Raw genomic sequence first — 144,179 nt, 5'->3', positions numbered from 1 at the left:
CCCATCAAAATGATTGAATGGTGATATGTCTATCAAACTCAACTGCCATTTGCCCCGCCCCCCTCTGCGCATACCCCTCTTTGGGCATGAATTGTGCGTTCTCAGAGGTTTGGAGCACTGGTACAGGAAACGAAGTCAGAGCCAGAGCTTGGCTATATTAGTTCTATTAGTTCTATGAGGATGGAAAGTTCACCGGCAAACTGTTTAGTCACTAACATAGATCACTAGGAAATATAACGTTTGTCAGATATGTATGAACTGGGGCTGTTCTGCCAACAAACAGGGGGGCGTTGGAGGAGACTGAATGAGGTACACATGGATCCATGAGCCAGGGCCGGAGCCGGAGCCGGAGCCGGAGCCGGAGCCGGAGCCGGGGCCGTGGCCGGGGCCGGGGCCGGGGCCGGAGCCGGAGCCGGAGCCGGAGCCGGAGCCGGAGCCGTGGCCGGGGCCGGGGCCGGAGCCGGAGCCGGGGCCGCGGCCGGGGCCGGGGCCGGGGCCGGGGCACTCAGGTAGCTCACTCAGCCAGGTAGCTCAACCTGGCCGGTAGAGTGGCTCGACAGGACACCAGAGCTGGAGTGAACTGTTGCTGTGCAGCACTCGTGAACCCTCAGGTAAAAGCATTGTGCATGCCAGTACTCTGGAGGCGTGGCTTCGGGAGATGTCTGTAGAAAGGGGTTTGGACTTTTGAATTGTGCATTTTCAAAATGTAGCTGCTCGAACTGTTTTTCCAAGATCTCCTACCCCACCTTTAAGTGTTTATGTCCATGTACATATGTACATGTATATTACTGTGACTTTAGTGAGAAAATTGTATGAGTGAACACTGTACATACATTTACACATACAAAAGAACTGGGCCCTTTGGAAAAAAATAAATAAAGTGTCCTTTAAGTTGAAGTTGTTGAGTTGTGCTTCCTTGGATTTGTATGGAGCAAAGTTCATTCCAATCCTGGGTTTAAGCGTAAGGTCAAGTGTCAATTAAACTAAGTCAAGGACATCCAAAGCTGGACCAGTGGAGTGACTGGTACCGTCCTACCACAGGACAGATAGGACATCTGACTCCTCAGTAGACAGGATTCAGTGTTCAGAAAATCAGTTTGGGTTGGCTCACCATCTATAGAGATCGATGAATCTTCAAGGAGTTTCAAATCCAACAAAAAACCTGACTTGATCTTCTCTTGATTAACAGCATTCACACTGTCACAGTTCTCCTACTACAGGTTCTTTTCCACAAACTTCAGTGTTCCTCTCAACTTTTTCTTCACTTTTAACAAAGTTCAGTCTCACAGAAAACAGCTAACCATGGCGTTCATAAAATGTCTGTTTTTCTCCTCTCTCATCTGTTTCCATCAACAGGAAATCAATTAGGCTGAGTCCCAATTCACCAACTGGCCCCTCCCCCTTACCCCTCCCCCTCCATTTTGCGCAAACACATGAAGGGGTAGTGTCTCAATTAGACGGAGGGGAAGGCCTAAGCCCTCAAAACAGAGATTTTTCAGGACCACACTATGAACGGAGGGGTAGGAGAAATTTCCCATAATTCTGTTCGAATCATCAGCAAGATGGAGGTAAACACAGTGAAAAAGTACAGCAGTGTGATGAAAGAAACACACAAATGTATTTTCTTTGTAAAACACTTAATCATTTGATCAACCACTTAATGCCGTTTCAATATGTTATAGATCGCACTTCTGCAGTTTATAGTTGATCGATGCAAAGCCCATGCAGCAGACAGTTACAGCTACTGACGGCAGAAACACAGCTGTCACATCTGTTCGTAGCGCCATCGATGACAGCTGATGACGGAGCAGGTCTGGAAGGGTTGGACCGTTTCATAGGGAAATGTTTCAGCCCCTACCCCTTGCAGCACCTTTTCAAGGGGTAGTGTCAAGTGCAAGGGCCAAGGGGGAGGGCTAAGGGGGAGGGCTAAGGGGTGAATTGGGATTGGACCTTAGAGTGCATTGTGAACTATCAGTGTTTCAAAATAAAAGCACCTATATGTAATTTACACAGTAAAGGTTTTACTTTATCAAAATGATGTTTTTAAAGACAACTTAATTCCAAATGAACTTTCATATCGGAATTAAGACCTAATCTAGTTATTATTGTTTCTGTTCTTAACCCTATTTATCAGTTGGGTTACGAGAAAAATCAAGACCTTCCTCAGAAATGCAATCAGCGAATAGGAACGTTGGTACCACTACTGAGATGTGTACCAGCGGCAGGATGGCTCAACGATGTGGAGGCTGGGGTTAGAATAACGGCTCGAGTGGTACAATTGATATCTTTTAGCCCTACGTTGATATTCAATTTTTTTTAATGCAGTGTGATCTACCTGCACTGCCTTCACCCCTGGTCTAAATGCATTGTCCATATTATCGGTGGAAAAGACACTTGTCAGGGACATGTCTGACTTTAACAATAGAGACATAGAAAAATGTACATGTTTGAAGGATAGATGAGTGAAATGTACATACAAAAAATACATGTCTGAAAACACATACTATATATTTTTATTTTAATTTAAATTAATAGTTTGAAATAGTGGTGCATGGGCTTTGGCGTACCCTAGTGGTGATATGTGGTTATAGTGTATGCGATAACTGACTTGGATACTGCACCACCAAAAAATAATTTCACCAGCCGCCACTGAAACAAAACTGATTTAACTGGCAATTGTATGATTGTATTTTGTTTTAGTTCATGTTTAATTGTTTCCTGTGTTTTGTTTTTTTTTTCATATTTCAGTTGTCCTAATCTGTAATATCTCGTTTTTATTTACATTTGGTCGACCACTTACCCGATTTATGGGTAAAACTACTGGATATTGTTGTCTAAGTTTAATCCATAAGTGAAGTCATCCGTGTTTAGCCACAGTATAAAGAGAAAACATACTTCAAACAACCACAAATGTAAAGCGTCCCAGCAGCCTAAATGTTTAAAAAGTCATAAATCTTAGAAAAATATTCAAATTTATGATGCGGTCACTACTCTACCATCTTTGTTGTTTATATTTCACGTTTGCAAACTCAAAAACATGAGTTATTTGGACTCTGACTCGTGAGACAGTTTCAAGAACAGCTTGAGAAAATTATCCTCATGTTAAACCTCAACCTGCGAGTGGTAACGGGGCCTGTGGGAGGGGTCTGGGAGGGGGAACAAGGCCTTTGGGGGGGATGGGGGGCTGAGCAAAGGCAGGGCAGAGGGCTTGTAAACTTGTCCAGGGCTGATGCAGTCTCGCTGCGTTTCACGGAGGCTGACGTTAACGGCTGCAGCGAGGTGGAGGGTCCGGGCCCGCTCTGTTTATCCTGGATAGAAGGATCGGTGGGCGCACTCTGGATGATCCAGGCTCCCGCTGCAGATGGGTGGGCTTTACAGCGCTTCGGAGAGTTGGACTTTCTGCTGAAGCCACCCAGTTGACAGAAAGAGTGATTTTTACTTTCACAGTGTGTTTAATCAAATCCAACTGCTTTTGCGTTGTATACGAACACATTCTCTTCAAACCAACTGAGCTGAAAACGAACCTGACGTGGAATCTCGCCAAATGTTCAACAAAATACAGCTGTTAAAGAACCACCGATCCAGAACTCAGACAAACCTGTACAGTCTACTCTCGTTATACCGCCAACTTCCGTTCACGGCCAAATTGGCGGTATAGCGAAAATGGCGTTACAACGGGCTGCGTCCATAATGTGCATGTCTTTACTATATGATGTCTATGCTGCCTCCGTTAACCCGTTCTAATTGCGTTTCTAAATAAATCTTGATTCTGTTATGTTGTAAGGGATCATTTAAAGTGGGGAAACATTTGAAGCATTATTATACCGTGTCGGGAAATGACACCCCATCATCTTGAGGCTTTGGCTTAATCCCACGTCCTCTTCCCGACATCCTGACCTACTGAGTGTTCTGCGATAAATGAACGGTGGCCGTTCCGTAGACCTACTCGTAGCTTGTCGCGATCAGCGTCTGGCGCGTTTGTTTCAGTGCATTGTTAAAATTTATGTGTACTCAATGGCAATCACGCTGGCGGTATAACGGTCGGGAAATCAATGGTATAAGTGTTGTTTGTGCATGGAACTGGGCTGGCGGATGGCGATAGGCGGAAATGGCGGTAGCTAATGGAATAATGCATTGGGGATTTTTGTGCAATGGTTTTGGTCGGCGGTGAGCGAAAATGGCGGTATAACGGCGGGCGGTTTAACGAGAGTAGACTGTACATGTACTCCCAACATAGGAATGTCAAAACCTGCAGTTCCTCACATGGCCACTTGCAGCTGGTTCCACAAGCAGAGTCTCCAACTCCTCAGTGGTGAAAGTATCTATCGTCTGTCCTATAAGTCACTAAAAGTTGCTAAATGGCATCATCACCTAATTTGCATAATTGTAAATGTGCTTTTAATTGTAATGAATGATGTAGAACAGAGGAATAACATTGTGTTGGAGACAAAAAGTGAGAATAAAAACAGCCTAAATATGTTTAGAACTACAAATGAACTATACTCTGTCAGTTCTAGTTTTTTTAATGTTCCATTTCCATCCGTCCTCCTTTATCTGGGCTTGGGGACCGGCTAAAGCGACCCAAAAGAGACACTCTGGACCAGTTACTGAGGTTAGTTATTTATTGGTTTGTTTAGTTTTTCTCTTCATTTTCTTCAGTTTGGTTTGGTTTTTAACTTTACCGTCCACTGAGGAGACGACAAGTCACACTAAAACATGAACATTTTTAATTTTCAGTCTACGTTAACAATCTAAATGGACCAAAAAGAGACAACAGAGAAAATTGTTAATATCAGTGGAGCTGATTTATATTCAGTGATTTGTATTAGACAAACAATGATACGTTTTAACGTCAGAGTCTCCAAAAGTCTGCAATAACACCAGAAAAAGAGGATGGATTTGTCACTGGTGGATTTTTTAACCTCCTGAGACCCAGGAGAGTGAAAGGTTTAGCTGTTTTACATTAAACATTTGTCTTAATTGGAACTGGAAATACGTTTAAAAAATTATTTTTATCTATGTATTTGTTTATTTAATGGAAAGTCCTTTGCAATGGACAGCATTTGTTTTTTTAAGTAAAACTGTTAAACTTTTGTCCCCTACAGAGGACAAAAATGCATTGCTGGGTCTCAGGAGGTTCATAAAGAGTCTGTAGAGGGGTCTGAAAAATCACTAAATATACCAACAAAGGGAAGAATCTATCAAAGGTGTGTGTGTATTAAAACGTCTGCAAACTCATTCCACACGCAAAAAAATGTACAAACTGATTGACTAACTGTGCAATAAGGGCTGCATCTTTCAAAAGTGCAAAATAGCGCGTCTGCATCAGTTAGTACATTTGTCACAATGAATATGCAATTTGGGGCGTTTTTCATGCAGTTGTGCGTGTGCTGGGAGGAGAAAATGTAAATATATTAATTTAACACACGCAAAGTGATTTATCAAACCTGAAAGCAATTTTGCTGATAGAAACTGTGTCTATATTTAACATGTCTGAAAAGAAGTTGCAAACGGTTTGGATGTGTAATTGCGCACACATGGAAGTGGCTAGGAGATATCGAAAAGATGAAACGAGATGCAGAGAATGCATTTTTCACCCTCGTGTGAACATTTTTGGAATGACAGAAGAAAAAACAAATGAGACATATGCATATAAAGTACCTGAAAGTCCCAGGTACTCCACCAAAAATGACTCTGATAGAAGTTCAAGTCACCAACTGAAAAGCTACTCAAGTTAAAGTCTTTAAGTATCTAGAATTTACTTTACTTCAGTATATCAAGTAATCTATATTTAAATGTACTCAAGTAATGAAAGCAAAAGTAGAATTAAATGTTAATGCCAACAAAAGGCGTCTGAATTTGGAATATTACGCTGCTACTCGCACCAACAGATTGGCTCCAGGTTGAGTGTGGAACATCGTTTGCACTTATTACACAGTTAGGCCCAATGATAACTCATCTTCCTGACTTTGTTGCAGTCACTAGTAATCTCAGCGGTGAAAACACCAAATTTCCTGTAATTTATTTTTGTAACGAGTAGCAATACTGTGCATTAAAAGTGTATGTGAGTAGAAGTATGTAATTGAGTTAGGAAATGTAATGAAGTAAAAGTGAAAGTAAACAGAATAAAAAATACTCAGTAAAGTGCAAATGCTCCCAAAACATACACTGTAAAAAAAAACAACAAAAAAAAAAATAATAATTGTAATTTAACAGAATTTTCACTGTTTATTTTACAGATTTCCCCTGTATTTTTAAGATACAGGAAAATATCAATGAAATTCCAAAAATAGACTGATTTTAAATGTCAAATGTAAAATAACATGAAAAAACTGGAACTGTGAATAACCATAAAATTTCAATTTTTTAAAAGAATTTTTTTCTTTTTTCACAGAAAAATACAGTTAAAATACATTTGCAAATGTATCATAATTTCACAAATATTTCTTTTCTATTTATGAGATTAAACTGTTAATTTAAAGTTTAATACTGTAAAAAAAAAAAAAAAAAGAGAAAAAATTGCTGACAATTAACCGTTAAAGAAGTATTTGTTCTGTCAGTTTAACCAGACTTGTTTGTTAATTGACAAATATCTTGTGTAATTACAGGAGGTTTCAAAAATGTTGAATAAATGTATTTTTGTGAATGTATAACATGTATAAGCACTGATAAACTGTCCAAATACAGTTTTTATCAGTGGATTGGACAACCGGGTCTCACTGAAAATTATTTATATATATACATATATATATATATATATATATATATATATATATATATAGGCAATTGGATTGTTTTAATACATGTAAATATTCTCTACTAAACATTAAAAAGTAAAAAAAAAAAAGTAAAAAAAAAAAAGCAAAATCTCATGTAAAGTTATGGCAAAAAACTGTATTTTAATTATGGAAAATTACCATATTTTTATGAGATGGTTATTTTCTGTTATTTTACAATATTTTTTCAGCACCCCTGCTGCCAGAAAAATACCGTTTTTTTTTTGTTTTTTTTTTACAATGAACTTGAGTCCAGTAGTGGAATATTATTACTTTGTTACTATACACCACTGGTTGGCATCGATGTTTCAAATAGTGATTTTCCCTTTAAGCTCCTCATAAGGTCTAACTTCAGTAAATCCTCCTCCTTCTGTAAAACAACAGCCACTGTTGATTTATTTCCTTTATTTTCTGTCTATCTGTGCACTGCATCATGGTTCACATCATATACTTTTAATGGAGCGTGTTTCATTCAACAGTACATTACATCTGGAGCATTAACACACTTGGCTCGGTGTCCCATCACAGGACAAAGCTCAGAGGTTCCAGACTTTGGAGAATCAACTCTAAACTCACACTTGACCGAATTATTTAACCCATTATTTCCAGACTGCGGTAGCTATTCAGAGAGAATGAGATGAGTTATTATGTGTTTTATTACGTGTTTTCTGATTATTTACTCCATAATTAAAAAAAAAAAGTTAATACAGTTTCTGTTTAATGTTATAATATTGGGATGTAAGAGTCATTTGTGAAAAACACACAACAGAACTTATTAATAACAAATACAACTTAATTTGCAGACTAATGCTCACACAGAACTCAATACTTTTGGACAAGCTGGGTTATTATGGAGAAAATAAGCAAAAATTGGTCAAATTTTGTTAAAACTGGGGTGAATATTCAATTGTTAATATTTCTTTTCATAATGCATTAGACTGTGTTGCATTTTTAACCCTTAAAAACTTAAAACTATTCTATTGTTACTTCCAAATTATTATTTTTATCTACATTTAAGCTTTCCTACATGATTTAAGAGAGATGAGGTAAAATAGTCCTTTATTACTTTATTAATTCCAGATTTACAGCAGCAATAGCAGAGTACAAACAAAACACACAAGAGCAAAAAAGGACAAAATCAAAAATAAAGACAAATCAAAAAAGCTATAAATACTATTTTTCAGCTGTGCACCTGCTGATCACCAGATATTATTCAATCCTTTACATTTTCACTGAAAATTAGGTGTTTTCCTAGATTTAATTGACTTTTTACCAAGCATGTGTTCATAATACCGCAGAATAAATACATAGGTTATTAAATCAGAAATATGAGAAAATTACTTTTTCAACTAAATACATAATTAAATGAACATAAAAAACAAGACCTACAACCACTGTCATTATATCATGTGGTGTACAATACACAATGCGTCTCAGATGTAAAGTTTGGACAAGTTTTGGACTTTTAGAAAGGACACTAGGACACAGTTCTTCTTCTGTAAGTTGTGAAGAGCAGCATCAACCCTCAAAGACCCAAACATTCACCGTCGACCAAAAGCATCTACTGATCTAAACGATTTAATACCTGATGATTCACTAATCCTACCAATATTTTACACATAATTGTTAATTTATTTGCATAAAGTAAAACAGCAATAGAAAAAACAACAACATTCAAACAAGTAACAAAATTGTGCAAGAGAGGTTAGAAGCCAAAAAAGAAGGCTTATATGAATACCACCCCTGAAATGAACATTACACAAAAAAAAGAACTAAAAAATACAATATAACTGAAATAATAAACTAAAGTAAAAACAATAAAAATGTAATCCACATTACAAATCATCAAATACAAATCAAGTAATATACAGCCTTACATTTTTTCATGAATTAAAGTCTTTTTCAGATGCTTTTTAAACAATGATAAAGTAGATGTTGATTGAAGTTCAGGTCGTAGATTATTCACTAATGATCTCCTCCTTGCAGCTGACTCCGGTTCACTATCCATCCTGATTCTTCTCGATCTGAGTGCAGCCTTCGACACCATCTCACACCCCATCCTCCTCAGTAGACTCTCATCTATTGGCATCACCCATACCCCCCTCCGCTGGTTTCATTCTTATCTGTCAGGCCGCACTCAGTTCGTTCAGCTCAAATCCTTCAGGTCAGATCCCACCCCAGTTACCTCAGGTGTGCCCCAGGGCTCAGTCCTGGGGCCCCTTCTTTTCATCATTTACCTTCTCCCCCTTGGCAATATTTTCAGAAAATTTAATATCCATTTTCACTGTTTCGTGGATGACACCCAGCTCTACCTCACCACCAAACCTTGCTCCACACTCCCACCCTCCTCCCTCACCTCCTGCCTCCCTGAAATTAAACTCTGGTTCACCTCCAACTTCTTGAAACTCAATAGTGATAAAACAGAAATGCTCCTCATTGGCACAAAATCCACTCTCTCCAAAACCAACACCTTTTCCCTCATTATCGACAGCTCCTCAGTCTCCCCCTCCCCTCAGGTTAAGAGTCTGGGTGTCATCCTCGATGGCCTACTGTCTTTCAAATCCCACATCAATAACGTCACCCGGTCTGCATATTTCCACCTGCGCAACATCAACCGTCTTCGCCCCTCCCTCACCCCCCATACCACCTCTATTCTTGTACACAGTCTCGTAACCTCCCGCCTTGACTACTGTAACTCCCTCCTATTCGGTCTCCCCCAAAAGTCCCTCCATAAGCTCCAACTGGTCCACAACTCTGCCGCCCGCATTATCACCAAAACCCCCTCCTACCACCTCATCACCCCTATCCTCCAGGAACTACACTGGCTCCCAATCAAACAGAGAATTGAATTCAAACTCCTCCTGTACACATTTGAATCCATTCACAATCTCGCCCCTCGGTACCTGTCTGACCTCCTCCATGTCACCACTCCAGTCCGTTCCCTCAGGTCCTCCTCCTCTAGCCACCTCACCGTGCCCCCTGTCCGTCTCAGCACCATGGGAGGCCGAGCCTTCAGCCGCTCTGCTCCTCAGCTCTGGAACTCCCTCCCACCATCCATCCGTAACTGTGACTCTCTCCCCACATTCAAATCCAGACTCAAAACTCACCTGTTCAGAACAGCCTACCCCCCATAAGCTCTACTCTCCATTCTACTACTTCATTTCTATATATAGTAATTATTTGTTTTAATCTGTTTATTTCTTTGTATTTTATGGATTGTTTGTTTTATCTTGTTGTACAGTGTCCTTGGGTGTCTTGAAAGGCGCTTATAAATAAAATGTATTATTATTATTATTATTATTCCACAGATTTGGTCCACCATATTTCAGAGAATACTGACAGACTGAAGTTCGGCAGCACGGAAGATCAAATTTGTTTGAAAATCGTGTCAGAAAGTTGTGAATAACAGAAGACAACATAAAGAACTTGTGAAAAACTTTAGGAAGAATATGAGTTAAGTGAACATATTTGGACATGAAGACACAGGTCTGGTAAACGTTCACATCAAAAACTGAGAGAAGATTGAATTTTTTTGGAAAAGAGGAGCAGATGAGTGGAGTCTGTCAGAAAAACTGATCATTCTGAAAAATTTCTTTTGAATTAAGAGAATCTTATTGACATACGTGGGACAGGTTGCCGCCCAAACAGTACTGCAATAAATAATGTAAGGATAAATTAAGCAATAATAAAAAGTCAAGAAACAAGAATGATTTATCAGTGAACGAACTCTGTTCAAAATGCCAACGGACTTCATGATTTTTTTTACAGACAAGATTAATATGAGATTTCCAATTCAATTTTTCATCTACAATAACACCCAAACATTTAACGTAAGATACCTGGGTTATTTCAAAGTTATCTATGAATATTTTGTTGTTTTCCTTGTTATACTTCTTATTATTGTTACAAAATATGATAAAATTAGATTTTTGGGTATTGAGAGAGAGTTTATTCATCTGAAACCATCTAGAAATAGACGATAGTTCTAATTTTCACAACTTCTCCCCTGTATCCACTGGACCCCCTCTACTGCTTTATGGCCCCCCCACAAATGCTGGGCCCCATGAATTTGTCATGTTTACCCCCCCCCCCCCCCCCCCTTATTGGAGCCCAAGTTTTTATGTTCAGTTAATGATATATTTTGCTGAAAAAGTCACTTTTTCTTTTTCATCATTTTTTCTGATTTGATCTAATAACATTTGACTTTTCACTCATTGACATTTCACTCAGAGTTTATGAACATGATCAGTGAATTAGATATAGGAAAATATCTGATTTTCATTGAAAATTACAAAATGCAGAGAATAATATTATAATAAATGGTGATAAATCACAAAACATAAAAGAAAAAAAAATCATGTGGAAGTTATTACAGACGTAGTTGTGGGTCTTTAAGGGTTACTTCACATCAGTGGTAGTGTACCCATGCAGTGTTCGTCTGTGGAGTGTTGTATGTAAGACGTTTGGAACAATTGCATAAAACCCTCATTCTTCTGCTCTTATCATCACTGCAAAGGGATTCAGGGAAATTCAAATCCCATCACTCCTCTGTCCACGTCTGTTACAGGTACCATTCCTCCTCCATCACAGAACCATAACCAGAATTCTTGGCTTTGAACGCACCAAACATCAGGCCTGACCTCGACTTCAACGAGACTTTCCCTTTCAGCCGTTTGATCCTTTGCACAGATGGTTTGACTTCAGCAGAAGGTGCTGAGTGAGATCTGAAAAACTAGGTTTACAGTATCAAAAGAACTCCAGAACACTGACCGTTCATGCTGTCCTGCCAAGAGCTGCTGGAGCGAACAGGAAAATGAACAAACCACACGGCTCCGACTGAAGACCAGCACAACAGAAGCTTTCACACAGATCTGAGCTGTAATCGGCTGAAAATGATCCAGAAGGACAATAAATGCAAACGGAGTTATTTGTGGCGCGCTTACAGTTTACACAAACGAGTCAGGTTTTCTGCGTAAAACCTTTAGTAGTGAAATAAAATGAAGTACTTAACTATCATACATAACTAACATAACTGTAACATATCATATATTTCTGAGTTACTGGAGTATTTCCATTGTATGTAACTTTATACTTACTCTGTTACTCTACTTCTTTGTCAGACATTGTACTTCTCAGACTACAGTTTTTCATCCTGTTTCTAACGGATCTCCAAATGAACTGAACCTTAATGATTAATTATATTCCAACCTGTGAGAGTTTAGACCACAGTACCAAGTTAAAAACCTGTTTAACTCTGACCATATTTTCAGGGGAAAACCGCCTAAACAGACAAACCCAAAGTAAATGAAGAATTCCTTCACAATAATAAGGTTCATATGGATGTTCTTGGTGTCTATGGACATTTACAGACCTCACAGAATCTATTCCCATTGTCTAAAATATTGTATCTATTACTCTGCCTGAGTAAACTGGAACAAACTAAAAGAGAAATTGGAATTTTTTATCCTCGTCTGGATTGACGATGATATGCATAAATTAATTGTTCGTGTCGGAGATTTTTAAACGTGTATATTTCACCCCACAAAGATTAAAAATCATGTTTGAACATTAAAGTTTGCACTAAAATACACATTTGATGTACTTTTATTAACAGTAGGGTCTAAACTTTGAGCAAAAGTTGAAAAAACATTCATTGTCCTGATTTATTATATTTTTATAGTAGATGAATATTAATATAATTTTGGAAGAGCGTTTATAACTATTACAGTAGCGTTAGCTACTTCCTTGCTCAACAGTTTGTACATAAACACTAAATATTAGGCCTGTAACGGTCCACATACTGAACTGAACTGTTTCGTTATGCACCTGTTCGGTTCGGTACACAGCTGTACCGATACGGCACAGTATGTTAAAAAAAAGAAAAAGGAACAAAAGACGTTGTTCGATGTGGAACTTTAAATCCACACAAGTTCCACACGGACATATTGAAGGAGCGCACATTGTAGTGATGGGACTGTTGGCTCTTTGAAGGGAGTCGTTCAATCAGGAGTCGTTCACTGAAAAGAGTCGTTCAACAGACTGGCTCTTTTATGTTTTTTGCATTCTTTTGAAACACCAATGTTTGAATGACTAAATAGGCTACATGTGATGATTGACATTACATTTTAAAGGTGTTTAATCGGCGCAGCAGTAAATATTATCTTATTATACAATATTATGCAGCAGAAGCAATACTTTCACAGTCTGACTGAACAACACCTGACGGAGAAGGCGCTGATGCAACAGCTGAAGAAACTGACGACACACTTGCACAATCATTGTCACTTTCAACTGTAGAATTCGTATCATCTGTGACTGTGACATCTGGCCTCAGCTGTTCCACCAGTACAGTCGGTGCTGAGTTTTCAAATGGTGGTGCAAATTATTTGTTGAGCCAGACTTGAAAGATATATATATATATATATATATATATATATATATATATATATATATATATATATATATATATATATATATATATATATATATTTTTTTTTTTTTTTTTTTTTTTTTGCAAATATTGCAAGTTGCATGCCCATCTTTTCTTTCTGAAAAGTGCATTATCCAAATACTACTCCTTTTTCTTTGGCTCATTACTCACAGGTGCTCACTCACTCACTGACTCTCAAACTTGTCTCTGGTTTCGACCAGTCTTCCAGCTCCGCCTCCTCCAGTCTTCCAGCTCCGCCTCCTCCAGTCTTCCAGCTCCGCCTCCTCCAGTATGCTCACCTCATGCTTCAAACTGTTGTTTTTTTGCTAACTTCTTGCCATGAGACATGTGCAGTGTGCAAGCACTCTTTTTTTTCTGCTCAAACATTCTCCTCCTGCCCAGTGCCTCCCCAGTGAAGCTAAATTGACAGGTAATCGGACACTCCCTCCTTAAAAAAACAAAAAAAGAAAATGAACGGCTCTTTACAAAGACTCGGTTCCCATCGTTCATTTCAAAGAGCCGTTCAAAAGATTCGATTCGTTCATAAACGTCACATCACTAGCACATTGACCCAAAATATGAAATAGCAGTGGCCATAAGGTTAAAAAAAAACAACAAATATGATGTGAACCTGGAAGGAAGAGACTGAAGACCCTCCACCATCAGTACAGTCCAGTTTGGGATCACATCAGGTCTCGGTGAAAGACAACAAGGAGGAAAGAGATGTTAATAAGACGGACATTGTTTGGTCCCTAGGAACTACGGTAGTTCTAAAATACTGACACTAGCTCTGTCTCTCTCTCGCACACACACACACACACACACACACACACACCTACACACACACACACACACACAAACACTGTATAACAGAGGAATAGAACTCGGGAGTTGGACGTTGAAAGTATGTAAAGTTTCACTTTCGTTTCACACCAGCGTTAGTTACGTTAGTTATGGACCGCACCCCCATGTATATGACCCCCCCACACACACACAAAAAAAGAAAAAAAAAACATCCCCCCTCTGTGTTTTTGACAAATCACACCCTGCACACACATACACACACATACACACATAAATACACACTATATCTCACAGTACTGAATTTTATTACACTACTGTATTTTATTTTATCATTATTATTATTTTTGGTTAAGAAAAGGGCTTGTTGTTACCAAAGAAAATATGCACTTTGCTGCCACCGGCTGGCATGTTCAAATGTGTTTGGCTTTTATTATAAAAATGTTTGTTTAAAGATTTTATGCTGAACAAATGTTGAATAAAAAACATTGCAGAAAAATAACTTTGTTTTTGGTATACATTTAAGTTATACTTAATAATAAAATTAAGTTGCATTAATCCCCAAAAAAATTTAGTTTGAACACAAAAATATGAATGAAATTGATTATCATGAAGTAACTGTTGTGCTTTATCAGAATATAAAAATGGGTGGTAAATTATTCATATGAAAGAAGTTGTTTTGCTTTGTGAGAAAACAAAAATATTCAGTAAATTGATCATCTCAAAGTAATAGTTTTGCCTTCTGTCAAACTTAATTTAATATTTTTTATTACTTAATAAAGAGCTGAAGTTCACAGTACACAAAAAGTCTGATGCAACCTCTTATGGCATTTTTTTTTTAAATTTCTGATAAAAGTAACACTTTTTACAGTGTAGTTTTACAGACATTATCATTCATCATTACATTTTACAGATGTTTAATAGGACTGTTTTGAGTCATGCATCACTGAACATGGTCCAAAATTATTTTCTACACATAATCATGCATTTGACTGAGCCAGACACACCTATTTAAAAAATAAATCCAAAAAGGGTAAAACAGGAGACCAAGAACATGTCCTTCAACTTTTTTGTACTAAAACAAAGACATAAATTTGGAGTTGTCATTATTTATAGTTTTCATGTTATTATTTTCCTGGTCCGGCCCAAGTCTTGAGTTCATACTGGTCTGTGTGTGGAACCTGAGCTCCAATGACTTTGACAGCTTTGGCCTAGAGGGTCAATTAATAAGCTTTAGAAACAGCACACAGAACAGCTGAAAGGCTTCTCATTATTAAATGCATTTCCAACTGTTGGTCACTCAAAGCCGTTGAAGCTTTAATGTTAACAGTCACTGCATTAGCAGAGTGTCGTTCCCAGATGTGAATGGGTGGAACAGGCTGTGAAAATAGGGAGTTTCTGAAAAAGATCATGTATATATGACACGTATTATGGTCAACTTTCCCCAGAGTGGAGAATTCTGGATAACTTTTCAACTTAGAGGAAGTATTTTATTCCAAACAGAAACATTTAAATCTCATCTAATGGAGTGAATGTCAAGTCATTTATTTATCAGTAACCATTTATCAGCCGAAAGCAGTCGGAAAAACAACATGAGGAATTAAACACGTTGAACAATAAGTATTTAACCATTTAATGTCCGCTCTTTATACGTATTAACCTTTAACCCTTTCATGCATGAATTATGAGAACCTTAGTCAATATTTTTTTCTTGAGTGTTTTTAGTCCTCTTTAGGCATGAAAAAAACAATGCAATTGATTTTTTTTTTTTTTACCTATTTTTCGTGGAGTTACAAAAATGTCCGCTCAACTGGACACCATGCATTTGAGTTTTGAAGTGAAGAAATGTATTTAAAAATCATCATCAGAAAGTGATATGCTATGTGAAAACTATGAAATAAAAACATTTTTAATGCAGCTAATTGCTAAATTGCTACTGTTTTCTCACATTTTCTCATACTCTAATATTAGTTATTACTCATTTCATGGAGATAATATCCTCCTGAGGTCCAGGAAATTGACAGTTTTAGCTTTTTTACATTAAAAAATTGTCTTGATTGGAAACTGCATAATGCAACAGTTTTTTCAGATCCATTTTTTTTTTTATTATTTTTATTTATTGATTGATTTTTTAATGGAATGTGCTTTGCAATGCACAGCATTTTTAAAGTAAAACTGTCAAACTTTTGTCCCCTATAGAGGACAAAATGCATTACTGGGTCTCAGGAGGATATCCGAAAAAAACAAAAACAAAAAACAAACCCTTTTTGTTTCAGAAAACTGTTAATTACAGTCTAATATCAATTAGCAATTGACTTATACTAAAACATGCAGATCAGGTTTATCAAGAAAAGCAACGTTACAGTAATGGTATGAATTACAGTGTATAGGATGGTGCATAAGCGTCCACTGTGTTGGCTGATATGGAATTAAAACAACAAAACCCATGAATAAACAAGAGAACAGATGGAGAAGAACTGTCCACTGGAGTGACCAGTATGCATGAAAGGGTTAAAAACACACAACTATTTTTGTCATAATTTCCAAATGATGTTTTGTCTTCCTTGGTGCTTTATCACCATTTATTATAAAATTATCCTCTGCTTTTTTTGTATTTTCTCAGTGAAAATCAGGTATTTTCCTATATTTCATTCACTAATCATGTAGAGGGTCATGAAAGCTCAGAATAAACTCAAAGGTTATTAGAGCGAGTTAGAAAAAAATGAGGAAATTTTGACAAATTATATCATTACCTGAACACAAAACCTGCGAGTCCATCCACTGTCACTTGTCAAACTACATGGGTTTGTTATTTTTTCTTTAATTTCTTTCAGTTTGTGACTTATTTTGTTCATGTTGCTTAATTTTCTTACTCATTTTGTTCTTTTTATTGATTACTTTGGCTGTTTTTGTTAATTTTCTTGCTAATTCTATTTTATTTTTTATCATTTTACTTAATTTCAGACAATTTTTGCTTATTTTTGTTGTTATTTATTGCTTTGTAATTTTTATCATTTTTGTTCATTTTATTTACTATTCAATATTCATCCATTTTCTACCGCTTACAGAACCGGTGACAAAGGGCAGCCTTGGTGAAGTCCAACCCTCACCAGGAACAGGTCTGACTTATTAGCGTCTACGTGGACCAGGCTGGCACTCCCTCAGTACAGGGACTGCATGATCGCTAACAAGGGGCCATCCACCCTGCATTCCCATAGCACCCCCCACAGGATGCCCCTGGGGACACGGTTGTAAGCCTTCTCCAAATCCAAAAAACACATGTGGACTGGATCGATATATAATTTTAGTTCATTTTATTTTTTATTCAATATTCATAATAAAATAAATTTAAAAAAAGTGTGTCCATCCACTGTCATTGATTCAACTCTATGGATTTTACTGGTGAATCAATGTTGTAGAAGATGACAGTGTTTCCATGGTAACAATGGAGTCTCTGAACGTCTAAATTTGTCATATCTGATGACCATGAAAAGATGACAAACTGTATTTTACACCAATTATTGACATGTATCAATAGGATTAGTGGATCAACAGGTATTAAACACATCAGATCAGTGGATGCTTTTGGTCTGTGGTGGATGTTTGGGCCTTTAAGGGTTAAGGTTCATTTAAAAAGGAATTTTTAAAAAAAATTTTTTTTCAGTGATAGTTAACAAGACATTGTGGACAGAAAAACAACAATGGCAACGTCATGTTACAATGAAAAAGATCATAAATGTAAAGAGCAACTAAACAATATAGCTTGATTAGGGGTGATGGGGAAAAGGGGAAGAGGGGAGTGTGAATGAAAATGAGAAAGAGAGAAGGGGAGTGAGGGGGAGAATAAGAATTGTTGTAATAATGATAATGATAATAACGACATAAAAATATATAACCCCCCCCCCCCCCCCCCCCGATCACCACCAAAATTTAATCATTTCTTCCTTATCCCATTTCCAACAAACCCTGAAAATTTCATCCAAATCCATCCATAACTTTTTGAGTTATGTTGCATACTAACGGACAGACAAACAAACAAACAAACAAACAAACAAACAAACCCTGGCAAAAACATAACCTCCTTGGCGGAGGTAATAATACCAGTAGCCTAATTTGCTAGTATTATTATGGTGGCGGTAGCAGCAGAGGCAGTCACAATACAACAATGGGTTAAATAATTTAATATTCGTAATAATGTATTTGTATCAGTTACTATCAGTTTGAATTTATATGAATTAATTTAAATTAAAATGGCTATGGGGGGTGGAGCCCAGCACACACAGCCTGAGGAGGGGAGGACACCATCCACCCCCCCTTACAACCTCCAGCAGCCCCAGCAACACAACAGGAATGTTTTCTGGTTCCTTTGGCTTTAATGTAACCGGACCTTTATCCCTTAGATGCAGTGGTGTAGTCCAGAGTATACGGGGGTATACGGTGTATACCCTCTTATTTTTCTGTCAGCATTGTGTATACCCACGTCTAAATCCCCCATAATACGCACCATTCAATAGTACCTGTGAGCCAGATTGCCCATTTTTTCCCTAGGATGGTGAAGCCATGACCCGCCCTACTCTGCCTCTAATTGGCTAGTACTCTGTTCCTTCACTGATTAGATTGGTTAACTTTAGGCATGAGGACTGATGAGCCAATCAGAAACAGACTAGGACAGGCTATACCCAGGAAAATATTGCTAACTAGTGCTGACCACGTCTGGAACCTGATTGGAGACTTCACACTTCAGGTGTCAGTGCCACCCCAGTTGATTGACAGGTCACTGCACATCTCATTGAAAGATGCGTGATTATTGGAAATGGGAACAATAAAGGCAGAATAAAGGTATTTCAAGTGAGTGACATATCGAGAGAACCTACTTTAATGGAACACATAATTCTGAGGTAAGTTTTAAGGTGGTTTCAGAATAAGTCACTGTTTTAAACTACGGGTCACATGACTGCACATTTAGAGGAGAAGAGATGTTACCAATTCAGGACTTGCAGCTGACGTCACTGGTCATGTGACTGTTGTTTACACCACCATATTGGTAGGCACGCTATCTGGATCCAGAAAGTCAGAACTGTTGCTTCATATCGTGCTTTTCTTTGGACTTGTGTTTGCGTGTTTTGTTATTTGTGAGTATGTCTGCTTGTGATAAAGGCACCATACATGAGTTTACATGTTTACTAACAACAGTGATGCGCGCGCAACTCGGAGGCAAAAACATGAGTACCAGCTCCAGCCGGCTCACATCAGCTGCGTACACCTCCAGGCTCTGCCCCGGACCTTGTGAACGAGCCGATATGTTAGCTCTAAAACGGTCCATTAACTGTCTCTGTCCAAAAGCTGATCCCATCTTCATAATTTGACTTGACCGCATCGGGAAGGCTGTCCCATAGTAGAAAAGCAGACCTGCACAGACGGGTGGGGAATATTCTCACCAGCTCCTCGCTGAACTCAGCGGTGTCGCCCACCGTAGCTCCGCCCACTTCCAGCTGCTTCACCCAGCTGAGGAAACTCAAAGGGAGCAGGCAGATCCACAATCACTCTGTCTCTACAGGGTGATAGTCCAGGCGAAGCCCTCCTGTAGGTTTAAAGGGGTCTTCATCACCGTACCACATGATGACTATTCTTTTTTCCATGCCGCTAAGTGCAACAGGCACGCAGGCTAACTATACTGAGAAGCTACGCTAACGGCGGTAATAACTATAAACAGCAGTGGGCAGAACAGAACCACCACTGACACCAGTGGAACCCAGCGGTCTGTGTGCAGAACTTATAACTGGTGAAAGCTAAGGAATAAACGGCACACAGGAGTTTAGCAGGTCCATCATTTAACACGTTGTATGATCCAAGGAAAGCTTGCCTACCAATATGGCGTCGTAAACAGAAAACCACGTGATCATGTGACGTATGTGCAAAACCTCAATAGTTAAACTATGCGAGTAGGCTAACGTTATGAAAGGCTAACAGTATGAAAGGCTAACAGTATGAAAGGCTAACGTATTCCTATGTTTTCCTCATGTTGAATCCATTTCCATTCATGCAGCTGCTTGTGTGTCCAGTGAAACCTACAAACGGCTCCTGATCAAGTCCTGATAGTTTTATAATAGTGAGCAAATACTACTGATGGATTTGGGGTAAACTAAATAGTCTGACGTGTCAGGGTGTTTTTCTGGACTACTTTTTTTTTTTTTCTTTTTACAAAGGCAGATATTGAGAGTATACCCACTTCTCCAGGGACCACTACACCACTGCTTAGATGTTCTGCTGATGGCCTGTTGGTGGATGTGTGAAGTGCTGGGTCTGCTCTGTCTTAGTTTGGGTCCATTTTGTATCAGATTACTTTGGTCAGATGGAGTAAATCCTCCCCGTCCTTTCTGCCTCCAGGACTCAGACGACCCCAGCCTGGGCTTCAGCTCCGGCTCCGGGGTCTCCTCCTCTGGTTGTTTTGTTTTCCCGAAATGGTGGAGATGTATGATGAGGATTTCCGTTGAAAGACCAGTTGAATTTCTCCCTGGTGTCGGGCGATGTGTCCCCGGGGGCGACCGCCCACGCCGACCAATGTTGACACATCATGAACAAGCTGTTTAACTCAGTTTCCTTTGATTCTTTCTGTTTCTCTTAAACCACAAGTGTGTGAGTTCACCCATCTATTCCTCTGACAGACATATTCAACTTTTACTTCCTTTTCATTGACGTTCCCCCCAATTTCTCTTCCAACTCTCTCAAAAAAAGTTGGAATTCTTTTTTTTAAAATGTGTAATTATCATGTTTAAATATCAGCCCATTTTATTCAGGATATAATTATAATTAGGATATCCTTTTCTACTTGCCAGTAATAAGTCAGATTTCATGATTTCCCTTCACATTCAGAGCTGTAGGGTTTTTTTTCCAAGCCCGGGTTTGTGTTGTTTGATGCTTGACGTTGCCACGGCGACAGATTTGAGGCCCTTCGCAAAAACAACACAATGTACCTTTAATGGAGGCCGTCCACTTTACACATTAACACAATCAGTTTAATTGGGGAAATAGTTGAGTGAGAGGTGACATCAAAGACGCAGGCAAACGGCCCCATGCATGCCATTACCCACAATCCTCTGCTGCCGCTTCTGGTCAGGCCTGAGCGTCACGAAGGCTGCTGTGGAAAAAATGAAGTGTTCATGATGTCTTGTAATGTGGTGAGAGGACTTCGAGGCCTGCCAGCCTGCATGTGTGTGCCCATGAGTGGAGGTGGTGTTCTTCTGGGTTTGGGGGGGTCATGGAACAGCAGCATGGGCTGAAGTTTGACCAAGTGTTGGTGACGTGAAGTCGAAAAAATATCAACAGATCTTATGGTTTTAAGACAGATTCTGCATTCTTACATCAGGCCATGTTATCACCACCACCTTAGCAACTTAACACTCTTGTTGCTAGATTTAGCAACTTTTCAGACTACCATAGCAACTTTTTTTTTTTCAGAAAGCACCAAGCAAAAAAATTTGCTACTTTTTGCAACTTTTGAAAAGTGACTAAAATGCAAAAAAAAAAAAAAAAAAAAAAAACACACACATTTCCCTCTAATTGACACATACAGGGTGGGGAAGCAAAATTTACAATGAACATTTAGTTGTTTTTTCTCAGCAGGCACTACGTCAATTGTTTTGAAACCAAACATATATTGATGTCATAATCATACCTAACACTATTATCCATACCTTTTCAGAAACTTTTGCCCATATGAGTAATCAGGAAAGCAAACGTCAAAGAGTGTGTGATTTGCTGAATGCACTCGTCACACCAAAGGAGATTTCAAAAATAGTTGGAGTGTCCATAAAGACTGTTTATAATGGAAAGAAGAGAATGACTATGAGCAAAACTATTACCAGAAAGTCTGGAAGACACTATTAAAGAAGAATGGGAGAAGTTGTCACCCCAATATTTGAGGAACACTTGCGCAAGTTTCAGGAAGCGTGTGAAGGCAGTTATTGAGAAAGAAGGAGGACACATAGAATAAAAACATTTTCTATTATGTCCATTTTCTTGTGGCAAATAAATTCTCATGACTTTCAATAAACTAATTGGTCATACACTGTCTTTCAATCCCTGCCTCAAAATATTGTATATTTTGCTTCCCCACCCTGTATAGATATACATATATATATATATATATATATATATATATATATATATATATATATAAATAAAATCCACATGTAACATGGTAAAGAGGACACAAAAATACCTTGCTACTATTTTTAGAATATCTTTTTATTCTCTCACAGGTACATTTTGGGAATCAAATTAAATATGTAAGGCAGGGTGTTTGACAAAAATGACCACTGTTGCAAAATCACTCGCAATTTATGAGTTTAACTGGGCAGGTTCTGCATGTAACGCAAGTGGACATGATGGGTTCCACACCAGACGGGGAATGAGACTGAGATTCATGAAAAACCCACGTGGATTAGAAAAACCGCTAGGATCGACACATTTAACACAGTGTTTTTATTTATAGTCGATAGAAGACCATTTACACACGTTTTCCAGATCTAATGCACTGACACCTTGGTAGTTTTCATGTCCCAATTTCAGTTCTATTTTTGGCCCCAATATTTGATTAAAAATTCCTTAATTATGGGACGGCTCAGAGCAAGAGTATAATTGTGTTGCATTTATCTGAGGTCATTATTAGGTCCATCCTGGAGGGAAATATGTCTAAATGTCTCTTTTATTATTGGGTCTACAAAAAACTGGCAAAGTGCCAGGTACCAAAATGAACCCAGTTTCATGGACAGATCCAACTTCTAGTGACTTTTAGGACAAAGAACAGACACTTTCACTACTGAGGAGTTGGAGACACTGACATAGATCAGGATGTAGAACTAATAAATAACTTATCGAGAAAACCTCAGTAGTAACGGTCTCACACATGGTTGTGTCATTTTTCATTACAGCGCTAACTGTGACTCCTCCCACAAGTTCAGCCACCATTAAAGCGTCGTCTCCTGCCGCCGAGGTTGGAAATCAGCCGAACTGCAGGGACACGTCAACGTTAACAGCAGAACCCGGTGGAGGAAATCCATCTGCAGCCTCATCGTTCACTCATCAGTCATCAGCTCATGCACTGACCTGAGCAGAGGCTGTGAGAGGTCAAAGGTCACCACCGCGCTGTCCGTGTGTGTTACCGCGTTCATGAATAAACACAGACTGGCGTATGGGCGTGCGTGTCCGTCACTGACAGAAACACACACATGCGCTCACACAGCCTCGTGCCGACTCCACTGGCATAATTAGAAACATTTGGGATCATTTGCAAAGGGAACACAAGCTCTGATGGGATCCAGATGCACTACTGGGTTTCACCAAAATACAGGAACCCTTATTTACGAGGGGCCATTACTGGCTCCTCACCCAGGGAGGTGCACCACTGTGTGTGTACGTACTTCCCACTTGGTTCTGATACTAAATGAATGCTTGGGGGTGGATCATCCATATTCAGGTCAGACTCAGTTTAATGGCTTTTTTTGGGGGGCGGGGGGTAAAATGAGGGACTGTATTCAGTGTATAGTGATTTGAAAGCAGATGTTATGTTGTGTTTTCATTTTAATGATCAGAAATGCAATCCACAACATACTTCATCATTTATAGACAGTAATGTTTTCAAAGTTACTTTTACTTTGGTGACTTCTGCACAGCTGTAGCTTTTTGATGACCAGCGAGGTTTTTGCTTGGTCTTCTTTTGGTCTTTCTTTTGTCACCTGCAGAGAAACAAAAACAAAAAACACCATTTTAGTTTCCAATCTGATGCTGCTGTACTTTTCCTGAATTACTTACATATATTGATAGAATTAGTGGTTCAACAGTTACTAGATCAGTAGATGCTTTTGGGTTTTTAAGTCTCTAATAATAGTTGTAGTGAAGATCGGTGCTGATTTTCTGTGCAGCTCAAAGGTTTAGTCTGAGAAAGAACAGGTCATTAGTTACGCTATGCTGCCCCCTTGTGGCTGAGAGATGAACTGTTAACAGACCATGAAGGTCACTGTTACTGTCAAACAGTTACTTTTCAGGACACATTGTATAGACTCAAATATGTGGTTTATAAAGATAGAGATGACTTGAAAATTTGCTTGGTTTGGTGTTGTGTTGAGTGTCACAGCATGATGAAACATACAAAAAATCATGGGAAGGAATGCTTCCAGGACCCAAAAAAAGTTTGTTCGAGGTGCTCTTTGGAAAAAGGGATTCTTAAAGTAGATGACAAACAGGCCTTTATTCTCATGCCACAAGAATAAAGGCATTTTAATGCTTAAAGAGAGTGCCTTGGAGTTTTCTTCCTGTTTGTCATCTACATGATGACACATGTATCGATGTAGTGATGATTCTGGATTGAGCTGCATGATTTTATGTCACAATTAGCATCACTTTGGCTCATTTTAAATAGTATCTAATAGTATCTGTGGCCCCAAAAACCCAAACAACGCTGTGCAGCAAGTCAAGGTGACACCGTCAGTTTAATGTGACGTAAATACAAACATTTCTTTTTATTTTTTGGGAGATGTTGTATTGATTCCATTGGTCTGCAAGTAAAATGCTTCCAGAATATAAGTAATTAAACTAGGGCTGGGCAAGTTAATTACTGCGTTAACACATTCACTAAATAATGCTGACAATTTTTTTTATCTCACGTTAATGCCGTTTTATTCTAACTCCTATTATTCTGCCCCTGCTTGTGTGCGTGTAGCGATTAGCTCGGCAAATAGACAACAGGTTTCCCAATAAAAGCCGGACACCCAAAACTTCTCTCCAAATCTTTTACTTGAGCCTCACTGTAAAACTGCAACATACAAACAAAATATGTCTGAGTTCTGTTCACTGCCTTAGTGCATTTACATGGCATTATATATTTAAATAAATGGGAAAAAGATTGCTAGCTCGATACTGACTTAAATGGGAAAATCCATAGACACGCTAACGATTAGCATTTACAGATTAATTTAAGATTTACGTCTTTTTATCCAGCAACAAAGGTTCGCATCAGAGATATTTTATACTACTCATTCTTACGACTGAACATAAAATACTCACAGGCAAACGTTTTTGGGGCCATGCAAACAGAGTGAAAGAAACATGTCTGTTAGTTCCTTCTTATGTCCAAACTGACTACGGTAACACCGAAAGGACAAAACATATGTTAGTGCTACTTATTCCGACCACTAGAGGGCCCCCTTTGCTTGCTTTGAACAACTGAATATCACATATTATTGGGCTTATTAGTATTAGTACTTATTAGTGGGCTTAAGACTCCTGTCAATCACTCACAACCGAAAATAAACTGGTGTGGACATAAACATGGAGAAAAGTATCGGTCTTTTCCATGGACATTTTCATTTTAAATGTCTTCAGATGGTGGGGGTGAGAAGGACACAGGTGTTTGTAAGCACTGACGTGGAATTATTTTTATCACCGGAGTACTTCAAGTCTGAAATATCACTTAAAAGCAATACACGCTGTTGATGCCGGCACCCCGCCCCCCCCATATAACTATGCGATTAATCGTGATTAATCGCAGAGATCCAAGCGATTTATTGCGATTAAAAATTTTAATCGCTGCCCAGCACTAAATTAAACTTTACCAAATTTGAGTCACTAATAAAGAAAAATTCAGTCCAAAGTGCTGGTTGGTTGTAGTTTCTAAGATACAGTCTTGGGCCAAAATGTGAAATTCTAAGAATTAATGAAAGGATGGGTTTAATTCAAAAGGAATGCTTGTCTCAGATCTACCTCAACACACTGTCTGCACATGACAATATATTCACTTCACAGGTCCTATCAGTGGAACATTTATAAATCTATTGTATAAATATACATAAACCAATATATATGTGGATAACACACCATTATATATACTGGAAACATGAGCTAACTAGCACTTTGGTCATTTGTTTTCTGATTCCCCTCATTGAAGTATGTAAGATTTAGCACATTTAATGTCTGAAGCAGATGTTTTCTAAGAAATTGTAGAACACAGGTGTCAAACATGCGGCCCGGGGGCCAAAACCGGCCCACCAAAGGGTCCAATCCGGCCCGTAGGATGAATTTGTGAAATGCAAAAATTACACTCAAGATATTAACAGTCAATCGTTTTACTTTAGGGGCCATAAAAAGCCCTACTTTATTCTGAAGTGGGTCAGATCAGTAAAATACACTCATAAAAACCTACAAATAATGACAATTCCAAATTTTTCCTCTGTTTTAGTGTAAAAAAGTGAAATTACATGAAAATATGTAAATTTACAAACTAGCCTTTCACAAAAAATATGAAAAACTAGTAATGTGTTAAGAGAAGTAAGTGTAATTTTTCTAACATTCTGCCAGTTACTAAAATATTTTGTAAATTTGCAGATCCATCATGATCTGTAAGTTGTAATGCACTTTTACAAATAATAAGCAGAGGCAAAATATAGTTAAAATTGCATTTATTTTTCTTAATAAATTTCAGTTTTTTCATGGTTGTTCATGTTATTCACATTTTTAAAAGGACAGTTTATAGATGTAAACGTTTCCATTATGTAATTTTACTTTTTTCACTATAAAATACATTGAAATGTTTGGAGTTGGCATTATTTATATATTATTATGTTATTAATTCACTGGTCTGGCCCACTTCAGATCATATTGGAGGATGTGGCCCCTGAACTAAAATGAGTTTGACAGCCCTGTTATAGAGCAATGTTCTCAAACACAGGTGACTGGATGTTGTTTGTCCTCAGAGACTTTTCTAATACCAGTTATGCTCTTGTTTTGTATTAAACTCACTCACCTTTAGAAATAGTCATCCTCTGCACAGTTCCTCAGCTCCACACCCACAGATGCTTCAAAATCCAGTGTTATCTACTCTCCACTTCTATCCCTGTCTGTGTTCCTAGAAAATAGAGGAGACAAAATGTTACGATAGCGCAGATGATGCACAATAGAATTTACAGAAAACACAAGATAAAACTAAAGCAACCACAGTTTCAGACACAGATGCCAATTTAGCACTTCACAGATTTACGAACTTTTCAGATGACCCTAGCAACTTTTTGCTCAAAAAGCACCTTGCAACAAATTTTGCTACTCTTTAAAATTTGTTTGGAAACTTTCAGTAACTTTTGAAAAGTGACGAAAACACTAAAACCTCTAAATGACGCCAAATGATTTCCTGTGTCCCAGTCATATAAACCCACGGTCTGTCTGTAGATGGAAAAGTCAGTGTTTCACACTTAGACACTTTGTTGGTATATTCAGTGATTTTTCAGACCCCTCTAGAGACTCTTTATTAAAAAAAGACACTAGTGACAAATCCATCCCCTTTTTCTGGTGTTATTGGAGACTTTTGGAGACTCTGATGTCAAAACATGTATCGTTGTTTGTCTAAAACAAATCTCACTGAATATAAATCAGTCCCACTGACACTGACAGTTTTCTCTATTGTCTCTTTTTGGTCCATTTAGATCAGGGCTGTCAAACTCATTTTAGTCCAGGTTCCACATTCAGCCCAATATGACCTGAAGTGGGCCGGACCAGTAAAATAATAACAGCAGAAAAAAAGGAAAATTATATTATAATAATGTTTATGTCTACAAAGTGTCATTAAAAATGTGAATAATATGAACAGTCTGAAATTTCATTAGAAAAATAAGTGTAATTATAACAAAATTCTGCCTGTTTATCATTTACACATGTAAATTACAACGTACACATCACAGCGGATCTACAAATACACAAAACATTTAATAACAGACAGAGTATTGGTACAATTACACTTCTCTTAACTCTTTCAGTGCCACGGGCCGATTAAATCGGCTTTACGAATACAACCTTTAAAGTGCCACAGGCCGATCAGATCGGCTTTGGAGAACACGCCATATTTGTGTACAAACAAACCATCCACCCCCATTTCTTTCTCACATTTCGATGACGTACTTTCAAATCTTCTTGTAAATTACGATCAATAATGAATCGGCTGCGTCCGGTGCGTTTTGAATCTAAGTAGCAATCGGTCGGATGTTACCGAGCGGTTTTTGACCAAGGAAGAGCTCGCGTTTCGTTTTCTGCTTGGGAAATTTTATGAATGAATTTATGAATGAAATCATATGCAAATTAGATGGCCATTTTGTAGTAATATCGTAAACACAGCGATCTGTCAAAACAGTCCCATCTGCTAGAAAATGAGTTCTGATGACGATTCAGACTTCGATTATAAAAACGATGCGAAATACTGAAAAACGGCCAAATTCTGTGGCACTTTTAAGGCTTATTAGCCCTTTAACTGTCTGGCACCGAAAGAGTTAAGACATTTCAGATTATTCACATTTTTTGTGAAAGGATAGTTTGTAAATGTAAACATTTTCATGTAATTTTACTTTTTTACACTAAAACAAAGACAAAAATTTGGAATTGTCGTTATTTATTCGTTATTCTGATAGTACTTTACTGGTCTGATCCACTTTAGATCATATTGGTCTGTAGGTGGAACCTGAACTAAAATGATTTTGGCATTCTTGATTGTTAATATCTTCAGTGTAATTTTTGCATTTCACAAATTCATCCCACGGGCCGGATTGGATCCTTTGGTGGGCCGGTTTTGGCCCATGGGCCGTGTGTTTGACACCTGTGATTTAGACTGTTCATGTAGACTGAAAATGAAAAATGTTCCTTTTTTACTGTGACTTGTTGTCGTCTCCTAAGTGGACCATGAGGTTCAAAATCAAACCAAACTGAAGAAAATGAAGAGAAAAACTAAATAAACCAATAAATAAGTATAGTTCATTTGCAGTTCTAAACATATTTAGATGTTTTCATGCTTACTTTTTGTCTCTAACACAATGTTATTCCTCTGTCCTACATCGTTCGTTACAATTACGTGAACATTTACAATTATGCAAATTTAGATGATGATGTCATTTATCAACTTCTAGTGACTTTTAGGACAAACAATAGATACTTTCACTACTGAGGAGTTGGAAACACTGGTTTCAGATTCCAGTGTCTTTGTTGTGTTTGACATGATTGAAAAAGACAAAAGACAAAAATATAATTTCAACTCAATGAAATATGACTGACCCATGTTTAGTGTTAGGAGTTCAGATAGAAGTTCCACATTTTGACTCTCGTGTCCATAGAACAGAACGTTTTCCTCAGGGTGCATCCTGGCTTCCTGTTTCATTACCATGATGCCTCTGAAAGTTCACTGACGGTGCTTTGGAACATTGTGACTTCACTCATGTGCCTGTCAGCTGATCTATGGAAGGAAGGATCCCTGCAGAGAACACAGAACAGATTCAGTACAGGGCAGATAAGTACATGTATGTACGATGTAGAGGTGTGTGCAGGTGCATGTACCTGGGGAGGGTCGACAGAGGGTCAGCCGGACCTCCGCTGGTGACGTCTTGAACAGCTTTAGCACCTTCTGTTGGTAAAAGAAAACTGTGGGTAATAGCGGTTTTAAAGGCAGAGACAGCTGATTGGTTCATCTATATGCCTTATTTTCACCCTTAATAGTCATAATAACCCATAAATGTCTCTCTTTACTTTAACTATATATCCATATTTTACATCATCAGATGGTGACGTTGTAGAAAGATCTGAAGGCATTTCACCCCTGGACCACAATAGATTAAGCTTAATTAACATTATTTATTTGTCAGTGTATTGATCACAGGTCTAGACATCCATCACACACTGAAATTAAACTTCTGCATTTAACCCATCACTACAACAGGAATACACCACAGACTAAGGCTATGTTCAGACTAAGGTAAATGTGGTCCAACTCTGATTTTTTTGTCCATATATGACCTGTATCTGATCAGTTAAAGACAGTTTGAACAGCACTAATGCAAATTTTTAAAATCTGACCCAGGCCACTTTCATATGTGGTCCTAAATCCAATAAGTATCTGATATTTTCCACTGCCACTTCAGTCTGAACAGCCAGGTCGCATTTATCCGACCTTTATGTCATTGAAATGCGACAAACATCGTAATTCTGCATTCCTCTATATTTACTTCCGCAAACACAGTTTACAGTGCAATTTATTAATTTTGCACATGTGCAGATGTTTGCACAGTTTCTATTCTGTGTATATTTTGTTTTATTTTTATTGTGCTTGTTTTTTTTTTTTTTTTTTTTTATTGTTGCGTGCCTTCTCTTTGCACCGTGTGGGGCAGTAGTTTATGATTGTGTAATGAAAATAAAGATTTATCTTATCTTTTAAAAATAATGTGAACTCCAAATTGTTCCCTATGTTTCAGCGTGAAATAGGTAAAGTTACATTAAGGAAAAATGATTAAATATTCTACCTCAGTTTATCATTTACACATGTGCATTAGTGGAATTACAAATACACAAAACATTAAACAACAGGAAGACTATTGTTATAATTACATTTCCTTTTCTTAAGACATTTCAGGTTGTTCATATTTGTTCAGGTTATTCAAATTTTTATGTGGAAGGATAGTTTGTAAATGTGAACATTTTCATAATTTAATGTGACTTTTCTGCACAAAAAAAGACAAAAATGTGAAGTGGTCATTATTTATGGGTCATTTTGTTATTATACTGCTGGACCAGCCCATTAAAGATCATACTGAGCTGAATGTGGAACCTAAACTAAAATGAGTTTTACAGCCCTGGTTTATATTGTGTAATGCTTTCTTATGACTTCAAACTGTAAAAGATCTTCAAACATGAATGTGCACCAGTCACATCAAATCATCACACAATCTGGTTGGACTTAAACACCAATAAGCCACTGGACTTTCTAGATTCCAGGCTGGGGTCTGAAATCCAGTTGTGCTAATACATCCGTGGTTAACGCTCATTGACTTACTGACTTAAGCCAGATCAGCAGTGATCACATGATGGTAATGAAACTAATAATCGTAGCTGGGTTTGAAGGGAGTCCAGATATCCATGTGCACAAACCGGATAGGACAGCTCCTTGAGTGACTGTCCGTTGATTGCCAGAAGGACGTCCCCTTCCTGGATCTTGCCGCTCTGTTCTGCCGGCTGACCAGGGAAAAGCTGCTTTATCCGGATGAGGCTGCCAAAGTCCCGCGTGGGTGGATCAAGCTCACACATGAGGAAACTGAAGCCCAGGCCGCCAGCGTTCTTGGTTAGAGTGACTTCTTGGGTGTTGTCTGATGTTGTCCACATAGAAGTGCAGTAGACACAGAAGTAAAGATGTGGAAAGAATGGAGAACAGTACAAGAAAGAAGGTTCAGAAAGAGTTTATACTAATGACGGTTTATTCTTGAGCTGCAAAACTTGAACACAATCTAAAAAAGAGAAAATGGAACAGTTAGCAAATTTAACCCATAAAGACCCAAACATCCACTGCCGACCAAAACCATCTACTGATCAAAAATTATTAATAAGTATTGATCTCCTAACCCTATCAATCATCTTTTCAGGGTCATCAGATATGACCCATTTGGTTGTTCAGAGGCTCTGTAGTTACCATGGAAACACTGCCATCTTCTACAACAGTGATTCACCAGTAAAACCCATGGAGTTGGATCACTGACAGTGGATGGAGACATCTGTTTTCATAACCAGTTAATGATATATTTTGTTGAAAACATAACTTTTTCCTGATTTTTTATTTAGTTATTTATTTATTTTTCGGATCTAATAACCTTTGAATTCATACTGTTGTTTTATGAACAACTACATGATCAGTAAATTAAATAACAGACAATAATATTGTAATAAATGGTGATAAATCACTTGTGAAAGAAATAAAGTCATTTGGAAGTTGCTACAAATGAAATGACAGTGGCTGGACGCACTTGTTTTTACATTTAGTTATTGATATCTTAGCTGAAAAAGTGGCTTTTTCCGAATTTGTTTCTGATTTGATCTAATAACCTTAGAATTTATTCTGAGTTTTAATGAACATTTACATGATCAGTGAATTAAATATCGGAAAACACCTGATTTCCACTGAAAAATGCAGAGAATAATGTTATAATAAATGGTAATTAATCAGTTGGAAAAGACTAAAAAACATAATTTGGAAGTTGTGACAAAAATAGTTGTGGGATAAGCACATCAAAAATACATAAATATGTGCTTAAACAAACTATAACTTTCTAATATACAACTGTACATTAACCCATGGAGTTGGATCAATGACAGTGGATGGACACACTTGTTTTTATAATCAGTTAATGATATATTTTGTTGAAAACATTACTTTTTCCTGATTTTTTTTTTTTTTTTTTTAAATTTGATCTAATAACCTTTGAATTCATACTGTTATTTTATGAACAACTACATGATCAGTAAATTAAATATAGGAAAATATCTGATTTTCACGCAAAATGCAGACAATAATATTGTAATAAATGGTGATAAATCACTAGTGAAAGAAATAAAATCATTTGGAAGTTGCTACAAATGAAATGACAGTGGCTGGACACACTTGTTTTTACGTTCAGTTATTGATATCTTAGCTGAAAAAGTAGCTTTTTCCTCATTTGTTTCTGATTTGATCTAATAACCTTAGAATTTACTCTGAGTTTTAATGAACATTTACATGATCAGTGAATTAAATATAGGAAAACACCTGATTTCCACTGAAAAATGCAGAGAATAATATTATAATAAATGGTAATTAATCAGTTGGAAAAAACGAAAAAAAAATATTTGGAAGTTGTGACAAAAATAGTTGTGGGTCTTTAAGGGTTAAGTAAAATGAGCATATCAAAAATACATAAATATGTGCCTTAAACAAATTGTAACATTTTAATATACAACTGTAAATTTACCCATGGAGCTGGATCAATGACAGTGGATGGACACACTGGGTTTATGTTCAGTTATTGTTATCTTTGCTGAAAAAGTGGCTTTTCCTCATATTTTCTGATTTGATCTAATAACCTTAGAATTTACTCAGAGTTTTAATGAACATCTACATGATCAGTGAATAAAATATACAGTATGAAAATACCTGATTTACACTGAAAACTTCAAAATGTAAGTATAATACTACAATAGATGGTGATAAATCACTTGGGAAAGAGAAAGACGTTTTGACAAAAATGGTTGTGGGTCTTTAAGGGTTAAAGTTAGCCAGATCACATGGATTAGATGAATACAGTTGTAAATGTAGTGTTCAGTTCCGTTTTTATGGCTCTGAACTAAACTTTTTGCATCAGTTGCCGCTTACTTTGAATGTTCTTTGAATCACATCATTTATCATTCGTCAGATTGTCATTTCTATTTACAAGTAGAAAAATATCACTTTTATTACAAGTTATTATTTTCTAAAAAACAATATATACCAATCATCTTCTGAGAACTATTTCACACTAAATATATAGAAAAATGTTTACTTGCATTTCCTCTCCAATCTTCTGTAGACATGATGAAAGACAACAGTGAAACACAGTATAAGCTTAATTAATTAAAAAATCTAATCAAATAAAATAGACCATGCACATACATCAAGGCATAAAGGTACATTAGGAGTAGCAGGGATTTTAAAATGTAGACTGTGAATTTGATTTCAGCTCACATATCTGTTGAATGTTGTTAATAAAATGAGTGATCTACCCTGTGATGGTCAAAGCAAAGAGAAGCGTAAAGATGACAGATGCAGAAGGGCAGGGTGACGGATAACGGGAGGCCAGAGGGATAAGAAGAGGAAGGTCAGGGTCGGTAAGGAAGATCAGGACGAGGCGGAAGTGTGTGAAAGTTCACCTTGATGCTGTGGGACCAGCCTGACTAACTCTGGATGGCTCTAAAAGCACAAGACAGCTTAGGTTCTGTCACGAATGCTTCGTCCTCTGTGTTTAAGATCGTGGGAGCGTGTGTTTTGTCGACTTGTGTCAAATCCCATTGGTCCCTGTGTTTACTACAGCAGAGCGGAAACAATGAATCGACTCAAAAAACATTGTTAGAATTTTCCTCAATTGGATCTTTGTTTCCTTAATTTCTTTGCCGTTAAACGTTGGTTCCACTGTTGTTTTTCACCCAGACGCTTATTGTGACGCACATGATCAACACAAACAATATAAGAAAATGTCTATATGTTGACTTTTCTACATTGGAACCATCACATACTCCTTTAAACTCTGAACTTTTAACACAAACATTACAAATATGAGTCTGTATTTGTTTGAGTTGTTTGTTAGTTCCATGTTCAGTTGGTATCAGTTGGATCCAAATGGGTTGTAGACTGAACTGACATACTGTTTGTAGATGTTATTAGACTTCTTTGTTTTTGTTTGTATCTATAGATATTTTTATATATACTATTATTCTGTTGTTCTTGTTATTTCTAAGTAGATATCTATAGAGAAATTTGAAGGAACACCAGAGTAGATTATTTTAAAGCTGAAATGATTAATCAATTAATGAAAAACATATTAGATTATCAAAGCTTTGTTTCCTTAATTTATTATTCCTAATTATTGGTTTCTCTGCTGGGTTTCATACGAATGCTTATTACGACGCCAGTATTTCTATTTTATAGTGTTATTGTTGTCATTTCTATATGTGTGTTTGTCCACAAACTTTGGTGTTCCATCATACTTAGAGCTGAAACAATTAATCAATTAATCAACCTGAATTGATTACAAAAATTATTTTATTACAATTTTCCTGAATCAAAGCTTTGTTTCCTTAATTTTGTTGCCACTAAACATTGGTTCCACTGTTGTGTTTCACACGGACGCTTATTGTGATGCACATGATCAACACACAGTCGTATGTTAGTTCCATGTTCAGTTGGTATAAGATGGACTACAGTGACATATTGTTTGTAGATGTTATTGGACTTTTTTGTCATTGTTTATATCTATAGATATTTTTACATATGCTTTTATACTGTTGTTATTTCTATGTAGATACTTTTCATATATCCTTTTACTTTTATACTTTTTGTGGTTGTTGTTTCAGCTGGTTGTCAGTTGTTTGTCATTTTCAGACATGTCTGTTCCACATTTTTGCTATTTTTTTTGCCTTTTCAAATAAATATGTAATCGAATCAGACAAAATAAGATGAATTGATTACAAAAATAATTGCTAAAATACTAGCTCCAATCAGTCTTACATACCGTCAGTGACAAAGCTGTATTCTTTGGCTTTGGTGTTTGTGTTGCTCGTGTTGTTGACCCTGGGCTGAGTGGTGGGTGGACTGATGTTGTGCGTGGACATGCTGCTGCAGCTGGTGCTGGTGGTGGTGGTGGGGTCCACACTTAGAGACACCCTGGGCAGGTTCCTCCACTCCCTCTCCAGGACCAAGGCCACAACCTGAGGGGTGGAGAAAAGACGTGAACGCAATGAATGAATGAACTAGCGGACAGTGAAATGAGACATATGGAGAAGATATCAACTTAAGTGTCAGTGGGAGTGGATCTTTAACAGACCTCTCACACAGATCAGTGATTTACCTCCCCAGTTTTACTCAGACACTCCACAGCTTGTTGGTAGGTGAAGCCCTCAAAGCTAATCCCATCGACCTCCAACAGCCGATCACCTGTTAGAGACAACACCAGTCCACAAAGACTTAACAACTCTAGCATTTCACTTCTACGTTGGTTTTTACATGAATATAACTGTAGTAAATGTACAGAATGGTAGATCCTGACTGGTTTCACTGCTTGACTTAAAGGAGTAATATTTTCCCTTTTTAAATGGAGTTCTTCATTTTCCAACATTTCCCTGTGGTCTACAACTGCAAACTGCAAATGCTCAGCTTGGGTCTGAATTCTTCATTAATTTAACTCCACAGGTCCATCTTCAAGCCTATTTCTGAGTAATGACACCAGAAAGGTGGTTTGGAGCGCTGGCCCCTTAAATGCAGATGAGCCACTTCAGGCCCCGCCCCCTCCAGGTTGTTGGCTGTGCTGCTCTGTCCCATTCAACCAACAACTGAACATTTTAAGAAATCAGATCAAAATCTGGACATATTTTCAGTATGGACTACAACTGCTGCTGCTGACAATTATGTTGTACTCAGAGAAATGCACCTGGAGGGTTCAGATTCAAACTGTATGAACTGTTATGGTCCAAATACACAAATAAATGAACCAAAGACTAATAAAACTGGGTTTAGCTAAATATGACCCCTTTAAAAGGTTGGTACCATTTAACAATAAGAGAACCTGTTTATATACAACAGCACATTAGACAGTAGTGACCCATTGTTTGCTGACTTTGCTCTTTAGTTCTTATTGATTAATGAGCTTCATTTTTCTCTTTTCTTATAGCTGTCAGCATCATCTGGTAGTCATTAGTTTTATCATTTACCCACAATTATCTGGTTTGAAATGGTATCACATTAACTGTTTTATTATCTGTAAGTTTTACATATCTCTATTGGACACTATTTTTGTACATATATCTTTGCATATCTTTTTTTCTTTTAATGTATGCCTGTATTTTACTGTGTTGCACATAGTCCACAGGTGTCAAACATGCGGCCCGGGGGCCAAATCCAGCCCACCAAAGGGTCCAATCTGGCCTGTGGAATGAATGTGTGAAATGCAAAAATTACACTGAAGATATTAACAATCAATGATGTAAAAATCATTTTAATTCACATTCCACATACAGACCAATTAGATCTCAATTGGGTCAGACCATCAAAATAATATCATAATAAGCTATAAATAATGACAACTGCAGATTTTAACTTTGTTTTATTGTAAAAAAGGAAAATTACATGAAAATGTTTATATTAACAAACAAAATGTGAATAACCTGAACAAATATAAACAACCTTAAATGTCTTCAGAGAAGTAAATACAACTGTACCAGTATTCTGCCTGTTACTAAATGTTTTTAGGGACCGAGCCCACGGGGAGAGGCCCTCTCTCTCACACAGTGCCCCGAAGGGCAAAGGCCCTATTGTTATTCGTTCGTTTTTTATTATTATTATTATTATTCTCCCGCCACTTTAACCTGGAATTTGACCCCCTAAAAATGCTCGAAAACTCACCAAATTTGGCACGTATATCAGGTCTGGCGAAAAATTTGATAAAATGCAAAAATTAACCCCCTAGGTGCCAAAATGAGCTCTCTAGCGCCCCCTAGAAAAACAAAAACGGCCCTAGCGCCCAGTAGGAATGTCGTAGAAACATGAAACAAACGCCAAAATTTTCGTCTCATCGAGCCCGACAAATCTCGCGCTGACACTCATGACCTAACTCCAACAGGAAATTCGCAATATGCCTTTTAAAATAAATTGCTAAAATACAAACTTCTAGTAGGAGTGTCGTAGATACACGAAACCAATGCCAAAACTTGCATTTAATATAGCCCAACAAATCACGCGCTGACACCTATGAGCTAGTTCCAACAGGAAGTTCGCAATATGCCTTTCAAAATAAAATTTCTAAAATGAACTCCGATCACACCGTTTGTCGTATCGTCTTCTAAATAGCACCAGAAGATAGAGTGAACCCTTCTCAAAAAAGTGATCTTGCACTTTTTTTATAACTATCTTAGTTTTTTTTTTACAAGCCCTGAAATTTGCGACGTCTGAAACTGAAAATTCAAATTGAACATTTCTCACACATATTATATATTGAAGCGATCACAAAACACAGCAGAACATTCCTGTGAAAAATTTTTTGAGATACGATGTACGGTTTTCAAATTACAGCAATTTATCCGAGAAATGGTAGCTGAGGGAACTGCAGCCTGAACTCTATTAACTCACATGTCTGATCTATAGGAGCCATGTGAGGTGAACGTGCGCATGCACACACATGCTGACAGCTGATTGGCTGAAATCTTGCTGCTCAAACAGACTGGAGAGCCTGTTTTGGTTTGAAAGTCTAGAAACAACTCATCATAACTCTCATATTTCTGGGGTTACAGGAACAAATTCTACATCCAAATGTAGGAAAATGTCTTTTCTTTCCAAGACTGTTGACATTTGAATGTTAAAGTGTTTAGTTTTTGATCTGTGGGCCTCCAAACACAACAACTGCTGCTTTTTCCCTCCTTCCCTCCTGTGTTCCATTTGTCTCACTCACATGTTTGACTAACTCCACCTTCGTACACTCACTGCTGATTCACTTCTGACTTTGTTTCATCACATTATACATTCAAATGTTGGTCCAACCTTCCAGAAGTCTGACATGACAGAATTTTTCAGATAGGAGCTATTGTTCTGGACTGACGTCAGTTTGTCTGACAGGTGGATTTTAGTTCATTTCTCTGAAACTCCAGTGTCTCCTCGAAGTCATTAGTGTTGATCAGGTGCACCTGCCATGTTTATGCTCCCATAGCAACCATGGAGAGTCCATAGCAACTGACTGAGTGTGTATGTGAGTGAGTGAGTGAGTGAGTGAGTGAGAGAGAGAGAGGCTACTGCTACTACTATTACTGATCCAACCTAGATAAAATAAAAAAAACTGATTATAACTGATTCGCTCTCTGTCATTCTCACACACACACGCACACACGCACACACACACACACACACACACACACACACACACACACACACACACACACTGTAGAGTCCATAACAACCATGTGTCTAACATTACTACTACTACTGCTATTTATACTAATACTACTACTGCTATTACTAAAACGACTACTGCTATTACTACTACTACTACTACTACTACTACTGCTATTACTATTAATACTACTCCAACTACTACAACTACTGCTATTATACTTCTATTACTACTGCTATTACAACTATTTGTATTACTGATCCAACTTGCATAATTAAAAAAAAAAATTTATAACTGCTTCTCTCTCTCTCTCTCTCTGTCTCTCTCTCTCTCTCGTTTACAACACACACACACACACACACACACACACACACACACACACACACACACACAGTAAGGACTTTCAAAATAAAAGCTTTATTATAAATGGGGAAAAAAAAACATAAATCTGCCACAAAAACAAGAATGAGGTGTGACTGGTAACGGCTGGTGGCATGGGAGGGGGAACCCGGCCAGAGCGCGAGGTCCCGACCAATGCTGCTTGCAGCTTTAATGTGTATTTGTAATTGTAATGTAAGTTGTAATTTAATTTCCCTCTGGATTAATAAAGTATCTATCTATCTATCTATCTATCTATCTATCTATTGCACATGTGTAAATGATAAACTGAGGCAGATTATTGTTAAAATTGCTCTTGTTTTTCTGAAGACATTTCAGGTTGTTCATGTTATTCACATTTTTAAGGAAACACTGTGGATGTAAACATTATCCTAATGTAATTTTAACTTTTCACTGTTATTATTTTACTGGTCCGGCCCACTGGAGATCATATTGGGGTGAATGTGGCCCCTGAACTAAAATGACTTTGACACCCCCTCATATAGTGGACTGTTGTTGGCACAACTTGTGTAATGACAATAAAGCTTATTCTATTCTATTCTATTCTATTCTATTCTATTCTATTCTATTCTATTCTATTCTAAACTGTTTTGATGTACAGCCACATCCTTTTTATTCAGTTCATAGTCTCTAAACTAGCTCTAAGTTCAGTTTGTAAGGACTAGCTGGGTTTTCTGTCATCTGAGTTGTTTCTTGAGTGTGTACATTGTTGATAATAAATGAGCATTGGTAAGAAATGATTATTTAGGGGCTTTAAAAAATGATGAGAAAACTGGTAATGATTAACATGCTAATTTTCAAACCATATGTAAACCATTAAATTGCTACCACAGTTTATATAATGACTATGAATGCACCTTTATATTAAATGATAAGAGAAGGTTTAATATTTAACATATGTATAATTAGAGTTGTATGAGAACTTTGGCAGCAGTGCTGTATCCTGCTCTTTATAAGCATTATCAATTATTTAACTGTGTGAAGTGTTTACAATTGAAATATAAATAGGGTAGTGCCACGATGTTAATTGCTTACTGTAGTTGTACATTATTGGCTGTAATTTTGTTGCATTAGAACTGAAGCAACTTTATGACATAAATTTAGCTTAATTAGATTAGATTAGATAGAATTTTATTAATTATTTGGGCAGAGCCCTCAGGAAATAAAGGTTCCAAAAGCAGCACAAACACTGAATACAAGAAAATAGCAAAACAATCACCATAAAAACAGTAGTGATAATAATAACGCAAATAAATGTGTGTTTAATGATGATCATTCATAGAAACTTTCATGTCTAAACACAACAAACTGACATGACTGAAATGATGGATGATCTTTAACGCCCCTGTCTGTAGGTCTCTGCAGAGGGTAATGACCTCATTGGATTGAATGCTTAGTAGTAATACCTGTGTGTAAACGCCCATCTCTCTCAGCGGCCCCTCCTGGAACAAGGCTCTTGATGTAAATCCCTCCATTGGGGAAATTGGTGTTGACACCGCTCTAAACACACAAACACAATGTTCTTTATTCAAACTATATTCAACATGTAAGAAACTTCAGTGAAACTTATCACAGTGAATGCAGATTTGCAGCTCTTACTGTTGTACTGCGGTAGACTAGCTAACATTTCTGTCTCTAATCTTGTCAGACTACGGATGTTAATCAGATTGAGTTGAGTACACTTTGTAACACGCTGTAAGCAAGGAGGTACTACACCATTAATCCTTTCTCAGTGTGCAGTCAAACATCTTTTGGCAAATTCTCAGCCAAAACCTGTCGCACACTTTTGGAAACGTAAGTATGATTTACAAGAGAACATATAAAAGTTATTCATGCTTAAGCGTTTGAGTGGCAATAATATTATAATATGGAGCGTGGTAGATGATGTAGTGCAGGCTCCTTAACCCATTAAGACCCAAACAGCCACTGGTGACCAAAAGCATCTACTCATCTATAATATTTAATACCTGTTGATCCACTAATCCAATTAAAACATGTCAATAATTGGTGTAAAATACAGTTCTTCATCTTTTCATGGTCATCAGATATGACCCATTTGGACGTTCAGAGGCTCCGTAGTTACCGTGGAAACACCGTCATCTTCTACAACATTGATTCACCAGTAAAACCCATGGAGTTGGTTCAATGACAGTGGATGGACACACTGGGTTTCCAGTCACTTATTGATATATTTGGTGAAAAAGTAACTTTTTCTCGAGTTTTCCCTGTTTTTGATATAATAACCCTCAACTTTAATCTGACCTTTAATGAACATCTGCGTGATCAGTGAATTACATCTTGGAAAATTCTTGATTTACACTGAAAAAATGCAAAATACAGAGGATAATATTATAATAAATGGTGATAACCCAGCCAGCATGTCCATGTGGGCCCCAGAAGGGTTACAATCGGGCTACATGTAAGGGTCCCATTTGGGTTTGTCTGCAGTTTCTATGGTGACCCCACATGTGATTGCCCATATCTGAATCAGAATCAGAGATCTGAATATCTCATTTTATTTATTCTTCACACTATTTATCCCACGATATTTATCTTTCATGTCATTTGCACTTCTTCTCACGTTATTTGCACTACTTAAATTCTCTGTTTTACAAATATCTTAGTTTGTAATACGTTTTATTTTTTAATGTAAATAACAGTGCCTTTTACTGATATGCGTTGTTGTTTTACTGATATTTGTTGTCTGTCTGTAAATTCTTGCACTGAACCTGAGAGCTCTACTTCAATTTCATTGTACTTGGTACAATGACAATAAAGAGATTCTGATTCTGATTTTGATTCTGATTCTGACATGGGCAAGCGCGTGGGGCCACCATGGAAACTGCAGACAAACCCAAATGAGACCCTTATATGCAGCCCAACTGTAACCCTTCTAGGGCCCACATGGACATGCTGGCTGGGAAACTACTTAAGGAAGATTGAATAGAGAGATAAATCCATTTTGGGACTGACATAAAAGTTGCATTAGGTCTTTATGGGTTAAGTTAACTTTTTAATATTGGATAAATTCTAGTCAGCCAAGGGGTTTCATAGTATGTGGACCAGAGCCGTCTTCCTGAAACCCAGTGTTTTAATTGTTCTGACAGGTTTGTCTGGCCCGGCTCAAACAGATTTACACTTAGACCAAGTCGGGTCAGTCCCTACTGTTTATCTGTTACGGGGCGGGTTTGATTCCGTGACTGACAGAGGATTGGCATTCAAGGACTTAAACAAACAAGATGACTGGTGGCTGACGGTTGAATCAGTCAGTGTTAAATAACTTGGACAGTAATTTTTTTTTTTTCTTTCTAGCCCATAAAGACCCAAATGACAAAAAGTATCTACTGATCTCAACTGTTTAGTACCTGATGATCCACTAATTCTATCAATACATGTAAATAATTGAGGTAAAAGGCAGTTTGTCATTTTTTCATGGTCAATTAATCAATCAACAATCTATCTATCTAGCTAACTAGCTAGCTGTCATCATGTGCCATTATATTGTAAATATGTAAATAATATGTGTATGTGTACAGAGAAAGTAATTTAAACTGCAGACACTCTTCTAAATTTCCTGTTTTTACTCTTAAATGTTCTGCCTGTCTTCTGCTGTAAACAATGCAGTTTCCCCACAGTGGGATTAATAGTCATATCACCTTATCTTCTTGTTTTTATCAGATATGACCTATCTGGATGATCAAAGATTCTGGAGTTACCATGGAAACACTGTCATCTTCTACACCTTTGATTCACCAGTAAAACCCATGGACTTGGATCAATGACAGTGGATGGACACACTTGGTTGATGTTCAGTTATTGATAGAGTTTAATGAAAAAGTCAATTTTCCTTCAGTTTTCTCTGTTCCTGATATAATAACCCTCAACTTTAATCAGAGCTGTTCTGAACGTCTACATGACCAGTAAACTAAATCTAAGAAACTACCTGATTTTCACAGAAATAAGTTAATACAGAGGATAATATTATAATAAATGGTTATAAACCACTTAAGAAAGGTTAAAAAGAGAGAAAAATAAATTTGGGAACTGCCACAAAAGTAGCACTGAGTCTTTATGGGTTAAAAAACGTCGCAAACAACTGCACTTAAAGCTTTTGTGAATAAGAAAACGTGCTTGCTTCATTTTCACTACAATTTTGTGAGTGTAATTTACATGTCAAGGTTGATTCAGACTAAGACGACCTCTTCTGGTCCACATTGTGGTTGGGAAGAGGTTCAAAACCTGCATATTTGGTTTGGATCAAACTGAAAAGTCTGGACCAAACAAGGTAGATTTAGACATGAAAGCGTCCTTAGGTTTTGCAGCCAAAAGCAAACATTTTCTCTGTAAAACTCACAGAGATGCTGATGCCCAGACTTCCTGAGATCTTCCTGAGCTCCACAGTGATCTCCTCTGGCCTTGTACTGTTTGAAGGGGGAGATACAGAGCAGCCGTCCTGAAATCAGCAGAATCAGAATCCGTTTTATTCTTTGTCCCAAACGGGCAATTTGTTTGTAGGACCACATGCATACTACACAACAAAGGCACAACAGTACAGACCCACAGGCAGATCTGCACAGAAAATATAATAAACAGGTCAGTTGTAATAAATATACATACTGGCAGTGCACTAAAAACTAAGTCATTTAACACACACACACTTTAACACTGATCCTGTTATTTCTGCAGCGTGTTCATACAGACTCCTACTGCAGGTGATTGTACCTGGGCAGTGTGGATGCGTACTTCACGGGGCACATTCAGCCTGTTGCTGGCCTTCGGTGTCATCATCACCGAGACGATCTCGTCCAAACTTTCATCTGCAGATCGACTCTCTCCCATCAGCATCGACTGGGATTCATAATTTCTTATGATGGGAGAGCGTACACTATTCGGGCTGTGGGAGACTGGAGATTAAAATCAATTAGGAAGTAATGTTAAACCTCAGTAGGAAAAGTTGGAAAAGTATATGATTTTAGCATTGAAAGGTTCAGTGTGTGTTGTTTAATGACATCTGGTGATGAAGCTACAACCATGACATATTCCAGCTCTGCAATTCAATCCACCTAAATTCCCCTAAATAAGGAGCCCCAAACTCATTTTAGTTCAGGGGCCACACAGCCCAGTTTAATCTAAAGTGGACCAGACCAGTAAAATACTAGCAAATGATTCCACCCAAATGCTCCACTGAAGCACACAGGAAATCAGTCCTGTTTGTGTCCATCAGACGGTTTAACTCCACCTTATAACCACATAATTATAATTAAACACAACTATATTTTTACACAATTATTATGTATATTTCTTTAATTATCATATTGATAATATATTGTCAAGTGTGGGGGTGGCAAACTCATTTAAGTGCAGGGGTCACATTCAACACAACATGATATCAAAGGGGCCGGACCAGAGCCATCAATATAACAGAGTCGTGACACTCCAGTTGTAAAAAAATGGCGGACAATATATGGATCTACTTCCGGGATATGGAGGGGCCGATAGTTCCAACAATGAGTGTAGCACCGTTGGAACACATTTATTTCTATTGCAGCTGATCTAGCAACTCCAGTGCAAAGTTAATAAGATATCATCATCTTTCAAATTATCAAGTGTATTTCCTGTATTAGTGACATTTATGTTGCAAATTCTGTTTTCTTTTGTATTTGTTAGCGTTTGTATAAATTTATACCTTATACAACTGTTATGTTGGATTTTCAGCTGTAGCCCTTTAGTTAGGTATCTTAACTTGTCCAGCTGTTTAGATTTAACTACTATAACCACAAATTATGTAGTTTTTAAGATAAGGTAACGTTAGTAAAAATGTTGTTATTAGTGGGTTTTATTTGAGTTGTTTTGCTGAACCTGGTGGTATTTGGTTAAATTTGTCAGCTGAGGTCATGTGATAATTAGGAGGAGAGCTGCTGTAGAGCTGAGCTCTGCCAATAAAAGTTCATTTAATAACAGGCAGAATATGGTTAAAATTCCACTTATTTGTAATAATTAATAATTAAAAATTTAATAATTCAGGTTGTTCGTGGTTATTTAGATTATTCCCATTTTTTGTGAAAGGATAGTTTGTAAATGTGAACACTTTCACTGTGTAATTTTATTTTTTTCACACTACACCAAAAAAGAGAAAAACTGCGAGTTCTCATTATTTATAGGTTATTATGCTGTTATTTTAGTGGTCCGCCCACTTGAGATCAAATTGGACTGAATGTGGAACCTGAACTAAACTGAATTTCACATCCTTGATTGTTAATATCATCAGTACAATTTTAGAATTTTTCCAAATTCATCCCACGGGTGGGATTGGACCCTTGGGTGTGTCGGTTTTGGCCCACAGGTCACATGTTTGACACCCTTGCCCTAAATGTTGCATAAAGGACCTTCAAAATGGAAAGAAATTACAAAGAGGGAACCATTTTGAATTTATTTTCCCATCAGGGTTTGGAGAATTGTCATTGTTTTGACCTCAGAACAGGTGCTGTCAGAGAAGAGGCAGCGACTAAATGACTCTGATTTCAAAGGAGGGTAAAGGGTTAGGGTCACAGTATCATCACGCACAAACAAAGCACCTTTTGGCTGGGAGATAATGAGCTGCACCTCCTCAGGGCTGCTCTGCATGACCTCTGCTGCCTCGCTGAACGTGACGCCCTCCAGGCTGATGTGGTTCAGAGAGATCAGGCGACCACCTGCAAGAAAAGGTCACAGTGAAACGCTGCTGGTGTCCAGTAACAGTGCAGATAAACCCTCACATGACCCCTGCATACGAGTCCAATTTCACACACCCCTCCAAAACTGTGATTCCTCTTGTCTTTTACTTGTGAGTTTATTGTGATGCATTGGTTCCATCTTGGACCACAGGTACCCATCAGTGGTTTTCTGTGTGTGGTATGTAGACCCAGCTGGGATTAGAACCCAGGATCTCCTGTTTACTAGTCAACTGTTGACTTACTCTGACCACAAAAACCCCAGGGCCTTTGGAAGAGAAAGTGAAATCACAATAATGATGTGAAAGGTCTTTCATGCCTTATAAGGGCAGACGACTACATGAGGAAAAACAGAGGTTCTACAAATGACATCAGAAAAGCGTCCACACATATACTAAGGGTGGATGATGTGTGTGTTTTACATGGATGTTGTATTGGTAACTGTTACACACCTCATCCTCTGCATTCAACACTCACTCTGCAAACTTGATTCTGTTAACTGTCCCTAAAAGTAATTCTTCATTAGGTTTGTCATCCTTTCAGTCTGACCAGAGACCAGGATGATGTCCAAAAACACTAGGACTAGACTTTTTTTCTTGGTCATTTTTCTTTCGGTTCAACTGACTTGTTTCGCTCTTTTGAACGAATGAACATTTTCAAAAGAGCCAAAAAAAAAGTCCAGTCAAACCTAGAAGAACTACCAAGAAGAACGATGACCTGGGCAAATGAGAACTTACACAGACTTGGACTAGACATCCTCATCTCCAAGGCAGCTTTGATCGCTTTTGTCACCGATCATTTGAAAGACAAATGCTGCTGTCACAGACTGCTAACTTGTCCATGTACTCTTACTGCGTTTATGTGTATTTTAGCTGTGGCTTTGTAAATATCACTCAGTCTGGTGTTTAGACTGTCTTCTTTGCTTAAATTTAATCTTGTTTTCTTTTATAGCCCCCTTTTGCCTCTCCCTGGAATGGCCCTGCCTTTTGCCAGGCCACAGTTGTAAAAAAGAATGTGTCCATAGTCTGACTTGCCTAGTTAAATCAAATAATAAAATAATCATTGGCACACTGTGTAGTAGTAGTAGTAATGCCTTGCCTAAGGCCAGATAAATTATAACATTTAAAGCATTAAAGCATCAAGTCCAAACCCTATCCTTCACAGGCTGGTCTGTCTGTCTGTCTGTCCACATCAGCTGAAAACAACCACAATATTTACTTCATAGAGGCAAATTATACACTATTTTTTCAGTAACATAAAATGGTTGCAAACAATAAACTCTGTTGTTGTGGATAATGGTAAATGACTTGTGCAAGCCACAATAAAATGCTGAGCACTTGACAGGCTGCCCAAAGGACACTTACAAAGCATTATTTAAGGAACTGTGCCCAGTGTACAGTTCATTGCAGGTAATATTGTCCAACTATCATTGATGAGCACTCGGTTTGATGTTAAAAGGACAAAGGCCCTGCTGGCATTTGAACCTACGATCTCCTGTTTACTAAGCAGGTGCTTCAACCAGCTAAACCATGGGACCTTCAGTTTGGACTGGAATTCTTTAAGTAAAGTCAAAGCAAAGATGGAGGAGGTCTTTAAGTGCCTATAATGGTAGACATCTACATGAGGATTCTTCATGTCACATCATAAAAACATCCACATATGGTCTGTGGGACCGCTCAAACCAGTCGTGTCTTGGTAAACAGGGCAGTGATACCTCAAGAACGACTTTGTTCCATGAGGAAAATTCACAGAGAATCCAAGTATCAACCCCCAACATACTGAGTGACCCCACAGTTCTGTGGATCTGTACCTTGGCGGATGCGTCCGTCCTTATCAGCAGGTCCACCAGGAACAACAGAAGCCACAAAGATACCCAGGTCATATCGGCCCACTGTGTCCTCTCCCACTATCACTATGCCTGGATGGACACAAAGCACAGGTGCATTAGGAACAGACTTTCTTAAAACCATGGCTGGAAATCAAAGTTTGATACTTTCAAAGCCTACTATTTGATCTTAAATTTTAACAGCAAAAGGAGTAAATCTCATGTAACATATGCACACACCAGCATTAATGATGAATAATTATAATAAGTTAAGACAAGACAAGACAAGACAAGACAAGATAAGATAAGATAAGATAAGATAAGAGACTTTATAGTCATGGTATTACATAACAGTGAAATTTGGGTGCACCTCCATAAAAGATATTCTGAAAAAATATTCATACATACATACAACATATAACATCCAACATCCATAACACTAAAGGCACAATATATTTTTGCAGTCGGTGAGTTAAAAAGTTAAATATTCCAGTTTATATATTAAAAGTAAATATATTAATATTATTGCACATCATAACATGTTCACAGACATCTGAAGTTGTGGTAAAATGTTTAATTTAAAGTCATGAAGTATGAAACCAAGGTATAAATATCTACACTGGTATAAACATTTTTGAGTGATACAAATAATTATGATTCATTCATGACGTTATAACTACTTTTAGAGCATTCAAATGAATGCTGACTACCTGTGATAACATTAAAGTAAAAGTCATTTTTAAAAGGCACATGGGGCTGCTCCTGTAAAAATGAGGAAACTGAGGAATATGAGGAAACTACAATAGTTAAAGATAAAATGTTTCACAAGGATGCTGTTGGTGCTGTGTGAGTGGTTTACCCAGGCCAAGCTTTGGGTCTTTCTTTAAGGAAACACATATGACTTCTCTCTCAGAGGACGGTCCCATTTTGGTCGGAGTTTCTGGGGGGTGCAGACATGCAAAAGAGCCAAAGCAAAAATGTAAAGTTCTTTTCTTCCCTCAGTTATAAAACATCTTTCAGAAAATCCATAGATCTACATCTTCAACAACCGATTGAAAATATGCAACTATGACCAATATGAAGCAACATCAGTGTCAGAATCATATTTAGTGGCTGTAGCATAGCACATCCATGCATTTGTAACACAGATGTGAATTTGGCTGTATCTGTACCTCTGGCTGCTGGGGATCCAGACGGGGCCTCGGATCCACTCCTCTGAGAACAGGCTGGGGAACGCATACCGGTGCTGCTGCGCTGACTACTGGAGCAGGTACTGCAGAACAAACATGGACGGTGATACAGTCAGTGCACAGTAAACATACACAGCAGGCCATTAATACGAATTAGAGCTGAAACAATTAATTGATTAATCAACTTGAATCAATTAAAACATTATTCGATTACAATTTTCCTGAATCGAAGCTTTGCTTCCCACTAAACATTGGTTCCACTGTTGTGTTTCACATGGACGCTTATTGTGACACACGACGCCAAGATCAACACAAACAACGGAGGAGACGAGGACAAAAAGGAAGAACATGTCTATATGTTGACTTTTCTCCTTTGGAACCATCACATACTCCTTTAAACTTTGAAGCTTCCACACAAACATTATAAATATGAGTCTGTATTTGTTTCAGTTGGATGTTAGTTTCATGTTCAGTTACTAACTAACCATCTACTTTCTTCACATCTAACTGAGGAAGAAAAATCTCCCATTAAACTTTAATGAAATATTGATGTTTATCTACTATATGGACATAAATATTGGGACACATCGTGTCTACAGCTGTAAGTGTCCTGTATGTCCTGTTCATGATGATTTGACATAGAAACATCAATATTAATAATAAATATATGTATTATGCTATGAGGCTAATGATATGTAGATATTTTTTATAAATGGATGCTTCTATGAAACTGGGTTCATTTTTGTATCTGGCACTTTGCCAGGTTTTTAGACTCAATAAGAAAAGAAAATGTAGAGAGAGACACATGCAAAAAAATATATATAGTCTTGCTCTGAGTCATCCCAGAATTAATGAATTTTTAATAAAATATTGGGGCCAAAAATAGGACCCAAATTGGGACATGAAAAACTACCTAAGAGTCAGTGTATTTGATCTGAAAACATGTCTGTAAATGGTCTTATATAGACTATAAATAAAGACACTGTGTTAAATGTGTCAATCCTAGTGGTTTTTCTAACCCAGACATGTGGGTTTTCATGAATCTCAGTCTCATTCCAGATTTTGTATGTAACCCATCATGTCCACTCACGTTACATGTGGAACCTGCCCATTTAAACACAAATAAATCATAAGTGATTTTGCAACAGTGGTCATTTTTGTGAAACACCTTGCCTTGAATAATTTGTTCAATTCCCAAAATGAACCTGTGAGAGAATAAAAAGATATTTGAAAAAATAGTAGCATGTAATTTTCTTGTCCTTTTTACTGTGTTAAATGTGGATTTTGTATAAAAAATAATATAAAAAAATATAAAAATGTGTTTTATCTGAAAAATAGTTCCTCTTTTATCTCAGTAAGTATTTATTTTTAAAATAAACCCAAAGTGCTTCCAAACTTGCTTTATAACATTAGTCTATATCTGGTTGGAATTTTTAACCCCCATGTCCTGTTTTTAGGACCAGTTTCATAGAAGCACCCAGATCTATATAATCTTTTGATCCATTTGAGTTGATTCATCGATTAATCATATCAGCTGTAGTCCAGTCTAATCATACTAGAAACAGAACGAAGCAGAGCTGAGTTTCTCCACACTGAACCATCAGTACCTGTGCTCATTGAAACTCTGGCGCTGGTTTTTGATGCGGGCCTCGATCCGGGCTGTGACATCATCACACAGCTTGGTCAAGGACTCGTCCTGCGGCGTGGTCAGCCCACTGTCATCCTGTGGCGTCTCAGAACATGAGAAGGACTTCATCCGGCTGCTCTGAGCTCGACACACCGCTGCGTACTGCACAAGGTTCTCCTCTGGAGGCAAACACAACCAAACACACACTTCTTTTCAGTAAAATAGTCCAGGAATGTGACAGAGCTGCAGTAGTTTTGGCAGTGACTGACCTGAGACAAGGCTGTGGCTGAGTTTACGAGAGTTCATCTCATTGTTGAACTTGTGCTGGGCTGAACACAGGTTACATAGGTATTTGGCAATTCTGGACCTCTCTGTAATGAAAGTGTACTTCTTTTTGCTGCCTCGGCTCTCCACTACAAATTTACGCCTCTGTAGGAACATAATGAGTCATTGTGTCAGATGAAAAACCCCAATGACATGATAACCTTTGAAAATAAGGAAAGCTCAGATTTATTACTTACACTAATATATTACTAATTCCATGTTTTACTCAGATTTATCATATCCTCTTTTGAGCACATTCAGCTCAGTTTTCAGCGCTATTTGACCCATAAAGACCCAAACATCTACCACCAAACAAAACGATCTACTGATCTGAACTGCTTAATACCTGTTGATCCATTAATCCTATCAATCCATGTCAATAATTGGTGTAAAATACAGTTATTCATCTTTTCATGGTCATCAGATATGAGCCATTTGTATGTTCAGAGGCTCCATAGTTACCATGGAAACACCATCATCTTCTATACCATTGATTCATCAGTCAAACCCATGGAGTTGGATCAATGACAATGGATGGACACACTGGGTTTAAGTCAGGGATTAAAGCAAAAAATTTTTCATCTGACTGAAAATTTTCTTCTGGTCAAAATCATTGGCCACTATTAAAAATGATGCCATACAATACTACTATAGCGTACAAGTTTATATAATCAAATTTGGCAATACTGTAAAACACACTGAATGTGAGAGTGTACAGGTGTAGAAGATTAGTAACATGAATAGAAAAATTGTCATGAGTGGTATTGGTGGGGGTCTGGGGGTCCTCCCCCAGAAAATTTTTAAAGCTTCAGGTCAATTTTGGTGCTCTGGTTAATTTTAAAGGGTATGAAAACCTTTGAAGCAAGTGAAAATAATAAGTAGAAGAAAACCTTACTGCAAAAAATGAGTGAAAAACTTTTAATTAACAATTTAGGAACTCCTAAAACATAACTGCAACTCCAACAGCACATGAATTTTGGGGAAAATGTCTGTGTAAATGTAACCCTAACCAACTCATACAGAATTTTCTTGTGGCAAACTACGCACGTGCACGCACCAGGCTGCTTCATTTTTTTGCACCATGATCTAATTGGAGTTCCATTGTCTCCCTTCTCATCAAGCCACGCCCACCTCCATCTATTTTTCACGCATCTCTCAATAGTTCCTACTTCAGCACCTTCCTCTACAAACGTGTCCATGATGTCGTATATGCTGGCCAAAATAATCTGTACGTCGTCAAACCTGCGTCCACAACCCCCTCCCACCAATATCATGTTCTCTTTTGACTGGAAGAAATTACGTCAACTGAAACAGAAATTATGTTCCGTTCCAGATCCTCTCTGAGGGTATTTAAAATACAGTGGCTTTGCAAATACCAAGGGTGTTACTCATTCATTCAGTTTTATCTTTGTACTGTACCACACAGATAGAAATAAGATGCTAAACGGGTCAAAATAAAGCACTTATGCAGTCGGGCGCGTAACCGCGTAAGGCCGCGGCGCGCACAGCCGCACGCACGGGAAGGGCACATACACACAAACACACACACTAGTCATATACCGGCAAGAGGAGATCAGCTATGAACCCAAACATGAAGGTCCATGCAGATCAGTTCTGTCTTCTCCCCTTTTCGCTGTGGTTCTTTCATAATGAAAGCTACTTGTTAGCACTAAACTAAAGTTGGTCTGGAGGCTGAACTTCGGTAAAGCTGAACTTGTCCATGTGTTTCTGAGGCAAAGAATGAGCAGCATTTCCTTCCAAAGACAAATAGTCATCAATCTGTCCTCCTGACATAAAAATAAAGAAGTCATCTTATTATCATCACTGTTAAACCTATCAGCCCCCTGTGCGTGGCGTGCCTGTGTTAAACACCTGCAGACCCAGGACAGGATCGTGGAGTCACGTGGGGAAGTTACTTCAATATGACTTTTTTTCCCCCCTCAATTTTTCCATTTGACGGAAATCCGTCGTGGTGACGGAGAACTTTAATCCCTGGTTTAAGTTCAGTTAATGATAGATTGATAGATTTTTTTTCTGTTTCTGTTGTAACCCTCAACTTTAGCCTGAGTTTTTATCTTGCAAGATCAGTAAATTAAATATTTGTATTTATTTATTTACTTACAGGATGGTGGGCTGGATCTACAAAAGGTTTGCATGTATTAAAACGTCTGCAAACTCATTGCACATGCAACAAAATCTACAAACTGATTTACTAACAGTGTGCACTAAGGGTTGTGTCTGTCAAAGGTGCAAAATAGCGTGTCTGCATCCAGTTAGTACATTTGCCACAATGAATATGCAATTTGGGGCGTTTACACGCAATAGTGCATGTGCTGGGAGGAGAAAATGTAAACATATTAATTTAACACATGCAAAGTGATTTATCAAACCCAAAAGCAATTTTGCTGATAGAAACTGCGTCTATATCTAACACGTCTCAAAAGGAGGGGCAAACGGGTTGGATGTGTAATTGCGCACACATGGAAGTGGTTAGAAGACATGGAAATGATGAAACGAGATGCAAAGAATGCACTTTTCACCCTTGTGTGAACATTTTTGGAATGACAGAAGAAAGACCTATGCCCCCCCCCCCCCCCCCCCCCCCCCACACACACACACACACACACACTTTACGGGACTCTTTTCCACTCCTGATGATTATGTATAAAATATACACTGACATTAGGCTACAGTGTGACAAAATTATGTGCGCCTGAGAGTCATTCACCACCACCACCCCCCCCCCACACACACACACACACACACACACACACTTTATGGGACTCTTTTCCACTCCTGATGATTATGTATAAAATATACACTGACATTAGGCTACAGTGTGACAAAATTATGTGCGCCTGAGAGTCATTCACCCCCCCCCCCCCCACACACACACACACACACGCATACCTTTAAAATGAAAAATGAATGAATGAATGAGTCATGCAATACCTTCTATGACAAAACTCCCCCAGCTTTACATTTCCGTGTGTCTGGATCATTCAGCGCACGGTTACCATTAATAACAGCAGATATCAGAGGAGTTTTTACAGCGTATTGTCTCCAGTAGCGCACGCAAAACCCTCATTTAAATAGGGTGGTCTCCAAGACTTTGCACCTGTTGTAATTTGCACAAGCAATCTTTGTAAATCACACGCAAGCCGCAGTTCCACCCCACACGCAAAATTCTAGATTGCGCAAGCAAATTAGAACACGCAAATTGGGATCTTAGTAGATCCGGCCCAGTGATTATTGGCATTAGTTGCAAAGAACAAGATGCATGCACCAGATTTAGCAGAGAAGCTGATTTCCATCTGTTGTCCTGGACAAATGACCAACATAATAAAACATCACATAGATTATGAAGTACTAATACACTGGAAGGACACCAACAATATAGGAGAATACACAATATTCACTGAAAATACACATTATAATAAATGGTGATAAATCACTTAAAGGTTAAACAGAGAGAAAAAAAAATCATTTGGGAACTGCCATAAAAGTAGCACTGGGTCTTTATGGGTCAATAGATGCAGCTGAAAGGGGCGTTTTTGTGTGTTTTGTGCACAAAGAAGCAATTTTTTTCACTTTGACACTGGGATGTGTGAGCCTGTTTACATGCCCATAAAAGTGCGATAACTGCGAGTAATCGTATATTTGTAATAATCAAATCTAATGCATTTACACTTAAGAAATGTGATAATCGATAAACCCTGGTGTAGACGCTCCAGTCCATTATCAGATTTCTTTCGGAGTTTGTACATATGTAGTGATGGTAGACTCAAACTTCCTGTTGTCTTTCATTCATGTTTAACTATGTAACTTCTATGATTTTAATTGTAATTACACATGCGTAGATGTAAAAGAACTAAATAAATCAAATTAACCTGTATACATGCAGAAATCCAGGTGTGTTAATCTGATTTCTCATAATCAGATTACTGCTGTTATCTAATAAAATAGATCAGATTATACTGTTTACATGATCACTTGAATAGTCTGACATCTCCAGATATCGGATAATGATCAGAGTACTGGTGTGCATGTGAACAGGCTCAGTGTCATGAAGAACTCCTTGGACTGACTGTTGGGCTCACATTAGAGGAGATGGTGGCCGTCTCCCTCCAGTAAAAACTCTGGCAGGTGGATCGGCAGCCATCTTTGACCTCGTAGACGATGACTCCTTTGGCACAAACCCCGAGGATGATTGCTCCATCGAAAGGCTTTTTCTCACGTGTCACACGGTGGAACAACACGCCATATTCAGGCAACTGCTGACACACCTGCAAAGAGTGGATATCAGTGAAGACGACCATGAAGAAGAAACCATGGTCTGTACACAGGTTCAGCCACACCTTTGAGACGGAACCCTCCCAGACATGACCCCACCCATTCTAACCCTCAGGGCCCTTTTCATCTCCAAACCATTGAGGTTTGATCAAAGAGAATCACTGTCAGTCAAAGCACTTTATATATTATTATATTATTTTGTTTAGATAGTATGTTATAGAAATAAACATGTCATGACTGTTTAAATGTCCAGTGTTTATGTTGAATTAGATTCCTTTGTTTAATCCCTGAAAGAAATACGATAGTTTAAAGGTTGGATTATTAACCCCTTGTAGACTATTGCTGCAAATTCGCCTCAATATTTTACTGTTTTTGGAATGAGTCGCTGTTACTGATAATAACAATATTAATAAATCGGTTTTATATAGTGCTTTTCTAGGTACTCAAAGACACTTTTCAACAGTCTTTGTGAATGTACATATCAATATCCTCATAACATAACTGCCTTAGTCATACACTACATGGACAAAAGTATTGGGACACGCTGAATTCAGCTGTTTTTTAGTTTGGTTTAAATTGTTATCTTTGCTTCCAAAATGACTCAGAGATGTTTTTTACTTAATTTCTCTCAACACTGATTTTGTTTTGGGTTTTTTATTTGGGTTTTTTTTATCCATGACTATGATTTTAAATGTTCTTCCTCTAAATTTCTAACATATTTTTCATGCTCTGACTGTAAATAACAATTTTCTACCACAACTAACCATCTACTTTCTTCACATCTCACTGAAGAAGACAAATCACCTATTAAGCTTAAAAACTAAATATTGATGTTTATAAACTATACTGACAAAAGTATTGGGACACGTCATGTCTACAGCTGTAAGATGTCCTGTTCATGATGATCTGACATAGAAACATCAATATTAATAATCAATATGTTATTCATCCCAACATAAAACTATATTATGACATTCGTCATTATTGTTTTGTATCCCAGACCCTTGTTAGAAAAGAAACACCTGAATTCAACGTGTCCACATACTTTTGTCCATTTGTGTATGAGTTAGGTAATTATGCTATGAGTAGGGCTGGGTATCATGGCCAGTTTCCATAATCGATTTGATTTCGATTCATAAGGTTCAGAATCGATTAATCACGACTCAATTCGATTCAGTATTAATTGATTGATTCAGATTAATTTAGTGAAATCAAAGTAAAATTTTGAGCTGTAACCTGATTATTTGACTACTGCAGCCATGCAACACATCAATACTGGTATCAATATTGATATTAGAAAGAAAATAAATATGAAATTTCAGCAGTAAATAACTGAATCTGCTCTTAAATAATGAACATTGCCATGTTTCTACAGTGGCTCAGAATGGACTTCTTCGTCATCTTTAGTCTGCTTAATTGCTGGTGGCTTCTACTCACTGGGGGGGGGTTGTGCTCCATGATTGTTGGTCCGAGCGGGGGAGGTGCGTGCACTCCGTGATTGTTGGTCGGGGGGTGGGGGTGGGGGGGGGTGGTGGTAGCGTAGCAGTCGGACATTGTTGCTTTACTATTCCTCTAATTCCATACTCAGCCCTAGGTGATAGTATGGATCCAAGTTATTATTCCAAGAACGACCGGCTTCCGCAACTCGCCTCGAAGAACCTCCAGGTGGCCAGTTCCTTCATACTGCGGGTTCGGGTTTGAGGCCAGGAGGACCTCCAGCGGAGGGGTTTTCCCCACCCTTCCTCCGCGTCTTTTCCGCACCAGAGCCGTCACGAGCGAAACCAAAACGACCCGTCTTCCCCAGGGGTTTGCAAGACGGAGCTGGCCGCGCTTCCACGTACTCCCGGTCCTGCTCTGAAAAATCGATCTCATCCACTATTAATCGATTACGCAAGATTGAAACAAAATCGATCTAAGATTGATTAAATCGATTTTTTTACCCACCCTAGCTATGAAGTTAACAATATTTTACCTGGTGACCTATGACCCCTGGTGTTCATGGATCAGTTTCATCACCCTATTTCTGTAACATTTTCATAACATTCTACTGTAATATAGAAAAAACAACCTTATAATTTTGACAGTAGTTTTCGGTTATTATTTTGGTTTGTTTGTTTTTTTTAAATCAAAATATCAACCCAACATTACTTGAAAATGTGTGTCTTTAGTTGAAGATTAGAAATGTAGTTTAAATATTAAATGTAGTTGAAGTTTTGTGGTGAAAGTGTATAAAAACATCATTCAGTACTGAATTTGAATGATACTTGCATATCCATATTTTTAACATCACACTTAAAAAAAAATAAAATCAAGAGTGTAATTCTAAGAGTCTAACTGTGGCAAAACCTATAAAATAAGATTGTTTGCAGCATTTATCTAGTTAACACTTCTTTGATAATATTTGTTATAACTGGTGTATAATAGGTGTTTATCTGCCTGACTCAACATAATATTTGAAAATACTCTGTTTCTTTATTCTACTTGCTTTATTGATTCTTGATGTCCATATATGGATATTCTTATGCAAAGCCTTTATTGAAGCGCAAAGTACATTATTCACTTAATAATGTGATTGCACTGATATTTTGATTTGATCTGTATTCATTTTAACTTTATGTAAAGAAAAAAAAATATATGTATGTATATACAGTACATATATATATATATATATATATATATATATATATATATATATATGTATATATATATATATATATATATATATATATATATATATATATATGTATAGTATAGTACAGTGGCGATCTCTCATAGACTGCAAGGGAAGCCCGACTTCCCCTAAAATTATGAAAATTAAATGGTTAAATATGTAGGGCTGTGCTGACATTTTAGTGACTACAAATGTGTTAGAACACGTTCATCTCACAGACGAGTTCGTTCAGAATCAGCTTTATCACAAATCAACAGACGCGATGTTGTTCCCTTCTCATACATTCCCGTTGCGCTGTTTTCTCATTCGATCTCTGCTCAGTGCATTTGTCCGTAGACTGCGGGCGTCTCTGGGCTTCAATGGGACTGAGTGGAACAGTTTTTTTCATTGCGTCAAAACTGGACGGTAATTGGATAAATGCCACGATGTTGTCCCGGCCCCGGACGCTGGGCGTCTCTGGGGGTGAATGGAGCTGTGGGCGGAGCTCGGCCGAGCTGGACGCCAGAATCCCACGTGCTGATTGGAGGATCAGCCGAAAGGCTGAATCCCGTTTGATTGACAGCTGTTTTCAGATCTACTCCTTCACTGACACAGTTCAGTTTAATACCGTCACACATTCTGCTGTGAAAGAGAGAGAGAAACCACTACGAAATTACTTGTTCATTTCTTGCACTGTAAATAAAACACACTCATTGGACTTCCTTGTTTCAAATTAACACAATTTCAGCGTTTTCTTGTTTCGGTTACATAATTGAATCATTTCTTGTTTGAGTTTAATATCGTTTTGTAGATAGTTAAATCAATCATACTGTTGGCTAGGTCGGAGTGAAAGGAGCATCTCTAGTTTAAAAAGGCTGAAGTCTGACACCCACAACACACTGGGCCAAGGCAATCTAAGCAGCCCAGCTCTGCTGGACATTCAGAGGACACTGGTCCAGTCCCTGGAAAAGACGCCTACTTGGTACGATAAGGTCACTGAGCATTTTCTTAAAAAGGAACAGAGGGCCAAATTCATGTTTAAATAGCTGGACGATTTTATTTATTTATTTTTTATGTAAGCCAACAATGAGCTTCCCCTGTCTGAAAGACAAGCAGCCGCCACTGATATAGTACATATATAGTATAGTGTGTGTGTGTGTGTGTGTGTGTGTGTGTGTGTGTATATATATATATATATATATATATATATATATATATATATATATATATATATATGTATATATATATATATCTCAAACCTTCAAAAATAGGTAGTTCAAATACTTCCTGTTTTAAATACCTACACCACATCATATGGTCAGTGATCTAAAATCATCGGCTTCAGTTTGATTTTCTTCTACATATGACTGTTTGGTACCTTGAGGAACTCCAGCTCTGATTCGTCAGTGAGCATTTGAGTGTTGCTGGTGTGAAGCCTCAGCAGCTCCCCTTGAATGTAAGGCAAGGCACGTTTCTCCATCACACTCTTGGAGACGTACTGGTCAGGCCGGTAGTAGTTCCTACCGTACACCTAAACACATCACAACAAATGACATGCTTGTATTTTTAGAATACAAGATAGGTGATAATACACAGTTTACTGACTCGTTCATTTGCAGTTATTATAACATACTATGAAAAGTAAGTCGACAATCATACGGTGATGTTTAGAACTGTTGACTTATGCAATCATAGAAGCATGTTGGGTGAACAAGCTCACACCGGTCAATCAAAGCTGGACACAGTAGACATCCAAAACCTCTATCAGTCCTAAAATCTTGTTGTTGGAGTCATTTAAGAACCATTACTAGAGGGTCCACATATGACAAATGAGACCAGAATGAGCTCTGGAAAATAATTACTGACTTAGTATTTTACAGTTCAGTGTAAGTCTAAGGGAGCTGGGGCTTTTTGGAGCCACCATACTAGAGCTGTAGCTCCATTAATTTATTTTATTTGATTCAATTAAACTATTATTTGAATGGGCAACAAAAATACTAAAAATGTGAAAAAGACATGTCTGAAAATGACAAACTTGTCTTTTATTTTCCTAAATTTGTTTCCATCTTACAAACTTACTAACAACTTCAGATGGAACTAACATAATATTTATGTTTGTGTTAAAGATTCAAAGTTTAAAGGAATAAATGATGTAGAAAAGTCAATTTATAGACATTTTTTTCTGCCTTTTTGTCCTCATCAATTATGTTGTTTGTCTTAATCCCCGAGACATTGCTGTTTGACACCTGGGTGAAGCCCAAAAAGCAGTTACACAGTCAAAACTGGAAAAAACAAAGTGACAAAGGAAAATCACCAAAACACTGCAAACAACAGTAAAAACAAAAAACCACAAGCAAAACGGTATATAAAAAAAAAAAAAATCCAAACCATCTAGTTTTATAGCAAGTCAGTCTCACTTACTGCTCTTTGTTCTGCCCCCCCCCCATTACACAGGTGGTGGGGGGTGTACAGAGCATGCTCAGTCGTCAATGGAAAAAACAAGGTCTATGCTATCAACACGTTTTAAACTTTTCTTATTGAGCAAGTGATTGAATTTCTATGAATATTTAAAATAAATCATACATTCAGAACGCTCACCACAGACACATCAGGGGTTATGTGTGTGTGTATGTGTGTGTGCGTGTCACCTCAGGTATGCAGTCTCCATACTCCGCCTGCAGAGCTAAAGCTCCCAGGTACAGCGCCGTCTCTTCGTGGCAGGACAGTCGGTCCTCCAGAAGGTCTCTCCTAAGCTGAAGGTAATACTGGTGGCGGGTCTGCTTGTGTCTGATCGAGAAAGATGACCAAATATGAAGGATTTCTGATAGTTCCAAAAAACAACTTCATTAAATAATGTTGAAGCAAAAGTAAGAAAAGTACTTACAATAGTAGAGATATGTCATTCACAAAGAATTTGACCCGAAAGAAAAGGACAAATGTGGTTGAAGGCACTTTCTTCCAGCCGTCTGGAGCAACTTTGGAAATCTTGGTGTCGTTGTCCAAAAAGAAAAACTCATTATCTGATCGAAATAGAGAGAACAGATTCAAATAGTTTCTAATATAGTGTGGCATAATGCTCTGTGATTTCATTTATTTTGAATTTAACACTTTCAGTGCCATGGGCCGATTAAATCGGCTTTACGAAAACAACCTGTAAAGTGCCACGGGCCGATCAGATCGGCTTTGGAGAACACGCCACATTTGTGTACAAACAAACCATCCACCCCCATTTCTTTCTCACATTTCGATGACGTTCTTTCTGTGTCCCCCTTTTGAGACCAAGCAGACGGGAATTTGAGGTCACGCGACCAAATAATATTTTTATATCTTTTTAATGTTTCTTATTCTCCAGTGTTTCATCAGAGGGAGCCCTCCATGCCGGGGGGCGGCTGTGGACTCCGGGGGCTGTGGCGCCTTCTCTCACTGGGGTCTGCTCCTTTCTGGTGGGTGGGGGTCCCAGTTGGCCCTCTCCCACTAGTTGGGATGCGGGGCTGTGTTGCTGGTGCCTGGTCGCCGGGGTCGGCGGCTGCCTCCTGGTGCGGATGGCTCCCTGAGACAGCGCCTCCTAAATTGATGTTTTACTTTTACTTGTACATTTTTGTTCTGGTCTACCCGTGCTCAGTCAGTCTTCTTAAGTATGTGTGAGCTTGTGGGTTTGCATGTATATGTGTGTGTGTGTGTGTGTGTGTGTGTGTGTGTGTGTGTGTGTGTGTGTGTGTGCGGGTGAGTGGGTGGGTGGGGGGCGGTACTGATTTTTAAACTGATATGTAAAGCACTTTGTGCTACAGTTTTTAATGTATGAAAAGTGCTATATAAATAAAGATTATTATTATTATAAATTATGCAAATTACGATCAATAATGAATCAGCTGTGTCCGGTGCGTTTTGAATCTAATCAGCAATCGGTCGGATGTTACCGAGCGGTTTCCTGCAGGATTCTTCAAATATTATAAAAACGACGCGAAATACTGAAAAACGGCCAAATTCTGTGGCACTTTTAAGGCTTATTAGCCCCTTAACTGTCTGGCACTTAAAGAGTTAAAACCAAAAATGGCAAAAAAAAACAAAAAAAAAAACATTTGAAATGGAGCAGGATGAAGTGCAACTTCTATACTCCCGCCCTTTACTCCATCTTTTTCTACTGGCCACAAAATCAAATTATCCAAAAAATAACTCCAAAAATATTACACATATCAAAAATAAACTCTGTCCAAGCCTATGTACATGATACAGATTGTATAACGGAACAGAGACATCAACCTTTGGGCTTCTATGAAGATCTACATGACCAATAAATGACCAGTAAATTCAATATGAATTGGACATAGTTTATTTTTGATAAGTATATTATATTATTGATGAGTATATTACTGCTAAGAAATGACAATTGATTTTCGTGCATTACTGTTATGAAACTGATAGTGTACTTTTGTATTTGATATGTGTATTATTGTCATGAAATGGACAGAGTTTATTTTTGTTTTTGATATGTGCACTATTACAGCTAAAAATGGACAGAGTTTATTTTGATGTGAAATGCTGCAGCAAAATGGACAGTCTATCCTTGATATGTACAGCAATTTTGTGTTTTTTCTAGTCAGAATTTAGTCTGATATGTGAGGATTTTTGAGTTACTTATGGAATCTGACATAGGAATTTAAGGTTGGTGAGGGATGGCGTATGGGGGCGGGAGATTATAAATTAAATTTCATCCTGCTCCTTTTCGAATGTTTGACTTTCTTTTATATAATTCTTTTGTTGTTTGATTTTAATGCAATATTTGAAATAAATAAATAAACAAAGTAATATAGGAAAATACATAAGTTACACAGAAAAATGCAACACGCAGAGAATTTTGTTATAATAGATCAGGGGTGTCAAACTCATTTTAGTTCAGGGGCCACATTCAGCTAGATTTGACCTGAAGTGGGCCGAACCAGTAAAATAATAACATAATAATATAGAAATAATGTCAACTCCAAACTTTTCTCTATATTTTAGAACAAAAAAAGTAAATTTACATTCCGAAAAGGTTTACATCTACGAACTATCCTTTCAAAAGATGTGAATAACATGAACAAACTGAAAAAAAAAGTGTAATTTTAACAATATTCTGCCTCAGTTTATCATTTCCACATGTACATTATAACTTACAGATCACAGTGGATCTACAAACACACAAAACATTTAATAACGGGCAGAATATTGTTAAAATTGTACTTACATTTCAGGTTGTTCATATTTGTTCAGGCTATTCACATTTTTTGTTTTAGTGTAAATACATGAAAATCTTTACATTTACAAAGAGAAAAATTTGGATTTGTCATTATTTATATGTTATCATGATAGTATTTTACTGGTCCTGCCCACTTGAGATTGAATTGGTCTGAATGTAGAACCTGAACTAAAAGGATTGTTCATATCTTAGTGTAATTTTTGCATTTCACAAATTCATCCCAGGGGCCAGACTGGACCCTTGGGCGGGCCGGATTTGGCCCCGAGGCCACATGTTTGACACCTGTGCAATAGATGTTGATAAATCACTTAGGAAAGACAAATATATTCACTTGAATGTTGTGACAAATATAGTTGTGGGTCTTTAAGGGTTAATAAACTGAAATTAAAACTAAACGTGTAATTACTTTGATAACATATGAATCGTTTAAGGGTTCTGCTGCTGAACGTCTAAAAGTGAGGATGTGAAATTATTTCTTCTCCCATGTGAAGGTGGAGCAGCACATATCAGGGTTACAAGTGGGTTAAATAAGACCAGATCAGATCACTAAGATCAGAAAAGCGGATCATATTAGTCCAACTCTGAAGTCCTTCCACTGGCTGCCTGTCCGTCAGAGGATAGACTTTACAGTTCTGTTGCTGGTCTATAAAGCTCTGAATGGTTTAGGACCAAAACACATCAGTGACCTCCTGACCCAGTATGAACCCACCAGACCCCTCAGGTCATCTGGATCCGGTCTGTTGTCAGTTCCCAGAGTCAGAACCAGACATGGAGAAGCTGCGTTCAGCTTCTATGCTCCACATGTCTGGAACAAACTCCCAGAAAACCTCAGATCAGCTGAAACACTCAGGTTATTTAAATCCAGGTTAAAGAGCCACCTGTTCTCAGCTGCATTTGAATAGAGTTTTTATTCTTTTAAGCTTAAAGTTTTTATCTGTTTTATCTATTTATCTGATTTTGTTTTGTTTGTTTGTTTCTCTCATGCCTACACTTTTTTTTGCTTCTGCTGTAATGCTTTTAATGTTTTATGTAAAGCACTTTGAATTGTCTTGTACATGAACTGTGCTATAGAAATAAACCTGCCTTGCCTAAATGTCTTACCTTAAGCGTAAAGTGATATTTATTTTAATTGTATGTCATAGTTTGCTTCCTTACCATCAATATAAGCAAGGCCAAAGTAGAAATGCTCCACCAGGTTGGCGTGAGCCACGACCATGTCGAAGACGTCTCCTCCTCTGGATTTCACCTCACACTTGATGACGATGCTCTGACCGTTGGGCATCACCACGCTCAGCTCCCTCTGAGTGGTTGGAGATTTCCCTTTCTTCGACTGCATCGAGGAGAAGACGTGAACGTTGGAAGGTTTGAGACTCGCATCATGAATTTTGACTCTGAGCGTGTGCATTTGAACTCACCACGATGGACCCAGGCAACTCCAACACAACCAGTGGGTCATCTGATATCCGAACAAACTCAGGACCCATTTCCTACAAAGATAAACACAAAAAATACATCACTTTACACTCATGGTAAGAAATTTAACCTACTCTTAACCAGTGTTGGGGAAGTTACTTTTAACAAGTAACTTTTGCTTGTTACTCATTACTTCTTTAATAAGTAATCCATGACTTTACTTAGTTGCCCTCTATGGAAAGTAAGTTTTTACATTACTCGTTACTTTTACATTGCTCGACTTCAGGCAGAACCACATATCTGTTCCTAAATATGTAGGACTATGTAAAGTTCTACTATGGAGGACATAACAGGTATTTCTTTTGTGCTCTTTGTTATAAATAATTCCACAAACAGAGAACTTGACAAGAAAACACTGGACTACTATTGACTGCATAACCAATGTTTTTGATGACTTCTGATGGTCTAATAATTTTTTCCACAATTGTATTTGTACATCATATTTTAAGTAGATGAATGTAATTAATCTGAACAAAAGTGAGGGTAGCATCCAGTCTGTGCTAAATGCAATTTGTTTCTGTTTTTTTTTCTTCTACTTTTTCTTTTTTTTTAATAATCACATTTGAATGGCCTTTTGCAACTGCTATTGGTAGCTACTTGCTAGCATACAACTATTAAATGTAAAAATTCAGTTTATAAAGTTACATATTAATTGAAATATCACAGATCTAATATGTTGCATGAAAATGTAAGAACATTATAGTGTATAAACTAGTGCATAAACTAAACAGATGAACTTAGGCCTTAAAGACCCACAACTATGTATGTGGCAACTTCTAAATTATCATTTTTTTTTCTGTTTCCAAAGTGATTTATCACCATTCATTACAATATTATCCTCTAAATTTTGCATTTTGAGTGAAAATCATTTATTTTCCTATATTTAATTCACTGATCACGCAGATGTTCATAAATACTCAGAGTACATTCAAAGGTTATTAGATCAACTCAGAAAAAAATGTGGAAAAAGTAACTTTTTCAGTCAAATCTATCATTAACTGAACATAAACCCAGTGTTTCCATCCACTGTCATTGATCCAACTCTACGGGTTTTACTGGTGAATCAATGTTGTAGAAGATGACAGTGTTTCCATGGTAACAACAGAGTCTCTGAATGTCCAAATGGATCATATCCGATGACCATGAAAAGATGAATAACTGTATTTTACACCAATTATTTACATGTATTGACAGGATTAGTGGATCGACAGGTATTAAACTGGATCTTCATGGGTTTATTTTCTCTGCTTGGTTGAGTCTTAGCTGGTATATTTAGTGTGAAAAGTGTTATTAACACATTATGGTGGAAATCTACAATAAAAACTAATATCGGTTATTTCTCTAATAACATAAAACAGATCATATGACGGTACAGAAACTCTCACCTTCAGTTTCTTCTCATTGAGACTCATCGTAGAATTAAACTGCGACACTGATCGTAAGTTGGCGTGTCGACCTCCGTCCATGTAGGGGCTTCGTGGAAGCTGCTGCCAGCTGCAGTAACTGTCCCGGTGTCGAGATGCAGGGGAAATCCTGCAGAAATAAGGATATTCAGTTTGTTTGTGGGGGGAAAAAAATCAAAATAAAACAAGACAGAAGTCATCCATGTAGTTTGTCTGGCAGCAAAAGCACATTTGTCACAGTGCAAAAGTTAAAAGTCAGTGTTTTAAAGAACACTTCTGAACTGAACTGAACCTTACATCATATTTATGAATACATTTTTGCAAACAGACAGAATAAAAGCAGACCACAAAACATGAAACAAATATGCCCACCCTGTCTGTGACAAATACATGTAAAAATAAGTGGACAGTTTTGGCTAAAGTTAGCATTTAATGTCCTACATCGTCAGTTTAGTTTGAAATCAGTCTGTGTATCAGTGATGTGCAATTGTAATGAACGATGTAGGACAGAGGAATAACACTGTGTTAGAGACAAAAAGTGAGAATAAAAGCACCCTAAATACGTTTAAAACTACAAAGGAACTATACTTTAATCCTAGTTTTTTTTATGTCCTAATTCCAACCGTTCTCCATTATCTGGGCTTGGGGACCGGCTAAAGTGACCCAAAAGAAACACTCTGGACCAGTTACTGAGGTTAGTTATTTATTGGTTTGTTTAGTTTTTCTCTAACAATACATGTAAATAATTAAATTATGGGCGAAAAGTGTGTTGTAATGCATGCGCTATTGAACATGGACAAGTGAAATATTACTGAAAATTGATTAGTAATGCCTTACACTACTGTGTTACAGCAAAAAGTAATCAGTTACTGTAATGCATTACTTTTGTAACATGTTACTCCCGACATTGTTGGTTTCTAACCTTATGGTCCACTTAGGAGACGACAACAAGCCACAGTAAAAGATAAACATTTTTAACCAGAACATTTTTCATTTTCAGTCTACATTAACAATCTAAATGGACTAAAAAGAGACAATAGAGAAAACTGTCAATGTCAATGGAACTGATTTATATTCACTGATTTGTTTTAGACAAACAACGATACGATGTTTTAACGTCAGTCTCCAAAAGTCTCCAATAACACCAGAAAAAGGGGATGGATTTGTCACTAGTGTCTTTTTTGATAAAGAGTCTGTAGAGGGGTCTGAAAAATCACTAAATATACCAACAAGGTGTCTAAGTGTGAAACACTGACTTTTCCAGCTACAGACAGACTGTGGGTTTATATGACTGGGACACAGGAAATCATTTGGTGTCATTTAGAGGAAAAATGTGTGTGTTTCAGTTAATTTTCATAAGTTTCCAGACAAATTTTAAAAGTTACTAAATTTGTTGCAAAGGTGGTTTTTGAGAAAAAAAAAGAAAAAAGTTGCTATGGTAGTCTGAAAAGTTGATAAATCTAGCAACACAAGTGGTAGGTTGGTATCAAGGTTTGCTGGTTTGGTTTTTGTTAATTGCTGCTTTCAGTCAAACCTGGGGTGGTGTTATTATTAAGCTCGTAACATCATTTGTTTAACATCATTCAAACACATGATTCGTACCCAGCGGGTTCAGTTGCTCCTGAGAATGTTCTGGAGATCTTCTGCTTTAGACCCCATGTTGAGTTCGAGAACGAGCCTCCTAAAAAAACATCAAATATAGATCACGCTTGACTGTAAAATCTTCAATCCCTCATTTAAACCAGTCAAAACACGTTGGCTTTCTTACTGTGTAATCTGTCTCTGACCATCTGACTGCGATCTGTGAGCTGGGATCCACTTTCAGCCATGGACACATGATCAACCTGTTAAGGATGAAACAAACACAAAACCTGCTCAAAATACATTCACTCCAAACAGCATAAAACTCAAATTGAGTAGCTGTACTTTAACCCTTAAAGACCCACAACTATTTTGTCTCAACTTCCAAATGTTTTTTTTGTCTTTCCCAAGTGATTTATCATGATTTATTATATTATTCTCTGCATTTCACATTTTTTTAAGTAAAAATCATGTGTTTTCCTATATTCAATTCACTGATCATTTAGATGATTATAAAAGATCAGAGTAAATTCATAGATTAGCTAAATTTACAGACTTTTACCTTTAAAAAACACAACATCTACAGTATATTATTACACCTTAGAATATAACATGTGCACACTTGAAAACCCTCAGCTTTCAGTCCACGCCAAAGTTTTTGCACATACGGACGGACAGACAGACGGTCTGACAACGAACCAATGACAATATCCTGTGGTGAGGGTAATAAAACAATGATACTTCACACAATATCACATTTCATTATTCTATTTATATTTGGGAAGAAAAACCAGACATTATAAGAATAATAACTGTACTTTTTCCTATGTATATTGTCAAAGCAGACTTCTTAATTTAGTTTTAACCCTGTTGTAGTGAGAGTAAATTCAAAGCTTATTAGATCAAAACAGTAACTGAAGAAAATGTGATTATTTTCAGTAAAATCTACCATTAACTGAACATAAACCCAGTGTGTCCATCCACTGTCACTGATCCAACTCCATGGGTTTAACTGGTGAATCAATGTTGTAGAAGATGAAAGTGTTTCCATGGTAACTACAGAGACTCTGAATGTCCAAATGAGTCATATCTGATGACCACGAAATGATGACAAACTGTATTTTACACCAATTATTTACATGTATTGATAGGATTAGTGGATCAACAGGAATTAAACAGTTTACATCAGTAGATGCTTTTGGTCGACGGTGGATGTTTCAGTCCCTCCAGAAAAATGTGAATATCAATCGTATAATTTAATGCATAATCAAGCAAAAAGCGCACATTATGCAGGGATCCACATTTTTTTAAAAAAGAGTGTATATTCACCACAATAATAGTATATTTCCACACAAAAAACACATATGCGGGGCTCACATTAGTTTAAAAGATACTGCATAATAACTTGACACGGGTAGTGATGTAATGTGCAACGCGCAACATCATCAGCTTGCACCTCCACAGAGGGTAAACTAACCGCGAACTTCAGAGAAAGTCTTGCAAGATGATGAAAAATACAACTCATCTGCTGACATAAATATCTGCCAAACACTGATCAAACCGGTAACTGATGTCCTACAGGAAAGCAAGTTCATACTATTACTATTACATACTATAGCTCACTTCTTGTAAGTTTGCTGATCACAGGATGTACTTTGACATTTTTCATTTGGTAGTATCCTAGTTAGAACAGGGTGTGGGAGAACAATCAGTTTTTTTCATCGAAATGCATGTTTTTCCAGTTCCCTTCAACTTCATGCATTTTTTTTGCAAATTCCTGCAATTTCATAGCATAAAATCACATAAAAACCCGGTCATATTCCATCCCATAATCAAAGATTTTTGTCTGTATAATCAAAGATTTTTCTGGAGGGACTGATGTTTGGGTCTTTATGGGTTAAATCAAACCAATAAACCATATGGTCTTCGTCCACTCACTGAGTTCCTGAAGACGTCCTCCACCAGCTGCCTGATGAGCCGTTCAGCTGGAGGCAGCGTCGATGCCTTGTGGTGAAGCTCACACGTCTCCATCACTGTCAGTAGGTCGGTTCGCCTCATCGCCACTTCCTCACACATGCTCAGTAGCAAGCTCTCCAACTCAGTGCTCAACTGGACCGGCTGGGAAGTACATTATTACAGATGATGCATACATACTGAAAAATCAAAGACTACAGTTTTAGGAAAAGATGGATTCCAAGAAGGAATGGGATACCTGATTTTGAGGTAGGAGGTAATCAATGCACCAGTAAAGAGTCATCCCCAGAGAGTACACAACCATCTGAACAAAGGAAACCACCATGTTAGATCTGCCAGACACTAAACTGAATATTGTCCTGCTGATGTCCCAACCTTTTCAGCTGCAGTCCTGGTGGAGGCGGCGTGACCCTGTTGGACTTCAGGAGCTGTGAAGGAGGACACGTCTTCAAACCGGGCGCAGCTCTTGAAGGCAAGACTCCCATTGGCTGAGAGTAACACTGAGCCTGGACTGAGCACGCTACACATGTTACCTGAACCTAAACCAAACCAAAGCACAACACAAACCAGTCAGGGCTGAAACATGCAGAACAGAAATGAACCCTTTTATAACCCAGTCTCATGATGAGTGTAGGCAGTGAATGTTTGAAAGATAAAGTGAGTACCAGTGTTACTAAACACACGGTAACCATTGTATCTGAATGATGGATGTGTTCTGTGTTCAGTGAACAATCAATAATGCCAATGTACAATTCATTCAGTCATCTTCTGAACCCACTTTATCCTCACTAGGGTCATGGGGGTGCTGGAGCCAACCCCAGCTACCTATGGACGAAGGCAGGGTTCACCCTAGACGAGTCACCACTTAATCACAGGGCCAACATATATAAACAACCAATCACTTTCACATTCACACCTATGGGCAATTTTAGGAACTGTGCAGTTCCCCAAATGTGCCACCCCCAAATGTTCAATACAAATATGTAAAATGTATAATGCAAATGTATATTTTTCCTGACAGAAGCTCGGCTATAGTTGTATTTAAATAATCACACTAATATGACTGTCACAGAAATTCTTTCATGAGGTTTACTACACTAATAACTTAACTTACAACCTCACCTGTTAACCTTCTTGGCTTAGCTCTGGAGTGTCAAACTCATTTTAGTTCAGGGGCCACATACAGTGGGTCAAAATAATAGCATAACCTATAAATGTCAACTCCAACCTTTTATCTATGTTTTCCAGTGAAAAAAAATTACACTATGAAAATGTTTACATTTACAAAACATCCTTTAAAAAATTTGAATAACATGAACATAAAAGAGGAATAAACACAATTTTTATCATTACTCTGCCTCAGTTTATCATTTACACATGTACATTACAACTAACAGATCCCAGTGGATCTACAAACACAAAAAACATTTAGTAACAGACAGAATATTGTTAGAAATGCATTTAATTATCTTACGACATTTCAGGTTTTTAATATTTGTTCAGTTTATTCACATTTTTAGTGGTAATAGTTTGTACATGTAAACATTTTCAGGTGATCTTTTTTTTTTTTTAACATTAAAACATAAAAAAAAAAATTGGAGTTATCTTTCTTTTATAGGTTATTATAGTATTATTTCACTAGTGTGAACGACTTGAGATCATATTGGTCTGGATTAAACTGATTTGACACCCTTGATCCAATTAATATTTTCAGTGTAATTTTTGCATTTCACAAAATTCATCCCGTATGTTTAGCATCCCTCCATTAGCTAGTTAGCATTTATTCATATTGGATTATACGGCCCATTTGCTAATTATACCAGTTTGTACTAATAAGTGTGTTTATAGGTTAAACTTTCGGGTACCATAAGTTGATATTACTGTTATTAAACACTACTATATGTGTTTCAGTTAAAACTGAAATGATTATCTGGAGTTCAATATGATACTGTTATTTAATGTGGTCACTGTTTGTTTCCCAACGTTAAATTAGCATTAGCTAATTAGCTAGCCCCCCCCTCTCCATGTCACAGCCTCATAGCCAAATATGGGTGCTTAAGTTTCCAATCAATAAATAAATATCACTTGCCAAAATACCACAGTGAACACCAAATTAAGCTAAGAAAACAGCTTCAAACCAGTCCGTGGGGCGGTGTGTTACCCTTTTTGGAGATGTCCAGTAAGGCGTCAGCTGTGGCCAGAAGCAGACACCAGACCTCCTCCTCCTCCAGCGGTGAACCCCGGGCCTCCAACACTTCTGCCAGGGTCACAAACGTCCCCATCCTGTGGGATTAGACACAGGAAACACACAGATCAGACATACACCTCCACAGCTGACAATGACTGCTGCATTCCCTCCTACGATATTTTAATCTCGATTTTCTGACAATGAAGAAATATGTAACTGTTGACATTCTTATCCTGAAACTACGGTGGCCCAGAGGTGCAACAGCCCACAAAATTATCTACTATAAAAAAAAAAAAAAGAGAACAGCCCAAAAATTATCCACTATAAAAAAAGAGAACAGCCCAAAAAATTATCCACTATAAAAAAAAAGAGAACAGCCCAAAATATTATCCACTATAAAAAAAAGAGAACAGCCCAAAAAATTATCCACTATAAAAAAAAGAGAACAACCCAAAAATTATCCACTATAAAAAAAAGAGAACAGCCCAAAAAATTATCCACTATAAAAAAAAGAGAACAGCCCAAAATATTATCCACTATAAGAAAAAAAAAAGACAACAGCCCAAAAAATTATCAACTATAAGAATAAAAAAGAACAGCCTGAAAAAATTATCCACTATATAAAAAAAACGGCCCCAAAAAATTATCCACTATAAGAAGAAACAGAGAACAGCCCAAAAAATTATCCACTATAAGAAAAGAAAGACAACACCCCAAAAAATTATCCAATATAAGAATAAAAAAGAACAACCTAAAAAATTATGAACCATCAAAGACCCAAACAGCCACTGGCAAAACCATCTACTGCTCTGAAATGTTTAATACTTGTTGATCCATTAATCCTATCAATACATGTCAATAACTAGTGTAAAATACAGTTTGTCAGTTTTCCTGATCATCAGATATGACCTATTTGAATGTTCAGAGGCTCTGTAGTGAACATAATAAAGCCACTTTTTCCACATTTTTTTCCCGATTTGATCTAATAACCTTTGAATTTACTCTGAACTTTTCTGAAGATCGACATGATCAGTGCATTAAATAAATGGAAACACCTGATTTTCAGTGAAAAATGCAAAATTACAGAGGATAATATTAGAATAAATGGTGATAAATCACTTAAGAAAGGTCAAACAGAAAGAAGATTTAATTTTGGAACTCCCACAAAAGTACCACTGGATAATAATAATAATAATAATAATAATAATAATAATAATAATAATAATAATAATAATAATAATAATAAATTGCATTTATAAAGCACTTTTCATTCAGTGGAATCTCAAAGTGCTACAGAAAGAGGACAGTCCAATAAAAATTAAAATATTGTATCAGGAAAAAAAGACAAAGCAAATGAAACAAAGCATCAACCTTGGATCTTTATGGGTTTAACCAAAACTGTGCGTGTAAGAATTAAAAGCAAGAATGAAAAAGAGAACTGAAAAAGTTTGAATTTTAAGAAAATAAAAATAGATTTTTACCTATGAATTTAGCATAATATTATTTACAGGTAATACATTTAATAAGTATAGCTTAAAAAGCTGGTATATTGAAAGTTGTGCTATAGTTGAATTTCTCCCTAGAAACAGTGAACTGAAATGGGAATAAAACCTACCCAGGAATAACAGTAAGTCAGACACAGCAACCATTTAGAGGTCAGAGGTCAAGGGTTTCAGACAAACAAGCTTAAGGTGTACTGGTATTAGATCTATGCAATTGGAAACATTCCAATGCTTAGTTTTAAAATGTTGTATCTATTCACATATATTTTAGTTTGGATTCCATTTGTTGAGTCAAAATGACACAAAAAGAATACTCACATTACACCACAGGATTTCAGAATTAAGTAGTCAGCAATGTAATGAGTGCAAACATACTGCTTATAAATTTTGTGTCATGTACTGAACAAAAAAAAAAGCCTCAAAAATATTAATGTACTGCTTCCAAAGAACAATCCATTATCAAATGTTAAACACAGTAAAAGCAGGTTTTTATTAAAAGAGGGAGTGGGCCGGTTTTGTATATTTTCTTGCTTTGTGCATTGCAGATTATGTTGAATATATTTGTTCATATTCATAGACATCTATCATTTTATTGTTACGTTGTTTATCCTGATGTCAAACTCAGTTTCTCATGTATGTAGGAAAATTTAGTCCCTGCATTTTACCATCCTAATTCATCTAGCACCAAGCATTAGCATTAGCATTAGCATTTTGCATTAGTGGTAAAACTAAGAACATTATTAGATTAGAAGACCCTCTGGAAATTGATTCAATCAGAAAAAAAAAAAAAAAAATCCCAGTTAACTGTTCATTTCACTACTCCATCATGTGTGTGACAGTACTTCCCGTCACTGGAAAGTCATTTAGAGCATTTTCTGTGATTCAGAAACAATAACTGTCAAAAATTTCAGATGAAATGCACATATGTCAGATTGGCTGACGTTAACCAGCAAAACAATGGTTTCCATTTCAGTTTATGTGTAAGTTATTTTAAAAAACATAAAAGATTATGTGCTTTAGAAGAAACATTTGTGGCTGTAGCTTATCCTCTTTTGTATTAGTGTCATTTACACTGTCGGAACATTTTTGATTCCTCTTTAGTCACCTTTAACCAGATGTAATGACGACATACTAAGCCAGAATTTATGGACTGTCCATACTACTTTATGGACAATATTAGACACTCCTTACAAAAGAAAAAAAAACATGCATTAAAGAGAAATCCTTTTCTGCTATTTCCCCAATATTTATACAAAAGCTAACATTTAATCCAAAAAACATTTTACTTTGAAAGAATCCAGTTTCCATCCCAGATCTGGTTGTGACAGATTTGTAAGTAATGCTAGTTATCGATTTATCTACAGCTAAAAGTTATACATAGCAGTTTTTAGAATAGCATTAGACTAAGATTTTCTATGTTTTGTATTTTGCTAAAACATTTTGCTCTAATGATGTTGTACTTAAGATGACTGTTTCTTTAAGGCTTAAAGTTTTTTATCTGTTTTATCTGTTTATCTGGGTTTTTTTTTTCATGCCTATACTTTTTATTGCTTCCCTGCTGTAATGCTTTTAATGCTTTATGTAAAGCACTTTGAATTGTCTTGCACATGAAATGTGCTATCTAAATAAAGCTGACTAATTATTAACTGGTTATAAATATGAATCAAAAACTGACTAGTTTTATCTACATGGTCTTCACAAATGGTCTAGAGAGCAGATGGAGCTAGTTTTGGGTTTCATTTTGTAATACTTAAGGATGTTCATTTTCATTCTTTTTTGTCCATGCTTATAGAATAGACTAGACTAGACTAGACTAGACTAGAACAGAATAGAATAGAATAGTATAGAATAGAATAGAATAGAATAGAATAGAATAGAATAGAATAGAATAGAATAGAATAGAATAGAATAGAATAGAATTCACTGTGTGATGTGACACTAACATTTTAAATACTGTTTTACTATTTCAAGACATATTTCTAGAAGCCTTTGTCCAAAAAAGGACATTCGGGTTTAAAATGTCAGTTTTTTTTTTTTAAACTGTCATTAAAAGGTGATTTTTTTTCCCCCCAGTCATCCAAAAGTTAAAGCCAGGCTTGGCCTCCCTTTGACTGTGGTCGTGTCATTAGCTTCATTACCGTTGTGAAACAGAATCCTACTGTAATGGCATTAGAGGAAACGGGGGCTAAGTCACATGACAGCTTTAAGGTTTCACAGAATAGTAACAGTTCAATTAATATTGCAATTACAATAGCATGAAATCACTTAGCGACGTCAGTTAAGCCTCCATTTTCATCATTTGTTTGTCAGTTAGATTAATTTGGATGTTGTGTAGGGAAGCATCTTATTATAATCACCTTAATCCTTCTCTTACTAAACAGAAATTGAGGGAAGGAGGAGATGGGGTTGGTGTAAACGTTTTTTTCCCTTTGATAAAACCTTCTTCAGTAGAATAATTGCAGTTCAGCCTCGTCACTGCTGCATTTACACTTCTGTCCATTAACAGTATTAAATCACTGATAGTAACCAGACATGCTCGACTCCTCTGTTAATCAGGTTATGTGTACCGATTACTTTAATTCAACCTAGCTAACACCAAAGCTTCAATAATTAGCATTAGCCTAATAATATCATCATAATCACATCACATAATGATGCTAAAGTATGGAAGAGGATTTGTCATTTATTACGCCAAAGCGTTATTTTCAAATCAAACATTAAATAGCAGAAATAAAACACAAACAGCAGTGATTTTCTTCTCCTTTTTATAATAAAATGTTCTGTCTTGCTGCCACTGTGTGTGTGTGTGTGTGTGTGTGTAACTAAATCTGTTTATCGCTGCCTTCACTCGAGCCCAGACTTTTCATACTGAGAGACTTCTGTCACCTTTAAGTAAAACACAAAGAGTTGGAGTTGTTAGTGTCAGATTTTATTCAGGTTTTACAAAGCAAAGTGAAAAGGTTAAAAGCTTCATATGTGTTTGGAGTTCTGGAGTAAGATGAAGTTCTGTACCTACTTTTGAGGCATCGGGACACAACCAGTATCTGAGGAACGTTGACACACAAAGGTTTCTGTCCAGTTTTACACGGCCTACCTTATTTCATCTGGTTTCTGAAGAGGTTCCACTTAAGTTCCGTCGACATCCGCCACTTTCAATTTAATCCATCCCTCGCTGCCATTCTTCCCGCCTCTGCCTCGACCGGGTGTTTGTGTCCGTCATGGCCGCCGGTCAACACGCCGTCACCTCTTCATGACACATCAATCGTCCCTTCAGAAAAGACACATCAGCTCTATAACATAATTTCACTCTGTGTTCACAAGTAATGACGTGCCGCCTCTGTGTTTTCCGTCATTTTCAACTATTTTTAGCTCAGGTCTTTAAGAACATAATTGGATTTGCAGGGCAAGCTAACGGCAGATGGGGCAGCAAAGGACCAATCCATTGTACGCCGCGTTGTGTTAATCTGATGTTTTAACCACAAGTGACACATTCATTGTCCCACTTTCTTTTCAGTAACTAACATGGATCAGCACACAGTGAATGAGTGTTCAACTAAAGGGAACCTGGTTGTTACACTTTTTTTTTTTTTTTACTTCTGCATCTGTAACTCAATTCATTTTTAAGTTACAGCTCTCAAACTTTTACACAACGTACCCACATTTGTTGACTACACAGGGCACCACCAAAAACTTGTGCAACAGTATCTCTGACTTAAGGTTTAGTCATACATGTTCTAGTGAGATAAAAGACAAAAAAAAAAACAAAAAAAAATAGAGAGAACACGTCCTGGGACAGGAGATGAAGTCATCCCAACAGATGTAGACCAGTAAATATGAAGGGAGTAGACCTGAAATACATTTATAAATAAAAGGAAGATAATTAAATAATATCTAATAATAGAAAAAAATCTATACTAACTAGTCCTATCTATTAATTCATGTGAATAATTGGTGTAAAATACAGTTATTCATCCCTTCATGGTCATCAGATAGGACCCATTTGCACTTTCAGAGGCTCCGTAGTTACCATGGAAACATCATCATCTTCTACAACATTGATTCACCAGTAAAACCCGTGGAGTTGAATCAATGAAAGTGGATAGACACACTTTAATCAATTTAAAATATGATGTACAAATACACACTGTTCCTTTTGTCATTGACTACTGATAGAAAATAACATTACTCTTATTGAATAAACTAACTTAAAAGTATTTAAACTGCTAAACTTCGGTTGAATCAAATTAGAAGAAAGAAAAAAAAAAATCAAATTTCCATTGTTCTGACAGATGTTTTCAACTTGCAAACTGTAATGTGTGTCCATGTTTGCTGGATTTTGTAAAATTAACTGAAAAACTTGTTTCTAATTTTTCTATTTGTGTAAATTGATAAAAAACAAAACAAAAAACAAAACTGTTGTGTTAACTGTTTTTTGAAAAATTAATAAGCCATTAATTAGTTGCTGTATTACAGTTTTTCTGAATGGCTAAAACACTAAACGCCATTCTCTGACTCAGCTGCTTAGTAGCACAAACTCATTTATCAAATCAATCCTTCTTTTCTTTCCTTAAGCTGATTCACCTACTTGAACATCTGCTGCACACTTTTTTGCCAAACTCTATACACATTCTCTCTCTAACCCTAACCCTGATTCATAGCGTGTACATGTTGCCTGGCTGTGTGTGTGATCTGAAAGCACTGTTTGCTGTTAAGTGCGGGTAAAATATTTTTAAGGCAATTGTTTGGTTTTGCAAGAGGAGTGACAGATTTTGTGAATGTAGTTTGAATTGTTGGTTTGACTGTTTACAGTTTTGTGAAAAGGGGTGCAGCTTTGGAAAAATGTGCCTTAGCGATTGTGGGGAAAAAAAAAAAAAAGTATATATACATATATATATATATATATATATATATATATATATATATGTCAACTTTGGCACAATTATATGAAAAAAAGTGAAAATAGGAGTAGTAATATTTCACTAATATTTCACCAAGTCACTGCCAAGGCTGTCAATCTATTATTTTATCTGTTATTTAGAAGTGCAGAAATAACTTCTTGTACAACCATGATTTTGCATAAACTCACTTCAACCCGTGAACTTGCCTGTACTTGTTTCGTCTGTAGAAGGAAGTCGACCTGTAAAGTTGCAGATGAATAAATTCTCCTTCTTCCTGACATCTTTGCACTTGTTTTTCAGGAAAAGCTCATTGTAGAGGGTTTTCCCCTTTATAAGGAAAGCAGATAGTGTCTGAAGCATTTGCCTTGAAATATTTCATGGAACTGAATCCAGACTGAGTTAGAAGCCACTCCTGAAGCTTTCAAGGTCAGTATGTGACATGACAACACTAGTCTCTTATATTGAAAAGAATCCGTCCCTAGTTTTTAAAGTTTGTTCCAGTAACCCTCAAGGCGCTCAGGTTTGGAGTCACTGTCGGTGCTTTCACAACACCACAGTGTCTGAAAAGCCCTTTTTACCCGATAAATCTTCCAGTTTTACTGATTTGCATGAAACACATTCACCAAGCAAGTCCACCAATGAAAAGTGTTTTCATCACAGAAACGAAACCTTAACTATTAACTAACCTTAACTATCTAACTGTGTTCCTTTCCAGCTATTAATGTTTGTAAAATTAATAATGGCCAATTAATTTTACAAAAATCAAGTAAAAACCAGATTTTTTTTTTCTTTCTTTCTTTTTTCTTTTCTTTCTTTTTTTCGTCTTTTATTTTTTATTTTATTTTTTACAATTTATGTAAATTCAAAGGTTTTTTTAAGTTTCTCTAGTAATTTTTCAGTTCATTTTTCAAAATCCAGCAAAGACAGACGCTCATTACAGTTTTCAAGTTTACAATCAGTTAACAAGATCTGTCAAAATAATGAAATTATATATATATTTTTTGGCCAGCGCTCGGGCGCTAGTAATAATAATAATTTATCATTATTATTATTATTATTATTATTATTATTATTATTAATAATAATTTATTATTATTATTATTATTATTATTATTATTATTATTATTATTATTAGTATTATTATTAGTATTAGTATTATTATTAGTATTAGTATTATTAGTATTATTTGCTTAAAAATACTCAGTAAAACAGACAGTTACATGTATAAATGTAGTCCCTGAATGCGTAGCAGGAAAACGTTGCGAAACTGTCGCTTCCGGTTTCCCGGAGCAGCAGTCGGGAACGTGCAGCCGCTCTTGAACGCACCCCCGGTCCTCATTGTGCAGCCGAGGAAACAGCGCAAGGTTTCGACGACGTCGGTATGAAATGGCAGAAACTGGTTGTGTCACGGAAGCACAAAGATTAGGTTACGCAGAAGCAACACATGTATTTTGCGGTGATCCTGGCCTGCTACTGTGAGGGAAACAGGAGTGTATCTGGAGGAAAAAGGGATTAAGGAGCTGTTTTTGTGTTTCTCGCGGACACGTCCGGGTTGTGTCTGAAGCGGCGGACGGCGGCTGTTGTGGGTGGACTGTTGGAAGCAACCGGAGAGGAGGTGAGCGGTACACGGATTCATTTTCTCCTAGTGGAGCTTAGTGGACGTGTTACTGTCAACTGTTAGGGGGAGACAACAGCCAAATGAGGGGGAGCCTTGTTCCTGTGGGGGGGGGGGGGGGTGTACATACATGCTGTCCAGCTCTGGCCTAACTGGGAAAATGCAACCAGACTGAACGGCTGCGCTGGGAAACACACACTCCTGTAACCGATCCGTATCAGGGCTGCACACATTAGCACGGCTTACTCTGGAAACTGGCAACCGGGTGGTGTTGCCAGTCACTGAGCTTGTGAAAAGTTCCGCTATTTGACCGTGACCTCCTGTTTTTGGCCGTAAAATCATCTTAGAACCGAAAGTGGTGCTGGTGCCTTTGAATGCAGCCTGTTTTCACACATTGCTCTGCATGTGTGTGAATGTAAGAACACAGAACAGGTGGGGTGGCACTGGCAGGATGCATGCAGGGCAGCTCTGTTCACGGACGCATCCTGTCAACACTGACCTGCAGTCTCCAAATTCTGTCTCCTTAACCCCTGCATGATGTTGTAGTTTGCTTTGTCTGTGTTGAACCTCTGCTAATGTCAGATTAGGCCAGAGGATCACATGTGAAGACTTGGAATTTGTCATATTAATAAGATGATGTGTTTGGTAAGATCACGTGATCACAGGTGGGTTTGGCTGACTGACACAATCGTGGTAAAGGAGAAAAAAAATCCTCTTGACATGTTCCATGTTCCTGCTTGGTCACATTTGGGGAGGGAGGGAGGAAGGAGGGAGGGGGGTGTTGCAGCTCGCAGACTGCACTGCACATTGCTAGCGAGGTTCAAGGGAGCAGGAACAGCAACAGTCAGCCAAAAGCACCAAGAAATCTGATTCCTGCACCAAAAAGCAGAAGGCGGCCTGCAGGGATAGGATTAAGAGTCTTACCCCCTCTACGCTCTTAAAGGTGCTGCAGGGTGGATGTTGCAATGCAAATGCACAGACTTGGCATGTTTGGTGGAGGTGGTTTCTCAATCAGTAACAGGGCTGGGTATTGATTCCTCAGTCCTCGTATGTCAAAAACAAACTGACTGTGTGGCTTTTGGGAAGTAAGCATCATTACAGCATCCATTTGTGCTATTGTTTGTGTACTACACTAGATTAACCTCTTTGGATGATTGATGGGATATTGGACAAACTACAGGGATCAGCACTGGGACTGGACCATAAAAAAAATAAAATTCTGTAAACAAGATTGTGATACAAGTATAAACAAAATAGATGTGCATGTTACAGTGGAAAAATAAATGCAACACCAACAAGGTGCCACATACAGGTATATTAATAAGGCTGCAACTAATGACTATTTCAATAGTTGACCAATCATTTTAGTCACTGTAATGGTTAATCGAATAGTCAGATTATGGACTGCTAAATAAATAAATAAATAAGTTTATATTTTGCGGCTATTGAATACATTTTGGTGCACAAAAGTTAGAATGCATAGCAGCTTGTTAAACAAATATTCAGTTAACCCTCCGGTATCTGGGTGCGCCTTTTAGGCACACTTTGCACTTCATTTTAAAAAACTTCATATTATTTTTCACAATTTAAATAAGGTTAGAATTCAAAAGTTGTTCATTTTTGCATGATCCTTAAAATTCTGGCCACCAACTAAAATTTGCACATTGTAAACAAAAGAAAATGACCAGACTAGCATCTGTCTCCACAGTGTGCCTAAAACGCACTATTTCTTCCATTTGATCTGTATGATTAGGGCTGACCTTGATTTACAAAAATAAAATCAAATTAGAGCAGAAAAATAAATCAACGTATAATATTTAATAGTTTGATTTATAGGTGTGCATTTTACGCACACTCGGTGACGGATGCTAGTATGTTTGTACATTTGACCTAGTGCCAAAAATAATAATGCAAATTAACCAGTGTTGCTGTTAATCATCAACATATGTCAGACTGCAAAAATCAAATAATGTGTGATCCACTTTTTATGTAGTATATTGAAAAAAAAAAAAAAAAATTTGTGTTTTATTTGCATCCAAAAAAATGGTTTGTTTACATTACAAACACGACATTTTAAGGGTTAAAAAATGTGACAATTATTGCGTATTTGGTATTTTTTATTTACGGCTCAAGTTGATGAAAGAAAAAAGTGAAAAAGAATTTAAACAAAGTGTATGAAAAAATTTTTGACTTTATTTCACAAGTGTGTGAAAAAGACACACTTGGTGCTTAGTAAGGGCCTTGCTGGACGGGATACCGGAGGGTTAATAGGCTTATATATTCAACAAATATTGCAAACGGCAACACAATACTTTATGTTCCCTTAACAGTGCATTTTGTGCAAAACAATTCCAGTGCCTAACAAAGTTGCATTACAGCCCTAGGGGTTTGAGTGTGTGTCACGCTGACAGATAAGTATTCGAGGCACGATACTAAAACATCTGTGTTGTACTGAGTTTGACACACAGTTACGGTGCATTCACTGCACCTTGTGAACTCTGAAATCAGTAGTTTTTTTAATGGAAAACTACATGACACAGGTAACGTTTAGGTACACAAAATGATGTCAGAAATGTATATTCATGTGGGAACACATTGTTTACATGGGAAAATTCATAGTTTTTTTTTGTAGATTTGTTTAAATACATTGTATATTTGTCCGCATGTTAATATTTCAAACTTCAACCAATGAACATTCTTTATTCAGCCATCAGGTATTATTGGGTTACCGTCTTAACTGTTAGCACTATCAAATTGTTTATCGTGATTAAGGATACATTGATATATTGGTATTGGCCAGTATCGTTACTTGCATAGAAAATGTCTTTCATCAACGGCAGTGATCTAAAGAAACAGAAAGTAACACTGGTGTTGGCCTTGGCTGTTGACCAAATGTAAATTTAAATGTCAGTATCACTACAATAAATGTGGGTATTGATCCATGCGGGAAAAAATATGATCATGCTTTTTGCTGTAAAACTCCAACCCGTTGTTAATGACACCCATTTACTGACTGTGCACTATCCACCAGTACCACACAGGTACTCATAGAACTGGAGTTACAGCCAGTGAATAATAGATGACATTATATGCACTAAGGTTCCATAGATGTCATGAACACAGTGTGTACCTGAGATAATCTATGTTTAAATACGACAGCTTTATTAGTAGATGCATGTATGATGAGGTTGGAGGTTGCATTGTGAGATTATTAAGGCATCATACATGGTCATGCATGCTGTTTTAGAGCTGTGGTCTGTTTTGTATGTAGAGTTATTTATGTCTTTGTCTAATATGTTTGGTTCAGCAGTTACCAGGTTGTGTTCAGATGCATCAATTGAGTCAGATTAATGTAAAATCATTGTGAATTTGGTTAAAGTTGGTCCCAGTTTTGGCTGCAATGACTAGTGGACGAGCAAACTTTGTTGGGCGTTGTAATTGTTTTTCACAAAATGCGCTTTGGTTCAAGGGGAAACTTATTTTACTGTTCCTTGCAATGTTTATTGAATATTGAATTGAATATTTGTTTAACAAACTTTATTATGCATTCTAAATGCTGTGCACCAAATATTTTTGTTAGAGGAAATACATTTTTTAATTAATTTGTTTTTTTGCTGCAATAGTTATAAATTAGAGCCTCTTTTTTTATTGCAGTTCATAGTCTGACTCGTCGTCTATTGAAATACTCTTTAGTTGTAGCCCTAGTCCCAGTGGATTTCTTCATTTTGTTGCACTTTTATATAGCTTTATCTATTCAGTGTTTTTGTGTCACCTTACAGTAATGGTAATAGTTGAAAACCACATGAAACCAGTTCAAATAACCACTTTCAAACCTTCCCAAAACTTCTATCATACTGGCTTTTAAGACCCTTCTGTCTGTCTTCTAGTGTGTATGAGATGATGTCCTGGGCATGTGCAGTAGTAGACGACAGTGAGGATGTTTGCACTAATATTCCAGCATTAGTCTTAATATGTGTATATTCTGAATTTGACAGGTGTCATGTGTAGATGATATTCCATTCTTGGTATTTGGAAACAGGCCGTTTCAGACTGGAGTGTCTTCTCAGATAAACGTGGACCATATGTTGGCATTATTCCGGCTTTATGAGGATTCTTGGGACGTGTTTACAGCACATTTGGAATATGCAGGTTTTACCACAGGTGTTCAGTCAGCTGGAGGAAACAAAAGATCCTCTCTGGTACAGATGGACACTGCACAGAAAAATCCCTGGTCAGACACATACGAAGTGTTAAACATCATGACGGAGAATATCTCCAGGTTTACACATTTTCAAGAAGGTGATTGTAGGAATAAAACACAAAGGTTGAGGAATGTCTATCAGCAATGTTCTTTTGAAATTTGGGTTTACACAGCTGCATGTCCACAGGAATATGAGCCATGGTAACAGCAATGAAGGCCAAAACTGGACCAACTAGTGCATGCGAAATGTGAATGTAGTTGCAGCAACACATCCAAGGTGGTCGACCAAAACCAGTCTTTGGGGTAAATAGTGAAACTACATCTAATGACTCTGTCACGTCTTTGGAGCAGAATTATACACTCATATAACTTTCTCACTGAGCCCGTTTACATGCATACCACAGCTCCGATCATTATCTGACTTCTGAAGTTATCGGATTACTCAAGTTATCATGTAAACAGTATAATCTGACTATGAGAAATCACATTAACCAGTCCCTCCAGAAAAATGCAATTATGCGATTACATAATCAAGCAAAGTATGCACATTATGTGGGGGTCTGCATTTTTTTTTTTTAAAGGGCACATATTCAAAGCAATAATGGCATATTCCCATGCAAAATATGCAGGGGTTGCATAATTCCATAATTGCCGCATTTTTCCACATAAAGTTTTAAAAATATTGCATGACATGACATGGGTAGTGATGTAATATGCGATGCACCACGTCATCGGCTCGCGCGTCCACAGAAGGTAAACTAACTGCGAGTATCAGAAAAATCCTGCAAGATGATGAAAAATGCAGCTAATTTGTCAACAAAAATATCTGCAAAAGACAGACCAAACCAGTACCCCATGTCCTACAGGAAATCAGGTTCATACTATTTTACACCCCATCCAACTGTATGTTGGAACATCAGCAAATATCGACATTGGAGCCACTTTTCCAATGCGAAACACTTGAAAACAGTTTCTGCTGCAGTGATAATTTTCTCTGAACATAAAGGCTCTAATAACCTTAAACAGATGGTCTGTTCTACCTCACTGTGGTGAAGCAGGAAGCACTTCTTTTATTTGTGACACTCGTGACTCGGGAATGTTAAAGCCACATTTGAGCCATGATTAGAAGTAAAAGAACTAAAATTGAAAGGCATGTTTTTCCAGTTCCTGCATATTTTTGCAACTTCCCACAATTTTTACAAATTCCCGCAATTTCACTGCATAAAACCACTTAAAATCCCTGCATATTCCATCGCATAATCAAAGATCTTTGCCCACATTTTTCTGGAGGGACTGATTAACATACCTGGACCTCTCCCCACTACACTGATGTCTTCCTGCATGTATACCTGTTAATCTGATTTATTTCATTCTTTTACATTTGCACGTGTTAAAAAAAGATAATAGAGAAAAGGAAGTGAAGTAGTTACATTTGAGTGGAAGACAATAATAGGAAGTAGGGTTCTACCATCACTACATACATTCATACTCTGAAAGAAATCCAATAATGGACCGGCTGGGATAGCTGGTCATCGAACCGGATCATGGCGTTGATGAGTTAGAATGAATTTATGGATGTGGTGGAGCCAGACACAGACCAGCCTGTCTGTTTGTGGGAGCGGTGCACCCCCGCCTAAATACACGCACAAATGCGGGGTCGGTATCAGCGCATTTTCCCTGGAGGTTGGTCTAGTCCACGGTCAGTGAGACAGAAGTTGAAAACATCCTCCAGGCTCCTGATTCGGGCCACAGGTATGTAATGCATTTGCGAAGCTTCAGGAGGTGGGGAAAAGATAAATGAGCGAAAAGTTTCACTTTCATTTCTGCAGAGACACGGGCTGCACCACCCTGTTCCCCTATACCAGGGGTGTCAAACTCAGATCCTCAAGGGCCGGTATCCTGCATGTTTCAGATGTTTCCCTTTTCCATCACACCTGGAAGCCATTACATCGTTATCAGGCTTCTGCAGAGCATGATGATGAGCTGATCATTAATTGAACCAGGTGTGGCTGGAAGAGGGAAATATCTAAAATATGGAGGATAGCGGCCCTCGAGGACCGGAGTTTGACACCTGTGTCCTATAGTATTAGAAGTAGGACGGAAAGTGACGCATGTACGCACGCAGTTACCAACTAACACGCATGCATCCCCCTGCCGTACTGCACGTGCAGCCGAGTAACCCCCCCCCCCCACACACACACACACACACACACACACACACACACACACACACACACCACCACCACCAATGAAACGCACGCACGTGCACCCCCCCATTACACACATGACATGCTTTTTTCATCAAGTATATAAACAATATTTAGCTTTTATTCTTATAGACCGTAATGAAAAACAAATTCAGGTTCTCAGGAAAATTGCTGCTTATTAATTAATCGTTAATTGATCGATAAGCTCAACCAACTAATGATTAATGAATTAATCAATAATTTGCATCCCTAGACTGAACCATGGAAACCAGGGTTTATTGATTATTGCATCTCTGAAGTACATGTAAACACATCAAATCTGATTATTACAATTATCTGATTACTCCCAGTTTTGAATTATATTTAATTTTACTTCTAATTCTATATTTATATGAATATTTATATAATACCAAATTTCTTATTTTTCTCTTTATATTTCATTTTTCACCTGTTTGTGGTTTTTCTGCTTGTCTTCTTCTCTGCACTTACTTGTATTTTATTGGTGTTAACTGTGAAATATCCCCACAGTGAGATAAAATCTTATCTTATCTTATCAGTGAATATTTAAGAACTGGAGTGGAAACACTGGAATGTGGGTCAAACTTTCTCTGCCTCATTCATTTAATATTCCGAGTCAGGATACACACGTACCTTCCTACCTACTTATTCACTGGGACTTGTTGCCACATTCATTGTCTTTTGTTGATTTTTCTTTGCATAAAAATGTCACTGGACAAGATCTTCCCCCTCCAGTCCTGCCTGATTGCAGTCAAATTCACTGAAATGTTCAAATGTGTTGTATTTGGTAGGTCCGGGCTGGTTAAATTGGCTGTAGTGGACAGGACAGGAATGACAGTTGGACTCCCACTGGGGATGTTTGTGATGGACAGCTGTGGGGGAGAGGCTGGTGTAAATCTGGACACGACTGCCAAGGCGCCTTCACCTGCTCAAAGGCCACAGAATCACACTGGGACAGAGATATCTTTACTTGTCATAGAAGAGACATTTGATTCAGAGGTGGAAGGCAGTGGGCAGTGAGCTCTAATCATGTCATTAGGACAGACACAGATCATGTCCAGGCAGTCATTTGTTTGTTCTAACCTGGCTGCTTAACATTATATGATCCTGGACCACACTCAGGCATAATCCCCCTCCTCCTCCTGCAGCTGAATCGGGTTGACAACCCGACACACTCTGTCATATCGCTGACTCTTAACCCCAATATGTGCTGCTCCGCCTTCACAAGGGAGAAGAAATCATGTCACATCCTCACTTTTAGACGTTCTGCAGCGGAACGATCACAGAGTCTCACATAGAACCTGGATGACATGAGTCGACTGGGAGTATTTTCCACAATTATTTAAGAACTGTTTAGAAAAAGAGCAAATCCTCTCATTTCCTCTGCTTGAGAAAACACTTAAATGACTCACATATTATCAAAGTAGTTACACATTTAATTTTAATTTTGATTTATTAACACTTAAAGACCCAGAGCTATTTTTGTCACAACTTCCAAGTGACTTTTTTTGTCTTTACCAAGTGGTTTATCTCCATATATTATCATAAAATCCTCTGTATTTTGCATTTTTCAGTGTAAATCAGGTATTTTCTTATATTTAATTTACTGATCATGTAGGCGAAGTTAAATGTTAATTAAAGCTCATAGTAAATTTAAAGGTTATATCAAATCAGACAAAAGTAAGAAAAAATGGCTTTGTCAACAAAATATATCATTAACTGATAGGGGTGTAACAGTACAGAAAAATTTTGGTTCGGTATGTTTTAAGTACAGGGGTCTTCGGTTTGATGCATTTTTGACATGTTTTCGGTAATTTTGTTAAAAAAAAAAAAACTTTATTGAAGTAAAATGCAACATTTTCTGAACAGTTAAGTGTCACTCTACAGCTGATGTTTTTATACTACGGTGTGGGCCTTAACGGTTGGGTGGTGTCGTTTTAAATGCGTTAAGAAATTTGACGTGTTGCCAGAAATATAACCGATCTTCATGAAACAATGCTGGCACACCGGTCTTGTTTTGTCCACTTGTCTCTTTCCATTGACATAAGTGACAGGGAATCCGAAATACTCCCAAATCGAGACCTTAGAGAAGACGGAGGGTCTTCCAACTCTGGCTTTGTACCTGTGACGCTGCTCTGAGCTGCCAACATGTGTTTGGTGTGTGGACCGCTTAGACATCCATCTAGGGCAGGGGTGTCAAACTCATGTTAGTTCAGGGGCCACATACAACCCAATACAGGGCTCAAAATTAACTTTTTGACCTAGGAGCACTGTGCTCCTAACCCTAAAAAGTTAGGAGCACAGGCTAAAATCTAGGCGCACCACTATTATATAAAAAATTTGGAGAACAAGCAAAACTCTTGGCCATACCAAGTAATATTCCTATATGTATTTAAGCAATGTTAACAACCTAGAATAAAGTATTTGAATAGAGTATGAAAGAAAAAGCTTACATTGACACAGGTGCAAAACAATTGTCAATGTGTGGTATATACTTTAGTTGGTTCTTGGAGAAGAAAGACGAATCACACCATTATTTGCAACAACCAACTTTTTTATTTCATGGCCTAAAGGCCCTTAGGGGCCGTTTACACGGCGTCGGCTTCAGTCGACTCCGGGAAGAGTTCATCGCGGATTAGCCTTCTGTTAACATGGAAACGGTGCCTAGAGTGCCTGAATTCGGAAACTTTTGATACCAGGGTCCAGAGTGGAATGTTATCGATACGCTCCGCATTCCAGCTCCGTGTTAACGCGAGTCGGAGCGTTCCGGGGTAAAATATGACGTCACCGCATGCGCGCGCAGCCAAGAACCGCCAGTTAACCCACTCCAGGCCAGTTGGTGGCGGTAATGCGCCTCCAAGCTGGTTTGCCAGCCTCTATGACACAATAAAGCTGCAGAAAAAGAAGGAACAACCACAACAACAATGGCCGGTTTCAGAACAACATACGTGCTGCTAACTGTGCTCAGCTCGTCTGTCCAGACAAAGAAGTCCTGCGTCTTTGTACGACCACTCGCCATTGTTGTTTGTAAATAGTGTTGTCCGCCTCCTCCTCTTCTTCTTCTTCTTCTTCTCCTCATTTAAAGGCTGTCTAAACCGGAAATTGTTTGTGCGCAGGCGCCTGTTTTACCACCACTGTTTCACTACAGCTCTACATCGCCAGCTACTGGTCTGGCATGGCCACTACAGCGTATTCAGCCGTCCTCGCAGACTCATGTTAACGCAGATCTTAACGCGGAATGATTTTATAACGCAAAGGAGAAATCTTTGCGGAGTGTTGCCGTGTAAACGTACCCTTAGTCACTGTGGTCTACACCACGCCTGAAGTCAGGAGATTGTTTCAAACGTCGGTGGAGTTATTTGATCCCTTTGTTTATGCCACCTGCGCACGCGAGGGGGCGGGGACTAGATTTTCCGCTTCAGTCAGCGGGGCGTGGAGCTTGTTTATTTTCAGCTGACGAGTTACTTCTGCAGCCATTATTCTAGGCGCACGTATTAATTTTCGCTCATTTTTTTTATTGGCGCACCGTGCGATCGTAATCTCAAAAACAGTCGCACTACCGAAATTCTCAGGCGCATGCGACCGTAATTCAGTCGCAGTCACGAGCCCTGCAATATGACCTGCAGTGGGCCGGATGATTAAAATAATAACACAATAATGCAAAAATAATATCAATTCCAAAATTTGTATGTCTAATTTCTATGTTTTAGAGTGAAAAAAATTCTATTATCAAAATTTTTACATCCTTTAAAAAATGTGGAAAAACATGAACAACCACGACCAAAATGAAAGTTAAGAAAAAAGTGCAATTTTAACAATTTATGCCATTATTTGGCCTCAGCTTCTCATTGTCACATGTTCATTACGACGTACAGATCACAGTGGATCTACAAATGCACAAAACATTTAATAACAGACAGAATATTGGTACAATTACTCTTAATTCTCTTAAGACATTTCAGGTTGTTCATATTTGTTCAGGTTTTTCACATTTTTTGTAAAAGGCTAGTATGTAAATGTTAACATTTTTGTGTAATTTTACTTTTTCTTTACACTAAAACAAAGAGAAAAATGTGTGGTTTTCATTATTTAGAGGTTATTATGATAGTATTTTGCTGGTCTGACCCACTTTAGATGGAACTGACCTAAAATTATTTTGACATCCTTGATTGTTAATATCTTCAGTGTAATTTTTGTGTTTCACTAATTCATCCTGCGGGTCGGACTGGACCCATTGGCGGGCCGGTTTTGGCCCCCAGGCCGCATGTTTGACACCCCTGATCTAGGGTATCAAATTTTGTACATGGGTTCTACTTGCAGCCACTCTGCTCATACTGTGTGCGTTCCGCTTCAAGGTTCATGTGGAAAATTAAGGCGAGTGTTTTTGTTCTTCACATAGGCCACATGCATTCGTTTGGCTCGACACCATATTGTATTAAAGACCCTGAACTGAAACTGTTTGGTACACCATTCCACCCCTATTAACTGAACATAAACCCAGTGTGTCCATCCACTGCCATTGATCCAACACCACGGGATTAACTGGTGAAACAATGTTGTAGAAGATGATGGTGTTTCCACGGTAACTACGGAGCCTTTGAACATCCAAATGGGTCATATCTGATGACCATGAAAAGATGAATAACTGTATTTTACACCAACTTTTGTTGTTTGTTATCGGTATCGATTACGAGAAGCAGGAAGTTATCAGTATCGGTTGTAAAAAACAATTATCGTGCATCCCTAGATTAAATATAAAGTAACGTGTTGGAGAGTTCACACACCGACTCAGAGTTATTTACATTACAAGCAACTGAAAAAGCTCTGTTTGGAAGTACTAAAGATTTTGGTGGGTCAACAGCAAAATTGTAGAAACATGAGACAAAGTCATCTGAAATGCAGTACTGTGGTCAAATAAACCAGGTGTTAAACCCCTGACTTTATACTGTGGATCCTTGGATAATATTGGGGTTTATGTCTGTATTCTATATTATGTAGATTTTTGCTGGTTTATGTGTTGGAGCTACAGCTGCAACTAATGAATATTTCAATAGTCATTAGTTTATTTTTACTTGATTTTCCCCCGCAAAATTACTCAAACAAATTGACCACCAAAATAGCTGTTGGTTCATTTTATAATCAACAACTAACTGGTCAATCATTGCAATCTAATTAAAAGTATGTTGGTATTGTGTGTCATTAGGAGCATCCATATTGACTTTAAAACGGGTTATTTGTGAATAAGGTATCATTCAGTTAGATTCTAAAAATTGTGGTTTGCACGCGTTTGTGAGGATTTGCACGAGTCTGGGTTTTTTCAGTCGGTTCCTACAAGATGAAATATTGGAGTGGAGGCTCTTTATCGTGATCTGTTTCCTCATCCTCGTACCTCTGCGCTCTTTGTAGTTCCGCTGCAGACTGTTGACAAGGTTCTCCGGTGGGAACAAGAAGACGATGTTATGATCAGAGTTGAAAAAGACAAGGCGGGGGAAGAGGAGGGGGGATGAAGATGAGAAGGAGCAGGAAGGATGAAACACCATTAAGAGTGTGTTTAGAGGAGCCACGGCTGCAGAATACCACAGGGTCTAAACAGTTTTTCTGCCCGACATATTGTGATCCACATAGAATAACTGCCTTAATCATCCACTATATGGACAAAAGTATGCGGACATGTTGAATTCATGTGTTTCTTTTCTAACAGGGGTCTGGGAAACAAAACAATAATGACTAATGTTATATAGTTTTATATTGGGATAAATATCATATTCATTGTTAATACTGATGTTTATGTGTCAAATCCCCATGAACAGGACATCTTACAGCTGTAGACATGATGTGTCCCAATTAGGGATGTAACGGTATGAAAATTATTGTTGTGACCAAAATTATCACGGTTATCATTATTATCGCGATATTGTTTAAATGTGCTCAAAATGTTCAGAAAGTACTTATACACACACTGAAATAATTTAACAAAGTTGTATTTTGAAAAAATAAATAAATAAATAAAAAACAAAATAAAATAATAGGCACAATGTACTTTCTGTGGCAGAAACATTTAAATATTATCATGTAAACATCAAACATACACATGACCATTTTCCATATCAAGTTTGAGTTGAAAGTGCGGTAATCAAACACGATTATCGTGATAATTAGAATTTAAACGGTAACACTAACAGTCAGGAATTTTACCGCGGTTTATCATTATACCGGTAATCGTTACATCCCTAGTCCCAATATTTATGTCCGTATAATTTATAAACATGAATATTTCCTTTTTAAGTTTAACAGGTTATTTTTCTTCCTCAGTGAGATGTGAAGAAAGTAGATGGTTAGTTGTGGTAGAAAATTATTATTTACAGTCAGAACATGAATTTTTTTTTTAGAAATTTAGAGGTAGAACATTTAAAATCATATTCATGGAATAAAAAAAGAAACAATGTTGAGAGAAATTAAGTAAAAACCATTTTTGAGGCATTTTGGAAGCAAAGATAATTGAACCCAAACTAACCAATGCAATGATATTTATCCCAATATAAAACTATATTCTGACATTAGTCATTATTGTTTTGTGTCCCAGACCCCTGTTAGAAAAGAAACACCTGTATTCAACGTGTCCACATACTTTTGTCCATATAGCAGATGACTTCGGTAATCATGGTATGAGAGTAACAATATTGTACATGTGTAGATTTGGGCCGTTTTAGGTTTCAGACAGAACTCAGCAGAGGAGTTTAACATGAGCTGCATCCAGGCGTAGAACCATGAATGTGTGAGAGGAGGTTAAATTATACTGAGAGAGGGTCGGGGGATGGCGGTCTTTGAAACCTACAGACATCATCATCATCATCGTCGCAGAAGCCGACCTCCTCAGCACCACGTTCCAAATTCCACTAATGACTCTCCATCTTCATACTCAGCGTGAAACCCAGCTTCCTGCTTCCTCCCAGTGCCTCTCTCATCTCCACATCCTTCGGTGACCTTTGGGTTTGGAACACCATGGGCTCAGCGCCTCATGGTTCTACTACGATGGGTTCCATGAGCCCAGGCGTCGGTGGGAGCCGGAATTAGAATCCTTACTCGTGGACTGGGAATGTGTCTGGTTTGATTTTCCTCAGGATAAGGGCAGGCCGAAATGTCAAATCACAAATAAAGCCACACAGTTCATCAAACCACAGCCACAATTAAGCAAGCCTTTTCAATTATATAATCACAGAAGTAGGGCCAGGAGGTCTCATCATATTATACATCAGTGGGTCTTGTGCTTAAGGGCTGCGACTAATGACTCTTTCGATAGTTAACTATTAATCGACTCCTGTAACGACTAGTCGACTCATCAGATTATGAACAGAAAAAAAACAGTGGCTCTTATTTCTATTTATTGCAGCAATAAAATACATTTTCTTTCCTTTTAACGAGAATATTTGGTGCTCAACAAATAAGAAGCATAATTGTCATTTCACTTCAACTCGATATTCAACAAATATTGTGAGCAGCAATAAAATACTTTTTTTCCCCTGACATAAATTACATAGAAATATTAAATGATAGGGCTGAACGATATGGACAAAATTTCATATCTCAATATTCATGCCAGATATCTTGATATCGATATGATACAATATGTCTATGGGTTCGGTGAAAACCAGGCATTTTTCAGAAAAATACAAACATCATAATACAAAAGAATGTGGAAAGTGCAGTTTTATTTAGAAGAACTCACTGCCAGTCATCAACATTAACATAAAGTACGAATAAATGAAATTTGTTGTGACTTCCAGAGCTGTACATGCAGGGCGAACGCGGGGGAAATCTATATCGCTTATATCGTTGCTTTTTCAATATAAATATCTTGAATGTTCATATCTAGATATCGATACGATAACGATATATCTTTCAGCCCTATTAAGTAACCTTATTTGTTTTTGCTAGCTTTGTGTTTTTGCTAGTTATTAAAAAATCCACTTTCAGTCTGGTTAAAGTATGATGGTGTGTTCATGACTTGTTAAATTGAGTTTAGCTGTTACTTTCCCTGCCATTAAAAACAGGAACATATAGCTTACTGCTCCTATTGTGTGTTAATGCTAATTGCTAAATGCTAGTTACATTTACATTTATGCATTTGGTAGATGCTTTTTTCCAAAGCGACTTACAGGGGAAAACCAAAAATAAATAAATAAATAAATAGTAAAATAAAATAAAATACAAGAATAGATTAAAGAAATAAAGCAGCTGTACAATTAAAAACAGTGTTGTATAGAAGACTAAGAAGCAAAATCATAGACTAAAAATACAAGAATAGATTAAGAAGACATAAAAACATCTGTACAATTAAAACAGTGAAAAAAAATACCCAGTAAAACAACAGAATAACCATAATACATTTAAAATGGAATGTTTGAAAGTGCTAGGACAGGAGGTGCTCTCGGAAGAGCTGGGTCTTCAGGAGCTTCTTGAAGATAGGTACTGTGTGCATATATTAGGATGGATAAAATGCTGAGACTAAGGCCATTTCTCAAGATCAAGAATGCAGAGTACGGTCTTGTGAACTTGGCGAGTACAGTCTTGGTCAGAACGGTCCCAGAGAACGGACTTCCTAAGAACACCAGTCTCTCTGTACTAAAACGGCAGGTACTTCCTCTCCTTCCCTGCTTTATTTTCACCATCGGCTCCCTAATGTCTGTCCCTCACATCACCACGATGTCACTCGATTTGATTTCAATACATTTGCACTAGTATTTACATGTCATTTATACGTTTTGTATATTTTTCAAAGCTGTAATACATTTCGTTGAATCAAATGTCATGATAATAAAGACGTATTTCTCGTTATTCTGCCTCTCGCTCGTGTTCTAACAACATAACACATCATGTTATTATGGTCGTCTAGTCAAAAAAAATTCTGAATTCAGTTTTCACCGAAGCCGTTGTAGCATTCGAGAGTGGCACGAAGTACATCGTGGGATATTTCCCAGCCAAGTCTACACAAGTCACCAACCATTGCATCCTTGGTTTAAGCTAGCAGACAAGAACAACATCCGGGTATTCCATGTGTTCTTGGTTTATGCGAACTTTCAAATGGAACAGTACTTGGGCCGCGACTGATGACGTTTCACGAGAACGCAAGAACAGAAGGACAGACAAGAATGTGTATTGAGAAATGGCCTAAATTTCCCTATGGGGTTAATAAAGCAACTTAACCTTTGACCTCTTAATAAATCTTCAGCTCAATGAAGAGCCATCATCTTTAATTTCCTCAGTGGAATGTACCTTTCCCTTTGTGTACCTCCCTGGCCGTGGTGCTCCCTGTTCTGCCGTCATGAACGGGTTGCACATGAAGATTTGAAAGGATTTTAACCACTATTTTAGACCAGGTCTCATTCATCAATGATCGTGTCGTTGTAGATTCCCTGCATCTTCATCAGGTTTATTTGTGCACAATCTGACTCCATGCTAATTTGTACTGGTCTCTGTAGCGCATTGCAGGTCTTTACTGAAATGAACTGTAGTCATAAATTTCCAAGTTGATAGTAAATCACCTGCAGAAAGTGCCCACACCCTTAAACACCTTTTCTGGATTGCATCCTCGCTAATTTACACTTGCTTTATAAATTTGGCCATAAGTCTTTCATCATTTTGTCAGGTAATCATTAAATGGACACAGTTGTAATAATATGAGTTTAAGAAAAAAAATCCTTTCATATAACACACCTGATAAATACTGGCTGCTCCCACTTCTGGTGGATGAATCTTGTGGTTGTCTGACACTGATTTTAGGTTGATTTATCTTAGCATCACTAGTTAGAGTAAAACCATTTGTGTTTCATCTATATCTATCTATCTATCTATCTATCTATCTATCTATCTATCTATCTATATATATATATATATATATATATATATATATATATATATATATATATATATAAATAAATAAAAATAAAAAAAAATATATATATATATATATATATTTTTTTTTTACATTTTATTTATTTCACCTTTATTTAACCAAGTTGGTCCCATTGAGGTGGGGGATCTATTTTTTTTTTTTTTTTTAAGGGAGACATGGCCAAGACGGCAGCAATACAGTCACGTAATCAAACAAACAAAAAAAAAACTTATACTACTCAGTCGAAATGTTTACAAACCAACAGCCTTGATTCCAGGGATGTCAGTGTCTCTTTCAAATCAGTTAAACAAATCTGTGTTTGTAGATGGAGCCTGGACTGAAGTTTGTTCCAGGCGTCAGGAGCTGAAAACCTAAAAGATTTGTTTCCTAATTCAGTCCTTATCTTGGGAACAAACTGTTTCAAAGTGTTCATTGAGCAGAGGTTGGAACTTCCATGATCCCAGGTTAACAGTCAACATAAATAAGAAGGAAGTCTCCCCAAAGTTGCTTCGTAAATTAAAATATACCAGCGACTGAGCCGACGAGCAGATAACACTGACCGGTTTGGTTTACATAAGAGAACATGATGATGAGTGAGAGAAGCACAGTTTGTAATGAATCTCGGAGGCCTGGGATGAACACTGTCCAACAGGTGAAGGGAATGTGCAGGTGCATCATATAAACTATGTCTCCATAGTCCAATACACGTAAAAATGTTGAGTCCACCAATTTCTATGTTATATTAAAAGAGCAACACTTGTTTCTATAATAAAATCCTAATAGCAGCTGTAGCTTTTTGACAACATGGAGAACGTGCTCCTTAAAAAAGATGAGTGGTTATCAAGAAGAAACCAACTCTATTGAATGACTTCTTTATGTTAAAATAATTTCTGACTGAGCTGAGCTTATTTTATTGGAGGTAGTGAAAAACAGGAGTTATGTTTTCTCTGCACTTAGAGCAAATTGCAGGTGATCAAGTTGTTCTTGTACTCTATTGAAAGTATGCTGAATCTTTTCAAAAGCCTCTGTTGGAGTGAGAGGAAAGCAGTAGATGAGTGTCATCAGCATAGAAATAAAGAGTTGCATCTTCAATGTTTTGTCCAATGTTGTTTATATATATGAATAATAAACAACAAAGGGCCCAGGACTGAACCCTGTGGAACCCGTTTATGTACTTGGAAAACATTTGACTGAGAACCCTCTGTGCTTCTGTCTAAGATTCTGTAGTTTTAAACCATCCAACTGCTTGCTTTTAAAAATTACTCAATTCAGATGGAGGGGTCAACAGTATCTAATTATAAGTATATAATTAATATGAAACCCTGCCGCTTTACGGATGTATGTTAGAAAAGTGTAGACTTGTGTGTACTTCATGTACATAGTGCAGTAATATTAGTTCAAGACGGCAAAGACTAGACAGAACACACAGCCTAAGTCTCCAGAGAACGACTTACAGTTTAGTTGTAACTTGCGAACCTTTTCTAGAGCTGAGAAACTGTGATTTACACACTGTTGACACTCTTTATCTCCACCTTTGCCAGGTCTTGCAAGGAGAGCTCTACTTGGATGCCCAGGCCCAGAGTTTGTCCAAGGCTTCACCATGAACCGGAACAAGCGTGAGAAGGAGTACTACAGTATAGACGTAGGAGATTCGACTTTCATGGTTTTAAAGCGCTACCAGAACCTCAGACCCATTGGATCCGGAGCACAGGGAATCGTCTGGTGAGTCACAGCAGCAGAAAAAACCCTCTGAAATGTTGCAGTTTAATTTGGTAACAGTAGAACACCATTAATGACACTTCGTCTGTGTGGAGGATAGAAGCCACTGGTTCAATGCTTAGTCTTAGTCGTTGCATGCGACCCAGAAATCGATGTGTAATGTGGTATTTGTTGGCAGTGCAGTGCGGTGTTGTGTTTCCTGTGGATTTGTGTAGATGTGACAGGGCTGAGGTACACAGTGTCAGGATCAGTGTTATCAGTGCTGTCTGTACACGCCAACACTTATACCTGTACACAGATTCTATTCAGGTAGTAAGTTGATTCATACATTTATTCATGAATGACTAACAGATGTCAGAAGTAAAAGCAAACAGCATGGTGAATTAGTTTAGGTTAGTTTATTTATTTATTTCAGAGGTGTCAGACTCATTTTAGTTCAGGTTCCACATTCAGCCCAATATGATCTAAAGTGGGCCAGACCAGTGACATTAAAAACATTCTAACCTGTAAATAATGTCAACTCCAAATTTTTCTCTTTATTTTATAGTGAAAAAAGTAAAATTACTTGACAATGTTTACATTTACAAACTATTCTTTAAAAATGCACCTAACATGAACAATCTGAAATTTCATAAGAAAAATACATGCAATTTTCACAATATTATGCCTCATCTTATTATTTACACATGTACATTATAACTTACAGATCACAGTGAACCTACAAATACGCAAAACATTTGGTAACAGGCAGAATATTGGTACAATTGCATTTTTCTAAAGACATTTCAGGATGTTGCTGTTATTCCCTTTTTTGTTGTGAGTGGATAGTTTGTAAATGTGAACAAATGCGAAAATGTATTTTCATGTCATTTTAATTTATACAAAGGAAAATGGGGGGAAAAAATAGAAATGTTTCCTGCTTTAACCCATCAAGACTCAGAACAATTTTTGTGGCGACATTCACATGAATTTCTGACTACATTTAACCATTACCCAGTGATTTATCACCATTTATCATGGTATTATCCTTTGTATTTGTTCAGTGAAAATCAGGTATTTTCCTTTATTTAATTCACTGATCATGCAGATGTTCTGAAAAGCTCAGAGTACATTCAAAGGTTTCTATGTCAAAGTAGAGAAAACCAAAGTGCTATTTTTTTCAGCAAAATATATCATTCATTCTACATAAAAACAAATGTCTCATCCACTGTCATTTGCCAAACCACATGGGTTTTACTGGTGAATCAATGTTGTAGAAGACGACAGTGTTTCCACGTTCACTAGTTTATTGCTTCCACAGGTATTAACATTTTAGATGAGTAGCCTAGAGGGTTTTGGTCGCTGGCAGTTGTTTAGGTCTTTAAGAGTTAAAATTGTTTGAAATTACTGCTGCCAACAGTGAATTTTCTGCTTTTGTGTCCCCCCCCCCCCCCCCCCACAGTTCAGCGTATGACCACAACTTGGAGAGGAATGTCGCCATCAAGAAGCTGAGCCGGCCCTTTCAGAACCAGACCCATGCCAAACGGGCCTACAGAGAACTGGTGCTTATGAAATGTGTCAACCACAAGAACGTAAGTAAGGGCTCCGGGGTTCTCTCCTTTTCTGTTCCTTTTGTAAGTTTTGTGCTGCTGTAAATCCCTTTTACTGTCATTTACATACATTTGCTGCTCACTGGTACTTCCTACTATGTAATGCATGGGGAGAGTGGATGAGCGTTTCGATCAATGAAGCATTAATGTGAAGTAAAACCACTGTGTGTGTTCAGTAAATCAAATTGAAAATAATCTGAATCCCCCTGCATCTTCTTTTATTGTGCTGCATTGTAAATGATTAAATATTGATGTCCAGGCTCCATCTGATCAGATTTGTATCTGATTTGAAGAATCTACAGTTATGATAAGTGACAGTTCCAAAGAATTAACTTAGATTTTGCTGGGTTAGCAGTAATGCAAACGATGAGCTAGTGTCGTAGCCCAGAGCCAAACTGAGGCCAGAGTAAAGCTAGACCATCATCTCACCATAACGGACTCTATGCACAGCCCCACTACTTCCTGACATCAGGTGGCTCCTTTATTTCCTGTCTTTCATTACACCGGTCTACAAGGAAAACGCTTCCAGAATGAAAGTAATGAAATTTTACCACATGAGACTCACTGATAAAGAAAAATTAAGTAAAAAATGCTGGTTAGCTGAACTTTCCAAGATACAGCCTTGGGTCAAAATGTGAAATTCAAGAATTTACGAGAGAATGGGTTTGACTCAAAAGGAGTAATTGTCTCAGAGCTACAAGATCTACTTCAAAACACTGTCTGCACATTAGAATACATTCACTTGACAGGTTCTATTTAGTGGAAGATTTATAAAACTATTATATAAATGTACATAAACCAATATATATGTGTAATAACACTTAATCATATACCTTGAAAACATCAGCAAACCGGCACTTTTGTCATTTATTTTCCAATTAATCTTATTAAAATACATAACATTTAGCACATTTAATCTCTGAAGCAAATCATTTCTAAAAAATTGTAGACCAGTGTTATTGGACATGCTGATTAATCCAGGTGTGCCTAATTAATCAGTTGTCACAACAAGAAGTAGCAGGAACACCTGGATTAATCAGCATGTCCAATAATGAAAAACAGGAAATTAAGGAGCCACCTGAAGTTCAAGAAGTAGTGGGGTTGTGCATATAGCCCATACTGTCAGGTAATGATGATCCTTAATGTGGAATTTCCACAGAAGGCAAGGCAAGTTTATTTGTATAGCACATTTCAGCAACAGGGCAATTCAAGGTGCTTCACACAGGACATTGAAATACAGTGACAGGGAAAAGGAAACACATTTAAAACATTATAAAAGAAACATGTAAAAGGTGATTAAAAACAGCAAGTAAGAAAACGACACATAAAATCCAAAAATATAAAAACACACACATATGAAAGTAAGCGTTTCAAAGGAGAATATAAAATTTAAAAAGTCGAAAGCCTTTTAGTCAAAGGCAGCAGTGAACAGGTGAGTCTGTAACCTTGACTTAAAAGAACTCAGACTCTCAGATATCAGACCTGATATTTTCTGGTAGTTTGTTTCAGATATACGGAGCATAGAAACTGAACGCTGATTCTCCATGTTTAGTTCTGACTTTGGGAACACAGAGCAGACCTGCACCAGACCGCCTGAGTGGTCTGGATGGTTCATACTAGACTAGAAGGTCTCTGATGTATTTTGGGCCTAAACCATTCAGTGCTTTATATGCTAGCAAGAGAATTTGGAAGTCTATTCTCTGAGAGACAGGGAGCCAATGTAGAGACCTCAGAACTGGACTGGTGTGGAAAGGAATTAGATTAAAAAAAGTTGTTTTTCTTTTGCTACCAACATGATGAAGGTGAATGAGTGGACCACAGCTGACATGAGATAATGTTGATATTACATGACCCATCTGAAAGGTTCAAAGTTAAGGTTAACTTGCTTTGTTTTCCCCAAAGAGAAGTTCAGTCTCTACATTTTACCCACTCTGATACATACAGGACTTAGCATTAGCACCAGGTCTTCATCAGTACTGTGGTCAGGAGAATTAATGAATTTAATCAACCTGTCTTAGCAAAAAGTAAAGGACCCAGATGCAGACTTGGACTAGCATGAATGAGCCAATTGAAGGTACAAGAGGAAACCAGGTATTCCAACAAAAAAAGACCAAACACTAGCACAGTTCATAACAGAATCGTTTTTATATTTTAAAAGGGAAGTGGATGGGTCAAAACACAGTAATGTCCCGTCAGAGAGCGAACTTTAATTCATTTTCAGTATAAAGTAGCTCCTTGTTTTAGATAATCCCTTATTGTCCAACTAAAGCAAAAATGAATTTAAAGGTAAAAATGTGGGTCCTTTAGCAACGCTAATCTGTCAAATTGTCTCTAAAATGTCCCGTCAGAGAGATTTCGAATACTGTATCTTGACCCGGACTCTGTGTTTGTGTGTGTGTGTGTGTGTGTGTCTCGGGCATCACACAAAATTCATAAAGAGCCGACTGCTGCAGTTTGGCATAGCAATGTATTTTTGGTCAAGGAACAGACTAGCAAAAATGGCAAGTTGGTAGGTCCAATATTATGGGAAATATCAGTAAGTTTAGAATACAATAGCCATACAATCACATTGCTATGCCTAGAATCACATTGCCTACACTTAGAACAATGGGGGGTAATGTTACGCTTTGGCTGTGACTGCTGGACAAATGTGGTGCAGCATGTGTGAATACACAACTATACATGCAAGGGGACCGAGATGTTGCCCCTCAGGGTTGGGATGTGGATTTCAAAAACACCCCCCCTTTTCGCATCCCACCCTCAGTACTGAGAATGATGAAGTCCAGGAGGGGGAAGATCTGTTTCCAAATGTCAGGTCTCCCCAGCATGAAAACTACCACATCTAGAACCCGTGGTTCCCAACGAGCCAAGGCGCTAGTAGAATAGAATAGAATAGAATAGAAATTAAGTTTATTTATGAATCACTTTTCACAGATAAAAATCACGAAGTGCGGTACATAAAATGGGTGCAATAAAACAACGAAAGAATAATTTCATACAATAAATAAAGAGGATAAATCCACCAACCAAAAGCTTTCCTAAATAAAAACGTCTTGAGCTGCTTTTTAAGAGTCCACGGAGTCAACCACACGGAGGGACAGGGGCAGGTCATTCCACAGTCTGGGGGCTACAGCCTGAAAGGACAGGTCTTCCCAGGTTTTAAAACAAGTCTTTGGGATCTTCAGGAGGCTCTGACCTGAAGACCTAAGGGTCCACCCTGAGGAGTAGGGGCACAACAAGTCAGGAATATACTGGGGGGCCTGACCGTTACCATGCAGCGCCCTGAAAGTCAGGACTAAAATGTTAAAATCGATACGAAATTGGACTGGAAGCCAATGAAGAGCTGAAAAAACAGGGGTGATGCGGGCTGTTCTGGGAGTACCTGTCAATAGTCTAGCGGCAGAATTTTGTACCAACTGAAGTCTGTTGAGAGTCGTCTTATAGAATAGAATCGATCTTGGGGAACAATGAAAATCAGTTTAGCAGCAAAAACACTTAGTGCAAAAAGAGGTAAAAATATCACACAAAATACTGAAAATGTACGCAGGTGCAAAAAGTGACAGGATAAAGTATTAAATATACATATGCTACTAAGTACTACAAAAACTACTGTAATATACAAAAGCCAACTCTATACTACAGATGAGACATATGTACAACAAATAAGGATATATACAGGTCATATAGGACATATACAGGTGAGTTAGGAAACAAGGTGCATGTGTTATGACTATTGCACTGAGGTAGAGTGAGTATTGCACTGTCCATTAGACTGGGGGTGGTGGTTATTCAGTCAGTGGGGGGGTGACACATATACGCACTTGTGGGTAAAAGCTATGGAACATGAGTGGTAACATTACAGACTGGTAGTGTGCAAAGACAAGGGCAGTGATTTTTTTTTTTTTTTTTTGTACATATACATGCTGAATGGGAAACAGGAGAGTGTGGGTGGAGAATGGACAAAGTAACTGTAGGTGGATGGAGGAGTGGAAAATTAGCACTCTGAAAAAGACAGTAATATAGGTACAGAGGTAATATGTGCAGTTTGTTCTCCACATGTACAGTTGGAATTTTACACTGTAATGTACACAGTGATGTAAACAAATGTTGGAAAATGTACAAATAATTTAGGGACCTCTGCAATCGTTGTCTTGTGTCCTCGATTCTGAAATGAGGCTGAACTCTATTTCTCTCAGCTGATTGTATTAGAATCAGGCCTTTATTCCTAATATCATCTGTTAAAGTAGAAATGCTGTTTTGTAGTACGAAACCTCATTTTAATGCATTCCCATTTTCAATGTGGAAAGACCTGCAGTTCACTTTTCTATAAACGCACTTCCTTAACCATTTCAAAATAAATGCCCAGTAGTGTTTATTAGTTGATAGAAACCATTCATTGCTTAATAGAGCTTTTATTGTGTACACTGCATTTTCCTGCAGGGCTTATGGTGATAGTTTGGATGAAAAAATAAGACGCACATCTGTAGTGAGTTAAAGTGGATAATATCATATCAAATGAGTGATGTAGAACCACAGTGTTGAAAATAGCTGGACCATGTTGTGGAATGTAATAAAGTAAACCTTTAGACAATTGTTCTTAACTGGTAGAACATTACACGACAGGCACCAGAGTAATCCATAGTTTTTAAATTAAATTAAATTTTATCTGAGAACCGGCCTTTGTGTTGACTTTGACCCCAACTATTAGAGATCTGGCTTGAGGGAATACAATAATAAGTCTCTGTATCTGCACTTAAACACTTAGTTTCATGTAACAGGGCAAATTTTCCAGAAATTAATGAATAAGATTAGATTTAATAGGATTTCTAAAGTTAATAGTATTAGTTAAATGCCACTTATACAGAAAATGAAAAGAGTATCATAGGTACTGAGCACAGGGTGAAATATAATAAAACTAGGACCTGTGTCCCTGTATGTCAGCGTCATGTTCTGTTTGAATCAATCCCCAGTTGAATGTGTGAGGTTGTCAGGTTCTGTTCTATGTTCCAGTCCTATGGTCTGGAACCAGGAGATCAATCTAACAATAGAAGTGGGCGGGACTTTCACTGGAGAACTCAACTGATTCAAACAAAGTCTATATATGACTTCTGTCAGTGAGCAATAGGAACCATATTGATATTTCTAATCATTTACATGTTGTAAACCATCAAAATATGGACCATTACAAGCAAAGGCAAATTTGTAATATTTCAAAAATTCATAAAAAAAATGCAAAAAGCTAAATTTTTCAAAACTTTGAACATACTTTGTAGATATTGCCCCAAGGAAGATTCATAAAAAATCAGAAATTAATCCAACCAGTTATTTCATCAAAGAAGATGTTTGAAGAAATTACTGAAGAAGATGACAACGATGAAGACGTTTTCAAGAAGAACAATTTTTACCCCCGTATTATTTCTGAACGTCCAGTGTTTTCACACACACACACTATGTGGATAAATTTGGTACAGTACACAGTATGCTGTTTTTACACCCGTATTTTTTTTTTTACCCCTATTAACTATGTAGTTTTGAAATGTACTATAGCCTAGTAGTTACTATAGTACTAACAGTAGTAGTAGTGTAGTAGTAGGCATTACTATAACAGTAGCTGACCAGGAAATGGTTCTTGGCTTGGTTTCTAATATTCCGCTTCTGGGCTTTGTCGAGCCCAGCAGGATACTGCCCAGTACTCAAGTACTCCATCATCATCTCCGTCTGCTCCTTGTAGGCTGATACCTTCCACTCCAGGGATGTAGACTTCCCCTCCAAATCCATCTTATATCATGTATATTGGAATTTGCAATTAACAATTACTGACTGTGTAACTGTAAGAGTAACACAGCATGCCAATTATTAATAATCATCATTATTTAGCAAAAACGATGTCAACCAGATAAGTGAAGTTAACACATGGTTGACTGTTATAGTGATCCCAATAATATGGAAATCAACTAGGCATGTCCCGATCCGATCTAAAGATTGATATCGGCTACTGATCTGGCATTTTTTAGAACAACAAACAAACAAACAAATCTCCTGCCCCCTCAAATTAAAGTTTCTGAAGGTAGGGAAAAGCTGCACATTAGCAGGAGGCTTAGAGGAATTAGGAAAGCATCTCTAAGTTTCACTTTCACTTTAAGGTCTGCACATACTCATTTGGAGGTATGTACAGTAGTGATGCGCAAGTCTGTTTTTTTTTCAACCCACGGGGCTTTTGTGGAATTATTTGACCCGACCCAACCCACAAATAAACTGACGTTCTTTTGACCCGCGAGTAACCCGCTGATCCACGCATCACTAACGTATGGCACGGAACGCACCCCCATATAATTCCTGGATGAACCTGTCCATAGACGTGCTACAGCAGTGGCAAAAATATGGCCTGTGGGCCAAAACCGGCCCACCAAAGGTTCTAATTTGTTCCACAGGATGAATTTGGAAAGTTCAAAAATTATACTAAAGTTATTAAGAGTCAACAGTGTCATCGTTGTTTTGGTTCAGGTTCCACATTCAGCCCAACTGTGATCTACAGTAAAATGACAGTATGACAACCTATAAATAATGACTCAAATTTAAATCAGAATTTAATTGTAAAAAGTTGGTGTCAGATCAGTATTGGATCAGTATGGACAAAACTAATCCCAAAAAAATAGGATTGGATTGGAAGCAAAAAAAAAATCCAGGCCGGGACATCACTAAAATCAACTCACCTAATCTTTACTGGAAAATCTGCACAGGAGTAAATTCAGTACGACAGGTTTCACTACCGGATGTTTACATCAAATAGAATGTGTTTGCGCATGCCTGATGGTTTGGAGTGTGCACATAATTCTTAGGGGGTAAAAAAAAAAATACGGGGGTAAAAATTGTATGTGACATCGGACATGCCTCCGCAATAGCTCATGGCCTATCAGCTGGTGAACTAAAAAGAATACATTTTTTGGATTATCTTTGTGCTGTGTGATGTTTTTTATGCTTAGTGTTGTGCATTAGGGACTGCTCAGTGATTATTGATTATAGATGCTGAGGCTGAACAGGTAGCTCTGCTGGATCGGAGGGCGCAGAGCTGGCATTCACTCTAAACCTCCATGTCCGCTGTGATCCAGCAGAATAACAACTGTGACTTTTTGTTTTGTTTTGTTTTGTTTTCTGCAGATAATCGGCCTATTAAATGTATTCACACCACAGAAGACACTGGAAGAATTCCAAGATGTGTGAGTATTACTGAAGGAAAGAACCACTGCAGGTTGTTAAAAATCAATCCAGGAAACGGCATGCTGGGAGCTTAGATGGTGTTTGCAGACTTTAAGGGGCTTTTGGGTGTTAACAGGGGGTCTGCTTTAATGTGTTACAGGGGTAAGTATTTTAAAGTGTACCCTGGTTAACATTAATGAAACATATTCCCCAATCTTTGCTAATTTCTCAATTCTGCTCCTTTATGTCTCGTACCTTTTGGTAATGCTACATTCGTGTGCACTCAGTAAAGTCAGTGTTGGTATATTTAGCTGCGTTTGGGTGAAGTCGACAACATGCTTTTGCGAGTCAGCTGTGGATGGTAGAGTGGGGAGTACTGGAGATGTGGGGGGAAGTAATGGTTTTTGTACATGGCAGAGCATGACGTGAACAAACATGATTAATGCCATCCTCAGGACGCTCAGTGTGTGTGTCTGCATCGCTGTGTTCGCCTGATTGGAGCTAAAAAGGAAACTGGACAAATCATAGCCGGAGGGCTGCAGGGCAAACACGCAGAGGATGGAGGAGCATCCATTTACTATGTGTGCATGTGGATCTGTGTGCACAAACGCATTATTTTACGCCGTCACAGCGCACTCGAAAGAAATTTTAGAAATAGGAAGCGTGCTGACTGGACAAATGTATGTGCATTTACATTAAGCCTCGCTTTTTCTGTTTCTTCGTTGGGTTTTGTGTGTAATATAGACTAGATTTAGTTAGAAGTATGTCTGCAGTTGTAGAGTGATGACATAACAGCTGCCAGAGAGCATAACATCACAGTTTGGAAAAGGAGAAACATCACTGACGGGTTCTAAATGCCAACAAAATGCTGCTTGGCCGAGGAAATTAGTGAAATGTGTGTTAACTTAAAGCTTAAAACTACTTTTGAAACAAAGTTCTGTGCTGAAATGACTTATGTTTTTCACAGACAAGACTCTAATGAAATAACCCAAAGAAATACAGTCATGTGATGTAAATCTGTGTTGATGAGGCGTGTATATTTGTGGATTTGCGTGTGTGTGTGTCTGCGTTGACCTGTTCTTGTTTGTTTAACTCTGCAGGTATCTAGTGATGGAGCTCATGGATGCCAACCTGTGCCAGGTGATTCAGATGGAGCTGGACCATGAGAGGCTGTCCTACCTGCTTTACCAGATGCTGTGTGGCATCAAACACCTTCACGCTGCAGGAATCATCCACAGGGTGGGTCCTGTTCATACACACTCAAGTAGAACTGCATGTCCGCTAAAGACAGGACTTTTGCTCAAATTGAGTAAGAACTTGAAATCTGAGACTAGTTGGTTTGTTTTGACCAGGGTTGTGCAACCCATGGCCCCTGGACCAGATGTGGACCTTAAGCCCCTGTGGCTTTGTCCGAAAAAACCTTATTTAGTAACAAATATTGACAAATCAAAGCATTGTTTCAGCCTAAAGTACAGCTTGGTGACATGGATATTTTTAAAATGTTATAAATGATTTATAGTTTGTATCAGTTGTTTTCTGGCTACGTGAACTGAAGACCAAGCTTGACTCTAAAATACGCTTTCTTTATTAAAACTATATGACATATTTGGCTGGAGAAGTAATTCACACTTAAGATGTTTGAGAATTTTGGTTGAAAAAGAACATTCTCCAGAGGAATAATCTCATTTTCAATTCATTCATTTTGAATTTTGCATTACTTAAACATGATATATATAACCCACCCCAGCCTAAGCATAAGGTATTATTTGTCCATTTTGAAATATACACACAATAAAATGTTCATTTCATCAACCAAAATGTGTCATAATCTGCACACCTGCCGTTTGGCTTGTCTGCTAATAGATTTTTTAAAATGTTTTGGTAACAGTGCCTCCCTGATGAAAATAATAAAAACCTCCACTGTATTGTAGTTGTTTTTTAAATGGTGTAACATTGCAGTATTGTAATGGAAATGCAAAGATAAAGTACCAAATAATCATAAATTGACTACGTAGAGTGAGTCACACATTTTCAGGTGACTCCAGATGGATTTAGTTTTTCTCTTTCCAGTCAAAACGAGCTTTTTAGATCATAATGGTTGTATTGTATACTAGAAAACGGGGCGTGTACACCAAGCATGACATTTAAGCTAAAACCACTGACATCTCCGGGTTACAGATGAAGCAGACATGTCGACCATGCACACATGCTCATCTTCAAACAATAGAAAAAAAACACACACACACACTGAGGCATCGGCAGCAGCTTGGAAAGGGTGGCCTTCATGCACAGAGCTCTGTCAGTCGCACGCAGCCAAGGAATCGGCAGTAGATAAAGAAAACTCTTCTTGTTCTGCCATCCAGAACTAATGGAGCCACAGGCAGAGCCAACCCGCTTCCCTTCCACTGTCACCATTCAACTGTGGCCAAAACCATGGAGCTCTTTGTATTTCTTTTTGGACAGTGTCTTTAATAATAATAATAATAATGATAATAATAATAATAATAATAATAATGATAATAATAATGGAAAAAAATATTTTAATGTAAATCAATACAGGGTTCCTGCAGGGTCTTAAAAAGTCTTAAAAGCCCTGAATATACAAATCTGCATTTAATACCTTTTAAAAAGTCTTTCAAAGGTATTAAATTTGATATGGTAGGCCTTTAGTTTTGTTGCCATAAACTTGTTGGCTGTATTGTGTTTAAATGCATCTGTTAAATGTCCAAGCTGCAAAGAAGGTAACGTTAGTCGACTCAGTTCCACCTGTTCCAACCTGACAATTTATATTGAAATCAGGAACAAATTATTTGTAACTAGCAGCACCCAGTGAGAAATGATCACAGAACATTCAGCCCAACACACGTAAGCTGTTCATCACGCATGTTGCTTGAAAAAGCAGAGTTTGTATGATGGTGAAATGGGCATTAAATTCTGTTCTAAGTAGTCTTAAAAAGGTCTTAAATGTATCTTGTAGAATCCTGTAGGAGCCCTGCAATATATACATTACATCAGGGCTGCAGCAAAAGACTATTTCAATAGTCGATTAGTCAGATTATGAACTGCAAAGAAAAAGCCTCTTATTCATATTTATTTCAGCAATAAAGTACATTTTCTTTCCTTTAACAAGAACATTTGGTGCACCACAATTAGAATACATAAAGTTTGTTAAACAAATACTGAGTTCAATATTCAACAAATTTTGCCGCAGCAATAAAAAACTTTTTTTCCCGTGTTAAACAAATTCATTTTGTACATAACAAAGTCACTATCTAACAAAGTTTATTAGACCAGTAAATACTCAAGAGTTCCAAATAGTGAGTAAGTAAGTAAATTTTATTTATAGAGTACTTTTCACAGACAGTCACAAAGTGCTTTATCAAATCAATCAAATCAAATTTACACAAACCCAACAGAATCCTCCAGGAGCAAACACTTGTGACTGGTGACAGTGGAAGGAAAAACTTCCTTTAACAGCAGAAACCTCGAGCAGACCCAGACTCCTGAAGGATGGCCGTCTGCCTTGACCAGTTGGGGTTAAAGAGCGAGAGTAAAGGAGGAGAAAAGAGAGAGATATAGAGAGACTGGGGGAGAGGGGGGAGGTAGGGGGAGACACATGGAGTGCATGTAACACTGTAAAGTAGCAACTGTCCACTGCGAAAAACGAATAAAACAGTGCAAATAAAATACAGTTAGAATACCTGTAAAACACAATAAAATACCATTAAAAACAGTTTAAAAAATATGATGAATACAAATGATACAAATAGCAATAAAAAAGATTATACTTCAAACATTTTGTTTCTACATGCATATTTATTCTCTCCTGTATATGTAGTGCCTGTTTTATTTTTTTGCTGCTGCCTGCCGAGCCAATTGCATCGAAATGAAATTTTTGATGTAAAATCTGGAATGACAAATAAAATGTCCATGTATAAAAGAGGGGTGGGCAATATGGCAAAAATATCACATCACGATTTTTAAAAAATAAAATCACAATCTCAATTTTATCACGATTCTTTACATTGATCTTTGAGGCTGATTTGCCAGTTTCTGAACAGCGTAACCATTTCCGTATGTCAGTGGTTCTCAACCAGGGGGGCACTGTCCCGGGGCGGGGGGGGGGGGGGGGGGTCATGAAAAATTACGGACTCACTGGCTATTAGTACAAAGGAGAGCTGGAGAAGTATTTAGGTCTGGGCAGCTCGTGCCATGGGTCCACTACTTTAAACAGTCTTTTGAACCCTTCGTTTTCCACTGTTTTGAAGGGAATCATATCTTTTGCAGGTAAAAAGTCACTGTTTCTGTTCCCTCTCTCCACCGTTTGCTCCTCCTCTCATCCAGAGTGCCTTTACTAAATGCTTAAAGTTGTTTGCTATTGTTTAATTCTACGTGTTGCCTCTGGCTGTGGTGTGGCTGCTCTTCCAGTTCACTTTGGTTCTGTTACTGTTCGGGATGTCGTCTCTTCAGCTGATTGAGCAGGTTCCTAGTGCTGACATCCAACGTATGTGTGCAAATTTTGTGAATTACTGTCATTTGTGCTTTGTCGTTGGGGGGGAAAAGCCAAACCAATTCCATTCGATGGAAGTGGAGTTCTTTTTAGGAAGCATCTCGTCTATTTCGCCGTCAGCCACGACTCCCACTCCACAACGTCAAATCCATGTGATGTGGATGTGAACCGACGTGATGCATCTGTGTGTCAGCATAAAACTACATCCACAGCCGTTGAATACTCTGTGGCTCTGACTGCATCCTATTATAGACGATTCCACCATCTCTCTGCTTTGTTGAATCGGTGATACATTCTAATCCTTCATGATCTAATACAAGGGTGTCAAACTCATTTTAGTTCAGGGGCCACATTGAATGAATGAATGAATGAATGAATGAATGAATTTATTTTTGGTTTTAAATCAATCATTGTACTCAGTACATCAATTGTAATAAACATAAAAACCAAAAAAGGAATAGGCTAGAAGCAAAAGCTTATTTTTTGGCCTGTCCTTTTCAACTAATACACTGCTTACATCAATTTAAATGTGAACGGCATCGAGCATTTACACCAGAATAATAACAAATAAAGAAATTTTAAAAAGTCAACAACAAAAACACATCTACCATCTCAGTTCAATATTTCTGAATAATTTAAACTTAAAGTACTTAAACTTGAACTTTAAACTTAAAGTACTTAAAGTAGTTTTTTGTTTTTTTGTTTTTTTTTAAACTTCGCCAAAGGAGTGGATAACTTAAATGCATCATAAGGTCCATGCCATAATTTCACACCCACAATCCCAATTCATCTAGACTTCACATCTGCCCTCACTCTAATCCACTCACACGAATCAAAATCTCTGAAATTTGTATTACTCTCTTAATTCCAAGAAACCACGCCTGATCTTTGCGGCAATACTATTTTTATCCTTCATGTTCCATATACCTATTTAGCTAAATTTAATACCCATTCAGCTAAATTTGATCTGAAGTGGGCCGAACCAGTAAAATATTAACATAATAATATAGAAATAATGTCAACTCCAAACTTTTCTGTGTTTCAGAGTGAAAAAAAGTAAATTTACATAATGAAAAGGTTTACATCTACAAACTATCCTTTCAAACAATGTGAATTACATGAACAAACTGAAAAAATAAGTGTAATTTCAACAATACTCTGTCTCAGTTTATCATTTACACATGTACATTATAACTTACAGATCACAGCGGATCCACAAACACACAAAACATTTAGTAAAAGACAGAATCTTGTTAAAATTGTACTTACTTCTCTTAACACATTTCAGATCATTTATATTTGTTCAGGTTATTCACATTTTTTTGCGAAATTATACTTTGTTTTATTGTAAATACATGAAAATATTTACATTTATAAAAAGAAACATTTGGAGTTGTCATTATTTATATGTTATTATGATAGTATTTCACTGGTCCTGCCCACTCGAGACTGAATTGGTCTGAATGTGGAACCTGAACTAAAAGGACTGTTCATATCTTAGTGTAATTTCTGCATTTCACAAATTCATCCCAAGGGCCCGGACTGGACCCTTTGGTGGGCCAGATTTGGCCCCCGGGCCGCATGTTTGACACCTGTGATCTAATATCATCATATCGCACACCCATAGGATAAAAAGAGCATTTTTCTGTCAACAAAAGATGTCACTATCGACCTGTAGAGTAAATTTGGTAACATTTTTTACATTAACCCTTTCATGCATAGTGGTCACTACAGTGGACAGCTATTCTACAGCTGTTCTCTTGTATATTCATGGATTTTATTGTTTCAGTTCCATATCAGCCAACACAGTGGACGCCTATGCATCATCCCATACACTGCAATTCACACCATTACTGTAACTTTGCTATTTTTGATTAATCTGATCTGCAGTAACATGTTTGAGTGTAAATCAATTGCTTGTTATTGTTAATAGACTGTAATTAGCAATTTTTCTTAAACAAAAAGGTTTTTTTTGCATATTATCTCCATAAAGTGAGTAATAACTAATATTAGAGTATGTTAAAATGTGACAAAACACCAGATTAGCAGCATTAAAAAAAATTATTTCATAGTTTTCACACAGTGTATCAATAACTACATGTTTCTTTGCTTCAAAAATTAAATGCATGGTGTCCAGCTGAGTGGATATTCTTGCAAAGCCATGAAAAATAGGTTCATAAAAAATTTTTCAGTTGCAATGTTTTTTTCATGCATAAAGAGGAATAAAAATACTCAGGAAAAATATCTTGATTAGGGTCAAAAAAACGGTATTCAAAATCTCTCTGATGGGACATTTTAGAGACAATTTGACCTACATTTGTACCTTTAAACTCATTTTTGCTGTAGTTGGACCATAAGGGATTATCCAAAACAAGGAGCTACTTTACATTGAACTAAATGTTGGAATGACAATCAATTAAAGTTCGCTCTCTGACGTGACATCACTGTGGTTTGACCCATTAAGGTTCTCATAATTCATGCATGAAAGGGTTAAATATTGACATTGAAAGTATGACTAAAACTACCACTTGAAAAATTGGTGAAACATTGCTTCCCAAAACTCAGGATGATGTCCTCAAATGTTCACGACTCAAAGATCTTCAGCTGAAAGTGTCAGTGAAACATGTTTAATCTCATCTCCAGCCTTTTTCTTCTTCATTGCAGGATCTGAAGCCCAGTAATATCGTGGTGAAATCCGACTGCACGCTGAAGATCCTGGACTTTGGTCTGGCGAGGACGGCCGCCACCGGCCTCCTCATGACGCCCTATGTGGTCACCCGCTACTACCGCGCCCCTGAAGTCATCCTAGGGATGGGTTACCAGGCCAACGGTGAGTGGAGGACGCCAAGCTGCTGCATGGCCCACGTTACAACAGCACCGCACCACACAAACACACTCACACACACTTTCTCCATGTTTTTCTGAAAGTCACACTCAAGGAGGGGGGGTTCTGGCATGTTGGGTATCTATGCATTGTGGGAAACTTCCTGTGTGGGGACTGTAGTGCCCAGCAGTGCTTAAGCATGCGTTTGATGTTTTATTAAGAAGTTGGCTGTCCGAGCTAAACCCACGCCAGTATGAAGACGAGCACTGCAAGCTTCAGCTAATGAACCTGGCGCTCCTGCTTCAGATCCGTCTGTTTCCTCCAAGATCTAACTTCAGCTTCAATATTACTGAATCTACTTTATTTCTTTAACTTCTAAAATCACATGCACTCAAACCGATAGTTCAATTAAACATTTTCCAAATTTCTCCTTGATGTTGAGGCTCTGTGGACAGTCTTGCTAATACTAATGCTCTCCAACTCTGTCCTTTCGACCAAAAACACTGACCTTAATTTTTCCAGCTGACTACTTGCTTTTGTTTTGTTTTTTGTTTTTTTTGTTTTTTTTGTTTTGGCTTATTCTCTTCTCCCTCCTTTTATGCTGCGTGTATGTAGTGGATATTTGGGCTGTGGGCTGCATTATGGCAGAAATGGTTCGCCACAAAATCCTTTTTCCAGGAAGGGATTGTATCCTTGAGCTGCTTGCAGCGGTGTCTGGCATTACTACAAACAGAGCACAAAATAACACGTTTTCTCATTTCTTCACATCATGATGTTCTATTGCCTACATTGCATGATATCGCATCATATCCTCTGAGCAACTATACAAATTCTATTTGATGATCTTTCAGATTTGGTTGCTATAACCGTTACTCCCTCACTTCCTATACATGCACAAACACAGGGTTCCCACGGGGTTTTAAAGTCTAAAAAGAATTTACAAATCTGCATTTAATACCTTAAACAAGACTTTAAGAGGTACTAAATTCATATGGTAGGTCTTAAATTATGTTGCCATAAACCTGTTTGCTGTGTTGTTTTTAAATGTATCTGTTAAATGTCCAAACTGCAAAGAAAGTAACATTTGTCAACTCAGTTCCACCCGTTCAAACCTCACAATTCATTTTGAAATCAGGAATCAATTATAGCTAACTTTGCAGCCCCTGGTGAGAAATGACTTTGAATGGTGGGAATCAAGGCATTGATGAAAATAAATACATTTTCCCAAGTTTTAGGAGTCACAAATTTTTGCCAATATGGCTGTGAAATGGGCATTAAATTCTGTTTTAAGTCGTCTTAAAAAGTGTTAAAAAGATCTTAAAAACTCTTAAATTGAACTTCTAGAATCCTGTAGGAACCCTGCAAACACACAGCTCCTTCCTCACTCAGTGTAACTGCAGCACTAACATGTCAAACACCTCGACAGTTACTGGAGAAAAACAGAAATAGAACTGAATAGTTTGCTCTGCAGTCGTGACGGACTGAACAGGAAAGTGTAATCTGTCCTTTAAGGCTGGGTGACGAAACAGTCATGGTAATTATTGTACAATAATTTCATATTATCATCACCGGATGTTTACCACGTTTGGACGGTACAGAATTATTTAAAACCATAAATTTTGCACTTTTTTTTTTTGTTATTTTCATTTTGTTGCATCCTTTTTGTCGTTCTTTCTTTTACTTTGTTTTCATCTTTTACATCTTATGTCTTTGTGTCTACATCATGTTTACTTTATTGGATCTTTTGCCTCTTTTTGGTTTCTTTGTTTCGTTCTTTGTTTCTTTCTTCTTCATCTGTCGTCTTCATCTTATTGTGTCCTTTCTGTCTACATCATGTTTGCTTTATTGGATCTTTTGCCTCTTTTTGGTTTCTTTCTTTCTTTCTTTCTTTCTTTCTTTCTTCTTCATCTGTCGTCTTCAGCTTATTGTGTCCTTTCCGTCATGTTTAATTTGTTGCATCCTTTTCAGTAGGTTGCATCTTTTATCATTTTCTTGTCAGTTTCTGTCTTTTCTGACCTTTTATGTATTGTATTTTCATTTTGTAATGTCTTTTTTTTTTTTTTTTGCATTTTTTTTACTTCTGTGTTTTATACATCACTTTAATCTTGCACCACCTTTGTGTCGTCTATGTCATTTTCATATTTTTGCATCTTTTAAGTTTTTGTTTTGTTGCATCTTTTGCAATTTTTTTTCTTTTCCATTTTGTAATGTTTTTTAGGAGTAATTCTAAACCACAAATAAGCATCTGGCTTCTTCAATGTTCACCTATGACCAAAAATCAGCCTTTAAACTTGGGAATATATAGAGATTTGATTTTTATTGTGATAATTATTATTGACAAGCATGAAGTTGTTTTTATCATGACCATATCACCCAGCCCTACTCTCCTAATGATTAATGTAGTCCTACAGTTGTGAAATAACCAGGTTTTTTTTCTCCACAATATAAAAGTAAATGCATTTGCAAGTACATAGAAAAAAATGTGCAGTGTTCTTGCATTATACTGTTACAGTGAGGATAAGGACAATGATGCAATGCTTTTTTGCTGAAAAAAAAAAAGACTTATTATAAGACCTTGAGAGTCAGTGTCTCATCTTTTATAATGAGAGGAATTAACATAATGTCTCTTTAGAGAACAGAGACATTATAAAATGAAGGGACAGTAAAAATGCAGAAAAAAAAAAAAAAGAAAATATACAAAAATAAAAATGCCCCTGAAGTGCAGTGAGATGCTGACCCAGGGTTTAAGGAGCATCCGTCTGCATGCAGATGTTTGTCACATACTGTATCATACACATCACATTTTTTTTTATTTTCCTTTTTTGTTGTTATTGTGGTTTGTCTTTGTTTATTTCTCTTTGCTTTTTTTTTTTCGTCCTGCATGCTAATTTGGTGGTTGTCATTTTCATTTTTCAGTTGATGTCTGGTCTGTTGGCTGCATCATGGCTGAAATGGTCCGGGGTAGTGTATTGTTTCCAGGCACTGATCGTATCCTTGAGTTGAAACCTCCATCCAAACGTCAAAAATGTTGTCCTCTGTTCTCCTTTGTTCATATGTTTGTACTTAATTAGGAGACTAGCATTTATTTATTTAATTTACTGAAGCTGACACCTGAGTGTGAAATATTTGACTGATAACTAACTAATAATGGTGATTTTATTGAGTGTAATCTATTACTGATTTGAACTGGTTGGTGCTTGAATGGACCGCCCACTCTGCTGTGATTGGCTGTTTCAGTACGTGGCTCTGATTGGTTCATTAGATGCTACTGGGTTAAAATAAGTGCTATCCTCTAACTTAGTGAGCTACTTACGATTAGTGGCCCAATCACATTTCATCCCTTGGCCCCTCCTCCTTAACCCTACCCCACCATTTTGCGCGTTCACATGCAGGGGTAGGGGTGTCCCGCTTCTCAATGAGTCGCAGGGGAAGGGCTAACAGGGAGGGCTGTTTGGCCATTGAATCAGAGATTTTTCAGGACCACACAATAAACGGAGGGGTAGGGGAAATCTCCCATAATTCTGGTCGAATCATTGGCAAGATGTAGGTAAACACAGCAAAAAAAGTACAACAGAGTGATGAAAGAAACGTACAAATGTATGCATTGATCGTCCGTTTAACGCCGTTACAATGTATTATAGATCGCATTTTTGCGGTTTACGGTTAATAGACGCAAAAAGATGCCCAAAGCCCATGGAACAGGAGTGGGTACAGCTGCTGACGGCATGGGGAATTCTTTCACAAAAAAAGTTGTTGCATCTGTTTATAGCGGCATCGATGACTGCGGATGACTTTGCCTTGCTGAGCGTTGTCTCGTTTCATAGGGGAATATTTCCAGCCCTACCCTTTGCAACTCCATTTCAAGGGGTAGTGCCAAGTGCAAAGGCCAAGGGGTAGGGGTGAAAATGAGAATTGGGATTGGGCCAGTATCTCTTTAAGACTCTACATGTTGAAGAAGCAGTACAAAAATACACCATATGGCAGGGATCACCAATACTGGTCCTTTAGAGCTATTATCCTGCATGTTTTAGACGGTTCCCTCTTCCAGGTGTGTTGGAAAAGGGATACATCTAAAACAGGGGTTGGCAACCCTGGTCCTAGAGAGCCACTATCCTGCATGTTTTAGATGTATCCCTCTTCCAACACACCTGAAACAAATGATAAGCCTATCATCAAGCTCTGCAGAAGCCTGATAATGACCAGCAGGTGTGCTGGAAGAGGGACGCATCTAAAACATGCAGGATAGTGGCTCTCGAGGACCAGGGATGGTGACCCCTGCCATACAGACTATAAAGATACACAGAGAGGAAATTGGCTTCTTTGTTAGGATATGACTGTTGGCTATTGATAAAATAGGTTAAAAAAAAAAAAAAAAAAAGAGGCTTCATTTTTGGCCAATTACTGGTCAGATGTGGACAGACAGCATAGATCATTTTTGGCGTCGTCCTAAATGAACGTCTGAATGGTAGATCTCCATGCTTCACTTCAGAAAATTTGTGGCACAATTTAAATTGTGGCCAAACTTCTAAATCATCAAGAAGACTGAAAGAAAATTACACAGTTTAGCACATATAAGTAGCTAGAATCATAAAACATGTGTATTTTGCTATTACCAAAAAATGGTTTATGATATAGGTTGAATTTAATCTCATGCAGTGTTAGCTCTGGATAACTGAAACTGTCAGATAAATGTAATTAAGTGAATGGTACACTGTTATTCTCTTAAATGTAGTGGTTCATCATGCTAATGTTTAATTCAGACATGGCTAGAGACAGATTTTTTGTTTTTTTTTCCTTTTAGAAAAGAACAATTTTCCTCGAAGCTTTAGAACTTTGTCATTAGCTGTTAGTGTGGCTAACGTAGTGGCTAACAGTGTCACATCCAGACACAACACCAGACATATTAGCTATAATTTGCAAATTGAAAATAGATTCAAAAACACTAGAACTGGCTAAAGCTAATACTGAAACTAGCTTGAAATGATGATACAGCTTGAGCTTGCAAAAGGCTCAATGATTTGTTAAAGTGATATAGAGGGTATGCACATACGTCACCCCCCCCCCCCCCCCCCCCCAGGGCCACGCCCCTCTAAGTCAGACTGAGTGTCTTAAACCAACTTGCTCAACATTACGGAGTATAGCAGTAAACACAGCCAGAGAAAAGGGAAAATGTGAAATATGAAATTAAATGAAGGACAGTTGGACTGGACATGGATCTGTACGAGCTACCAAAGAACAAGTGGTCCATGAACACTGACATGTGGACACAAATGGAGGATCCAGACCTGATCCAGGGTGGAGGGGATCAGCGCTATTTGGACCTGAAAAAAATATACATGGTTTCATCATCACTGACAACCAGGGTCCGAAACTAGGGCCCAGAACCAGCTGATCCAAAGGCTCCAAAACTAGGGCCCAGAACCAGCTGATCCAAAGTGCATTTCCAGTAGACCGTGGACTGACCCCAGTGAATATATGCATGATCTACTGGGACTGAGGAGATTTACTGAGTCTAGTTCAGATCCAGTACTTTATCCAACACAGATACTACTGCTGTGGACCAGCAGGGCACCACTGCATTCTGGGAAATTAGCAGATTTATACCACCTGGTTTTAAATTACGACATTATTCTTGTAATATTATGGCTTTATTTTCGGAATATGACGACTTTAATCTCATAAACGAATAACATTTTTGGTAAATTGTGATTTATTTATTTTTTATAACTACGACTTTGTTCTCATAACATTGTGATTCTTTTTGTATTCAACTTTATTCTCATAAAATTACAGGTTTTATATCGATATTTTATGACTTTATACTTGTACTGACAAGTGTTTTTATTTTCTTATGTGGTCCTAATACTCCGTCGTAGCTTTATTCTCCAGTTCCCCCGTATTTGAAAAACTGGGTTAGCCTCAGTTTCAGTTAGTTTACTAATCATGTAGGAGCACAGGTTCAGAATCACAAGATGAAGACAAAAACCATGAAAGATCTGATCATGAAACCAAGAGCTGCACTAAGAAGGAACGTTAGCCAAAACAATAGGTCATTTCAGGTCTGATTGGACCCAAAAATTCAGCATAAATGAATGTTAGCTGACACCAAACAGGATCCACAGATCTAGGTTTGGTTTCCTGGATTTGTGGATCCATCTCCTTCTCTTTTCTTTGTCTTTCGGTGTCTGTAAAACGATAGCTCCCACTGCTTTAAGAACCTGAAAATACAATCAATCCAACAGCTCTTCCCCATTTTTTATTAAACATTGTTCTTCAGTTTAGACAGGATTGAAGCCAACGCTGTCACTCATCTCCCTCTTTCTGCCACTCAGTGGGCGGAACTGTGGTGACATCACGTGCATACCCTCTATAGGCTACTTGAAATCAATTCTTTTTTTTTTTTTTTTTTAAGTTCACCCAGTATTTTAAATTCTGTTAAAATTATAAACGGTGTGTTCATAATATTTGATAATCAGCTTATTCTGTTCACTGTTTAATTTTCAGGTTAAAACTGACATCGTTTTTTACTTTTTGGGGATACTTTATTTTTATGTTTATGTTAGCCGCTAGCTATGTTAGCTACATTAATGCTAGTCATATGAATATGCTGGTTTGAAGGCTTACTTCTACAAACCAGTTTACAACAAACTGTAGTCCTTCAGGTAAATGAAGTCCATTTAGTATTTTGTTTTATTATCAAGGTTATAATGACCATGCATGTGCTTTTCTTCATCTCTGAATCAAGATACTTTATGTAAAAAACAACAAAAAATCATGAAAGTCTTTCTACAAACCACCATGGCTGAAGTCAGTGACTGTTGCTTACACTGGTCAAAAACAAATTTATTGTTTAAGTTTTTTGAGCTGATTTAGGATAATTTTGGTGTGCTGAATCCAAAAATCACATTAATTTTGCTCAATCAGGTCAACTTTCTGAACTATGCTACATATTGGCTGTTTAACATTTTTGCTTACATTTATGGGCATTTTCACATGATATGATACAAAATTCTTTCATATTTCTTGCAATAAACGAGTTCTGAAGATTTTACTTTTGCCAATTTATGATTCATGTTTCTTTTAATGTTACAGGTGAATGAAATGGCTTCGACTAGAAGATCTTGCAAAAATAAGCCTAACTAAGCCTTCTGCTACATCTGCGGTGAATACACCATTGTACCTAACAGGAATCAAGTGATCAAATGATTTTTTTTCTCTTAAAACCTATTTTGGGTGAAAACTATATAAAAAAAATCAACTGGTAAAGTCACAAAAATGTAATCAATTTTGTGAGAAGATCAAATTTTTCAAATCAAATTAGCAAAAAAAACCTGACCTGATTGGGAAAAACAGATGTCATTTTTGGATTTAGCGGTGCAAAATGGTCCTAATTCAGTTGAAAAAACCTAGACAACTTGCAAAAAACATTTTTTTGTAACCCAGTGTTATAAAAGCCATGTAGTAAAGCTTTTTTACGTGTTTTTAATACTGTGCACATATCCCCAACTGTTCTTGTGTCTGAATAAACAGATGGGGAAATAAAAGATATATATTCACTACGAGCAGGCAAAAGAATTGGATTTGGAGGAACAAAGATATGAACAAGGTCTCTCATGTGTTTTACTCGTTATTCTGTTTATGTTCTGTGTGTTCATGTATGTGTTTTGTCATGTCTACCACACCTGGAATCCTGGACAGTATTAACCTGCTGCACATAGCTTACAATATGTGCAAACATTCAGAAAGTAGAAATGATTTTTGTACTGCAGTGGAAGTATTCCACTCGTGAATTAAAGCCCATGTACATTTAATTTCTAAGTATATCAACAGCATTTCTGAAACTGTATTTTTTATTCCCCAGAGGGAATAGTGTTTTTAGTCAGTGACCTTTAACTACTGTTTTCCTCCGCAGGTAAACTATATGATGTGCTTTATTTCTGCAGTGTCTGCCCAGCAACTGTATTTGACATTTTCTTTTTTAGCTCAGTTGCATTTGCAAAACCATTTCTGAAAGCAAGAACAAGACAGAAAAATGTATTTGCTATTATGCTGTGGCTAATCCGGATCTATTATTAATTATTTAAAGTACAAGTCATCCACCCACACCTCTGGAATGACTCCCTCACTTTGTCCAAAACCATCCCAGTGCTTTTCTTAACCCTGTAACCCAAAGATATTGACCAATGGAATAAGGTGATTGAGCAGCTGGGGACGCCGTCTCAGGAGTTTTTAATGAAGCTCAACCAGTCGGTGAGGACGTACGTGGAGAACCGGCCGCGGTACGCCGGCTACAGCTTCGAGAAGCTCTTCCCGGACGTCTTATTTCCTGCAGACTCTGAACACAACAAACTAAAAGGTAAAGTACAGGGAAATATATTTATTTGAATAATACATAATGTTGTCTTTCAATGTAGAGCTGCAGTGACTTGTTGACAGTTAGCTGATGGCAAAATTAGTCACCAACTAATTTATTCGTTGACTGGTCAGTAGTAACCTGGCAATTTTGTTTAACCATAAAGACCCAAACATCCACCATCTACCAAAATCATCTTCTGATATAAACGGTTTAATCCTTGTTGATCCACTAATTGATGTAAATAATTGATGTAAAATGCATTTACTCAAATTTTCATGGTCATCAGATATGACCCATTCGGACGTTCAGAGGCTCTGTAGTTGCCGTGGAAACACCATCATCTTTTACAACATTGATTCACCAGTAAAACCCATGGCGTTGGATCAATGACAGTGGATAGACACACTGGGTTTATGTTCAGTTAATGATATTTTGTTGAAAAGTCAGTTTTTCATCAGTTTTCTCTATTTCTGATTTAATAACCCTTAACTTTAATCTGAGCTTTTTTGAACATCTGCATGATTACTAAATTAAATGTAGGAAAACACCAGATTTTCACTGAAAAAAAAAAACACAAAATACAGAAGTATTGTGATAAATCACTTAAGGACAGTTAAATATGGAGAAAAAAATTATTTTGGAACTGACACAAATGTCACACTGGGTCCTTATGGGTTAAGAAAAAAAATATTTTATTGCTTATTGCAACTCTTGAGTATTTAGTTGGTAGTTTCTGTAATTATGCACAAAATGCACTTTTGTTTAAGGGGGGAAAAGTATTTTCTCCCTGCTGCAAATTTTGTTGATTTGAAAATTTAACAAACTTTGTTATGTATTCTAATTGTTGCACACAAAGAAAATGTATTTTATTGCTGCAGTGAATGTAGATAAGAGCCTTTTTTTCAGTTCATAATCTGACTAGTTGACAATAGAAATAGTCTGTAGTTGCAGCCTTATTTCAGTGTAGTACCATCTAAGGGTTAAATGGATTCAGTCCCAGTTTTGAAGTTTCTAATAAGTGCAAAGGATTTCCAACTTGAAGCAGAACCATTTAGAGAATTTGAATAGCTTCTTTATCACATAACAAAAAGTGCAAGGAATAATAATATGAAGTCAGTGATTGAGCTTTAATCCACACTATGCTTCTTTTTTAGTCCTTTTTATGTGAACAAAAGACATTTGAAAGGTTAATTTTTGCAGCAAATGTCACATTTGTCATGGGTGACTTTTTAAATGCACACTTTTGTTCCTAATAATTAATACAAAAAGACCTGTGGTGTCTCCAGTCATGTGTTTCACACAACCTTCTCTGTATAAACATGTCCTGACAGCAAAGCTCAAGTGACAAATCAGTTATAAACGGCTGCATACAGCTTAAGCTCTGAGTGCAGAAACCGACAGTTCAAAGAGCAGGTTGTTCCTGTGAACAGGAATTTACCTCAAGCTTGTCTCTGCGTTTAAGCGGAGAGAAGTTAATGGGAACCGCAGCGCTGTGGAGCTGTTGATGATTAAAAAAAAGCCCCTCTTTTTCTCACATTTATTAATTTGCAGAAGCCTTTGATTAGTGTATCTCCCTGAAGTGTTCCTGTTGAACTCATGGGCCAAATTTACAAACAAAAAACCTTTTGCATTAGAAAAACTATTGGATTCACTAAAAAGCCGTAGCACAAAGAGACATGGACGTGCACATGTACAGTAACCAGTACTGTATTCACTCTAAGTATTGAAATGACTTTTATAATGTGATTGATTCGTCAAATTACTGCTACCTGTGCCAATATTTAACAGCAAAAAAGTGTGTCTTAACTGTTTCTGAGCCCGATGTGGCCGGGATACTACTGAGGCAGTGTTTGAGAACAGAGGGGTTTTTTTCTACACTTGTCGCAGTTTATTTGGAATGAGAAAAGAAGGTGATATCAGAGCAGATCAATTACAAAACAATCTAGAGCTGCAGCTGTTGACTATTGTCTTCCATTCAATTAAACAATTACTTGACTAGGTGAAAAAATAGAGTAAAAATGTCGAAGGATACATAAAAAATGTCTATATAGAAATAACAATAACAGTGTAAAATAGAAATTACTGGTGTCATGTACGTTTGAAATTCAACAGCAGAACCAATATTTAGCAACAAAACTAAGGAAACAAAGCTTTGATTGAAGTTGATTAACTGATTAATCATTTCATCTCTAAAACAATCCATTCTGCTGTTCCTTTAAATTTCCCAGTGTTTTTCCATTTTTCTGTAGCTTTTACAGACAGTATATGTTTCCTTCTGCAGAATAAGTGTATCTACAGCTCATGTTAGTTTTGGATTATCTGAGGCAGAAGTCAGTATAACTGTGACTTCTCCATGCTTCTCCTTTGTGTCATGTTGACAACAGGTCGTGATTTGAAAATTTATAGGAATTTAGGTACTGAAATAGATGCATTCATCTTCAAACATCTCGAATTCAACCAGAGAAAACTCCTTCCTCTGTGTGTACAATCTTGCGTTGTGACATGGAGTGTTCCTTAAACACATCATGTGTTATTGCAGACTTGGACTTTGAATGTGTCATAATCAAGGTTGATGTTCCTCAAATGCAAGACCCCCATCGGTGGTCCCATACTGTACCAGCTGGTCCACATAAACCCTAACTAGGGCTGAACGATATGGACAAAATTTCATATCTCGATTTCCATGCCAGATACCTTGATATCGATACGATACGATATGACTGTGGGTTCCGTGAAAACCAAACATTCTTCAAAAAAATTCAAACATCATAATACAAAAGAATGTGGAAAGTGCAGTTTTATTTATAAGAACTCACTGCCAATCATCAACATTAACATAAAGTACGAATAAAAATAAATTACAAATCAAACATTTTGCTGCAGCTCTGCTTTACCAACAAATAACAAATATATGCAGCAGCTGGTGGAAGGGGAAACATTGAAAGTGCATTGAAGTGCAATATGTTCTATTCTTCTAAAGGCAACAGAACTGTTTGCAGAAAATGCATTTGCTACTTACAGAACAGAGGTAGTTACAGCACAACTTCTACAGACTCTTTGCCAGGAACACTAGCTTGTTAACCATGTCTGGCTTCAGACAGGACCTCTCACAAGTCACAATGTTGCCTGATGCACTACAGATTCTCTCTGATGCAGAGCTGGTGGCCTGCATGCACATGCACAAGGAGTTTCTTGCCATGTTGCTAAGCCGGGGAAAGTTGACTTTGTGAATTCTCCACCACAGAAGGGGGTCCTCTTCGTTGTCAGTTGTGGAGGATTGCATGTAGGGGCTCAGCTTCTACGGCAGCAGTGGGATCGATATATTGTTGCTTTTTCGATATTAATATCTTGAATATTCATATCTAGACATAGATACGATAACGATATATCTTTCAGCCCTAACCCTAACATGCAGTAAAACATGAGGTTTTTGAACACATCGTCCTTTCCCTTCCTTCCACAGTCTGACTTTTCCTCCTCCACTGACTTTTCCATTCATTTCCACTTTTAATGATCCCTCCCTGTATTGTGTCCCGCGCCAACATCCTGCTTCAACAGGAAATACAACACATTAAGGAAGCGAGACAGTCTTAAATGGAAGGAATTTCAGGATATATAACTGTTGGTAGGAATGCAATAAAACGTTGTTCAGAATCTCAGCGGTGACACTTTTCTGTTTTTCTCTGTTTCTATTATCTTCCAGCGAGCCAAGCCCGAGACCTCCTATCCAAAATGCTGGTAATAGATGCATCCAAACGGATCTCAGTGGACGAGGCTCTGCAGCACCCGTACATCAACGTGTGGTACGACCCAACCGAGGTGGAGGCAGTGAGTACTGTTACATCTTTTTAGTGTTAGTAGTATTTTTAAAATGCTGGTACTTACCATAACACTTCCAGACTGTTCAACTGGAAGGGTTCTTCAATTCTGAAATATTTGGGAAGACGTACAAACCCACTACAAACATGTACATAAATGTATACAAGTGTAACTTTGAGTTTTGGAAATAGTCCATCACCATCTCCTTAGAAGTACGGGTCTGCATCTGCAAAAGGTTTTATCTGTGATCTGGACAGTCTGCTCAAAGTTCTGCTGCTCTTTGGCACAAAAAGAAGCAAAGCAACTGTTTAAACCGCATTTACAAATGTTGTTCTGACGCAGCACAAATGCATCAAATCCAGAGAGGATGGATAATGCTGAGTTTGAGAGAGTCTATTCCAACCCTCTATGTGGTGTAAATTTAATTGTAAGTGTTTTGCGGCGTATTCCTGGAAAGGTTTGTGCTCAACAAAGCAGAAGAATTGCAGTGGAGTGAATATGAGGAAACTGAACTGCAGAGGTTCTCAGTGTTGGCAGAGTCTGTTGGGTTTAAGGTGGAGTTGATTTCAGTTCACTTGCTGCAGTGGCTGATGGGAGTGAGAACCAACCGTATCATTCTCATCAGTGTTTTCAACTTCCAAAGGATTTCTGTCTCTTTCCCAAGTGATTTATTACTATTTATTATCATCAGGGTTTCTGCGGGTAATTAATAAGCATTAAAAGTCATTAAATAGATTTTATGAAAATTAAGGCCTTAAATGGCATTAAAAGCATAAATTCGATGTCTAGAGGCATTAAAAAAATTAAATACACTTGATGAAAAAAAACCCAAAAACATTGTTACTCCCCAGTTGTTTTGATTATATAAACATTTAATAATTTTTTGATCAGAAGTATAGTGTGATTGACAGGTGGAACCCTTTAATTGACTATTGTTTATGGCAAGTACACGAAGTCACAACACCGGATGCTTGGAATGCAGCATGCTGTGAGCGTGCTCATGACGTGGCGAAAGAGCAGAGGGAATATTAGCAAATGTTGGAAAAATGGGAAAATGCGAGTTTCAGCAGAAGTGATTGGAGGAGGAACTATTCAGAGCGGAGTATTTGGCTTGAATGCGACTTTATAAATGTGGAGGTGCTCTGGTGTTTGAACACTGTAGTGCAGCACCACTCATGCATCCAACGATGGTGTCTCTGAATTGTTTCAGTGTTTCCTGACTCTGACATAGCCAAGTCTTTCACCTGTGGAAAGGACAAAACCAGCTACATTGTAAATGCAGGTCTTGCCCCACACTTCAAAAATGAACTGATTTCTGCAGTTAACAAGGCAGGACCGTTTGTGTTGATGTTTGATGAGAGTTTGAACCAGTCAACAAACAAAACCCAACTAGGTGTGTGTGTGTATATACATATATATATACATGTAAACTGCATCTGCAGTTGTACATGGGCATTAAATTTGTTTAATGTGGCATTAAAAAGCATTAAATTAATATGCTGATACCTGCAGAAACCCTGATAAGATTATTCTCTGCATTTTGCATTTTTCAGTGAAAATCTGGTATTTCCCCATATTTATTTCAATGATCATGTAGATGTTCATAAAAATTAATTAAAAAGTTATTATTCAAATAGAGATAGCCAAAGAAAAAGTAACTTTTTTAACAACATCTCTCATTAACTGAACATAAACCCAGTATGTCCATCCACTGTCATTGATCCAACTCCATGGGTTTTACTGGCGAATCAATGTTGTAGAAGATGAAGGTGTTTCCACAATAACTCAAAAGCCTCTGAACGTCCAAATGGGTCATATCTGATGACCATGAAAAGCTCATTATGAGTTCAGGACCAGGGGTAACGATGATTACAAAATATGGCCACTTACTCTCTTTGTCTTGGTGGCACCTTCCCCCAGTGAAACTGAAAAGGCATAAAATGGGCATTTTCAGAATCGCATAACGGCAGAACTGACAGTAAATTGACCACTGCATACCTTAAATACTCTACTCCTCAAATGATGTGTTCTTCTACATCATCAAAGATAGACAGTAAGTAAAGAAAATGTTTATGCACCTATACTCAATAATTGCATATATATCATACTGTTCCTCTAAGACAGTCTTGTACATTTAACATTTAACATATTATTTATATCTAGCAGTTTTGGACATGTTACATAGCAGTTTTCGCTGACAGTTTGCACAATTACTCAGATTATTTATGTAAGTTTTTCTCTTAGTAATAGTTTATATTTTTATTTTCATTCCTTTTTGTATGCCATTCTTAAATGCCACTTTGTTTTGTTTGTTTTAATTTCCTAGTTAAATTATTCTATTTATTTTTATATATCTTAAATTCTTTTGGCATTTAGTGTGGATGGCTAAGTAAGACTTTCATTGTACAGGGAAACCTGTGTCTTTACTGTACACATGACCATAAAACGCTTTGAATCTTGAATCTAAGACAATCTGGCCCTTACGCTTAGTTTTGCCTTTTGATTTTCTTTATTTCTCTGGCATAAAAACAGGGTTCCGCAGGGTCTTAAAAAGTCTTGAATTTACAAATCTGCATTTCATACCTTAAAAAAGTCTTTAAAAGGTATTACATTTGATATGGTAGACCTTAAGTTATGGTGCCATGAACTTGTTCACTGTGCTGTGTTTAAATGTGTTTGTTAAATGTCCAGGCTGCAAAGAAAGTAGCATTAGTCGACTCAGTTCCACCTGTTCCACCCTGACAATTTATATTGAATTTAGAAACCAATTATCACTAACTTTGCAGCCCCCAGTGAGAAATGATCACAGAACATTCAGCCCAACACACGTGCATCTGTTAGTCAAGCAGACTTTGGAATGTCTTTTGAAATGGGCATTAAGTTCTGTTCTAAGTAGTCTTAAAATGTGAAGAACCCTGTAGGAACCCTGAAAAAAAGCTCAATAAACGTGCAGTAGCTGAACTAAGAAATACAGATACAAGACAACAGATGGGATGGTGAGGTTAAGGAATATATTTCCAATGCATAATGCACTCTACATATGCTGTGTTTAATATTTTCTATCCATCCTCCAGTCATTTATCTCAGTATTTCTGTACTCGTAGACTGTCCATCTGTTAAATATAGAAACCATGTATATTTGTTTTGCAGCCACCGCCTGTGATCACAGACAAACAGCTGGATGAGAGGGAGCACACAGTGGACGAGTGGAAAGGTAGGACAGAGCTCCCATCAGCTATCATCTGCCCTCAGCTCCTCTCTTCCTCTTGCGTTCAATAAGCCGTCACAAACACTCAGCGTTTTTGCGTGCGTTGCATAAGGCCGCTCTAATGTTGTGCAGCCTTCGGGACATTCAATTTTCTTCCGGAACTGAAGCACATATCTTCCTCTGCGTAGTCTGTCTAAATTCGTAACGTTCATAAAAGCACTGATGCCTGTTGCACAATCCGAATATTCCTCCAACTCTGGAAACACCTTTTGTGCTTGCGTACATCCTACCGACGGGCTTCTGTAACACCAGACCATAGTGACTCAGGACATGTTCCTGTAACTATATTGTGATTTCTAGTTTTTATGTGTGAGCACCATGTAAATTAGCCTCTGATTTAGCAAAACTGAGAATTGTATTCCACAGCTGCAGGGTCCAGATGGCAAAGGCTTTTTTTTTAATCAATAGTAATCAGCTCTGTTCTGGAACATGGAGCCCACACTTGTTAAGGATATACTCAGTCTTGTGATTTTATAACCAAAAACAGCAAGACAGACAGACTGAAGGAACTAGATTAACTTCAGATTCACAATGAAGATGAATAGAGGTAATCAAACAAACAAATAGAGGTAATCAAAGAAAGTAGAGATGCACTAAGACAATCATACATAACATCACATCAACATGCTAACATAATGTGCCCAGCATCCAAACTAACTTCTCGTCTTGTATCATTTTAAGACAGGGTTTTTCAGCCTTGGGGTCTGGATCCTACGTGGGGACGCCTGGAATTCAAATGGGGTCGCCTGAAATTTCTATTAATTGATAAGAAGAAGATAAGAAGAAGAAAAAAAAAAAACTAATTACAAATTTGATTGTTAGTTGAGAGAGACAATCACAGTCCATAAAAAACATGACAAACTGTGAGTGTGAAACTGCAGCACTGTGGTTCTGTTTATCTGTCAAATGTTCATTATGGTCAGTTTCAGATGCTGCAGCTCTTTCATAATTCATAGTTTGAGTTCTTGTTTGTTCAGTATTAATTGTCCTCCCTGTAAATCCAAGCTGGACTGACTGTACAGATCCTGACCAAGGAAAGTAAAATCCTCCCTTTGTGCAGTAATCTACACCTGGCTTTTCTGCCTCCGTCCATAATAATATACATTATATAGACTAAATGTCCTCTAAAATTAACGTTGTTTGCACCACACTATAACAAACTATTACAGGATGATGAAAAACAAGCTAAATTTAGCAAATAAATGTCTCTGTTTTAAATGTCTGGGGTGGCCAGAAATTTGTGATGTTAAAATGGGGTCATGAGCCAAAAAAGGTTGGAAACCACTATTTTAGGATTTAGCAGCCTATCATCAGCATACGATTATATCACCTCTTTGTGAAATATGATGCTTGACAACAGAATAACTGAGTAGATGGTGGGAAGGTTTAAAGTTTTGTCATTTCCTGTGCTGAATTTTCTGTCCCTCTATCTTGCAGCTCAGTGTGAGTGATTAAAACTGGTACATGAACTAACCAATGGAGTCTTTTTCATTGCAGAATTGATATATAAAGAAGTGTTGGACTGGGAGGAAAGGACAAAGAATGGTGTCATCAGGGGACAGCCAGGCTCCATAGGTTAGTGGATTTTCATGTGTGTATTGATGACCAGTGTGTTGAAGTTGTGGTGGGAGAGGACGCTGGTGCCATCTGGTTGCTGTTTCTCCAAACCAAACTTTTGATTAATGACAGATTTACTTCATGCCCAATGAAATTATTTGCCCTGTAATTCTTCTTGGAGGCTCAGCGAGACTTTACAACTACGTACCTACGTTCCTGGACTGTTTTCTACTTGCTTGTGTGGAAGTGCTGTGTACCTGCTACTTTCCGTCATCAACGCTGTCTACAACTTATCATTCCATCTGTCAGTGATGTTTCCCTGTCGCTCCTCATGTTGTTCGGCTTCCCTGGGGAAGGATCTTTTATTGAGCCTGTTTACATGCACACCAATACTCCGATCGTTATCCGATTTCCTGAGTTGTCAGTCGGGGGTAAAACCATTATATCCCTGAAACTCCATTTCGGGGATATAATGGTTTTAGCCCAACCGTTGCTGGTTCCACCGCCAGGTATCCTTTGTGTGAACGCGATAACTCGGACAGATTTGATTGGATATCTTCTCCCTTGATAACTAACATAGTGGAGGAACCCTATCAATTTCAGCTTCTCTATGAGTATTATAAGTCATCTAAATGGGTACGATTTAGTTGAAAGTCAGTTTTTTGGACATATATCAAGCAATAATAAGTCGATTGAGATAAAATTTGGTTCATATTGATGGTCTTACAAATTTTCTGTTCACCATCCTGAGTTCATATGGGGTCATTTTCATTCACTAGGTGGAGTTTTGTGGGAAAAATTGGTTCTCTGACCATTATTCTGCCACTATCAGGTGGATGTAGCTCAAACTGAGTTCATATCTAACATGTCTAACAATTCTCTTTCTTCATGCCACTGCCTTGAGTTTACATGATGTCATATTTTCACACCAGGTGGTGTGTGTTTTTCCAAATGGTTAGGAGATGTTTGATAAATGTTCTGAAAATATCAAATGAACAGTTATGGGTATTTCTAGACAATGTCACATTTCATATTAAATCTATCCACAATAATAATTAAGTTGGTATCTTTTATACATTGTGTCGTTAATTTGCTTTATTATATAGCAGAGGATTGGGGGGATTTCGGGAATATACCATCGCTGTCGGCCCCTGACAGCGTAAGCCTGTTTTTTTAATATATAAACAGGGTAATCTGATCCATTTTATCTGATAACAGCAGTAATATGGTTATGAGAAATCGGATTAATACACCTGAATTTATCCCCAATACTCTGATGTCTTCCTGCACGTATACAGGTTAATCTGATTTACGTCATTCTTTTACAGTTGTGCATGTAAACACAATTAAAATTGTAGTAAACAGAAGTTACGTTGTCAAACATGAGTGGAAGACAACAGGAAGTGTAAGTTTACCATCACTGCGTATGTACATACTCCGAAAGAAATCCGATAATGGATGGAGTGTCTAAACCAGGGTTTTTTGCTTATCGTGTTTCTTAAGTGGATGTAAATGCATTGGATCTGATTATTACAATTATCTGATTACTCCCCGTTCATGGTCATGTAAACAGGCTCACTGTCAGTTTGCCAACTGTGTCCCTGGTGTATCTGGTCATTTTTGCCCAGAACAGCTGCCTGCTACTCCACTGTCAGCTACAACCACAGTCTGACTACAGCCACTGTCCAGCTACAGCCACTGTCCAGCTACAGCCACAGTCTGACTACAGCCACTGTCCAGCTACAGCCACTGTCCAGCTACAGCCACTGTCTGACTACAGCCACTGTCCAGCTACAGCCACTGTCCAGCTACAGCCACAGTCCAGCTACAGCCACTGTCCAGCTATAGCCACTGTCCAGCTATAGCCACTGTCCAGCTACAGCCACAGTCTGACTACAGCCACTGTCCAGCTACAGCCACTGTCCAGCTACAGCCACAGTCTGACTACAGCCACTGTCCAGCTACAGCCACTGTCCAGCTACAGCCACTGTCCAGCTACAGCCACAGTCCAGCCACAGTCCAGCTACAGCCATAGTGCTAACCTCACTGCCTCACTTGTCCAGCACCATTGTGGTGGTCCCCGTCACTGGCCCTCATTGGACTGTTTCCCCCTGTATTGACTCATTGGGTCGGGCTGACACCCTCACACACTCCAGGGCCCTCTCTGGACCTGGTCATTTCTGATTCTACTGTCATCAGCAATCTGCTTATGTATGACCTGGGAATCTACACCATCATCTCCATGGTAGTACCCTGGTTATCTCCCATCTCCAAGCCGAAAGTCATTTCCATTTCTGTGACCTCCAACTCCTGGCCACTATCAACTTTCCATCAGTCAATGAATCTGTGAATCACTACAGTAATTCTCTTCTCCTGGACACTCCCCCAGTGCAATAGTGAACTGCACAAGATGAAGGCTGTGGTATCTAGACCAACACCATGGAAGAAGATGACTGAAGTCCTGGAAGTAGAGAAGTGGACCTCATTGGATTGGATTTATTTGTCCAACACCTCCCACAGATAACACTGGTCAACAACAAATTTATTGTTTAAGTTTTTTGAGCTGATTTAGGATAATTTTGGTGTGCTGAATCCAAAAATCACATTAATTTTGCTCAATCAGGTCAACTTTCTGAACTATGCTACATATTGGCTTTTTAACGTTTTTGCTTACATTTATGGGCATTTTCACATCATATGATATAAAATTCTTTCATATTTCTTGCAATAAACGAGTTCTGAAGATTTTACTTTTGCCAATTTATGATTAATGTTTTTTTTTAATATTACAGGTGAATGAAATGGCTTCGACTAGAAGATCTTGCAAAAATAAGCCTGACGTATTCTGCTACATCTGCGGTGAATACACCATTGTACCTAACAGGAATCAAGTCACAAGTTTCATAAAGTTTCATAAACCTATTTTGGGTGAGAACTATATAAAAAATCAACTGATAAAGGCACAAAAATGTAATCAATTTTGTGAGGAGATCAAATTTTTCAAAATCAAATTAGCAAAAAAACCTGACCTGATTGAGAAAAACAGATGTCATTTTTGGATTTAGCGGTGCAAAATTGTCCTAATTCAGTTGAAAAAACCTAGACAACTTGCAAAAGAACTTTTTTTTGTAACCCAGTGTAATCATTGGTCCTGAGATTGGGATGTCCTTCCTTTATCCATTTTTAGTCTGTACTAACCACTGCAGACCAGGAACATCCAACAAGACCTGCAGGTGGAGATGCTCTGACCCAGTCATCAATGTCACTCGGTTCCTTATGTTGATCGTTTTGCTGCTTCCACCACATGAGCTTTAACAAATAAATGTTCAGTTGCTGCCAAATGTGTCCAACCCAGTGAAATAATCAGTATTATTACCACTTCTGTCAGAATGTTATGATCACTGTCTGCATGCGAAAATTGCATCAACATTGAAGGCTGACCACAAGCATTTACCTGTTTCTTCATAGCACAGGTGCAACAGTGAGCAGCCCCTCCCACCAACACCAGCACCACCCCTCTACATCCTCCTCCGCCTCCATCACCGATGTTTCATCCATGGCCACCGACCCGACCCCGACCGACACAGATGGCAGCCTGGAGACGGCCAGAGCCGCCGCCGCCGCTCCAGCCCCCGGCGCCCTTGGCTGCTGCACATGACTATCATGGACACCTGTTCGCGGTCCTGGGCCGGGCCTCGCTACCGGGTCACATCCAAGACCACAGGCCCAACACTGGCTCCTAGCCCCGCCCCCTGCATTTTCCTCCTCCCACCCCTCGTGCTCGTCTTCAGTAGTGTAGCGATTAGCCAGATAGCTGTTTGAGAAATACTTTTATTTCACCAAAGGACGGATCTTTCCTTTGTTTTTTTCTTTTTTAAATTACAGTCCTAGTCTTTTTTAAAATGACTTTTTTGTTCGAGTCCTAGCTGTAATTTATTGTGGCATTTCTTAATTTTTTTTGAAACCTAAGATGAGAAGAGAATTTTTATGATTTCACTACGTTTCGGTTTGTATTAACCGATAGTGAAAATTTAAAGAAATATCTGTAAAATGTTTTAATGTGATCTATTTTTCTGTTGAAAGTTATTTGTTTCACATGTAAGCTACTGCTTTTACAACTTGCCATATAAATGTAGATTGAGTTTGTACAGATTTTATGGTAGATGTAATTTTATCTTCGAGACAAGTTTGCAGTGAGCCATTGAAACCTAATTTAACTGACTAACTATCACCCCCTGGTAATACAGCCCTACCCGTTGTATATCATATCATTTTAAATGCATATGGCATATCCAGTTATTGTAAGTCACGACTACTTCCCACTTTGTAAGACCTAAACTCAGCAGTTTATAATTTGCCCCTTCAGATTCGCTCTTCTTGGACCATCCACCCGGTCACCGGTGACCCATTTTAGGGTTGTATGTTGTGTTTCAGTCACGACAAGATGTTTCCTCTTAAATGAAGTCCATGCATTTCAGCCTCAGATTTCATCTAAGTATGAAAAGAGTGGATATTAAAAGGTCAAGTAATGGAACTGAGGATGGCACAGTTACGTCCCGCAAGATATCGTGGAATTTCCTGATGGCCGTGTTGTGTATTTTAAGTGCTTAAAAGTACCTCGTCTGAAATTGGATTGGTAGAATTGCTTCGGTAAAGCCAGGGGATGTAGCGCGAGCATTGGGCGGATGCAACGGCGAGCTATCGTTGACAATTCCGGACTTTAGAATGTTTATTGTTGAAGATGTGAAGTCGTGTGAGGTTGTGAAGTCAGTGACGGTGGAAGTAGAAAGTGCTTGGGTCAAGTAGGGATTGGTGATATTGGGAAACGCATGTGAACGTGTTGTTGTTTGGCATCTCGGAGGGAAAAGATGTCTGCTTGGAACTACCACATCCTGTTATTAGTAATGTAACTAATCTACTTGTGTTTTTTATTAGAAAATTTGACTGGAAATGTGATTTTTTTTTTTTCTAAAAGCCGGTCAAACACTTCACATACCATACCTGCCTGTAGATAAAAATAAAAAACTGAACATGTAAAACTGCAGCACAAACATCCCAAAAGGAACAGAACCATTCTTACTGTATGCAATAATAGTGCCCTTTTTGAGTCTTTTCATTCTTTTTGCTTTTGATTTTTTTTTTTTTTTTTCCGCTCTGAAAGGAAAAGTGCCTGTTGTTTGTCAAGCGTTCCATTCCTGAGTATGTGGAAGGTTTTTATGGCATCCGGATACTGACCGTAGTTTCCATATCAAACCATTAATGTATGACGGGGGTTGTAGTTCTCACAGATGCATTGTATATTTTTGTACTTGTTTTAAGTCGGAGACTGGCGTGTCTTGCAGGGTATGAAGGCGAGGTTGTGTACGTCGAGGTGATTCAGCATGTGTTTGAGTCGTTTTAAAAGCAAAGGCAGGTTTATCAAGGTCTTTCATCAAAGTAAAAAGAAGTGATTCTTTGCAGTGGCTTTTCTTTGACTAAAAAATTCATTTGAGATCTGAAATTGTCAGTATTTTATAGAATGTTTTGGATGTGTTGGTTATGATGGCATTTTTGGCAAATATAAGACATAGCTAACAAGATAAATTTACCTTTATTAGCTGGTCGTTAGCCGATAGTTGTCCAGGCAAGTTGCAACGTAAAATTCTAAAGCCTGGGAGTGAGTGCTGTTTATATTTTCTATCTATCAAATTTCATTCATCCACTTAGCTGAGATTATATTTGTCACTACAAATGTTTGCCTAACTAAAACCCCGATCTGGAAGAAACAGGGTCTTGATCTGGTCGTCACGGATCACGGTGATATGACGGCAGAGGCAGAAACATCACCTATACTTAGACGTCACATTGTTTAAATGTGTTTCGTAATATGGTGATGCCTTTTTTTGGTCCTGATCTTTGATGCGGATGTTGGCTCAATCGTTTAAATACGCTGTAGTTCTGTGCTCTGCTTCGGAAAAATGTCAATGTCTGCCAAACACGTTTAAACCCAGATGTGACCGTTCTTTCCACCGCAGGACCATGGCTCCTCTGTTTGTCTGTTTTCGTTCATTTCTAGATTGGGTTGCACCAGTTTGTTAAATCCGTTATTATTTCTTAGTACTCTCACAAGTCATTTTTTTAATAATCACACCTGTCACTACTCCATCGTTACCAGAAACTCGATTTGCTCTAAGCATGTTTGGAAAATACTACTTCTTAGCATCAGCATTTCAAAGTAAAGAATCTTCTAGGTTTAATATTATTATTTATCTTCACTATCACAAGTGGTGAAACTGAATATTCACATGATGTCTTAAATGACCACAGGTTTTCTTTTATAAAGATTATCTTTGGTACCAATAAAATAAAAAATTAACCATATAATCTGTAGGGTTTTGCGGCAAATATTTTCACCCAAGTTCCTTATCTCTTAGGTTTTTCAAGTACTTTTAAGTTTGTAGTTTCCTCTCTGATGAAGGCTCGCTAAGTTAGCTCACTAGCTAACGTTACATTTGAACCATCTAATGCACAGGATTCAAACATGCGACCCAGGGGCCAAATCCAGCCCGCCAAAGGGTCCAGTCCAGCCCCTGGGATGAATTTGTGAAATGCAAAAATTACACTGAAGATATTAACAATCAAGGATGTTTAAATCATTTTAATCTAATCATTTAATCTAAAGTGGGTCAAACCAGTAAAATACTATCAGAATAAACTATAAATAATGAAAATTGCCAATTTTTGTCTTTGTTTTAGTTTTTAAAAAGTAAAATTACACAAAAATGTTCATATTTACAGAAGAGCCTTTTAGAAAAAATGTGAATAACCTGAACAAATGTGAACAACCTGAAATGTCTTCAGAGTAGTATGTCTAATTTTACCAATATTCTGCCTGTTATTAAATGTTTTGTGTAGTTGTAGATCCACGGTGATCTGTAAGTAGTGATGTAGAAATGATAAACTAGGTGCAACATTGTTAAAATTGAACATATTTTTTAAAAATAATTTTCAGGTTCATATTTGTTCATGTTACAGTTCGTAGATGTAAACATTTTCATTATGGAATTTGATTTTTTCACTTGAAAACTGATTTTAACAGATAGAGTTGGCATTATTTCTAAGTTCTTTTACTATTATTTTATATTATTGTACTGGTCCGGCCCACTTTAGATCGTATTAGGCTGAATGTGGCCCCTGAACTAAAATGAGTTTGACAGCCCTGATCTAATGTTAGCTGCATTAGCTAGCTCAGTTGTAAATATTAGCTGATTTGATGCATCACTAGCCTGTCTGTTCAAGCAATTCCCTCACCAGAAGTTATGGCCAAAAAAGCTGGAAAAAAAAAAGTTCACATTTTGGACAAGTGAACATCTGTACCATATTAGAAAAAAAAAGAAAAAAAAATACCCCCAAGGCGTCTGAAACATTTCTTTGATAAGAAGGACAGACATGAAGTCATGATGAATAAGTGAACATTTGTGCCAAATTTGAAGATACTCTGTGCATTTTGTGTTTCAAGTACAACTGACCGACAGATGGACAAACTTATGGAACTGATCAATCATATTTGATATGGAAATGACTAGGGATGTCCGATATTGGCTTTTTTGCCAAAAACCGATATGCCGATATTGTCCAACGCTTAATTTCCGATTCCGATATCTACCGATACCACTGCCGATATATGTGGGATATTAAACTAATTTTAGGTAACATCACATATCTCCTGTCATAGAATTAACACATCATGCCTAATTTTACTGTGATGCCCCATTGGATGCATTCTCAAATGCAACAAGGCTTTCAAAATGTAAACACTGTCTGTGCAAAGAATACATACTTCAACTTAAGTTGTGGAAAAAATGCCAGATTTATTTATTTCCTCTCCCTCCCTCCATGAGTCTATTACAGTGTGGCAACTCTACTGTACAATTTTGAAAACTGCACATTTCTTTCAGCTACAAACAATGCTTCATTTACGCGTCAGTAAATGCCGGCGAAATCAAGGCATTATTTTATCGGTTTTAATGATAGGCAAAAAAACCCATAACGATATTCACCGATATTACATTTTTATGCCAATATCGGGCTGATAATATCGGTGGGCTGATATTATCGGACATCCCTAGAAATGACATAATTATTTCACAACTACTACAGAAGCTGTCATTTATATGCAGTGTATCTAAAATAGCTAAAGTATGACTGATGAGCTGTGGTAGTATTGTGTCAGACGTAGAACAAATGGGTTTCTGGTACAGATGGTGTCGGAACAGCAACAGTAAAACCTTTAAGCGAATATTTTAACTAGTGAGAACAGTCGTAATGTGTAAATCGGTTACTAGCAAACGCCTTTAGCATTAGCCAGTCAAAAGCAAGTGTCAAAGAGAAGTAAAAGTCATATAGCATTAGCATAACAAACAGTAACGTAGCTTCTGAATATATTAAAGTAGAACACCAATACACAAATATTCTGTACATATTTGGCTTCAAACTCAACTCTGTTAATGTAGGTAAGACATTTTAGTTACATCTTCAGAAACAGAAATATGTTTAATGTTAGTATTTCTACACTAAAAAATTAAATGTTTGAGTGTGCTAGCTGCTCCTTTAGGCTAACATTTGTCGTCATTAGATACAGTTTTGTTTTTTTAATTTTGTGAAATGTTTATTTAACATAATTTTTGTTATGCATCAGACTAAATGTGCTAGACATGTCACATTACCTCTGTAGTATAGTCACTTTAAACGGGTATTAACTGATAACTAGGTAACATTAGCTTTAGTCAGTAAGCACAGGTAGCTAGCTAAGCTACTATTAAACCTGGCAGTTTCTAGCTGTAAATATTAAATGTAAAAATAATTTGTACAATTTTTTTTTTTCCTTTAACTTGGTGCAACCCGTTTTAGTAATACTAAGTAACAATATTTGAATTAATTTGTAACCACATATTTATGATAATTATAAACACTTTTGTTATGGCAAGGCTAAATTTAACAGCAAACAGCCAACTCCTGCTCTTAATTCATTCAGAATTGAAAAGGAATGGTTTAGTTGGTTATTTTGAGCATTTGCTAGCAAGGCACAGTGGAAGCAACTGCAGAGCCAGATTCGAGTCGTACAAAACACACTTTAGCCTTTGTGCTAATACCTTAAACAAGGATTAAGAAGTAGTGTCGTGTTAAAACGGCAGCTTTAGCAGGGAGAAAAACAGCGACGTGTATCCATTAGCTTAAAAAATAAAAATCAATTAGTTAAACATACTTTGTTTCTAAAGTGCTCTTAAGTTCTTGGCCTAACATTGAAGTCTGAATTGGAGTATATTACTTTATTTCCCCTCCTTTTTTTTTTTTTTTCCTAATTACTGCATCTCTCCAAACAATGTCATTCTGAGTTAAGTCGGCTTTGATGAACTACCTCACGCTGAATTTCTGCCAGTTCTTGCATATACGTAGTCGCCTGCAGAATTAGCTATAGAAGATGTGTGAATAACAGATTCCATTATTTATTTATTTGAAAGTGTACTATTTGTCAGTTTCAACAGACTTCTAGTTTTGTACATTATGTATACTTCACCTAGAAGTAAGAGAATTGTTCTATGTATTTTTTTTCATTTTTTTTTCTTTTTTTTTTTTTTTTTTTACTTTTTTTGTTTGTTTTGAACTAAATGTGCAATACCTTCAGCAAACTGTACTAGTAGTATGTGATGGGCCTAGCCTTTTGTTAGCTGTCTCCTGAAGGTAAAGAAAATGTTTGGTACTGTCAATCCATGTTTTCCTTTTTTTATGAATAAGATCGATTTTTATTTCTCAGACTTGTTAAATAGTCACAATGTTATGTAAATCGGTCTTTACCCACCAAGCAAATCTGTCGACCCAGAGTTCGGGAAGTTGTGTAAGTTGCGACGTGGTCGGCAGATTTACATATTTGGAGGCGGTAAGGACAATAATGTTAATAAACACACACAAAAAAACCATAAGTAAATACCTACGCGAAATCATATGTATGGTGCTGGTTTGTAATGTTTGCTAGTGAACCCAGCCATGCAAGTAGTTTTAAGAATTCCTGGATCTGCGCGTCCCAAAAGCCGCAAACCAACAAAGAAGTGCACTACTAGAATACATGCACTGGGATCTGATGATGCCACCTCTTAAAAAAAAAAAAAAGAAAAAAAAAAGAAAAAATCAACATGTACTGCAAATAAAAGGAATACACTTTGACTTGTCGAGTTTTTTTTTGTTTTTTTTTTCTTCTAATCAGTTCTACACTGGGAGCTCCACTGATGATCTACGTCACCTTTATTCCTTTATTCCCATACATGTCCATTTGTTACAATAGTGGAAATAAATAATAAATAAGCACCATAAGATCAGCAGCGCAATAAGACACATTTAGCCTTTAGTCATGAAACATACACAGAGTAAAATATGTGAAGTCTGCAGTGAAGAGGTTCAACACACACAACCATGAAAGCAACCTGTGCATTTACAGAAGGTCACATATTAAGATTTATAAAATGGAAGAAAGAAAAATACAGTCACATTGTCGAAAGAAACGCACATTTTCACTTGGAATTATAACCTCGTTAGAGATCTTAAGGATTTAGTGGTTGCTTAAAACACTTCTGAACATTCTGACTGGCGATAAGATCCAGAAAATCACATTATGTCAACTTCCGAACATGCAAACAAGTCTTACAAGCTCAATTTAAAGGTTCAGTGTGTAATGTGAAGTGATATTTAGTGGTGTGGTTTTAGCTGAAAAGTCAACTGTCAAGGCCATTTCATTCCAAGTTTGTATTTTAATTTGCATTTTTCTAATCTGTCAACAAATGAAAAAACTTTGATTTTGCCAATCTGTATTTGCAATCTGATTGGTCGAGGAGGTCTAATGGTTTTGGAAAAATGCAGGAAATTAAAAAGGTACTGGAGTCTTTGTGCTAATGTGATCACCATGAGGTATTTATTACAAAAAAAAAAAAAAAAAATACAGACATTGTTATGCAAAGGCCTTTAGAACCAGTGAAATTAAACTTTGTGTCTGTTCTGGACATTTCACACTGGACATCACCTGCTATAAAATGGACAAAAGAGTAAGATTAAGTCTGTTCTGAGCTACTGTAGATAATAAAAACAAAAGGGATTTGTATTTTAAGGTTATTATAGACAGTTAAAATGAGTGTATCGCATAATTCCGCAGCGTTCAAGTCCGACTGGAACCAAGACCAAATGAACGCTGCTAGTGTTTACTTGTTATTCTTCCCCTGATAATTGATGTTTTTTCAATAGGGCTGGTTTCGTCAACAACACATTACATTCACTACAAGCATACATTCTTAATTCAACACTTCCATTCAGGTCACGAGTCAACTTTCACCACAATTGGCACCATTCGAGGGAGATTCACCATCACCTGTTAAAAGTCGAACCATTGCAGCCACTGTGTTCACGTTCAAATATGGGCAAATATATGCACTACATCGCTGGACAAGCAACAAGCAAGACTACGTTTTTTTTTCCTATTTCAAAAACACTTCCCTGAAGGCACAACCAGGAAACTCCATTGTTTGTTTGAGGGCAGTGTTCAGCTTCATGTGCCAAAGTCAACATGGCTTCCAGGCATGAGGCGGTCCGGCTTTGGTTTGAACGGCGTTGTGTAAAATGACCAAGACGTGTGTCCAGAGAAGTACGCAAGTTGAAAATACTCCGTACATTTAAGGTTTAGTGACATCCACAGGGATCGGAGTGAACCAAAGTAATGAGGCGTTGCCGAGGAAACCACGTCATAGGAAGAGGAGAAGACGTTGAGGCAGCTTCATCATCTCAAGACACAGTTTGGAAAATTGCTTCTGAAACAAAATGTACCTGAAACCTCAAAATATTAATGAGATCTTACAGCAAAAAAAAAAGTGCATTAAAACCCCTTTTACGCCTGAATTTACATATAATTATATTAAAAATAAATTGTGTTTTTGTTTTCAAGCAGATGCTAAATTAAGTGGAGGTTGTTAATTTGACTATAACACATAAAATGAATAGAAATTTGGGTATGGTGTAAATTTACCACAACAGGCATTATGATCAATAGTAATGAAAAAGTAATAAAAGAGATTTTCACGTCTCAAGAGATGGAGATGGAATACGTACGCTATCTCACTTGATATCAAGATGGAAATGGTTTGATGCAAATTTGCAACATTTGACTTTAAAGGGTTAAAAATATAGACAAAGATAGCACTACAGGGTGGGGAAGCAAAATTTACAATGACCATTTAGTTGTTTTTTCTCAGCAGGCACTACGTCAGTTGTTTTGAACCCAAACATATATTGATGTCATAATCATACCTAACACTATTATCCATACCTTTTCAGAAACTTTTGCCCATATGAGTAATCAGGAAAGCAAACGTCAAAGAGTGTGTGATTTGCTGAATGCACTCGTCACACCAAAGGAGATTTCAGAAATAGTTGGAGTGTCCATAAAGACTGTTTATAATGGAAAGAAGAGAATGACTATGAGCAAAACTATTACCAGAAAGTCTGGAAGATACTATTAAAGAAGAATGGGAGAAGTTGTCACCTGAATATTTGAGGAACACTTGCGCAAGTTTCAGGAAGCGTGTGAAGGCAGTTATTGAGAAAGAAGGAGGACACATAGAATAAAAACATTTTCTATTATGTCAATTTTCTTGTGGCAAATAAATTCTCATGATTTTCAATAAACTAATTGGTCATACACTGTCTTTCAATCCCTGCTTCAAAATATTGTAAATTTTGCTTCCCCACCCTGTAGAGCAGGGGTGTCCAATCCTGGTCCTCGAGGGCCAGTATCCTGCATGTTTTAGATGTTTCCCTCTTCCAGCACACCTGGCGGTCGTTATCAGGCTTCTGCAGAGCTTGATGATAGGTTTATCATGTGAACCAGGTGTGTTGGAAGAGGGAAACATCTAAAACATGCAGGATACCGACCCTCGAGGACCAGGATTGGACACCCCTGCGCTAGAGGAAACTTCTGCTTCAGGCCCATTTGTGCTCACTTTACGTACATAGATAGGTTTGTCCACTTCAAACACTGTCAAGCGTTGCTGCCCTTAAACTTAGATGTGTCCGTTGTGTCAGAATGAGTGTTTGTCAAATAATCCACCAGAGGGCGCCGCTCTGAATTAACATATCGACCAAATACAATGCAGAGGAGTAGAGTTTTTTGAGAAGATGGTCAGTAATAACAAACATGGCAATGACAGAGGGAGTTTTACTAACGTTGATATTGAGAATTTTAGTTGCTGCAAATATGTCGGTCGTTTTTTTTTTACCAACTCAGCCTTTTTTTTTTTTTTTTTTTGCCATTTCTGGCTTATTATTCTTGTCAAATCTCAATGCTGCCCCCCATGGTTCCCGGTGGTACTGCTCCGTTTCCTCCGTTTGGGTTCTTCTCTGCAAACTCCCAGAGGACGGACATAAATACAGACATAATGAACTGTCTGTATATGTATGAGTACTGAATGTAGAGCAGAAATGGGCCTTTAAGCTGCCACTGTACAGTTTAAAGTCAAATTCACCCAAATGACATGAACATCTTTAACCTTGGTGGTGTCTAGTCATGATCACCGGAACCACTACCATGATCTAACTGAAGAGATTCCAAACTTTGGATGCAAACACATGGTCTTGGTCTTTGAGGGGCCACCAGAGGCCGGTC

At 37.6% G+C, this 144,179-nt stretch overlaps 2 protein-coding genes and 1 long non-coding RNA gene across 13 annotated transcripts; 1 reads left to right on the top strand and 2 right to left on the bottom strand.

The window, feature by feature from the left end:
- Positions 1-23,480: 23,480 nt before the first annotated feature.
- Positions 23,481-76,217, bottom strand: frmpd2 (FERM and PDZ domain containing 2). Of its 9 annotated transcripts, none has more exons than XM_030163449.1 (31): positions 75,926-76,217; positions 71,303-71,424; positions 69,517-69,680; positions 69,380-69,445; positions 69,106-69,285; positions 67,355-67,430; positions 67,189-67,267; positions 65,569-65,716; positions 64,126-64,197; positions 63,866-64,040; positions 60,359-60,494; positions 60,123-60,261; positions 58,853-59,005; positions 54,632-54,817; positions 50,477-50,636; positions 50,188-50,386; positions 48,563-48,663; positions 48,250-48,330; positions 47,376-47,483; positions 45,431-45,547; positions 43,578-43,759; positions 43,210-43,308; positions 40,262-40,355; positions 35,430-35,515; positions 35,094-35,289; positions 33,369-33,389; positions 30,955-31,169; positions 29,371-29,437; positions 29,092-29,287; positions 26,803-26,908; positions 23,481-23,734 (listed from the first exon to the last, which is right to left on the bottom strand). In XM_030163449.1, exons 2-29 carry the CDS (start codon positions 71,421-71,423, stop codon positions 29,250-29,252), a joined length of 3,459 nt encoding a protein of 1,152 aa, XP_030019309.1. In that variant the 5' UTR covers position 71,424; positions 75,926-76,217; the 3' UTR covers positions 23,481-23,734; positions 26,803-26,908; positions 29,092-29,249. The 9 variants fall into 9 exon arrangements, with proteins under 9 accessions (XP_030019309.1, XP_030019308.1, XP_030019310.1 ...); XM_030163448.1 differs by having other exon boundaries at positions 23,515-23,744; positions 26,807-26,908; XM_030163450.1 differs by having other exon boundaries at positions 23,515-23,744; positions 26,807-26,908; positions 33,369-33,386.
- A 2,835-nt stretch (positions 76,218-79,052) lies between these two features.
- On the top strand, positions 79,053-136,852 carry mapk8b (mitogen-activated protein kinase 8b). Of its 3 annotated transcripts, none has more exons than XM_030163466.1 (12): positions 79,053-79,344; positions 97,204-97,384; positions 98,823-98,952; positions 106,129-106,187; positions 107,268-107,406; positions 113,342-113,507; positions 114,117-114,188; positions 121,675-121,857; positions 125,561-125,685; positions 128,827-128,890; positions 130,442-130,519; positions 133,975-136,852. In XM_030163466.1, exons 2-12 carry the CDS (start codon positions 97,263-97,265, stop codon positions 134,157-134,159), a joined length of 1,323 nt encoding a protein of 440 aa, XP_030019326.1. In that variant the 5' UTR covers positions 79,053-79,344; positions 97,204-97,262; the 3' UTR covers positions 134,160-136,852. The 3 variants fall into 3 exon arrangements, with proteins under 3 accessions (XP_030019326.1, XP_030019325.1, XP_030019324.1); XM_030163465.1 differs by having other exon boundaries at positions 133,970-136,852; XM_030163464.1 differs by lacking the exon at positions 114,117-114,188 and adding an exon at positions 116,418-116,489 and having other exon boundaries at positions 79,054-79,344; positions 133,970-136,852.
- Positions 94,819-104,903, bottom strand: LOC115439614 (uncharacterized). The gene is made up of 3 exons (XR_003938268.1): positions 104,893-104,903; positions 100,787-100,791; positions 94,819-94,938 (listed from the first exon to the last, which is right to left on the bottom strand). It is a non-coding gene; the product is annotated as an uncharacterized LOC115439614 (long non-coding RNA).
- Positions 136,853-144,179: the final 7,327 nt, after the last annotated feature.

This window comes from Sphaeramia orbicularis, chromosome 19, assembly GCF_902148855.1.
Source record: "Sphaeramia orbicularis chromosome 19, fSphaOr1.1, whole genome shotgun sequence".
NCBI classification, from domain to species: Eukaryota; Metazoa; Chordata; class Actinopteri; order Kurtiformes; family Apogonidae; genus Sphaeramia; species Sphaeramia orbicularis.
The sequence above is the reverse complement of the archived record's forward strand: the minus strand, read 5'-3'. Positions and strand labels throughout refer to the sequence as shown.

Excerpts from the sequence above, each read along its gene's own strand:
- frmpd2 (XM_030163449.1), bottom strand. The coding sequence starts at position 71,423 with ATGGGGACGTTTGTGACCCTGGCAGAAGTGTTGGAGGCCCGGGGTTCA. Across the intron at positions 67,431-69,105 it reads AGGACGTCTTCAGGAACTCA|GTTGATCATGTGTCCATGGC; the intron begins GTGAGTGGACGA and ends CATCCTTAACAG. Across the intron at positions 65,717-67,188 it reads GGAGCAACTGAACCCGCTGG|GATTTCCCCTGCATCTCGAC; the intron begins GTACGAATCATG and ends TTATTTCTGCAG.
- mapk8b (XM_030163466.1), top strand. The coding sequence starts at position 97,263 with ATGAACCGGAACAAGCGTGAGAAGGAGTACTACAGTATAGACGTAGGA. Across the intron at positions 106,188-107,267 it reads CTGGAAGAATTCCAAGATGT|GTATCTAGTGATGGAGCTCA; the intron begins GTGAGTATTACT and ends TTAACTCTGCAG. Across the intron at positions 113,508-114,116 it reads GATGGGTTACCAGGCCAACG|TGGATATTTGGGCTGTGGGC; the intron begins GTGAGTGGAGGA and ends GCGTGTATGTAG.